The 144,179-nt window shown below is 41.8% G+C and overlaps 1 protein-coding gene and 1 pseudogene across 1 annotated transcript; one reads left to right on the top strand and one right to left on the bottom strand.

Moving 5' to 3' along the window:
• The first annotated feature begins 26,750 nt into the window (after positions 1–26,750).
• On the top strand, positions 26,751–65,858 carry LOC142376985 (dynein axonemal heavy chain 8-like). Its single transcript, XM_075460689.1, has 92 exons — positions 26,751–26,792; positions 26,876–27,055; positions 27,333–27,417; positions 27,720–27,871; positions 30,125–30,311; positions 30,534–30,697; positions 30,922–31,098; positions 31,586–31,699; positions 31,934–32,041; positions 32,173–32,274; positions 32,388–32,534; positions 32,621–32,818; positions 33,154–33,230; positions 33,335–33,434; positions 33,586–33,705; positions 33,795–33,930; positions 34,042–34,229; positions 34,303–34,383; positions 34,565–34,681; positions 34,823–34,942; positions 35,151–35,235; positions 35,355–35,449; positions 35,546–35,652; positions 35,756–35,822; positions 35,970–36,093; positions 36,776–36,939; positions 37,024–37,150; positions 41,737–41,972; positions 42,097–42,201; positions 42,310–42,423; positions 42,510–42,572; positions 42,866–42,966; positions 43,078–43,215; positions 43,321–43,561; positions 43,665–43,864; positions 44,108–44,261; positions 44,353–44,516; positions 44,646–44,748; positions 45,022–45,126; positions 46,303–46,464; positions 46,960–47,184; positions 47,263–47,435; positions 47,548–47,726; positions 47,810–47,997; positions 48,104–48,190; positions 48,278–48,385; positions 48,467–48,601; positions 48,730–48,891; positions 48,986–49,232; positions 49,975–50,216; positions 50,317–50,457; positions 50,550–50,781; positions 51,373–51,515; positions 51,609–51,743; positions 51,831–51,953; positions 52,044–52,257; positions 52,351–52,460; positions 52,561–52,724; positions 52,798–52,990; positions 53,090–53,212; positions 53,301–53,431; positions 54,721–54,874; positions 55,063–55,227; positions 55,423–55,649; positions 55,734–55,852; positions 55,967–56,070; positions 56,389–56,565; positions 56,648–56,815; positions 57,452–57,667; positions 57,880–58,017; positions 58,103–58,230; positions 58,400–58,571; positions 58,668–58,823; positions 58,918–59,073; positions 59,163–59,345; positions 59,497–59,602; positions 59,697–59,949; positions 60,212–60,402; positions 60,483–60,604; positions 60,693–60,808; positions 60,897–61,099; positions 61,681–61,754; positions 62,492–62,644; positions 62,732–62,887; positions 63,337–63,453; positions 63,534–63,635; positions 63,745–63,905; positions 64,434–64,590; positions 64,674–64,826; positions 64,998–65,187; positions 65,361–65,482; positions 65,567–65,858. Exons 1-92 carry the CDS (start codon positions 26,751–26,753, stop codon positions 65,852–65,854), a joined length of 13,632 nt encoding a protein of 4,543 aa, XP_075316804.1. The 3' UTR covers positions 65,855–65,858.
• Positions 65,859–72,783: 6,925 nt separating this feature from the next.
• LOC142376984 (dynein axonemal heavy chain 8-like) lies at positions 72,784–112,852 on the bottom strand (annotated as a pseudogene).
• Positions 112,853–144,179: the final 31,327 nt, after the last annotated feature.

Here is a 144,179-nt window from a genome sequence, read left to right as displayed (position 1 = left end):
GTACTCAAGAAAGTTACTTGTTTTATCATGCCAAAACCTATCACTGTTGTACATTATACCGGCAGCGACAACAACATAAACATTTGGCAACATAATACAACTGGTTTTATACTGGCAGCAGCAACTTCATAAACAAACATAAACATTTGGCAACAACCAGAATACATATTTTTCTTTCCCTTCAGAGATCCAGTCTTTTAGGTGGCCTGGTAATCCGACCATAGCGTGAGGTGACTGGAGGCCCTGTTGGTGTGGAGGTTGTATCAGCAGCTGGGCTATCAGCATGCTGAGGTGGGGTAGCACACGGCGTAGCACTGAGCTCTGGCCAGTGAATCTCATTGTGAAAAAAGTATTCATACCATTTTCCTTCAGCAAAACCTGAAAATGGGTCCCACAGACCCAAGCCAGGGATAAGCAAAGCAATATTTCACCAACACACACAACACTGTATAGAAAAGGAGCACCAGCACCACACACACACTATTGTATGTTCTATTAGTTCGTAAAAGAAGGAATCGAAAACAGTCAACCTGCTGGGTGAATTTATCTAATCTGTTATCGGTACCACGTACAACTCAGAATACAAGTCTGTTGTTGAGAGCGTCATTTCCTCTTGCATCATCTGTTGGGGCAGCAGCATCAGAACCAGGGACCTAAAAAGACTCAACAACCTGATAAGGAAGGCTGGTTCTGTTCTGGGGACGACTGTGGAACCTCTGGAGACAATAATGCAAAGAAGGATTTTGCATAAAATCAAGAGAATTATGGACAACCCTGAACATCCTCTCCATGAGACTGTTATCAGAAAACAGAGTCTCTTCAGTCAAAGGCTTCTTCAGTTTGGATGCAAAACGGACCGCTACAGGAAATCTTTCCTGCCCACAGCCATCAGCATCTATAATAACTCTTTGATTTAATTGAGCTACATCAACATTTAATTTCCCTCTGGGATAAATAAAGTATTTTTGAATTGAATTGAATTGAATAAAGTGCATTGCAGTAATCTAGCCGAGATGTAATAAAGGCGTTGATTACTGTTTCAAAGTGCGTATGTGCAAAGAAGGGCTTCACCTAAGACCAGATACACTGAGACTAAGATACAAAAAAAGCTGGACTTCACTATTGCACCAATTTGCCGGTCCAATTTAAAATCACTGTCCATCTTAAAACCCAAGTTTGCGACTGTTGGCTTCCTGTATTGCACCAAGGGGCCCAAGTCAACAGGAGGGGATTTGCAAGAGCCACTGGGACCAAACACCATCACTTCTGAAACAGGAAGGAATGCCGTTGGACCATCCTACAGGATGTGACGGACCACAGTTTCTGTTGAGCATGAAAAATATAGTTTATTATTTTTGACTGGACCACAGGAGTTGGTCCTAAATAGGTGGACTTTGAGCCTCCAGCTGCTGTGCAGACGGGTGAAATGGATCGGTCATGTCAGCTTCAGGGCCTCCTTTTGAGAAGTTTTGGTTTGTAAATGTTTGTCCAGCAGACCCGAGCACGACACATTCAGCAACAATGTCCATTGGGTTTTACGTTTACATCCCCCATCTGAGCTGGGGGACTGATGTAGAATCATTTGACGGGGGCAGAATGTCAGTTGTACCATTTCCCATTGCAGACACAAACCACATATTTGTGTGATTTTATTTGATCAATTTATTTATACGCCATTTATTCTTCACAGCTACTGTTGCTGATAATGCAATATTCTGCCCGTACAGTCTGTTTGGTTCCCAAGCACCTACGTAATTGTTTTCTGGTGATGATGCACGCCTCCTCCTCATTATATCCACTCAGGAGAGTCAGATCAGGCCAAGTGATTTCTCCAAGAATAAAAAGCAACAACAGGCTGGCTGAAGATGCACTTAGACTTTCCTCAAAGCTGCTGGGGTTAAATGCTGGGGCCCTTGTCCACTTGAAAGCATGACAAGCTGTTCTTATGGAATAGCCAGCCCTTTCAAACCCTTTAATTACGTTCACATCTTTTCATAGCTGACACCTGATCTCAGGTGGTAAGCTGTTATTCAAATGAATTGTTCTGCGCTATTTATCAGCATTCTGAAAAGGCTGATTTGTTTATTTCACAAGAGCAGGAGAGCCGCACACTTTCCACATGTTATGTTGAGAAGTGATCATTTACATACGAGGTGGCTCCAGTGCTCTCTCATCTGTACCCTCTTCATACTCACTTTCCTTTTGACCTACTATCCACTGGATACAATAACGATCAGCTTAACTGCCTCGTGTGTTTCTTCAGCCTTAATGTTTGTTCTCATATATTTTCTTATGTGTGCAGCAAAGCAGTGAAAGCTTTGGTTGGCATAATGATCACCAGATGTGAACACAAACTACTTTGTAAAGCTGCCCATCCCCTTTGGCATCTTTATTTTGTTGTGTTACAACTTTGACATGTGTCTGTTTTTTTGGATTTTTATGTCATAAAAGTGAAAAATAACTGCATGTATGGGTTGTTTTTTAAGGCCTTCAATTATGATCCGTTGCTGAAACTTGCATATTATGTCCATTTTTATTCAATCAAAGTGTCTGAAGATCCCGGTATGTTTAAAGCTGTTGTGAGAAGCCCCACCACTGAGCAACATCAACTTGTGTTTCATTTTGTTAACAAGCATCACGTCGGTACGTGTGCAAAAAGATCCCGTTTGATATGTTGTGTCAGAATCATTGATCCAACTTTTAGTCTAGAGTGTTAATCTCATTAGAAATTATAAACATGTCAGTCCACATCCATCTGAACTTATAAGCAGACTCTTTTTGTCAGGGACTGACGGCACATTTTTATACTTGATCAAAGAGCCACCTGCTGGAGGAAAAGTAAGAGCAGATGTTTAACATTATTTTCCATATGATGGATGGGAAGCTGTTGTTTGAGTATCATCCGCACAGGTAAAAGTAAAGCAAAATCATTGTCATTAAGACTTTGGCTGTGGAGTCATGCTGCTTATTGCATTAAAAGTGAAAAAACACGTCGCTGAAGGTGTAAAATCAGTTGAACGACCAGTTGAACCCCATGGCTTTCGTATGCATCACGGGGAACAATGTCTGCTTTAATGTCTTTTACTAAGTTGTTTTGCAGGAGATGTGCACGTAAAATAATGTTTCTCTTATAGAATCCATCATATTGGGCACCTCAGTCTTAGTAAAAAATGGAAACGTACAGATCAAGCAACTTTGAAGCTTTTCTTGCAACCACAGGCCTCCCCTGTTATTCTTTCAGCGTGTTGCACTTCTGAAGACTGCTGGGATCACTGCTGGCATTAAAGCTGCAGTCTGCAACTCTTTTTCAAGCATAATGCCTGGAACTGTCCGGGGATTCTGAAAGTAGTACATTAAATACCCCAATACAAAAAAAAATGAGTTCTCTAGGTCCCCTATATGTCCCGCTAGGTCCCTCCAAAGCCAGCAGGTTTGTTTACAAAATTGCAGACCGGACCGGTAAAAGGTAACCAATCAGGTTTACGAGCTGGGCTCTGCTGCCTGTCAATCACCGATTGTGCACGCGCGATACAAGGTAGGCTCGTCCCCACGCTTATTTACCTGGACTATTGAACTTCATTACGGGCTAGTCTACTTACTGTGTCTTCCATGATCGCAAATGACAGGTGAGTTGATGAATGAGGAGTCGTGTAGGCGCATCTGGCATGCACGTCTACGTGCACGAGTTCTCATGTGTTTTGAAGGGGCGGGACAGAAAGTTGAATAACTTTTTATTTTTCGGTTAAAAAATAAGCATTTCTTGCATTTTGCGACTACGGAGGTCACCGTTTTCAACTTCAAGCGTTCTGATAGATCATATAAACTCTTAAAATGCCAAAAAGTAGGACTTTACGTATGACAACAACAAATCCTGCAGACTGCAGCTTTAATGTAAAGTTATTCAATTCAATTCAATTCAATTTTTTTCTGTGTGAGTACACCTGAGATTGATGCCGGAGAGACTGCTTTGATTGAAACATGGTGGAAGTCCGCAAGCTTTCCAGAACTATTTAACTGTGGTATTTATAGATCAGAAGAAGAATCTATCATTCCTCTGCTGGTGCTGCAGTCTCTCCAGTCTCTCAATCTCCATGCTTTTTGGTTCAACTCATCTTTAGCAGCATTTTGTCTCTTATGGGCTTAGCTCTGTCTGAATGAGGCTAACAGAAAGAAGCCACGGGCATCTCAGAGGTCAAGTAAAAGTGTTTTGCATCTTAACAGCATGGGGCTAATGTGCTGGAATTGTGCACACACGCGGCACACTTAACCTGGAAAGTAGCCAGAGTTTCTTTGTGCTGGTTTACTCAGCTGTGGAAGGCAAGGTCCGACCGAGTCAGATGACTCAATTACGGATACCCGACCAATCTCGCCTCGGGATCAGGGGGAATCGGGGAGGGGTATCTCTGTCTGAAAGGCTCTAACAAAGGCCCTGCCCTGCTTACTCTGTTCGGACAAGGCCCATGGACAATCTGCAGGGGGGATAATCCCAGCAGCACTAAAGAGTTCTCTAAGGAAATGATGCTCACTTTAGGGTTTAACAGGTTATCTCAACATTACATCTTCATGCAGGTTACGCGTATCGATGTTTCAAAAGTTGTTGTAGAACATATCTGAAGGAGGCTGACTAAAGTATGTCACTTGATTAAAGTTTTACTGGTTAAAACCCATTTTAACCAGTTTGAACTCTGACCAAAAAAATGAATGAGTCTGGCTGGCAGATCCTTCATCCACCCTGTGGGATTGAATGTAGGCCTTCTTCACCAAATAATAGGGGGCACTCATAGTTTGACCCACCCAGTTAATGTGTTTAACCCCTTAGGGCAGTACATGACTGGCTGTTTAAAAGGGCTCATGTTTAGTGAATTTTCAAGGCTCATTTAATTTTGTGTTGATAGTTTGTATGTTACTGTTTTGTCATTTAGAATTTAAGATCATTCTTAATGAGTTGATGACGATGAAAAGATGAGTGACCTCAGGAAATACAGAGAAGCAGTGGGTAGCCTAATCTATCTTAGTTCATGCACTAGACCAGATTTGAGTTGTGTCGTAAGTAAACTTTCACAATATTTCAGTGCGCCAACAGAAGAGCAGTGGACGACTGTAAAACATGTACTGAAATATCTGAAAGGCACAATTGACAAGATGCTGTGTTACAGGAAATGTGATGATGGGTTACAGTTGGTGGCTTATAGTGACTCGGATTTAGCCTGATTAACATAGACTTTCAAATCTCTTCGAGATTCTGGTCTGACCAAGACCATAACGAATACGATTCGAAATGGCCTGGTCAACCCGCCTCCCTCGGGTTGCTACTGGTTGTGGCCAGAAAAGGCTGTGCCTAAGCTTAAGTCAATTACACCACTCTTTCCTCTGACGTATGATTTAACTACCAGCGGGGCTAACTGGTAGATTAAACTCTTACCAAAGCCAGTAGGGAGCAAGGCAAAAACGTCTTTCCTGTCAAGAAATGATTCAAGGGCTGTTCTTTGCTCGATTTTTAACGAGAATCTCCCGTCGAACACTTTTCTTACAGCATCTACAGCAGTGTCAAAAGCTTGACGCTGCTCCATGTTGATATTGAATGAAGCGCTTCCGTGTACAATCCATGGGTTGAGTGGCAGTTCAATCACGTCACTACCTTGAACACGCCTCTACCCTACCCTGGGCCGTTGGCGCTGCTCAAAGTCGATTGCTTCCCGACAAAGTGGGTGGAGTTCCCATTTTTTCGGGAACTCGAATCCACCTGAATGAGCAGTTGGCCTGAGTAAGTGTAGCAGAGCCGAAGGTGTTGCGTCACTGCGAGGGCGGAGCCTGGGTAACTCGGATTGGGCAGGAGATGCAACTGACCGACGTAGTACATCTGGTTATTGTGTTAGCCTATGTAAGAATGGTCCTCTGATTTCTTGGAAGACCAAAAAGCAGCCAACTGTAGCACTGTCAACATGTGAGGCTGAGTACATGGCGTTAGCTGTCACTACACAAGAATGTTTGTACCTGTCTCAAATGCTTAAACATCTTGACTCTCATTATGATGTACCTGTAATTTATGAAGATGACCAGGGGGCAATTGCATTGGCAAAGAATCCCTTTAGCCGACAGAGATGCAAACACATTGACATCAAATATCATTTTGTAAGATCTACTGTAAAAAATGGTGATGTGTTTTTGGAGTATTGCCCAACAGATCAAATGGTTGCTGACCAAATGACAAAACCAGCTACAAAAGGGAAGCTTCTTGCCTTTTCTAGGTTTCTATTTAGGTGATTGCCGAACCAAAATGTGATTTTGCTCTTTGCAATGTTTTTGTTTTTCTTGTTGTAAATGTGAGAACAAGTGGGGGTGTTGATTGATGCTTGTTGAGGGCCTTAACTATCTGAGTGTGCTCTCAATTGACAACCTTGATTGAGGCCAGGTCATGTGACTTTACTTACTAACTCTCTCTGTTCATTTTCACCCAAACCTGTGTTGGTGCCTGTTCATTTTGGTCTTTGTCTCCAGGTAGCAGTTCAGTTTGTAACACAGGGTCTTGTAGCGTTGACACGTTATTAATCAACATTTACCTCGAAAATAGTAGGGCACCACCTCTTTTATTTTAATTTGTTACGTTACAGTCCAAAGAGGAAGACTGTTTAAAATCTTGCAATCCTAGTATGTTATTTTAAGAATCAGTCTCATTCTGAGTCGTGCGTCCTATTTGGATTGGTAACCGGCTTTAGTAACTGTCTGTGACACTCTTGAATGGCTTAACATAAACATTTATTCAACATTGCACAGGTATATAGGGGTATAAACAATTGATAAAGAGACAGAAATTAGAATTATTGGGGAAACCAAAAAGGGTAATAGGGAAGAAAGGAGCAGGCCATTAACAGGGTTACCTATCAAAAATGTGACTAAATCTGGTTCATAACACGGATATTGTGCCAACAGTCTTCTGCCCGCGTAGGTCTGTTCATTCGTCGCTTCCAGAGAAAGTTTTCACTTTATCCACGGTTTCAAAAGATCTCAAACCAGCACCTTACTTTGTCGTAGAGTATCGTGGTTATTTACAAGGTGAGCGTCAGTCCTTGGAGACCACGTTTCCTTGGTTACCAGCGGCTGGGCGTCGTTGTTGGAGACCACGTTTCCTTGGTTACCAGCGGCTGGGCGTCGTTGTTGGAGACCACGTTTCCTTGGTGACCGGCTGGGTGACGTTTAGTCGGCTGTTCTTCTTGGGCCGGGCGGTGTGATTTAGCAAACACTCGCGTGTATCGGACCAGACTTTTATAAAAAAAAGGAAGTCTAAAAAAATGGGAATTAATAGTTACGGAGAAAAACAAGAGGTGAGCTAAGAGCAAACGATAAGACAAGAGAGAGGTCGAAAATTGTAAGCATAAGCTTAGGGGACAAAGGGAGTGGTCAAGGCTTGGAGGACCACAGGGAGGTCCCCGAGTTGCGGATTTTGAGAGTAAGCAGTAAGAGCGAGCTAAGAGGGGGAAGATGGTAGATATGAGAGAGAGAATCTCTGGTGCGCTCGGGTTTTAAACTCGAGGTCACATGTCAGCTTTCGTCCAATCAGAGTTCAGCTGGCTTTTGACCCAAGGGAAAAAAGGGGGGTTGACCATGCTGAATTCATGAGACAAAAAGGGGGGATTCTGCTCCTTTCTTATACCGTATTTAACCCATATGACAGTGATTTTAGACAATATAATGTTCTTAACAGACAATAATGTCACATAAAAGCAGGCATAAACACAAATATGAGCATGAAACACTTATTAGCATACAATACTTCATATTATCATGACAAAAATGGTAATGACAACTTTGCTTGCTGTTAATTTAGAATGATCTGCAGCTGTTTGAGTAATACCTGTGGAATTAAACCCTATTAGGTCATGCCTTGCACATAATGAGAACATTAACATCCGTAGTTGAAATTGTCCATGGTTGTTTAGGCTGACATAGTGAAAAGTGTCCGTCTTCTGTGTCCACTGGGGGGCGCTGTGGCTCCACAAAAGGGATTGTTATTAAATCCAAATCTTCATAGTTTGGAAAATACTCCATGTAAGAGAATGGCGAATGTTTCAAAATGATCTGTAGATTTATGCAGTTCCGATTTTAACAGTTTTATTCCAGGAGAAAGTGAGGATTATGGTGAAAGTTCTACTTTCTAGAAAATAGAGAAGTGTGGCATTCCTTCAGGTTGGACCAGCAGGACATTTGAGGCTACATCTGCTCTCTTATCAGGAGGTGTCCTACATAATTTATTATTCGTAGCTGGTCTGGGGGAGAGAAGACTCGGAAACAAAGAACCCCATTTAGTTGGTCTCACATCTGGCTCCGTTATCTCCTTTGAGCTGATCCGTTGAGAGGGTCGTAAAGAGGGTACGTTTCTTGATGTCAAGAAAGGTTGGATCTTTATGTAAACATCTCTGTGCTCTGTCTTTCCTGAGAGCACGCTACATATCCCCCACTTGATTTGGAGGTGTCCTGGGGAGATCTCGGAATCACGGAGGAGTAATCCCAGTGGTCTCAGGTCCAAGAGGCTGAGGTGTTCTCTGAGGTGGTTGTGTTGGCTTTTCCTATCTTGTAGTACTATTTTACTGTAAGACTTATGGAATTAGAAAAACATATAAAAAGATATAACGAATTTAACTACGGTTTCTTAAGGGACTATAGTCGTAGCCTGAAACTAATGTCTAACCTATCTTCTAGCTAATTCTTTATAAAAGGGTAAATGGACTAAGTAACAAAGAAAAATCAAAAAGGGGCAGAGGTGACAGAAAAGTTGGCTTAGAGTTATACTTCATTCGCTAGTTCGTGGACTGCAGGGGAATATATGACTCGGGGTTCTTCCGATTCTGTCTCCTCATCAAAAGTCACTAGATCGGTGGTGTTTTTGTCCTGATCTGGCTTCTTACGTTTGTTACGTCTCATGGTCCATTTGAGTAGGTTAATTTGGCCCTGGAGGGCGTTAGCGCGTCGAGAATATAGGTACGCGATTCCGAAGGTGAGGAGGTAGCCTAGGGCAACCATAGTCGCGGTTACTGTGTCGGGGCCTGACCATGAGTACGATATAGTTGGTCGGGGAGGTTTGTTGCTGGAGGTTATTTCTTTCAGCACGTTCTCTATGGGACTGACGTCAATGGTTTTAAAACCTTCAAATTGGAGTTGAGTGACCGTGTCTGCCTCAAGCTCCAGGGATTGCTTTGAGTAGAAATCGGAGATTTCTATTTCCCCGTCGTATTGGTCAGGATTAAGGTGGTAAAGGGCCAGGTCTCCTATGTGAAGGATTGCGCCTTCAGGAACTGTGACCCACAATGTGCGGTTTGGTAGTTCCATTTTGGTAGACGTGTCGTGTTGATCGTAACTAATAGTGGCGGTCTTCGCTGGAGTGTTAACCAACCAGCGACTTCCCACAGTTTCTGCTTGGGTGTTAGTTACTTGGTATTTTGGTGTGAGAGTTGTTTGGCACTGGGAGTCTTCGGTGAGAAGTTTAAGTCCACAGAGGCCCCCAGTGTCGTCTCTAACGAATGGTTTGCTGGGGCAGAGATAATGAATGTCTCTGGTAAGGGTGCACATTTTTAAATTGGGCGCGAGGTAGAGATCTGGAGAACTATCGTGGTACGCTACCACTGTTGGTGTGTGCACTTTAACGTGGGTTTCACCTTTCCAGATTCCTACGTTGATGACGTCTTTTAGTCGGTAGATGTTGTCGAGGGTAACTATGGGAAGATTAATGAGGAAGGCTATTTCGCGGCCTTCGGGATTTACGTGAATGGGGACTGCGCTGCCTAGTGTATAAGCTAGATGTGCTTGCAAGGGGTTAACAATTTCTCTAGTGGCCGTGGACAGAATGTCCTGTACTACGGCTAGCGACACTAGGTACGGAGGGATTTTTCCCATAGCTAGAGTATCAACGGAGGAGCTAACATCTCTTATCAGATCAGACATGAGCATAGTTACCAGCTGTGTGTGAGCATAATCAACCTTTAAAACTCCCAGCAGTGTGTCTTCTGCTGCGACTGTCTTCATCAGGGTTTCACTATGGGAGTTCAAAACCAAGACCGTGCCTTCCACAGTTTTGGTCACCGTGCTGAGCTGTCCTCTCTGCAAGTCTAGTTGCTGTTGGATGCCCGGGATTTCACCCTGCAACTCACCCATATGACGCTTTATCGCGGCAATGTTTACGGCATTCACGGCTGACGCCCCCAAACTGAATAGGGAGCCGACGGCGGATGCGGCTGCCAGTAGTCCCCCAATGAAGCGTTTCTCCCTTCTGTTCGCCCCACTCAGTTCTGATTGAGTGATGGTGAACTTCTGGAGTTGTTGCAACATATGGGTGATGTCTACCTCCGCATGAGTGATGACTTCTCTCTTCCACCGAGCGCCGGCCCACGAAGTCAGTTTGGCGGAGCTAGGCACGTTCCTCGTGCACAGCACACTAGGACTGAACCGGACATACACCTTCTGGGTGTGTAGCCGGCAGTTGGTGATCAGGAGTCCGGGTTGTTCCATTAGAACAATTCCGGAGTCTGGTCCGGGTTCAACGATCTCAGTCCAAGTGGGAATAGTTGCCAGTCCCATCGTCGCAAGTATGAGCCAGAGTGTCATCATCCTGGTGAAAAACAGTGATGGATATTAGGGCTTATTTCAAATTGATACACTTTTGGTTGGACGGAGGTTAGAGTTGGCTAGTTCACCCCCACTTGCAGTTAGTGTGTTAGTAGCTTTTATTAGACAGGCAGTCGGATCGGGAAGACGGATTTTAGTTTGAACTATTCTGGTTTTGCCTATTTTGATTTTAGTTCCTTGCTAATAATATTGTTTAGGAGGGAGCTCTGTGTTCTTTTCTTTTATCGTTTTGTTAAGGCTTTTGCTCCCCCCCTTGTGGATCTCGGTTTTATGGGTTTGCTGAGACCTGATTGTCCTCAGCGGGTCCCCTAAAGCTTTTATGTGGTCTAATTTGGTTTCTGTGGACCCATTTGGACTTGGCTTCTTTCTGTCCTTGGCTGATTTTTATCTGATACACCACTGGTGACAGTTTTTCGGTGATCAGGTGGGGTCCTGTCCATCGAGGAAGGAACTTTTTGGCCAGCTTTCCAACCTTGTGACTCGTCTGTTCACCGGTTTTGGTGAAGTTGTAGTACCAGACCTTGTCCCCCACTTGGAGTTCCTCCTGTGAGGCTTTTTGGTCATAATAGCTCTTTCTTCCCTCGACCGATTTTTCCAGGTGTTTCTGAGCGAATGCAAAGGTTACCTGTAGGTGTCTGCTGAGGTCCTTCATGTACTGGTGAGTGGTGTACGCTGTTGCTACACTGGCTTCACCTGGTTGGTAGAGCAGATGCAGTGGCATTGTCATCTGTCTGCCTGTCATCATTTCAAACGGGGAGATTCCCGTTGCTTCGTGTGGTGTTGCTCTGATGGCCATTAAGACCAACGGTAATTTTACATCCCAATCTCGTTGGTTGGATGCAACGTACTTCTTGAGTATGTTCACCACAGTTCGGTTGGCTCGCTCTACTTGACCTGAGGCTTGCGGGTGATAACTGATGTGAAAGTTTGCTTTCACACCCAGAGCTTGCCACAACTGTTGCATGACTTCTGCCGTGAAGTGTGTTCCTCTGTCTGAGTTGACACGACTCGGAAGGCCGAATCTTGAGAACACATGGTTCATGAGCAGGTAGGCGGTAGTTTCAGCTGTATCGTTTGCAGCTGGTAGGCATTCTACCCATTTGGTGAATGCACATGTAACCGTGAGGAAGTATTTGTTGCCTCTGGTTGATTTGGTGAGAGGTCCCACCCAGTCAATTTGGAGGTCTGACCATGGGAATGAGATGCCTCTCCTCTGCAACGGAGCCCGGTGTATCGGGTTTGTCGGCTGAAACTGGCAACACACAAGGCATCCTTTGATGTAGTCGGCTACATCTTTTCTCATTTTTGGCCAGTATGCCACTTGTTTTAACGCGCTGTATGTTGCTTTGACACCTTTGTGTCCAGCCGCGGGAAGGTCGTGTGCGTGCACAAGCATCACCCCCCTTTGGTTTCGAGGGACCACGAACGCAGGTGAAGAGAGTGCGTCGGAAACATGAACTAAGACACCTTTGACCAACCGCAGGGCTGATCGAGTGGCAAAGAGTTTCCTTAAATCAGGAATGTTATTGAGGTCAGACTCAGAGGGTGTGTTTGAGCCGTCAGACACGAACAACACCATTTTATTGATGGCTGGGTCGAGCGATTGAAGGGTGACCAGGTCAGTGTCGGTGAACGCTGGTTCCACTGACACTGATCCATCGTTAGATGTCTGGGCGGGAGGGTTCGTTTTGGAACGCGTCACCACACAGACCTGTGGTTCGGAGGAGTCCGCGGTGGCTGCGGTTAGCCACGAGGGATCCAGTGACCAGGGGATGCCATGCATCGCTCCCTGTTTTGCCAAGGAATCAGTTAGATCGTTCAGTTCTTTGTCTTGCCCCGGTACACGTGAGTGGCCTCTGACCTTTTTCCAGTAGATCTGCATGTTGTTGGACTCAATGGCGTGGTTACATGCCAGGAACAATTCTTTATTTTTCACAGGTTTTCTGCTGGAAGTCAGGAAACCATTGCGTTTCCACGTGGCAAGGTGGCAAGAGAAACTGAGACGAGCGTAGTTAGAATCAGTACAAATCAATAAGTCTTTCACACCTTTTTCTGCAGCGAGTTGTACCGTGATCAGGACACCTGCCACTTCTGCGTATTGGGACGACTGTGAACCAAGCTGGAAGCTTTGAGGTTCATAGGGGTTGTTCTGGAGCCAAACGACGCCTGCACCTGCTCGTGTAACCGTGTCATGATGAAAAGAGCACCCATCTACATACGCAGTAGTCATGTTTTTACATACGTTTTCATCGTAGTAGTGGTGGTGGGGGTTGGTTACAGGTGAGGGTTTATCTGTAATTGCGCAGAGTGGAGGTGTATCTGCAGTGCAGTTCTGACATGCAGCAAGATCGGTGCCGAGAGGGCTCTTTTTGTTCTGCGCGTAGCGGACTTCTAAGTCGAAACTTTGCAGAGCCATTAGCCATGAGGCCACACGGGTATTTGTTACAACTCCATCCCTTATACGTTGGCTGTTAAGGAACGTGGTAGGTTGGTGTTGTGTTTCTACAATGACCTTTTGGCCTCCAAGGTAGTTGGAGAAATGTTTAACTGCCCAAACTGTGGCAAGCAGAGCTTTTTCACAGTCAGAATATTTCAGCTCGGGTATAGCTAGCGTTTTACTGGCGTACGCCACTACTCTCTTATCCTGGTCGTATTTCTGATACAGACCAGCGCTTAAACAGTGAGTTGAGAAGCCCACTTCGAGGTGGAATGGTTTGTCGCAGTTAGGGTAGTTTAAACATGGTGCTGTGCACAGTTTTTCTTTTAAGGTGGACATGGCCTTTTGTTGTGGCTCAGCCCAGATAAAAGGTGTGTCCTTTTTAAGTAGTTCCGTTAGAGGTTTTGCTATGTCGGCATAGCTCTCAATGAACTGTCGAGAGTAGTTGCAGACTCCTAAGAAGCTGCGGAGCTCAGAGACGTTTGAGGGAACTTTGATGTTACTGATGCCCTGGATGCGGTTAACTTGTGGCTCGACACCACTTGGTCCTACTAGGAGACCGACGTAGTCTACTTTGGTTTTGCACCACTGACATTTTGAGAGTGATATTTTTGCACCCGCAGTGGTGAGTTGACCCAGGACATGGTCGATTTCCTGAATGTGTGCATCCAGGTTGGGGCTACGGAGAAGGATGTCATCGACGTAGATGAGGTTACCTCGTTCGCCGGCATCAGGACATGCTTTGTTCAGAAATATGTTGAATTCAGCAGGTGAGTTGGCGTAGCCAAAAGGGCACCTGGTGAATGTGTATTGACGGCTAGCGAACGTGAAAGCCAACTTGTGTTGGTCCTCAGCGTGTACTGGAATGGTCCAGAAACCCGACGCCACGTCTAGAGTGGAGAAGTATTTGGCATTTTTAACGCGAGGAAGTTCTTGTTCGAGCTGAGTCATTGGCCACCTCGAGAGAGGGACCTGTTGGTTGAGTTTTCGATAGTCGATCGTGAGTCTCCATTTTCCATTGGGTTTCACGACCGGCCAGAGAGGTGCCGAGTAAGTGCTGTTACAAGGCCGAATGATCCCGTTTTTCAACAGGTCATCAATTATTTCCTGTATAGGCTCCTGTGATGCTAGAGGAATCTTATACTGACGCACAAAAGTTGGCGGTGCGTCTGGTGGAGTAGGAATGCGCATTGAGTGGATTGTGGTTAACCCACAATCTGAAGAATCAAGTGAGAAAAAGTCCTGATATTTGAGAAGGGTTTGGCGTAGCTTGTCGCGTTCCTCGTCATTAACGAGAGCGTTAGCTTGCGTTACCACTTCTTCGATTCGATCAGCAACATTAGGGGATGGCCCTGTTGTTACTTTTTCCTGTGCGTCGGGAGAGTCTGGGGTTGATGTAACCGCCAAGACGTCAACCGTGTGAAGTGTCATTTGTTCATCATGACTAAGATCAATGCGACTGACTGAGTTCTGGTCGAGAGTCACGACCGAAAAGAGTGCGATCGCCCTTGAAGGCTTTGTGTAGACAACGTGAGTTGTCTGATGTTTTGGGTAGAGTGGAGTTGGGATTTGTCCCAGTATTGGGATGCCCAGCTCAAAGTCATGGAAGTCAGTACTGATAAGCCAGCCCAGTGGCGTGCCTTTTGGGATCAGTATGGCTTCCTTGCCGATGTTGTTGATCAGCAAGAATGTGGTCCTAGAATTTAGGCCCAAAAGAGGAGTTGCTTCCAGGGACAGTCCAAGTTCGAAGAACAATGGCGAAGGTTGAAACAGAGCTTGTGAGTGGTTAAGATTCTGTCCTGGTTGCATGCATATTTGGAGAGGGACATTCGCCGTGCGTGCTGGTATTGTGGCATGTTGGAAGTTAGCTACTTGACATACCTCTGGAATTGTCTGTCCTGACTTCAGGTTGTCTGCGTCAGGCAGATAAGAAGAATCACGCACGGTTGTTAGTGACCACAGAATGTTATTTACTGTGTCAATTTGGACTCCTAGTCTCACCAGTATATCGCCTCCTACGTACACTGAGTGTGGAAGGTCGGGAATAACCAGAAAAGTGTGAACCAGCATTCTGTTATTCCACTTTACTGTGAGAGCACAAACACCCATGGCAGTGAGTGTTGTGGTTGGTGTAGGATCTGATGGGAAACGGAATGTCTTTTTCACCATCCGGAGATTGGCGTTTTCTCGTGCCAATGACTCATACAGATCCTTACTGATTGCGGATTTATCAGCCCATAAAGCTATAATCACATCATCTATCTGCGACTTTTGCAGTTCAAGACCTCCGAGCACCTGTGGACAGTACTCGTCCTGCGTGGCTGACGGTTGTAATGCACACAGGAAAGTGTCTCGCTGTGTCGCGAGCTGCGTCACCAGGTTGTCAGGGTCGGCCTGAGCGGCTGGACTGCTGTGGACAACCTCATCGTGTGTTACGGTTTCGGACGGCTCGAGTGAAGTTATCTGTTGGACAGAGTTATGCTTTTCACTTTCAAGGACATAGCAGCTAAAATCTTCATTGTACGGAAAAGTAATCGTCAGAGGTTCTCGCACTTGTGCCCACACTTTCAATCGTTTGAAATCGAGTAAAGGCTCGAAACGGTTCAGAAGATCTTTTCCGACAAGCAAAGGAATGGACTCAAGCGATGACACATACACGGGATGAATCAGAGTCATTGGTCCGATTGACAGTTGTATCAGAGATACTGCTGACAGCGTAGTGTTATTAGAGGCGTACGGGCGCACCTCCAGAGAGCAAGGTTGGAGTTTTAACTCTTTATTGCCGTGGTTTGCTGCCTTACGAAGTCTGTTAAAAAGAGATAGAGACATTAAAGTTATATCCGCGGCAGTGTCGAGGAGAGCTTCATGTCTCAGCACATCTTCCAAGGTTAGTGAGATGTAAAACTTGCGTGCGACTCCCTTTTCAGAGAGGTTGCAAAGAAATTGGTGTACAGGTGGTTCAACTTGTATCAGAGAGGCATCCTGGTCAGAGGAGATCTCTTTTTGATCCAGCTGTACAACCAAGACTGCGCTAGGTGGGAGAGGATCTTTTGCCTCTTCTTCTGTGCTGTTCACAGGAGTTTGTGACTCTGTTTGAGCCTGTTGTGGGTCCAGCTCAGATTCTGGAGTTGGCTCGGCTACTCGTTCTGGCTGTGAAAGGGAATCAGCTGGCAGGGCCAGGTTCTGTGTCACAGTGGTTATAGACAGAAGATCAGACTTTTTGTTAACTTTCTTTTCTTTCATTTCTTGCAACAAACGTTTAATATTGTCTATCTCATCCTGGCTGAGACCAAAGGCTTCTTTTTCCTTTTCAGATCTCATGCCTGGAGAGTCTTTGTTGCTCCTTTTGTGTGAATCATTCGATTCCTGTTGGGATAATTTGGACCATTCCGTGCGTGGATGTGTGTCCCGAGGCCTATTTTTATAGTCACCCTGATTCTCCCGAGCTGGGTATTTGGGAAACCGGTTTGGGAAGAACTTTCCTCTGTGAGGGTTAAAAGGAGGTTCGTTGTGTTCTGCACGTGAGTGAGATCGCTCTTTACTGGGCCAGTGAGGTTTCGAGTAGCCGTCTCTCGGATGAGACGGTTGAGTCTGTGATGTCTTGTGACTTTCACTAGACCGCTGTGGTCGGGTGTCGTGACCAGGTGCCTTACCCCTTTGGGCTCCTTCGAGCTCCATAGGTGGGTGTTCGGCGTTCAGCGTCAGAACAGTGTTATGCTCTGGCTGTTTAGCTTGTCTGTGTTTCTGGAAACCTAAAGTGGCCCACTCACGGAGCTGCACAATTGTGGCTGTTCGCGGATTAGCCATGACCCCCAAGTGGTGACTAGTAACGGGATGGAGATTTTGGATGAAGAGAGTTTTGAAATTTATATCTTCCTCCATTCCCTTGTCGTTGCGTGAGCCAAAATAAGCTTTGAGGAGACGGTAATAGTACTGCTGAGGCAGCTCACTACGTCCCTGCTTAATCATCATGGCGGTACTTAGACCAGACTGAGACAGCTCATCTGAAAATTCCTTCTCCATCGTTTGACAGAGAAGTGCATAATCATTTTGGATGTAATCGAGCTGACGTTCGATGAATCTACTTACTTCACGGCTGGACGTGATTTTAATCAAGTAGATTTTGTCCGTAATGGATGCGTTTGGAAATCGACGCAAATAGAAGTCAATATCATTTAAGTAAGCTCGGGTGTCGTGCGGCCCCCCAGGAGTGGGTTCGAACCTTGGCACGTTGCGAGCGATTTTGTCTAATTCTCGGTCAGAAGGTCCCAACGGTGTGTGGTTTCCCAGAGCAAGGACCGACTGATCCAGTCTGGTTGGTTCTGGGGACTCACCGTGGGCTCTGAAAGGATTTGGGGTAGCTGGCCCTGTTGGGGGAAAGAACGACTCCCCCTGGGCTCCCTTATAGCTAAAACGGCCTTCCTTTTCTGGTTGAGAGGGATCATGCATTTTCAGTTTGCGTTCAGCCTCCAAGGACTGACGTAAATCTCTTTTTGCATTTATCAACTCTGCTGTTAGGCGTTCGTTTTGCTGATACGCTTCATTGATTTTGTCTTTAGCTTCGCCGAGGTGTTCCTGCAAAAGCTGTATCTGTTTTTGTTTAGCACTGAGATGCGTCTCATAGGATGCGACTTCAGTGTTCAAATCCTGCACTGTCTGCAGGGCATCGTGGAGAGGTTGTTGCGAGTCCTTATGGGCTTTATCAACCTCTTCCAGTTTAGCTTGGTTAGCCAGCAACTCTTGTTGGCACTGCTGGAGCGATTCCCCAAGCTCCCCGTTTATCCCTTTTAGTTGATTCATATCTCTGTCTGATTGTTCAACCTGGGTTGTTAATTTCTCTATTTGGTCAGCAGCCTGGCTTGCTGTCCTTTCAGAGACTTCTAATTTATGTTGGAGGAATTTCTTTTCCTCCTGTAATTGCGTTATCGTTTGCGACCGAGTTTTGAGTTTTTCAGCGGCTTGCTCCACCACCTTATGTGCATGTTTGAATCGCGCGGAGAAGACGACAGCTAAGCTCCCCAATAACTTTGTTAAAGTTTTGTCTTTGGGCGTCTTCGCTTCCACTCCTGCAATAAGTTCTGACACTATTGCCCCGAGCTCGTTGGGGTCCGTGCCTGTTATTTTGTTGACATAACCTGGAATTAGCTCTTCAGTCAAATCCATCAGGGTGTTTTCCATTGCTTCGAATGGATCGTCCTGACTGGACGTGTCAGAAGTCATGTTGATTTGTTGAGAAAAGTTTTGTTAATCTATTTATTTAGGCGTAACCGTGGTAAGCAGTTAGGCAAGTTATAGACTAAGTTTAGCGTGTCTGGAAGAAGGGAAGGAAAGTAAGAAAAAGAAAAGGAAAAAAAATTAAAAAAAAAAATTCTTTCAATTTAAAATTAATAAAAAAAAAAAAAATAAAATAATTAAAAATTAAAATTAAAATTAATGATCAAAAAAAAAAATGTTTTAAAAGTTTATCGCTTAAAATTATTTAATTCCAAATTGCTTTTGAAATTAAACTTAAAACAAAATTAACTAACAACAAGATGGAAATAATCAAACAAAAGAAAATTCAGAAAGAAGTATTCCTTAATAAAATTTATCTTACTTGATTAAGCCGAATTATTGATAAGTTCTTTCCTTCTTCCAAGTGTCGTTCCTTTTCTAATGATGTTAATTTTGGGGTTGCTGATTGGGGTGTCACAATTTAGGAGTTGTGGATATAATCCACCGTTTTAGGTTGACTCTCTTTTAACCTTAAAAATCAGTTACTGTTGAGTTTTCTGATTTTAAATTTCCTATTTATTTAAGAATCGTTTTTCTCTTAAACCCTTAAACAAGTTATGCAAACAGTCATTGTTAGTACAGGAATTAGTTGTGAACCACGTGATTGCTTTTCAATTCAATCACTTCACCACAAGTTACAATGGCGCTGGTCAGATTTGTTAGTCAAACACCATTTCCCAGAATTCCTTCACTTTGTTGTAATTAACCAAGTTACCAGCAGATGACGCTAAGGCTCGTTCTTGTGTTATGTGCAGCGGGCTTCCAGGGGAAGAGTGAGAAAGTGCTGACGTCAGATGTTGACGACTTTGGCACCTCCCACTCAGGAAGTGTCCGTGCTGTGTGGCTCTCAGCCCACAGCAAATTTTTAGCTTAGCAGACTCACGCCAAGCTTTTAAACAACATTCATGTCACAAGCAAAGAGAAACACGGCGGTTTCTAACACAGCTTTTATCAACAGCTTTGCAGAAGAGGCAGCATTTGCGAGACGTGGCAGTCTCCAACTTTCCACCTTAAGCTTTTAAGGGCTTCCAACACGTCAGCGCTCCTGCCGACGTGCTGACTCAATTGGGCTCGTGCTTCTACGAACACCGAGTTAAAACAGACTTGCCTTTAGGCACTTCAACTCTTCAAAATTGACTATAACTACCCTCTCTTCGGGAAGTGATAATACACACGCCGTATAGACGTTACTTTCACCGGCCACGGGAGGTTTCGCCGTAGGCCTGTCAAATCTCCTGACTGTTTGTAAACAAACCAGCCGCAAAAACTTAGGTAGCTACTTCTAGTTTTTGCACGGAGTCCTGAGTTCAGCAGACAACACCGGAATTTCGCGGATAATTATCTCTGTTCCTCAGAGTGGTTATATCAATGTTGGATACTCGCAACCATTAATCCCCACTTGGCCAGATATTATTGAGCGTTTTTTTTAACACGCTCTTGCATGCAAAATTACTTCAGGAGGAAGCACACTCAGGCAGCGCTGACGTGTTCCGTTTCTGTGTTTTTGTAATACTTTCTTACTACAAAAACAATTCAAACAACAAGTTTATGCGTCCATAAAGTTTGTTATTCGGCTCTATATCTTTGCTTTCGTTAACTCTTAACTGCAGGAAACAAACAGTTTGTAGAACAATGCTCACACACACAGGCAGTTTTGCTAAGCGCGGCTACTTCACAAATCGCCTCACACGGACGGCACCAAAATATATGTAGCGTTGACACGTTATTAATCAACATTTACCTCGAAAATAGTAGGGCACCACCTCTTTTATTTTAATTTGTTACGTTACAGTCCAAAGAGGAAGACTGTTTAAAATCTTGCAATCCTAGTATGTTATTTTAAGAATCAGTCTCATTCTGAGTCGTGCGTCCTATTTGGATTGGTAACCGGCTTTAGTAACTGTCTGTGACACTCTTGAATGGCTTAACATAAACATTTATTCAACATTGCACAGGTATATAGGGGTATAAACAATTGATAAAGAGACAGAAATTAGAATTATTGGGGAAACCAAAAAGGGTAATAGGGAAGAAAGGAGCAGGCCATTAACAGGGTTACCTATCAAAAATGTGACTAAATCTGGTTCATAACACGGATATTGTGCCAACAGTCTTCTGCCCGCGTAGGTCTGTTCATTCGTCGCTTCCAGAGAAAGTTTTCACTTTATCCACGGTTTCAAAAGATCTCAAACCAGCACCTTACTTTGTCGTAGAGTATCGTGGTTATTTACAAGGTGAGCGTCAGTCCTTGGAGACCACGTTTCCTTGGTTACCAGCGGCTGGGCGTCGTTGTTGGAGACCACGTTTCCTTGGTTACCAGCGGCTGGGCGTCGTTGTTGGAGACCACGTTTCCTTGGTGACCGGCTGGGTGACGTTTAGTCGGCTGTTCTTCTTGGGCCGGGCGGTGTGATTTAGCAAACACTCGCGTGTATCGGACCAGACTTTTATAAAAAAAAGGAAGTCTAAAAAAATGGGAATTAATAGTTACGGAGAAAAACAAGAGGTGAGCTAAGAGCAAACGATAAGACAAGAGAGAGGTCGAAAATTGTAAGCATAAGCTTAGGGGACAAAGGGAGTGGTCAAGGCTTGGAGGACCACAGGGAGGTCCCCGAGTTGCGGATTTTGAGAGTAAGCAGTAAGAGCGAGCTAAGAGGGGGAAGATGGTAGATATGAGAGAGAGAATCTCTGGTGCGCTCGGGTTTTAAACTCGAGGTCACATGTCAGCTTTCGTCCAATCAGAGTTCAGCTGGCTTTTGACCCAAGGGAAAAAAGGGGGGTTGACCATGCTGAATTCATGAGACAAAAAGGGGGGATTCTGCTCCTTTCTTATACCGTATTTAACCCATATGACAGTGATTTTAGACAATATAATGTTCTTAACAGACAATAATGTCACATAAAAGCAGGCATAAACACAAATATGAGCATGAAACACTTATTAGCATACAATACTTCATATTATCATGACAAAAATGGTAATGACAACTTTGCTTGCTGTTAATTTAGAATGATCTGCAGCTGTTTGAGTAATACCTGTGGAATTAAACCCTATTAGGTCATGCCTTGCACATAATGAGAACATTAACATCCGTAGTTGAAATTGTCCATGGTTGTTTAGGCTGACATAGTGAAAAGTGTCCGTCTTCTGTGTCCACTGGGGGGCGCTGTGGCTCCACAAAAGGGATTGTTATTAAATCCAAATCTTCATAGTTTGGAAAATACTCCATGTAAGAGAATGGCGAATGTTTCAAAATGATCTGTAGATTTATGCAGTTCCGATTTTAACAGTTTTATTCCAGGAGAAAGTGAGGATTATGGTGAAAGTTCTACTTTCTAGAAAATAGAGAAGTGTGGCATTCCTTCAGGTTGGACCAGCAGGACATTTGAGGCTACATCTGCTCTCTTATCAGGAGGTGTCCTACATAATTTATTATTCGTAGCTGGTCTGGGGGAGAGAAGACTCGGAAACAAAGAACCCCATTTAGTTGGTCTCACATCTGGCTCCGTTATCTCCTTTGAGCTGATCCGTTGAGAGGGTCGTAAAGAGGGTACGTTTCTTGATGTCAAGAAAGGTTGGATCTTTATGTAAACATCTCTGTGCTCTGTCTTTCCTGAGAGCACGCTACAGTCTGCATGTGTTCAAGCAAACTTTTATTTCTTTTACTCGCAATGTTTTTAATGTAGGAATCCTAAGACAAGGCCCCTCCTCGCCTTGTAAGGCCAACAAACATGACAAATGTTAGGAGTGACTAAAACTGGAGTGGTGTGAGGAGAGCTCTTGGCTCTTGTCATCCTGTTTTTATAACCTCAGCTTGGTCAAGTCATTTTTAACACCCAACCTTAATCACATCATTTTCAGTACCAAGAAGTTTGTAATGTGTAAAAAGGAGATGAAACAGTGGGGGAAAATGCAAGGAAAGACTGAAATTTCTCAATTTCTCAATGAGCACATTGTCCTTACATATGTGATGCAACAGTCCATATGTCACAATTACACCAAGGCTGTGACAATGCGTTGACAGTTATTTTCATGTGCTGTAGCACATAAAGAAAAAGCAGCAAAATTTGTCTGTTGACACAATAAATGGATTATATTTATTTGAAGATTTCACACCTTGTCATGATACCAAATTGCGAGTAGTGACATGAATATAGACAAATTAAACTAATAACGTTCAATATAGTGTGAAACATCCATCCATCCATTTTCTATACCGCTGAATCCGTCGGTCGGGTCGCGGGGGGGCTGGAGCCTATCCCAGCGGTCAATGGGCGAGAGGCGGGGTACACCCTGGACAAGCCGCCAGTCCATCACAGTGCCACACAGAGACAAATGAGGCAAACAACCATACACGCTCACACTCACTCCTAAGGACAATTTTAGAGACACCAATTAACCTAACATGCATGTTTTTGGACAGTGGGAGGAAGCCGGAGTACCCGGAGAGAACCCACGCTTACACGGGGAGAACATGCAAACTCCACACAGAAAGGCCCCAGCTGGGAGTTGAACCTGGAACCTTCTTGCTGTGAGGCAACGGTGCTAACCACCACACCTGTGAAACATCCTTTATGGCTAAATGAAAACAGCCCCCACCCTTTAGTAACGTTTGCTTTGACGTGGGACTTCCTAAAATGTCCCTTTGTTACTGATCTAATCCACGGTTCAACAGTAAACATAGAACTTCAGCAAAGAGTTTTTCACAAGGGCCCTTCATGCCTGCGCGTTTTTCAGATATTTTCATTCCCAAACAATTCTGAGCACACATGCAGTGCACGCAAGCAATTGATTATTGAATAACCAGAGTAATAAAAAGACAACTAAACTGTTATGGGAAGCTGTGTCTTTCATCACTTTATGACAGCTCTGTTTAAACATTTGCGCAAAGTTAGAAGAGCCATTTTAGACAATGTTGATTACCTGTTAACTCAACCTCGGTAACCTATTGTCTGTTTGCTTCCTCAGACACTGAAATTTCTATAAACTGCATGTCAGGCTTTCTAAGCTATTCATATCTGAGCAATTTAAAACCTGAGAGGTTTTCTGGAAAATATAAACATATCAACAAGAGTATTTTATTCCAAATCATCTCAAGAAATGAGAAAAGCCTAAATTAAGAAAGAGAAAATTACATTTAGGAGGTAATATCTTAAGCTTTCACTGTAAATGGATAAGAACTCATATTTATCAGAGGCAAAAGCATGCATGTAGTATACTGCATCATGTCCGAATGGTTTTTGATGTACTTCTAAACTCTGAAGACAATAATGACAAATTATGGACACCAAACTAATCTCAATGGACTACCCAAACAAAGTTAAACATTTCAGATATAAACTTGAACATCAGTGTTGGCACAGATCTTTTACAACAAAATGTTGTATTTGGTGGCAGGAGTCTCAATGTTTGTCACAGTATGCTTGTGTTCTTGTGTTTTTATTCTATAAAATGATATACATAATGTGTTCTATTTACAACCAGGATCTACATAAGACATGAAAAAAGTGTTAAACATAGTGCTCAACATTTACTAAAGTGAGAAAAAGCAAGTTTTTGATATGATTTCAAACAGTTTTAGACATGAAAAGGTTCTGCATTCTCTGTGTTAGTTAAAGCTACATAGAATTTTTTTGTTTAGTCTGATCTGGTAAAAGACATTCAAAATGTACTTGTCTGTTGTTTTTGTTTAAGATATTTCTCTCCGTAAAATATCTGGTCAAAAGAAAGAAAGAAAGTCATGCAGGAGTGTGAATAGCTTGGTTTGAATTGATTTGTGATAGTGAATCACCTTTAAAGCTTCCACTGATCTGCACACTGTGCATCTTTAGTGAAGAAAAATGATACTTTATGGAAAAGAAAAGCATATTATCACATCTGGCCCATGATTCTGTGCAAGCATCGCTTGGAGGCTGTGTTCCAGATCAGCAGGGCAGTGTTTGAGTTCAATGTTACCTTTGCTTCAACATTAATCTCACACATTAGAGTGACTGGCTGTCAGCCCGTGACATGTCTTTCATGGATTAACAGTGTTACTGGAACGATTCTTTGTTCCTACTAATGCTGTGAGCAAGGTATCGAGGGAGCTATCAAACAGCAGATAATTAACTCAGGGGCCGACCGAGTTAGTAATAGAATGATGAATTATTCAGTATTTGTAGGCTCTCTCTCCTCATATTGCAGGCAACACAATAGTCACTGAGAGTCATACTCACTGAAAATTAGAAATTCATTTTTGTATACTGCACTGTATAAATACACTCAGCAGAATGACTCAACTATTTGAATAGATGTGCCCAAGCAAACAAGCAAGTTCTGTGTTAGGTTTTGTTAAGTTTGTCTTTGTTTTATGCTTATTTGTTTTTGTTTTCATGTTCTTCTTGTCTTCCAGAGTCAGTTCCTTGTATATCTCAGTCTTGCTTTTCTGCTCTCTGCTCCCCCCTCCTGGCCATAGATTCCAACAACAGTTACACACAACCTTTTGTGACACTGAATCAACTTAGTAAATCCTCAAGTGAATGAAACAACACACAAAGCTTTAATATGGGCTATCTTTCAATGTACACTGAGTGCAAGTGCACCATCATTTTTATCAAGACCGAAAGCTCATTAAAGATTGATTTTAGAATTATTTTTCACATCAAAATAACTTTCAGTTTGAGGTTGCTGGTTGTGTGGATGGGAATATGACCAAAAGACACGAGGCTGTGTGCCCTTGAACAGCCTTAAGAGTATGAAGGCTCTGGGAACGCTGCTTTGAGGGTGCTGATTCTTATGTCTATTTTGAAACAAGACTACAAAGTTGTTGTTGATTTTTCTGCAGAGCAGTTGCGCTAAACCATAGAGTCTATCCATTCAAGAATAAGGGACAGGCTATGTGGGATTTGATAATACCTCTTAAAACTTGGCCTGTCACAGGCCTGTCACAGGCCTGTGTAAGGAGAAGGTCAAATTGTGACGGAAGACATTTTGCCGAGTTTGGTACCTAGAAATATGTATCTCTTTGTCCTCAAAGGCTATGCACTAGTTGCCCCCCCCCCCCCCCCCCCCGTCCAATAAATACACTCACTTTACACCAGGGGTCGGCAATTAAGTTTGGACCTGGGCCAATTTTTTTCTGACAATGGTATTACGGGCCATGGCCATGTTTTTCTATTGTGGATTTACATAAATGCATTTCATTTTTTTTAATTTAAAACATTTTTTTCTTCTATACACTGTTATTAGGCTGAATGTTGCATCTCCTGGCATCTCTCATGAAACAGGCGATAAAACATGAGGTTTGAAAAATATCTTTCAAAAATCATATTTCAAAAATTCCATCTTGCGGGCCAGATATAATTGATGGCGGGCCACTAATTGCCTACCCCTGCTTTACACTGACAATGGAAGGACTTCAGCCAGAGGGTTCTTCAGGTTCACAGCCATAATGACAGATACTAGAGGTCATTCTTGTCTACAACTTTAACTTAAAACAACCCTTTATTCATTCTTTATCATCACATTTATCTATTTATTGTTTTGACTGTGACAATAAAAATTTCATCAGCTGACATTCAAATAAATGTTTTTGTCCCATTACTGTACACCACACTGCGTGTGGTAGCTCTTGACAATCAAAACAAAACTTTACTGTGAACAAAATTTGGGTAATGGCTCAGGAAAAAAAAAAATCTTGGACATATACTTGTAATTCTTAAGCAACCCATTAAAAACAGAGTGTGAGAGCTAATTATTAAAACGTTAGCTCATCCAACAGTCCTACGTCATCCACGCGCCAACGGTCGTGACATCTCAACGTTTAAAAGGAAGTTAAAAAAAACAAAACCAAAAAAACGGTTAAATAAACGTTTGGAATCAGTAGCAGTTCTCAACGGCTGGAGAAAAATATTTCCATGGTCCAATAATTCAGAAACTCAGAAACGACACAAGAAGAAAAGCTGAACATTGGAAGCTACAAATACGTCGGATGATAAAGTTTCGGTAAGAGCAGAATATCAAACTTGAAAAAGTGAATGAACAAACAACATAAACTGAGACGTAACGGTTGAGCTAACATACCTTATCAGCTAGAAAGAAAAATAATTAGCGTTTATTCATGCTCAAATTGATCAGGAACCTCACCAAAGTAAGTTTAAATAATATAGAAACACAATAAAAACATTTTTTTGTAATTACCTGCTCCTTTGAATTTGAAGGAATTACTTTTAAAAATGTTTGAAACATGGATCAGATGTTGCACATCCAGCGCTTAGGAACTGAGGACACTGTTGATGTCACTGTATGCATTTTATTTACTGAATTACAGGAAAAAGTTGATAAATCAACAACATTAGTGGCTAATAGTGTTTTCTCAGAGGGAATAAAGGGAACCGTTGAGTATTACGGCTTAAGGGGTGATTCTCCCTTCCAGACATCGTTATGATGGACACACCCAATCCAAAAGCAAACAAGTGTGTGTCTCAGGTAAGTTTCAGTTGTTTCTTTTTAGAATTAAAGCAGCCCATTTGATTCAGCTTATTCGTTGAGATACAGCTCTAGTTACGTAGAGCAAATACACTTCTACACTATTTACGACTCTTGTCTTCCTTCAGGCCAAACATAAGCAGGCAAGAGAAGAGAGGAAAAAGCTGCTCACCCCTGCACACAAGTACATGATTGACATCCTGGCTGACCGGCTGTCTTTGGCACCAACAGAGGTGGAGGAATTTGTTTTGGATTCTCCTTCAGTAAGTTCCTCCTCAGTGTGACTCCAAACTGGTACTAATGCTATCAAAAGCAGAAATATCTCACCAACACAAATCAGAAGTCAGGTGATCAGCTGAGGTTTTGTGGGATTGATGCATAACGCGTTATTTTTGTGGCTTTTTCTTCAGTTTGGTGTGATGCTTTCTAAACGTTTCGTTCCAAGGTTATGTTTTGTTTTTGGTTGTTTTATACTTGCATCGTAATATGATGCAATGATTAATAATGTTTTTGTGTTCTTCCTTTTTTCTTGCTGACTAGCTGCTCGCTTTTGATCATTTCTTCGCCTCGGGGGGCAGCAAAACCATTTCGTTTGTGTATCAGGAGTCCGAAGTCCCAGGAATAGGTATGAAGAAATCTGGAAAGTCTTCAATTGGAAAGACTGTCCATGCTTATTTTCATTGAAATTTTTTCCGTTTGACAGCTGTTATGCCGGGTTTTATATACTAGTATTTTTTTTTAAGTAAAATAGGAAAAACGTCCTATTTTCGAAAAACTGAAATACCGATAGATGATACAATTTTAGGGAAAGTCTTCTAATCAAATTTGATTGATTATCTTGCATGATAAAGACCCAGATATTCCACACAACATTATGAACTGGAATGTTTTTTCATCTCTTACAAAACCATTTGGATTTGATTTCAGAATGTGGGCGCGTATATCCTGGACCAAGCAAAGGGGGCAAAGCAATGAGGCTGTTTTTAGCCAATTTAGCAAAAACGTGCCTCACAGGGATCTGCTGCTCCTTCACACGGACCAGAGTGGACATTCCTGTGAACCCAGAAAACATACACGAGGTAAGGTCAAAGGTGGCGTGTCTCAGTAATTGTTAAGTATTTATTCTTGTGTTATGTGTCATATCAAAAGATGTAATCACTTTATAGAAAAGCTTTTGTTTCAGCTTATTCTTTATCACTACTCTATACAAACTTGATGATTAAAGTGTTACCCTTGCTTCTGGAAACTTTATTGAACAAGACAAAAGATAAAAATGGCACAGCTACGTCTTAGCTTAGCATCTTCCTTAAACCTCCGGGTTCCCTCCCTGAGCAGCTCACCTCATGGCAGTGTGTGTAGCAACGTATTACATCACAATAATAACATTGTTACAGCTGTCACGTCCAGTTATTGTCATACAAAGAGAATCTCTAATAAAAAAGTTAATTCACTAATAAACACTGTTTATACACAAGCCATTTAGGATGGCGAAGTGATCTTTGATAATGCACAATGTTCTTAAAGGGGAACTCCGGGGCATTTGAAGCGTGTTTCCATTGCTAGAGGTTGTCAAATAATGATAGTATGACACAGAGAGGTGCGTATCTGCGCTCCCTGTGTGGAGATTGCTCTGTCCGCACGGCATGTCATGCGAGGCTAATACGTGGTGGCTAAGGGGCAAGCGCTAACCCTTCCACGTAAAACAACAACTTGCACACTGCAGAAACGTCACACCACTTTATAACCCATCCGACAATAAAGTCACAAGCCTTACCATCAAAACCATATGCATGGTTCTCACATTACTGGCATGGGGAGGTTACAAAACAACTTTATAAACAGCATGTAACTCACCGGCTGGTTGTAGGCTCAGTAATATTGTTGTAATGTTTTAAATACTTGAACGCAGTTTTTCTAGAGAATATAATTGTTTTGTATATGGGATTATTCTCCATCGACTCTTTTGGGCTTTCACATGCGCGAGCCTACAACCAGCCGGTGAGTTACATGCTGTTTATAAAGTTTTTTTGTAACGTCCCCATGCCAGTAATGTGAGAACCATGCATATGGTTTTGATGGTAAGGCTTGTGACTTTATTGTCGGATGGGTTATAAAGAGGTGTGACGTTTCTGCAGTGTGCAAGTTGTTGTTTTACGTGGAAGGGTTAGCGCTTGCCCCTTAGCCACCACGTATTAGCCTCGCATGACATGCTGTGCGGACAGAGCAATCTCCACACAGGGAGCGCAGATACGCACCTCTCTGTGTCATACTATCATTATTTGACAACCTCTAGCAATGGAAACACGCTTCAAATGCCCCGGAGTTCCCCTTTAAAGTTATTCATTTGTTGGTCTTTTTAACCTAAGGATTAAAACCAAACATATTTTACTTTACTAAGGTTATGTTAGGAGTTTAATGCATTATTAGCAGTTAGCTAATGTTATGTGCTCCACAACGTTATTTGATGACTATGTTAAACTAACGCGAGCAGTAAAACCTCCACAGACAAACACCCCACCGTACAAAAAATGGCTGTTTACTGAGGAGCCTTTGATCTACGGAAACACCGTTTACAGAGTAACGACTCACCGACATGGTGTGCTGTGTTGGCTTCAAACTTGTTTCTCGTCTTGAGCGTGGGAGGGGGCGTCTTATGTAAAAAGATGGCGGACTTTGATGTGGACGGTCTACTTGTTTTTACAAATGCATGCATCTCCTTGTGATTCTTCTTTTTTGTTGCCCTCCTCTTCTCTACCTTTTTCCTGGATAAGATCTGTGAAGCGCTGAGAATATATTAAGTCTAGTTGAGTGTATACATGCAGGATGGATTCGACTCCCAACTGCATTATCTGCGTATATTAGTCTGGCTTTGAGAAGTTTGATTTCATTCCCTTGGACTGACACGTTTACATTCATTTTTAGTCTGCTCTGGTTTTTCCTGTTGCCCAGATGTGAGGTGTGAGCTGCTGTGCGTTTTGGCCGCTGGTTTATAATCTGAACGTTTCTTTTTTCAACCTCTGTGGGGTCAATTCATATGAATTTACAGAGCTGATTGCTTGTTACTTTTTCAAATGAAGTGGTTTATGTTCTTTACGTGATTTACAGAAATCACGCTCTCTATATTTGTGTACTCTGCTATCTCAACCAGATGCATTATCAGGTACCAAAGTTTGGCACAGCTGATGTAATGTCAGTCAGTAGTTCGAAGCAAGAGCACATTTTCATGAGAACCCTAACATCTCAAACCAAATCATGTTTCTCCCTCACAGTTGAAATGTTTTCTGCTTCGGATTTCATTAAGTGATGGGTTGTCTTTTCTTGATGCCTTGCAGGAAATCTTTTTCTCAATGATTGATGCCAGGGATGGCCTCCTGAAAGGAATAAGGGATTCCTACGATGCACTGCTTCCAGCCCTTACTACAGGACAGAACTGGGGAGCTGTAGACAAGTCTAGACATGGAGCAAAACTTAAAAAGAACTTCTTCTATTCCTTTAAACATTTTTTGAACTCTTTAGATGGTAAGAATGTTTCACATTTATTGCCAACTGAATGTGAATAAGTTATTGGAGGGTGGCTCTTTAGAAAGATTGTAACTTTAAGCTCCATCTCTCGGGCAAATCTTACTCAACTGATTTAAAACCATCTTATGTTGAAGTACACAATAACAAGCAATACTGTAACCAAAAGATGGTTTGTAACCAGTACTGATGATTTTGTACTTTGTCTTATTTATACTTCAGATATCCAGAGGAGCAATGAGAGCGTCGTTCATCTGAAAACAGTCACAGATATTGACTTGTCTAAACTGGCCTGTCTGGATGATATGAAAGCTGCGGCTGCCAACTTTGACATGGTGCAACGGCTGGAAGAAATTCTGATGCAATGGTGCAAACAAATCGAGCAGGTTGGTAGATTTCAGAGTTTATATTTGATCCAACAACCTTAATTTGTGCTGTTAAATGCTAAAAATGAATTTGCGATGACTGTGATAGGCACAAAGCTCATTGGTTAGAGATGGTGACATCAGGCCAAGATGGATTAGATAGTTATGGAAGATTGGGAATATGATAGGATTGCTCAGACAGCAAAGCTTAATGGTGATGTTGGTGATGTATCCATTGTCATCAGGTCCTGATGGAGAGTGATTTGTTGAGGAAAGAGGATGATTCTGCCGGACCACTGAGTGAGTTAGAACACTGGAAACGAATGTCTTTACAGTACAACTCTATCATCGATCACATCAAAAGCCCAGAGTGTAAGGCGGTGGTGATGGTGCTCCATCTCAACCATTCCAAAATAATGAAGGTACGGACACAAGTGTTCAATGTACACAGAGTAATACCAAAGCTATTGAACATTTTCACTTTGTATCAGTTTTAGTGTATGTAGTTAAGGTTTGCTGCATGTAAAGAGAAATTAAAAACAGTCTGTGATACATAAATCATGACAAATGCCTGAAAATTGCAATGTAGAAGATATCGACGTTGGATAGCTTGCAATGATCATGGATTCAGTGTTCACTGCATGTAGGTGATCTTCACAGATGTATGAAAAAAATAGTTTTTGGAAATGATTATTTGTTAACACAGTACAGTATGTAGCCGTTCTGCATTAAGATGATGCTGAGTAGGCACTGTTTCATTTCACTGGAAAGTGTTGGTGTCACATCTGAGCCTAGTCCTGAATTATTTCATGTATTCTGATAAAATCCTATGCTAAGATCATTTGTGAATGACTAGATTTATTAAATCAATCAATGGATTCCTATTAACGCAGTCTTGTACCCGTGCAGGTGTGGCGGGATCTCGACACGAGGATAACATATCGTGTCAATGAGGCAAAAGACAATTTCAAATTCTTGTCAACACTTGAGAAAGTCTTACATCCTCTGTACAACAGTGACCCCGTATGTACATTTAACAGTTTGATTCTAATGAATAGTTTGTGTTTGGTAACACTGAATTAATATGTCCTTATTACATTGTTTTGTACTATCCAGGCGGCCATTATTTAGACAACTTATATACATTTTTTTTAACAAAGAATTAGTAAAAAGTTTGGAAGTTTGGCAAACTTAAGTGTAGAAATAGATGATAATTCATCTTCATTGACCCTCCTAAATCCTGAAATGTGATTTCAGGTTTCCATGACAGAAAATGTGCCGAAGGTCATCAGTGCCATTCACATGATTTACCGTGTTTCACTATATTACAATACAAGCGAAAAGATGTCTGCGCTGCTTGTCAAAGTAAGTGAAGTGTGTTCAGTTTCTGAAATATTTAAGTTGTCACCGGAAAACATAACTTTCATGAGAAGACGCAGTGCAAGGATCCAGCTCCCTTTGTAAAACTGTAGCCACACAACTGACCACTTTTCCAGATCACAAATCAGATGGTCACAGCATGCAGATCCTACATTACTGACGATGGCAGTTGTCTTATATGGGATCAAGATGCTGAAAAACTCATCAGAAAAATGCAGGTGACTGAAGCTGATATTACTAAACATTTGGGTTATTATTACCAAGGCTTAAGATTACACATTTTGACATCAGTAGACTGTAGCTGTCATCATGTTTCTTTTATCTTTGGCAGGTCTGTACATGCTTATATCAGGAGTATCAGACCTGTTTCCAGAAAAAAAAGGTACAAGTAATGGAAGAAACTGGGAAAACATTCCTTGAGGTTTCAGAGATGCAGATTTTTTGCAAGTTTGAGAGCTTCTGCAAGCAACTTGAAAAGGTGTTGTCTTTGTTCATTCTCTTAAATCTCCATCCCACTTCTATCATAAGGCCTTGCAATGTGACGACGAATATTGTCTTTTGTAGATCAAGAAAATAATCACAGTGTTCAAGACATTTGAATCTCTTGAAAAGTCAAACATTGAAGGCATTGAGAAATCAGCCAGACAATTCCACACTGTGTCCATGAATCTGAAAAGGAAGAAGTATGACATGTTGTCCCCGAGGACGACTGAATTTGAAACTGATTTTGTGAAGTTCATGGCTCAAATGAGCCACATTGAGGTAAGTGTAATCTACAGCTTGTACCCAAATGTTGGTTCAAGCTCATTTTTTCAGGAAGCCTCAACCAGATGAAGATCTTTAGTGAAAGTTGGGAACAGGTTCATACGTGCAACATCACAGCAACACTCATTTACTCCAAACAGCCGTTGCATTCACACATGGCCACACTTAAAAGAATTACACGTTTAGGAACAGAAAGAAGGACTAGTAAGATTGTAGAATCTCTGAGGAATGAGGATCTACTGCTTGTATCGACACAGCTTGAAGCTGAAAAAAGAAAATAATATTGACGTTGTATTCTCAGAGTATCCCCACAATCTTGTCCTTTTCCACAGAGTCAGCTCCAGGCATTTATGTGTTCGTACTTCTCAAACATCATCTCATCTCAGCAAGCTCTTTGCCTGCTACAGCGGTCAGTACAATTTGCAGAATTTGGAAGTATGACATGAAGACTCTATTCTAACTGTGGCATTAAAAGGAAAAAATAGAAGCAATCTATGAAATTTGTTTTGATAGTTTTCAGAAGCTGAACCTTCCCTGTCTTGCAACTCACATTTCCAACATTTTGGGTGTTATTCTTCAGCACTTTGCTTCAGAGGTGGAGTTTGTGAAAAAGGTATTCAGTTTGCTTGGGCTTAGATACCAAACAATAAACCTTATTAAACGTATTAAGCTGAAAGAAATCTTCAGATGAGTGAAACATTTAGAATTGAAAATGGAACAAAACTGTTAATGATTTTAGTATGTTTTGTAAACTTCATTTGCAGGTCTTTGACAATCAGAAGGATGACATTCCATTATCCAGAAATATGCCACCAGTGGCTGGCAGGATTGGTTGGGTCAGACACCTCTATAAAAAGATAGAGGAGCCGATATTGTACATGAAAGTGAGACACAGTTTCTATCAGCAAAACAACTTTACAGTTATACTTCACAGTGACATTTTAACGACGATCAAATCTCCCTTCCTTTGCAGGAAAACTCGGACATCCTATGTAGTCCCGTGGGACAAGATGTGGTCAGAATGTACAATGGGACTGCAGCTATGTTGGTCGACTTTGAGCTTCTTCAACACGAAACGTGGATGGAGAAAGTTTCCAAACTAGATCACGGTTGGTTCTCTTGTTCTGATGTCATAATTTGACACTAATGGCAGAAAACAGCCCCTGTCGATTCCATTATTGCACACTGTTAAAACGAGCTTTCTCTGTTCCGTATAACAGTCTTGAACATTACCCTGCTGGTTCGCCACCCAAATACTGGAAAATTAGTCGTCAACTTTGACCCTAAAATAACCGAAGTCATTCGGGAGGCTAAGTGTTTGTTGAAAATGGGGCATAAGGTTCCAACGCAGGCTTCGCTTCTTATCAAGATGGAAAGCAAAATAAATGCCCATCACCTCAGACTAAAGGTAAACCGGGATTTACATTTTTTTTACGGGATTGTTTAACTTAAGAGAATTTGACCTGTATGCCTTTTTATAGACCATTCTGGAAGATTTTGAATCCACTTGTGAGAGCATACCCGCAGACTTCAACAGTTTGATGGCTTCAAAAATAAAAAACGTAAGCTTTTCATACCGTGTGTACGGCAGGTGGTCCGTCTTCTTTAGTGGGAAATTGTTACTTGATGAATGTGAACCCTGCTGTAGGCAGTGGGAATGGGTTTTGCCGATTTGAGAAATGTCTCGAGCAGACGTGTCCTGAAGAGCTTTTGATTGTAATTCTACATCCTTAAAATGTCCAGGTGGAATCTGCACTTCGACACGGTTCGGTGCTGCTGACCTGGTCTTCCCTCCTCCTGGACAAGTTCTTTCAAAATGTTGAAACTGCTCTGTCTGAGCTCCAAAATCTTGTAAAAAAGGTTTGTTGATGAATAAAAATTCTACTGATACTGAAAAGTATCAACATCAGGTTAAATGTCACATTGTTCAGATATGTTTGGGTTGGTGTGACAGCTCTCTTGGACAAAAGCCACGCTTCTAGATGCCACTTTCTTTTTCAGGTGCAGGATATTTGTAAGATACAAATTGATGATGTCCTCAAAGACATGTCTGAGACTGTTCTGATAGAGCTCCCAGAAGGCCGTGCATCTTTGCTGCAGCAGCTGGTTGACCACAATAAGGCATGACCATCTTATTTTTATTCTCCATATCCATTAATGGAAGTTAAAGTGTTTTTCATCCATTACGTGAGTTTGAAACAATCATTACTTTGTCAAAGAGCAAAGGCTCGATGTCGTGGTTTGAGTAAACTTTTGAGTTTTCCAATGAACTCTGAATTCTGTTTCATTGAAACGCTCGTAGTGCAACTATTCCTCTTTTGTTTTTCAGAACCGTTGTAAGGAGTGGGCAAAGACACTGGATTACAAATGCAGTTATGTTAAAGGAGCTGTTATGGAGTTGGGTAATGTGTTAAGTGCTATTTATGAACCAAAAGGCACCAAGATTGTGGAGGAACCTGTTCAAGGTGTGTAGCACAAATGTAAATGACTTTTCTTTTCGTATAATTAGCATCTCAGCTTTTTTTATACATATATATATATATTTCAGGGAGGAGTGTGACCTTCTCAAGAGAGAGCAAGAGGCTTTTAGAGGGTCCATTGAAAGATAAACAGATCAAGTTCGAAAAGGTATGATTGGATACCAACTGCACAACATGTCTTTTCTATAAACTGTTGTGTGCCAACACAGGCATTAATGCCTCAAATAAAAAATCCTCATTTCAGGAGTTTAAGAAGCTTTATGAACTCTTCAGTACAAAGGTATTCGATGCACTTGTCAAAAGCACCAAGTTATCCCTGGAGATCCTTAAAAGGAGAATTTGTGGCACCAAGTGAGTATTTCTGGGTTTAAATAAGAAGAACAGTATCACAAAGAAAGGAAATAACCTCTGAAAGAGTAAAATCAATAAATGTGTATTTTAGCACTTACCAGAGGGCAAAGATTAAGCCGAAGGTGGTCCCACTGATTCAGTCTGAAGCCCAACTGGACAAACCCAATATGGTGAGTTATTTTTTTCTTTCTACTCATGGTTGGATGATTTTCATTCGCTACAATGGTTTATGGTCAGGGGAAATACATTATCTTTAATTCTTTGCCTGTCTTGTCAAGCACTACAATGTTGCTACTATGTCTGATATTTGTCCTCAGGTAATGATTCCCAATGTAGATGAGATCCAACAGGCCATAAATCAACTTATTGACTGTGTGTTGGAGGTTAGCAAGGGTGTTGCTTGGCAGAAGGAGTACAGTCAAGATGACACACAGAACAAAGGTTACTAACTGTCAGCATGCACATACATGACAGCAGACACCTGATAAAACAAGTCCGCAAATGGGGATCTCCCATAAATTGTCATTTGATCAGTTATAATTAGGATTATTTCATTTAAACTTTCATGTATTATATTAGTTTTAATATCAAACATTTTTTAAGTTGTTAGATACGAGCATGCAGAAGTCTGTGAAGATGTTTCAAGTGCACTGACTTGTGTGTGTAAACAGGAGCGAGGGGCCTTGGCTGCAATTAGTTATTGTGACGACATTATCACGAGATCATGAGTTTATTCTACTTTTATCTGAGGATAACAAAACTACTTTCCATGGGATAACAAGGTCAATTGCTATAGTTTCCACCAGAAAATGACCGTATAAAGATGCAGCTTATCAGCAGTCAACAAGCAACCTAAATCCCCCAAAAAGCTGTTATCCTGCGTAAAATGTAACTTTTAACAATACAATGGCTGCACAAATACTGCTTTAAAAATGAAATCCCACAACAGACATTGTCAAAATAGCTTACTGTTTTCATCTGACAATCAGGTGTCTGATAAGTAAAACAATCATTTGAACAGGATTGGTTTTATTCATGAAATTGTTAAGATCAACGTTTGGTTAAAACTGTGTTTAAATTAATTTATTTTCCCTTTTTTTTTGTCCTATTTTCATCACAAAAGGCAACAATTTCTTCCAGAGTGTTTTTGAACACAGGGACATTAAAAAAGTTGTGGTCGATCTGAAAACTGCAATCAGCTCCCAGAAGGAACAAGCAAGTGACGTTTTGAAGCATTTCGATCCTTTCAGGGTGATTTGGAATGTGGACAGGAACCTCAAAGTCCAGGTTTGTTTTCCCTAGAAGACATGTTGGCTGTTTTTTCCCCTATAATGATAACGGTTTAATTGTCTTCATTTTTTTTTTTTACAGGAATTTATTGGTAGCAATCCATCCCTGATTCAGATTAAATCTGAAATCCAGTACTACGACTCAGTTGAGCAAGACATTGATGCTATCAAGCCTGAGATTGTTTTTGGGTCTACTGAACTTTCAACAGGTAAGCTGTTGTTTTTTTTTTTCTTTTTTACTTCTATGCTGCCTTGCGAAAGTATTCGGTCCCTTGAACTTTTCAACCTTTTGCCACATTTCAGGCTTCACACAAAGATAGAAAATGTATTTTTTTTGTGAAGAAAACAACAAGTGGGACACAATCGTGAAGTGGAATGAAACTAATTTCAATGTGTCAAACGTTTTTAACAAATAAAAAACTGCACCGCCTTTAGCTGCAATTACAGCTGCAAGTTGCTTGGGGTATGTCTCTATCAGTTTTGCACATTGAGAGACTGAAATTCTTGCCCATTCTTCCTTGCAAAACAGCTCGAGCTCAGTGAGGTTGGATGGAGAGCGTTTGTGAACAGCAGTCTTCAGCTCTTTCCACAGATTCTCGATTGGATTCAGGTCTGGACTTTGACTTGGCCATTCCAACACCTAGATACGTTTATTTGTGAACCATTCCATTGTAGATTTGGCTTTATGTTTTGGATCATTGTCTTGTTGGAAGATAAATCTCCGTCCCAGTCTCAGGTCTCTTGCAAACTCCAACAGGTTTTCTTCCAGAATGGTCCTGTATTTGGCCCCATCCATCTTCCCATCAATTTTGACCATCCTCCCTGTCCCTGCTGACAAAAAGCCGGCCCGAACCATGATGCTGCCACCACCATGTTTGACAGTGGGGATGGTGTGTTCAGGGTGATGAGCTGTGTTGCTTTTACGCCAAACATATCGTTTTGCATTGTGGCCAAACAGTTGGATTTTGGTTTCATCTGACCAGAGCACCTTCTTCCACATGTTTGGTGTGTCTCCCAGGTGGCTTGTGGCAAACTTTAAACAACACTTTTTATGGATATCTTTGAGAAATGGCTTTCTTCTTACCACTCTTCCATAAAGGCCAGATTTGTGCAGTGTACGTGTGATTGTTGTCCTATGGACAGACTCTCCCACCTCAGCTGTAGATCTCTGCAGTTCATCCAGAGTGATCATGGGCCTCTTGGCTGCATCTCTGATCAGTCTTCTCCTTGTTCCAGATGAAAGTTTGGAGGGACGGCCGGGTCTTGGTAGATTTGCAGTGGTCTGATACTCCTTTCATTTCAGTATGATTGCTTGCACAGTGCTCCTTGGGAAGCTTGGGAAATCTTTTTGTTAGGGATGGCTCGTTTGACACGGACGCTTCGGCGCTCGTTTCATCTTCGTGAAGCAAAGTGGTTCGGCACAATGTTCCGGGGCGTGTATGAAATGGCGCTAATCACGTGATTGATGACGTCCGAAGCGCCGAATGCATTGTTTGGTGGAACCACGGTTCAGAGGTCTCTCATCGTTTGAACACTTGGGCGCGCTATTCTCTATAAAAGGAGAATGAATCCCAAACTGGTTTCCCAACCAGTTCTGTTGCCCTGTCAGAATTGAATGCAATTCATTGCTCTTTTCCATGGCTTCTGGCAAGAAAGGTTTTGTGGCTTGGGATCACTTCACCTTGGTTTCTCCTAATAAGGTGATACTATTGTATAGGGGTAGGCGGTATGCACGGTATCATACCTTATGCGGTATTTTTAACCAACGGTAGAGATTTTTTTGCCATACCTTATACCGCAATAGCTCATGAGTCCTGTAGATGGCAGTAATGCAAAGTTTTGAACATCCGCTTGGATATGCCGGGCGACAGTAATCGCAAGACAAGGTAACACGAGTAATTTGTTTTACCACCTGCGGGCTAACCATGCTCCGGAATATGAAACGAGTCAAAGCCGGTGTTCTGTCGATTTCTGCTACTTGTCGAGATTTGCTACTTTGTGGTTTTGCGCATGCGCCGAGCCGATTTTCTAAGTTTTGTTTTCACGCCCATAATGTTTTGCTACCCTGCGTCTCAGCTGGTGTGTAACGGTAACATCCTCAAAATCCTGATTATTTTCTCTTTTGGAAGACATGGAAAGTGATAAAACACTCATCGTATTAACAAGCAGTTTAACATGCACAAATGGGGTGTCTGAAACATGACGCATATTTGAGCATGTTGAATAAGTGGAAGGCGCCTATGAAAGTTCCGTTATCCAAGAGGCAGCAGCTTTTCTCTCACAGAGTTTATTCGAGGAAATGTACCTTTTCTTGTTTTTTAAATATAAATATAACGTATATATTTTTTATATTTCCTGTGTTTTCTGTTTTGCACAATAAATTTAATTTAATATTGCTGCAAACATCCTGATTGAAAGTGTTTATTTGGTGCTATGGTAACCACTGAGAAACTGTTCTGTTGTAATTTATATACAAAAGTACCATACCGCGATATATACCGTATACCGTCAGTGGCTCAAATTTTACCGGGGTATACATTTTAGGCCATACCGCCCACCCCTACTATTGTACAATATACTATTGTGTGATGTAAGATGTTTGCTAGTTTTTGTTTTTCAAGTGTAAATATAAGCTTTATTATTATTATGGGTATGCATGCTAATATAGTTCTCTTCTTAAAATAAGGGGGCAGCACATTTAAGAATCTAAGTTATGTAGGACAATACATTCATTTTGGACTTGTTTATTTAGCACATATCACAAACAAAGCGCTTGCGGCCATTATTACACAGCTGTGTCCCGTGTACCAAACGCCTCTCTGTCTGTGTTCTGACAGAAAGGTGTGTTAATTACGCAAAGTGTTTCTGAATTATTTAAAACAACTAAAGTGTACTATTATTCTTAGCTATGGATGATGTCTTTAACTAGACATCATGTAGATGGTGGGTTGACGCAGTCACTTAACTGATAGCTCAGTGATTAGCTTAGTGGCTTTTGCATCCAAAGGTTATGAGTTTGAATCCAGCATTTTACAAGTTTGCCCTGCGTTTATTTTCTTGATATGCAGAATTTTATTTTTGTAGTGTCAAGGAAGCAAAAGCTTGATTCTGTGTGGGTGGATATGATTGTAATGGATGTGCAACCATTTTCCATTGTGGAAGATAAAGGTTTCAAGGTACGTTAGCCACTTTCAATGTAACACAAGCACTTGTCATATAAAATCACAATTTTCTTTCTTTTACGCTTTTTATTTTGTACATATTAAAGTATAACAAGGACAATGAGGCTGGTTGAAGCAGATGATACTTGCGGTGCACCACCAGATGCCACTGTTCTGTGTGGTTTCAAAGCCCCGAAACTTTGGTTCATTTCCTGGCACAATCAGATGAACTCTGTGGAAGCTTCATGAGGCTTCACCGGCCATCCCTACTTTTTGTATCCAAATCCGGCTTTAAACTTCTCCACAACAGTATCTCGGACCTGCCTGGTGTGTTCCTTGGTGTTCATGATGCTCTCTGCGCTTTGAACAGAACCCTGAGACTATCACAGAGCAGCTGCATTTCTACGGAGACTTGATTACACGCAGGTGGATTCTGTTTGTCATCATCAGTCATTTGGGACAACATTGGATCATTCAGAGATCCTCACTGAACTTCTGGAGAGAGGCCCCGTTTACACAATAGGAAGACGCAGATATTTTCCTGCGGTTTGGCCTCTCATTTACACCAAAACCCCGTTTTTATCACAGAAAACGATTATTTCTAAAACCTCCGGCCAAAGTGGAGATGTCTGATAACGCCGGTTATGTGTTGCCGTGTCAACTGGGAGAAACGGCGTTTTAGGTTCTTAAACGTCACATTATGCGCCAGAAAATGCTTAACGTCATGCGAGCGCCTTATGTTTACAGTTTGTTTGGCTACTGATCAGGATTATCATGGATGATGTTAAAGTTCTACTAATTTTTACGTTTGTGCAAACGATTCTGGCCTTATTGCATTTGCCACCCCAAACCTGCTCGCACAGTTCAAAATAGAGGAGCATCACTTTTCCGTGGCTCTCCTGCGTCCAGTATCCACTGACTGTCTATATTTCCCTCTTATTGCCTTCAGTTTTGTTGTGATATTTGCTCGCGTTACCTCCTCCTTCACATGAGGAAAGTCCTCGATTCTGAGGATTTTGATTGGCTTGCATGGCTTTATTCGCGCTTTTATGCGGGTTGATGTAAATGACAAGTTTTTTGAAAACGATGTTGTGTGCACGATGTTATTATTGAAAACGGAGGGGGGGAAATATTCGTTTCTCTAAATACCCGGCTATGTGTAACTGTGGCCTGAGTTTGCTGCACTGAAAGTAAAGGGGCCGAATAATATTGCACGCCCCACTTTTCAGTTATTTATTTGTTAAAAAAGTTTGACACATCCAATAAATTTCATTCCACTTCACGATTGTGTCCCACTTGTTGTTGATTCTTCACAAAAAAATAAAATGTTATATCTTTATGTTTGAAGCCTGAAATGTGGCAAAAGGTTGAAATGTTCAAGGGGGCCGAATACTTTCACAAGGCACTGTATCTACGGCCTGGTAAGGATCAGAGGATTTATCCATTATGATCTGTTAAACCTTAAAACTGAAGGAGGGTGTACAATCTTTTTCAGGGTAAATGCTGATTGGAAAACCCATGATATTGGTTGTACCGTCACATGTTAGCCTTTGCTAGTTTTTTTTTTTAATTTGGTGTTTTAAAGGAGTGATTCAAGCTTTACATGGGAAATTCTTTCTCTTTCCTTTTTTTAGGTTTATTAAAGAAGGCATTGATGGCTGAGACCAAAGCCTGGAAGAAACTGATCTGCAGATACTTGAAGGAGGATTACAAGAAGAAAATGATTAACATCAGTTTACACATCAACAAATACCTTGTACAAGTATCGCATTCTGTTTCTAATCTGGAAGATGTGCGTCATGCCATGGGCACCCTGTCAAAGCTTCGAGATGCTGAAATTCAGACTGATATGACATTAATTTCTATTGAGGTATGACTAGGACGGTCATTCGTTTTTTAGACATATACAGTACCTTAAGCAGAGCTCCCTCTTTGACCTTTACAGTTGCAAACATTGCAGACTGATAAGAAACATGAAATAATGTTGTTTACAGGAAGCCTTTGAAATATTGACCAAAAATGAAGCAGAAGTGACCAAAAGAGAAGCAGAAGGAGTGTACAATCTGAGGCATCTCTTCACACAACTTCAGTCTAAAGCTGTTAGTACTATCAAGACATTCAGGCTTTTTTCTTTAAATGATTTTTTTCATGATGTGTTCCTCTGTAACAAAGCTTCGATAATGAATTTTGAACTCGGATTTTCTCAGAGATCAGTGCAAGATGAGCTGGTTTGCATGCAGCCCAAGTTCAAACGAAACCTTGTGGAATGTGTTGCTGTTTTCGAGAAGGATGTTTACTCTTTTAAGGAAGAATACGACTCTGTAAGTAATCTGTGAATGACCTTGTTTCTATGGGTGTTTGGAAAAATGTAGACGTTCTTATCAGCTCATATGATCCTGCATTTCAGGAAGGCCCAATGGTTGAAGGAATTCCTCCACAAGTAGCCAGCAGGCAGCTGCAAGCCTTTCAGGTACCATTACTGCTCACTCTCACCGTTCTATATTCCAGTTAATGTTTTACGCTTAAAACATGTGAGAAAGAAGAAGAAAAGCTTTCAGCTTTATTTTATCTATTTTGATAGAGACTTATAAAGACAAATTGAAAAGAAATTCAAATCAAAAGACTACAAACTACAAGAAACAGCAGTACAAAAATGTGAAATTACATTTAATTTGAATTTTGGTTTTGGTTTTATAAACATGGCAGTTTTCTTCTCGTTTGCTGAATCTAATTTTATTGCCAAAAAATGTTCTTTTTACTCAGGCTAGATTTGATGAACTGTGGAGAAATTTCACCACATATACTTCTGGGGAGCAACTTCTCGGCTTACCTGTTACGGAAAATAACTTTCTACACCAGAAGAAGTTTGTTACTATCCTGACAAAGCTTTCTATCAGAGCCATCAATGAAAATTCCATTAATATTAACTAACAAAGATTGTAATATCTTTTAAGGATTTTTCCTTTTTTTTTTAGAAAAGAGCTTGAGCTGCTTCGGAAACTCTACGGCCTGTATGATACAGTGATGAGTAAGATCAGTGGGTACTATAAAATCCTGTGGACAGACGTGGACATTGAAAAGATCAATGCAGAACTTGTGGAATTTCAGAATAGGTGGAGTATTTCTGAGCCATTACAACCTGCTTTGTGCCAGCATTGTATTTTTGATTTCTTTTGTATTCCTGTGATAGATATATTGTTTATCATCTCTATTTGTAGGTGCCGGAAGCTGCCCAAAGCACTAAAGGACTGGCAAGCCTTCCTTGACCTAAAGAGGACCATTGATGATTTCAATGAGTCGTGCCCGCTGCTGGAATTGATGGCAAACAAATCCATGATGCGGAGACACTGGGACCGGATTGGAGACTTAACTGGACACCAATTTGAGGTGGAGTCCAAAACCTTTATGCTGAAGAACATCATGGAAGCCCCTTTGCTGAAGTACAAGGATGATATTGAGGTTCGCTGGAAGTTTGAATACATTTAATTCCACAGTTCTAGCAACAATATTTCTTCTTTTTGTATGTGTCTAACCTCCTTAGCCTGGCTTTCTTCATTCATAGGACATCTCCATATCTGCTGTAAAAGAGAAGGATATTGAGGCCAAATTGTCACAGGTAAAAGACTTGTGGTCTGGTCAGACCCTTAGTTTGATGACATTCAAGGATAGAGGAGAACTAATGCTGAAGGGGGCAGAGACAGCAGAGATTCTTACCATCCTGGAGGATAGCTTGATGGTACTGGGCTCACTGCTAAGCAACAGGTAATACAAGTTAACAACAGCTTCAGATTTACATTCCACTGATTAAATCAGTTCCTAAGGAGCCTTGAACTCCGGAACAATATAATGAAAGTCTGTTAAACTAAAGTGAATGTACGCACTTAGTTAAAGAGGAAGAAGTAGAAATAAACTTATCTTGTTCTTAACAGATTTGACATTTACCAACAGCATTTTACAACACCTTTAAAGTTTTAAGTAGCTTGTGTCCTTATCTGCTTTGTACAGGTACAGCGCATACTACAAAACAGAGATCCAGGATTGGCTCTCCAATCTTTCAACATCATCGGAAGTCATTGAACAGTGGGTTATTGTGCAAAACTTGTGGATCTACATGGAAGCTGTGTTTGTTGGGGGTGACATCGCCAAAGACCTCCCACAGGTGCAGTTCATGCTTTCTATCCTGAGGAAAACTACACCTTAGAATGCTTCCTTAAGTAAAATTCAAACCGCCCTTTTTTTTTCTATTACAGGAGGCAAAACGCTTTCAAGATATCGACAAGTCCTGGATTAAGGTCATGCAGCGTGCTCAGAAGGTGCCAAAAGTGGTGGACTGCTGTGTGGGTGACCCAATGTTAGGGCATCACCTACCCGAGCTTCAGAAACAGCTAGAGCTCTGTCAGAAATCTCTTGCAGGGTAATTCTTTACGAACAACATTAGTCCAAATACTTTAGATTGACTCAAAAAATAAGATGTGCAGAATTAAATAGATTGTTGTTATACCAGTGCAGTGGGTGTTGATGTTACGTATTTCTAATTTAACAGTTACCTTGAGAAGAAGAGGCTCCTTTTTCCAAGATTCTTCTTTGTATCCGATCCATCTCTTTTGGAAATCCTTGGACAAGCCAGCGACTCTCATACAATTCAGGTTAGAATGAGTTTGAACATTGTTGTCACTATGAATATATGGATATACATATACCTATATATAGATATATATCATTTTTTAAATTCATTTATTTATGTATTCAGTTATTGTTTTAATTAATATAAATTACAGCCATACATCTGAATGTTTGCATGATGTCTTAAAATGAAAATTCAAATAATCACTATGACCTCTTTAAGTTTTACTTGGATAACTTTCAAGTTGACATTTTATCACTTGACAAAAGTCAATTTTGATACAATTGTGTTTCAGTCTCATCTCCTTGGAGTGTTTGACAATGTCAACGAAGCAGAGTTTCATCCAACGGAATATAACAAGATTTTGGCCGTTCTCTCACAGGAAGGGGAGAAATTACCGGTATGTCGTGTGCTTTTAAAGAGTTTAAGTGATTCATTTTGGTTTTCTCAACATGTAAAAATATTCCATTGTACAGCCCCAATTCCTAAAAGGTTTGACCACTGTTTAATGTATAATTAAAAACGGAATGCAGTGATTTACAAATCTCATGGATGGTCCCACTCCTTCTTTGTCCGGAGGACGCAGCGTCTGTGATTTCTAAAAAGAATTTTAAATTTTGATTTGTCTAATGACAAAACAATTCTACACTTTTCCTCAGTTCACTCTAAATGAACCATGGTCCAGAGAAGATGGCAGCGTTTCTGGATGGCATTCACATAGGTTTCTTCTTTGCATGATAGAGCTTCTTACTTGCATTTGTGCATGGCAAGGCAAGCTGTTCTCACAGACAGTGGTTTCTGGAAGTGTTTCTGAGCACATGTAGTGAATTCCATGACAAAATTATTGTGAAAAGTTTGTAATACAGAGCTGCCTGAGGGCCCAACAACGACAGAGATTCTACATAGATAGATTCTATCAATCTTTGAATGATATTTTGTACTGTAGACCAGTACAAGCTCTGCAGTTGCCTGATAACGAGCTGATCATTTCAATCAGGTGTGTTGGAGCAGGAAACCTCTAAAACATGCGGGGCAGTGGTCCCCGAGGACCAGGTTTGAAAAACACTGCAGTAGACAATGAAATATTGTGCTACTTTGAGGAACAGTGTTCTGAAATTGCTCCAACATTTGTTGACATAGTTTTTTTGCAGGTTGCTGACCCCCTGCTCCCTGCTACTTTAAGGGGCTTTTCCAATACCCAGTCATATCCAGCTGCTACACGTTCCTCCAGCTGTTTCCTTTTAGTAGCACTTGCTTTTCCAGCCTATTGCAGATCCCTTCCCAACTTATTTGAGACATTTTGCTACCATCAAGTTCAAAATATTCCATTAAACAGTAAAATGTCTCACTTTCAACATTTTATGTTTTCTTTGACCTAATTTCAACAGAGTGTCCCGACTATATTGAAATTGGGGCTGTAAATCCCTTTTACAGTTCGTGTAAATGGAAAAAAAAAAAAAAAAAGATTTCTAATCTTTGGTAGTTTAATCTGTAACATTGTTTGGGTGTATCAATTCTTCGGTTTTTAGAAATCTTTGATAATTGCAGTTTGATAAACGTGTATTTCTGCTTTCAGCTGGACAAATGTGTCATGGCGCAGGGAGCTGTGGAGCTCTGGCTTGGAGAGCTGTTGCTGCAACAGCAAGCCTCCTTACACTCCATCATCAGAGCTTCAGATCTAGAGATAAACGATGAAGACTTTGACCTTCTCACTTTCCTTGACCAATATCAAGCACAGGTGAGTAGACAACATTGTGGCCGCTTGGAAATACATTTAGCAGGTTGATTTCTAATGCAAGCCAGTATCTATCAGGTCGCCATGGCTTGCACCTCCAGCAGGTTGGACTGTGTGATATTTGCTTTTGTTATAGATTTTCTCCACAGCTTCAGTCTTGTACTAAATCTATGACACGACTTTCCTCCTTTGTGGAAAAAAATTTTTTAAATAACAAGTGTGAATATCTTTGGAGTTTTGTACGGAAGCCCAGAGCGGACGTGGTACGTATAAACTTTTGTTTGATGGTTTTCGATCATTTCCAGAAAACAATAATCGTTTTCTCCAGATAACGAGATAATTATCTCGTTATCTGGAGAAAACCATCAAAAAAAAAGTTTATACGTACCACGTCCGCTCTGGGCTTCCGTAGTTTTGAGAGATACGATGGTATCATAATTGATTTCTATATTCATAGAGTTCCCAAGATTCATTTTATTCTGCCTTGTCTGTTTTAAGGTGGGCTTGTTAGGAATCCAGATGCTTTGGACAAGAGATTCTGAAGAGGCCCTAAGAATCGCTGCCGATAAGAAGGAGATCATGCCTCTTACGAAAAAGAGGTTTCACAACCTACTCAGCATGCTCATTAAACAAACCACCTATGACCTGAGCAAATTTGACAGAGTCAAATATGAAACACTTGTCACAATTCATGTGCACCAGAGTGACATTTTTAATGACCTGGTAAGGTTTTTTTCTTCAGTAAATGTCTGTTCTTTTCTTTCTGTAAAACACTTGAGTTAAGCTCCGCTTTGTTTGCAGGTAAAGAAGCGTGTGAAATGTATCAGCGACTTTGAATGGCTGAAGCAGAGCAGATTTTACTTCAAGGAGGATCTGGACAAAGTCATTGTATCCATAACTAATGTCGACTTCATCTATCAGAACGAGTTCTTAGGCTGTACTGATCGGCTGGTCATCACCCCTCTGACTGACAGGCAAGAAAAGAGAAAATTGATTTTTATAAGCAACTTGCTGTAATAAGTCAACTTTGCTTGTAGGTTTTAATTCCTATGTTGCATTCAAGAACAGTTTTTTTTTTCTACAAAGGTGTTATATCACACTGGCCCAGGCTCTGGGCATGAGTATGGGAGGAGCTCCTGCTGGGCCAGCCGGCACCGGTAAGACTGAAACCACCAAAGACATGGGTCGTTGCCTTGGCAAGTACGTTGTGGTCTTCAACTGCTCGGACCAAATGGACTTCAGAGGACTCGGCAGGATATATAAAGGTACATTAGGCAATGAAACAAGTCATCGAGCAGTGGTGTACAGTTTCATTTATGTGATGTCCTATTGTGTTTTTATTTTCCAGGCCTTGCACAGTCAGGGTCCTGGGGCTGCTTCGATGAGTTCAACAGAATCGACCTGCCAGTGCTTTCCGTTGCTGCTCAGCAGATCTCAATTGTTCTGACATCACGAAAGAAACACAGAAGCACTTTCATTTTTACGGACGGAGACTGCGTGAACTTGAATCCAGAGTTTGGCGTGTTTATCACCATGGTAAGACATGGAAACACACAGTCCTATTAAAAGAAACTCCTTGAAACTAGATGGAAAACATTAGATATACAGTATATACAAAGATATGTCATGCCTCTGTATCTAGAATCCAGGATATGCAGGCCGTCAGGAACTTCCTGAAAATCTAAAAGTGCAGTTCAGGACAGTGTCCATGATGGTGCCAGACAGGCAGGTGGGTCAAGGCTTCTTTCTGTGGAGAGAAACGTTTTTCTTTTTGCTGTGGTCCTAACACATCCCTCTACACTTTTGTCTCCGACAGATTATAATGAGAGTCAAACTAGCCAGTTGTGGATTCAATGAGAATGTTAACTTAGCACAGAAATTCTTTGTTCTTTACAAACTTTGTGAGGAGCAACTCACAAAACAGGTGAGAATCTTGTTAGCATTTCATAATTCCTATTTTGTTTGGTTATTGAACTACTGACATATAACCTCTGCTATTTGACAGGTCCACTATGACTTTGGACTAAGGAACATCCTGTCTGTGTTGAGAACACTTGGGGCGTGTAAAAGAGCTCGACCTGATGACACTGAGTCCAGCACTGTCATGAGAGTGCTTCGTGACATGAATCTGTCCAAACTGGTATCACACAAACTTAGTTCTTACCAACAGCTGTGATATATTGAATTGTATTGAATTGTGGGTGTGAAAGTATACTCTGTACACTGGATACAGTGCTGTGAATAAAAAAATCCATCTGTGTGTTTCAGGTGGATGAGGATGAGCCCCTCTTCCTTAGTCTTATCAATGACCTGTTCCCTGGTATCCAGCAGGACAACAGCACATATACTGAACTTCAAGCTGCTGTTGCTAATCAAGTTGAGCTTGCCGGTCTCGTTAACCACCCACCGTGGAACCTCAAGCTTGTTCAGGTGCCTTAAAATTGTTGTTTAGCATAATTATTATAAAGTTAGCTTTTGGAAAGTACTTTTCTTACTGGTATATCACTGTTGCTGTCTGGGTCAGCTTTATGAGTCTTCTCGAGTGCGCCATGGGCTGATGACTTTAGGCCCAAGTGGGGCCGGGAAGACCGCGGTTATCAACGTTCTTATGAGATCACTGAGTGAATGTGGAACCCCACACAGAGAGATGCGCATGAACCCCAAAGCAATCACTGCTCCGCAGATGTTTGGTCGTCTGGATGCAGCAACTAATGATTGGACTGATGGAATCTTTTCCACACTGTGGCGGAGGTCACTCAAAGCTAAGAAGGGTAATTCCAACATTTTGTCAACATCTAAGCTAAGAAAGTGTTTGTGATTAATACAGATGAGATCCTAAGAAAAAATATAAAACTGTCCAAATGAAAACGGTATTGTATTAAATAATATCTAAGCAATACATAGTATTGTACTTTAGACATTTTTATCATATTACATTCAGTATAACACAATATAAAGGTTGTTGCAATTTTAATGTGATGCTAAATACTGCATCTGCACGATATTACTGCCCAGCTTCAACAAGACAATGAAAATGTCAGCTCAGAAGCTGAGCACTTTTCTTAAGCTATAGATGCCAGTTCATGCATATTTAGAGCTAAAATATGAGACGTCACATGAGACAGCCAGTATGGTTTACTGCACAGTGCGTTGTAACCAAAAAACAACAAAACAAAATGGTGACCCGCCGAGCTGCCTTGGTCGTAAGCACCTCGTCCCTGACATGTAAACCCACCTTTCAGATTGACACCACCGCATACGGAACTACACTTAGCCTTGTCTGGTCCGAGGGTAGCAGCTGGAGCAAATCCCAGGCTCCTGTTCCTACGGGACCCCAAAACAGGCCCCTTTTAAGTTCTGGGAATGACAGTGGAGATGCTGTTGTCCTTGGCGCACACTGGCTCGCCCACTTTTGATCCAGTAGTGGGACAGCGGCTCATTAGTGACTGACAAAGTGCCAGAGGCTGCCGGAGAACTCAAACATTTAATTGCTTCGACGGGTTTTCTCTTCAGGGGAAGTCATCTGGATTGTGCTGGATGGTCCCGTTGATGCAATATGGATCGAGAACCTCAACTCAGTCCTGGATGATAACAAAACACTGACCCTGGCTAATGGTGACCGCATCGTCATGTCACCATCCTGCAAGTTGGTGTTTGAGGTGCACAACATGGATAATGCCTCCCCTGCTACTGTGTCCCGTGTGGGAATGGTTTTTATAAGCTCCTCAGCTCTCAGCTGGCTACCCATCCTCCAGGTACTTTTGTGATATCTAAGTGTTGAAGACTTTTTTTTTCCTGAAAAAGAACAATGCTTTGTAAGCAGTGCTTAGATAGAACTTGGCTTTTGTATTGCAGGGATGGGCCAAGAAGCGCCCTGCTAGAGAGGCAGAGAGCATCATCGGTTTATATGAAAAGACATTTGAGGATGTTTACATGTATATGAGGCAAAACCTTAAACCCAAAATGGAGCTTTTGGAGTGTAACTACATAATACAGGTGTGTATTTAAAAAAAAAAAAAGACTGAGAATAAAAACAGAATCAGATGATGCCTCGAAGCCTGAATTGTTTGACTATGTTCCTTCTTCAGTCCGTCAATCTGCTGGAGGGCCTCCTCCCAACCAAGGAGACAGAGGGCTTTGCTGGAAGCAAGCACCTTGAGCGCCTCTTTGTCTTTTGCCTGATGTGGAGTCTGGGAGCTCTTTTAGAATTAGAGGACAGAGACAAGCTGGAGGTCTTCATGAGAGGTCATGAAAGCGAAATTGATGTGCCTCAAACCAAGCCGGGAGAGACTATATTTGAGTACATGGTCAACACAAACGGTACAGTTATTTGACACGTAAAAGAGCATCAATTTGATGTTTTTTTTGTATAGTTTAAAGTGAACAAGCATTTGAATGTGGTGGCATGGTGGTTAAGTTAGCACTTCACAGCAAAAAGGGTATTATTGCGGGGTTTGTGTGCCCTCCCTGTATCTGCATGGCTTACACTGTAGTGGCGAGTGTCTGATTGTCCGTGTCTGTATTAGTCTTGTGTTGGACGCTCTAGCGTCCCTGCCTTCTTAACCAATAGCAGCTGTTAAAGGCTTCAGCCTCCTGCTACCCTCAACAGGGTTTACAGAATCTGGTCTCATTCCAGAGGCATCAGATTCGGAGATTTTGTTAAGACCCCTTCGCACTGCATATACCCACCTGAGAGTAATCTTTAGTATCAGTTATACGTTGTTAATTGTTGTGAAATAAGATGTATTAGAAATATTTGCTTTAGATGTCTGATACTGCCTCGAGTGGTGCGCCACAGCACAGACATGAAAGGACCCATTGTGCATACGTTCAGCACATCGCCAGCTTTGACAACGATGGGATGAGAATGGGTTTATATGTGACTAAAAAGAATGGCGACTTTTGTTTTAGGTGAATGGTGTCACTGGAACAATCTTGTGGAGGAATATGTCTATCCAACTGACCATGTGCCTGACTACACCTCCATTCTTGTTCCAAATGTGGATAACACAAGAACCTCTTTCTTGCTGGAGACTATTGCCAAACAACACAAGGTGATCTTGTGGTTTTTAAAAGAATATTTAGATAATGTTTATACTTAAAATATGTTACTTTTTGTCTAAACTCTAAATGTTTTATATGCACAGGCCGTACTGCTTATTGGTGAACAAGGGACAGCGAAGACAGTGATGATCAAAGGCTATGCAAAGAAATACGATCCTGAGACGGATCTGTTCAAATCACTGAACTTCTCATCTGCCACAGAGCCCTTGATGTATCAGGTAAAAGATATTTTAAAATGCTTTTTGTGCTTGAATTTTTACAGTCCTACATTGGTTCATGTTTGCAAAAACTTTCTTCGTACACAGCGATCAGTGGAAAGTTACATTGAGAAAAGGATTGGCAGCACCTATGGACCCCCAGGAGGACGCAGGATGACCATCTTCATCGATGACATAAATATGCCTATTGTCAACGAATGGGGAGATCAGGTGTTGCTTTCTTTTTTTTTTTTAATGAACATCTGTCTGTCTATCTGTCGCTTTAATCTGATGAGTTACTTTATGTGGCTATCCAACCAGATCACAAATGAGATAGTCCGCCAGATGATGGAAATGACTGGCATGTACAATCTGGATAAACCAGGAGATTTCACCACGATTGAGGATGCACAGATTCTGGCTGCCATGATCCACCCTGGTGGGGGTAGAAATGACATCCCACAAAGACTGAAGAGACAGTTTACAGTCTTCAACTGCACTCTGCCAGCCAACACCTCCATTGATAAGATCTTTGGTAGGTTGGTCTAAAATAATCCCATTTGTTCTGCTTCCATTACTGTAGTTTTCATTTTACAGTTAACGGTTTCTTCATGTTCTTTTTGTGCAGGTGTGATTGGCTCTGGATATTTCCATGAATGCAGGGCATTCCAGCCAAGCATATCAGCAATGGTTAAATGTCTAGTGTCTGCTGGGAGGATCGTTTGGCAGTGGACAAAGGTACTTACCTGGAATATGATGAGAAGTTTATAATAGGAATTGATTATAGGTATATGGTATTGATAAGTTTGTTAACTTGTTTTATGACACCACATTGAAGGTCAAAATGCTTCCAACACCATCAAAGTTCCACTACATTTTCAATTTGAGGGACTTGTCCAGGATCTGGCAGGGAATGTTAAACGTTAAGGCAGAGGAGTGTGGTGACATCTCCACCCTATTGGCTCTTTTCAAGTGTGAATGTACAAGGGTGATAGCAGACAGGTAAAATCCTTTTTTAAGTTAAAAAACAAAAAGTTGGAAGAAAGCATTACTCTAAGACTTTGCTTTGTTGCAGGTTTATTTGCTCTGAGGACAGAGATTGGTTTGAGAAGGCTGTATGTCGTGTCATCCAAGAGCACGTTGACCCAAACCTCGTTCAAGAGCTTCATTCTGAGCCGTATTTTGTGGACTTCCTCCGAGATGCACCTGAGCCAACTGGAGAGGAAGACGATGATGCCTGTTTTGATGCCCCTAAGATCTATGAACTGGTGTGAAATCTGAATTCGTACATCAGTGCTTGATAGTTTCATGGTAGTAAGTTGATGGAGGAAACTGTCACCATAATCTGTATGAACAACTTGTTTCAGGTGCCAGATTTTCAGTTCTTATCAGATAAGCTTGTGATGTATCAAGCTCAGCACAATGAGGTAGTAAGGGGCTCCACCCTGGATCTGGTTTTCTTCAAAGACGCAATGACTCATCTTGTCAAGGTGACACCTGAAGCGAGTATAGCTGATGCATTTCTTGTAGACTAGGCTAGATATAATACTGATTCTTTTTAGATTTGCTCCTCTTTAGGTCTCACGAATCATTCGCACTGACAATGGAAATGCCCTGCTTGTGGGAGTGGGAGGATCAGGAAAACAGAGTCTGACGCGCCTGGCCTCATACATAGCTGGATACAGCATCTTCCAGATCACATTAACCAAGTGAGATGAGTCATAGTTGTGAGAGCTCTGTTTGTAGGGACTTTAATCACACTGATCAAACTGTTCTTGGGGCTCTCTGAGGGTTAGAGGCGCTCCCCAAAGGACAATGAACCATCAGGGGCTTTTTTTCTGCTTGCATTCAAGTGATATAACCTGCAAACCTGTCTCAGTCGGCCCTAGGTGTCACTTTAAGTCCATTCCTCTGTTTCAAAAAAATAATAATAATACAATAATTTCTTATTATATATTGCTTATAGGCAATGTTTTAAATAGGTTTGTTTGTTTTAGTTTTTTTTACTTCCCTTTGATAGTAGTGGTTCCAGTGGTGTGTTCATACCTTCAACCAGTCACTGTACACTTACCTCATCTGGACCTATCACGTCACCTTCATGTCTCCGTTATGCTGGGAAAGCTCCCGCTCCAAAGTAGAAATTAAAGACGCCACAGAAGGAGTTCTATAAACTCTGAGCTCCTACTATAGACGTTCTTCCAGGGTCTCGGGTGATTGGTCAAGCACATGAATACAGTACTAAGATCAGCTCTAATTAACTGCAATTAATTTTATCCTTAAAAGTAGGAAACAAATAAAAAGTTCAATTCGATAAACGTACCTATTAAAGGCGGGGTTGGGGATCTTTTTCTGAAACATTTTTTTACATATTGCTTGAAATACTCTTCACACCCCCATTGCAACCAATTAATTAAAAGTTTTGACACAAATATGAAAATTTTTAGTGGCCTCTAGAACGTACAATCTAGGAAAAACAGTATCCAATCATTGTGAGCGGACCGTTCACAATGATTGGATTCTGATGCCGTCTATCACCTGCAATCTGCTTCTCCCCCCCCCCCCCCCCGTGCGCGTACCCTGCTCCGTGAACGAATTACGCGTCCAGAAGCTTGGCAGGAAGCTAAACTAGAGCCAGCTTGGCTAGCACCTAGCATTATTAAACGTATAGTTAGCATAAACTAAATACTAAATACTAAATACGGCAACAATCGATGCTTGCTGTCAGAACAGCGCTCTTGCACCTTCTTGCTCGTGCGCGTTCATGTACTCTAGAGGCGTGCCTTCGGGGGGAAAGTGAAGAAAAGGGTTGGGACTTTTTACCTGTGTATTTTCAAAATGCAGCTTCGCTGGACCCAAAATCCAGGATCTCCTACCCTACCTTTAAAATACAAGAATGAGTGTCCTATGAAGCCATGAGCTGTTTGTAGTTGCATTTGCACTGAAAGTGAAATGCTGGGCCTTCTTTCCAATTATGTGGTGTTTATTTTTCCTTACTTAGAACATACAACATGAGTAATTTCATGGATGACCTGAAACTGTTGTATAACACAGCGGGGGCTGAGGGCAAAGGCATCACCTTCGTCTTTACAGACAACGAAATCAAGGATGAGGCTTTCCTCGAGTACCTCAACAATATTCTCTCTTCTGGAGAGGTGAGATCTCATAAAGGTATAAAGGCGTATCTGAATATCTGCTGATTGTGTAACTGAACACTGGAATCTTCAGTCTAATTGAAACGGACTGGAATTGGTCCTGTATGACTGAAACAAAGAGGTGGGGCAGAATGTAACGTCTCAAAGGAAAAGCTTCGCTGGTCCTGACCATGTTGTAATCGTTTCAGGTCTCCAATCTTTTTGCAAAAGATGAGATGCAAGAGATCACCCAGAACCTGATCCCAGTTATGAAAAAGGAGTTTCCTCGAATTCCACCAACTTTTGACAATCTTTATGACTACTTTATATCTCGGTCAAGGAAGAATTTACACGTTGTTCTGTGCTTCTCACCGGTAAGTTGAAACTTTGTATATTTTCTGTTTATACCCAAAAGCAACCGCCCAAACTTTTGCTACTTTTATTCCAAATCTCTTTTTATTCACAGCATGTTTAGATGCTCAACAGTGACATTATATATACACTTACACCCATAACTACCTCCATAAATGAACCTTTTCATTGGAGTTTTACTCTACTCTTGTTTAAAGGTGGGGCAGAAGTTTCGCTCCAGATGTCTGAAGTTTCCGGGCTTGATTTCCGGCTGCACAATGGACTGGTTCACCCCTTGGCCCAATGAGGCTCTGGTTGCTGTGTCCACCTATTTCTTATCTAAGTTTCACATGGTTTGTCCAGCTGATGTGAAGACTTCAGTGATGACCACCATGGGAACCTATCATCACAAAGTATCTGAAACATGTGAAAGTTACTTTGAAAGGTATCACATTTACACAAATCCAATTTGTTCAGAAACATACGCTATCAAACACAGTCCTAACGCTGTATGTTGTTCATCTCTCAGGTTTCGAAGACGAGCTCACGTCACCCCTAAATCTTACCTTTCTTTTATAAATGGTTACAAAACATTATATGCCGAAAAGCACAACTATATCAACACTTTGGCAGAGCGCATGAATGTTGGTAAGGAATTTGAACAGGAAGGCAGTTGTGTCTTTATAAAGATTGTGTACTTTATGGAGGATTTTGTATGGTCTACTCCTGTAAAAGATTACACCAGATGTTACTGATTTCCAGGGTTGGACAAACTGATGGAGGCCAGTAAGTCGGTGGCTCAATTATCAAAAGATCTTGAAGTAAAGGAAAAAGAGCTCGCTATTGCATCTGCCAAAGCTGACGAGGTAAATCAGATACGTCCAAGCTCCTGTGACCTGCAGATAAGATTGATGATGGATGGATGTTTATGAGCAACTTTCCTCCAATCAGTACTTCCACAGTAATGTAAAACCATAAAATTAAGAACAATTTGAGTTCTGTACATAGTGAGGTAGCAGAATCAGTTTATTCATAGGTTCATTGTGGAAATTAGCTTCTGGTTTGATGTGAATAGCTGACAGAGGTTTTGTCATTTCTGAAAAGCTGTTTGAAAGGTCAACACCATGGACGCACGCGTATGATGCATTTGAAGGCATGAGATGTTTATTTTTGCATTCACCAAGGTGCTGGCAGAGGTGACAGTCAGTGCTAAAGCTGCAACCATTGTGAAGAATGAGGTCCAAGTTGTGAAGGACAGAGCCCAGAAAATTGTGGATGGAATAGAGTATGAGAAAGCTATAGCTGAGGAAAAGCTGGAGGCTGCCAGGCCAGCTTTAGAAGAAGCTACAGCTGCACTGAATGTGAGTTATCTCTGACTTATTTGAAGATATTTACACCATGCATTCTACGATATGTTACATGATATACTTAAAAACTCCACAGACCATCAAGCCAGCTGACATTGCCACAGTGAGAAAATTGGCCAAGCCTCCACACCTGGTCATGAGGATCATGGACTGCTGTCTGATTTTATTTAACAAAAAGTTAGACCCTGTTACATGTGATCCAGAACGAAGCTGTCTTCAACCATCATGGTCAGAAGCACTGAAGGTAACAAATTTCCTTTTTCTAAAAATTCAGTTGTTGCAAATGATAAATATATGAATTCCACTCATATATTAAAGGAGACACATTGTGCCCTGAGGTCTTAAATGTGTCATGTTTGGTTGAAATACTACAGAGATATAACACAGCAGCTCTTTTCAAGCCCACATTTGCAGGCCTTTTTTTCAGTATTAGTTTTAGGAGGTGGAGTGAGCCAGCGGACTCAACTCTGCTCCTCTCTTCTGCAGGGTGTGCCTTTTTTGAGATTTGTTCTACAGCTTTGATGCTTCCATGCAAATGTAAATTTGGACACAATTCACACCTAAAAACCCTTAAAGTGCATTAATATGTGAGAAGGTACAGTAGGTAGCCTGAAAGCTCATGAAATGAAAGAAGGCCTGTAAGAAGTTGGATTATTATCAAATTGATTTCTTAAGTAAACTTAACTAAACAAAAAGCAAGAACAAATTAGTCTTGACATCTGGCTTTTGGGTTAAAGCGAATGCAGCACGATTTAAAGTTGAAGATGGATGGGGATGAAAAGATGGCAGCTGGATAATTCTGCTCTGAGTGCAAACCTGAGCGGCGTGTTCTTCCTCACAAATGGCATTTGCATGAATTCATTTGTTTTGTCCTTTTCAGCTTATGAGTGGCTCTGGTTTCTTGACAAGCCTCCAGCAGTTCCCAAAGGACAGCATTAACGAGGAAACTGTGGAACTACTGCAGCCTTACTTTGACATGGAGGATTACACCATGGAAAATGCCAAGAAAGTGTGTGGTAGTGTAGCTGGTCTGCTCGCATGGACTCGTGCTATGGCCTCATTCTTTGCCATCAACAAAGAAGTGTTGCCACTCAAGGTAAAGTTAAAGTTCATCATGTTGGCGACTGTTTTTTTTTCTTTCTTTTTCATTTTAGATTTGTCGTAGGCGGCTATTCTTCTCCAATAATGCCATTTAAAACTCTCTATTCTCAGCCTGTTTGAATCCATTTTAGGTAAATAGGTGATTTAACCTCATTTTTAGCCCAAAGCCTTTTTATGCTACAGTATAACTGCATTGTTTGTTTCCAGGCCAACCTTGCCATTCAAGAGAACCGTCTAACTGTGGCTAATAACGAGCTGTGCGCGGCAGAGACTCAGCTGGCTGAAAAGCAAGCAGAGTTTGACAAAGTCAAGGCCAAATGCGACGCTGCAATGAAAGAGAAACAGGTGTGACGCACCCTTTTGAAAAATGTCACGACTGCGTTGACTTAAATCTAGAGATTGTAGCTGACACAGGCGTCTTGTCTTTCAGGAATTGGTGGATGATGCTGAGATGTGTAGGAATAAAATGCAGGCTGCATCTGCACTTATTGACGGACTTAGTGGAGAGAAAGCTCGCTGGATCGAGCAACGCAAAGAATTTAAGTCACAAATAAACAGGCAGGTTACAAAGGCAATGCAATTGAATATCAAAATGTTATATTCCAAGGGGGGTTAGTCTTTAAAGAGGTTCATTACTATAATTCAGGATTGGTTCTTCAAGGACAGATTTAAAAGGTTTTGATAATGGCTTTTATATGAGTCCAGCTGCTTCTGCCTTTGTTTTCAGACTTGTGGGTGACGTACTCCAGCTCACCGGCTTCTTGTCGTACTGCGGTCCATTCAACCAGAGTTTCCGTGATATGTTGTTGAAGGACATCTGGGAGGCGGAGCTCCGGAAGCACAAAATCCCTTTTACAGAAAATCTCAACATCATTTCTGCCCTGGTGGATGCTCCCAATGTGAGAACAATGCCAGCCTATTTTTATTTGATACTAGTCCTGTGAAAAGTAAAAAAAAATCATTTGAACCATTGACTATCATTTTTAATATTTAAGATAAGTGAGTGGAACCTTCAGGGACTCCCGGGAGATGACTTGTCAGTTCAGAATGGCATCATCGTCACAAAAGCAACAAGATATCCCCTCCTCATCGATCCACAGACTCAGGGAAAAGCTTGGATTAAGAAAAAGGAAGAGGCCAACGAACTTCAAGTATATAGCCAAATGATTTTCACTTGTGTCATTTTTACCCTAATTACACGCTTAAGTAAAGCATGTCGTAGAAGTAAACTGATTTCATGTTCAGGTCACGTCCCTCAACCACAAATTCTTTCGCACACATTTGGAAGATTGTATTTCCATGGGACGCCCAATGCTCATTGAGGATATATTTGAGGAGCTCGACCCTGCCCTGGACAACGTGCTCGAGAAAAACTTTATCAAATCTGGGACCAGTTTCAAGGTATTTTTAACCTTCATGTCCATTCAAATTTACCAATACAACTTTAAAATGTGTACACTCTTAAAATTGTCTTAAATGTTTTTTTATAGGTCAAAGTAGGAGACAAAGAGGTAAACGTAATGGATGGGTTCCAGCTCTATATAACTACCAAACTGCCTAATCCAGCATACACTCCAGAGGTCAGCGCAAAAACATCCATTATTGATTTCACTGTAAACATGAAGGGCCTGGAGAACCAGCTGCTCGGCCGAGTCATCCTCAAAGAAAAATACGTGAGTGTGCCGTTTGTTCCAGAAACGCAGCTTGCTTTCCCCATTTGGTTTAAAAATATAACTTTATCTGTGATTGTTTTAGATAACTGTTTTTCCAGTGTAAGAATATGATATTGACTGGCTCTTGGTTTTTTTTCACTCATCTCAACAGGAGCTAGAAGCAGAAAGATTGAAACTAATTGAGGATGTAACTGCTAATAAAAGAAAGATGCAGGAGTTGGAAAACAATTTGCTGTACAAACTCAGCAGCACTAAAGGTCCTATAGTTACTGTTGTAGACTAATGCCAGTTTCTCCAGTCATACCTGTTCTTTTTCCTAAAGTGAAAGTGTGTCTGTTTGTCTGGTTAAAGGTTCTTTGGTTGATGATGACTCCATGATTGGCATTCTGACCACGACTAAGCAAACTGCTGCGGAAGTTAGTGCAAAGCTCAGTGTTGCAGCTGAAGCAGAAGTAAAGATCAATGTCGCTCAAGAAGAATACCATCCAGTTGCCTCTCGAGGAAGCACATTGTACTTCCTCATCACGGAGATGAGCATGGTCAATATCATGTACCAGACCTCCTTGGGTCAGTTCCTCAAAATCTTTGATCTGTCACTCGCAAGGTATGGCTTTATCGTGATTTAAGAAGTATGTCTGCACAGTCTTATCATAAGATGTTTGAGATTAAAGCTCGGAAACTATTCCAACCATTACTTCCTCTAATGACCAACAAATTTGTCTGGAAAGAACAATAGGTTGACAAAGATGTTTCTTTAACCACGCTGTGGTGTGGTCGTATTCTTCAAATATGCTTTGTTCTCTGTGTCTTTGCCTCCCTCGTTTTTTTATGCTGATTTTTTGTTTTTAATTAATGCGCTTTTGCAGGTCTGAGAAGGCCTCCAAAACTCAGAAGCGGATTGCAAATATTATTGAATATCTGACGTTTGAGGTTTTCCGATACACAGTCAGAAGCCTTTATGAAAACCACAAGTTCATCTTCACACTCCTGCTGGCCCTCAAGATTGACTTACAGAATAACAGAATACAACACAACAAATTTCAGATTCTTATTAAAGGTAAGGTGTGCATCATTCCCAGGAAAAGTTGAATTGCCTTTTGGACTTGACATCTCTGAACATAATTGATGAAACAATAGGTGGCGCAGCTCTTGACCTGAAGACCTGTCCATCAAAGCCATTCAGCTGGATCCTGGATATGGTGTGGCTGAACTTGGTAGAACTCAGCAAGCTGCCACAGTTCACTAACATTATAAACCAGGTAAGCCATAGATCCACGAATGATCTGGACATCTGAATTCTTCATCTGCTTGTAGTGTCATCAGTTTTGGTATTGACATGGTTTGTAGGTGTCCCAAAATGGGAAAAACTGGAAAGCATGGCTCAATCTTGATGCCCCAGAGGAAGGCGTCACTCCAGATGGATACAACTCTCTTGATGTTTTCCATAAGCTTTTGCTGATAAGGTTGGGTCCTCCTACTTGAATGTTGATTACATGTTTGATTACACCATATTATAAAATGCAATCACCTCACAAGCATTTTTTCTCACAGGTCTTGGTGCCCTGATCGCACCTTGTCTCAGGCCAGAAAGTATGTGGGAGACTCTTTGGGCATGAGATTCGTTGAGCCTGTCCTCTTGAACCTTCACAGCACCTGGCAGGAAAGTGATCCTCGCACCCCCCTCATTTGCTTCCTTTCTATGGGCTCAGATCCCACCGAACAAATCGAAGCACTTGCCAAGAAACTTAATCTCGGTGAGTTTGCCCTGTCCTGCCCCATTTTTTATTTTATTTTACTGAACTTTTTTATTTTCTTTTGAAGATGTAATGCCAAAATCTCCTGACGTCTGATTGTGTTTACATTCAGACCAGTTCCCAACTTGCGACGCTATCTACTTTTGATTCAGTTAGAACTGTATGAAACCCAAATTTTGTGATTGATGTCCCTGTGACCGTGGTAACCAACTGTATCCTGGATGTTGGTTGCTGTGTGCTCTTTGCAGTGGCACCTTGGGTGTTCACTGGGCAATCCAGCTCATGTATTTGTTTTCCTGAGCATAAATTCATTTGATTGTGGCTGTTAAAATTCCCCTAATTGAAAGGTCTGTGGTTTGATCCGTGGCCCTTAATTCCCCGTAATGTTTCATCCTTGTGTAAGTGTGTGTGTTATGTTGTGTTAGAAAGATAATTATGTTTTGTATGTACAGTATAGTTAAAGGCCTGTGGCTTGTACTGCAAAGTCCTGAGTGGTGGATTAGACCAGGGGGGAAAGCACTATTTAAATGCACTCTATATGTTCATGTCTATGTAAATACTCCCACTGTTTCGGTTTACAGAATGCAGAGCAATATCTATGGGACAAGGACAAGAGGTGCATGCAAGGAAGCTGGTCAAGACATCAATGACAGAGGTGCTTTTAGAAGTTACTGAAGAAGTATAATGCATGAGTTAAGCCTTTCCAACTGAGGCAGTTCCAGGATTGGTACCAGTTCTTTGACCAAGAACCCCTCAATTCAGGGTCTGGAGGGAACCTGTGAACTCTGAGACCAGCTAACAGTTTGACCGCCATTAAAAAGATAAATAAATGAATACTGAGCAAGGGGAACATTTAGACGTAAAATCGATATAGCATCGAAAAGCTAATGATGTCATCTTTCATCTGATATTTTAGATAGTGTTAATATTGCCAGTTGTGGTTTGCAAATGGCCATACACACAGAATTGACCATGTCTGAGTGGGATTTGTAATGGAAATCAGAGTTTATAAATAGCATTGCAGCCAGGGCTTAGAAATGCCAGCTGGCAGTATTAAAACATTACATACCATTTATAAGCCTAGATGCAAACTGCATTTGTGAAAGCACCCCTCATAGGGCGGTAATCATAAATGCTGACTGTGTTGTTGGAACGAACGTATATGACCACAAGGCTCAGGAGTGGCTCTCGTGCATGTGGACAAGCAAATGGTTTCATAGAAAGTTCACAAAGTAAAGCAGCTTCCAGCAGGTGACGGCATCTGGTGAATGCTTTCATGTGGGAGTGTATTGGATTGTCCTGATGTGCAAGCTAGAGTGTTGCTTCTTGCTTTCAACAGCAATGGCTGACTGTTTGACCTGATCCGTGGCTTTTGTGTCTGGATGTGTACAGGGAGGTTGGGTCCTTCTGCAGAACTGTCACCTGGGGTTGCAGTTTATGGATGAGCTGCTAGAAACTATCACAGTTACAGAGAGCATGCATGACACGTTCAGGGTGTGGATCACCACAGAGCCACACGATCTGTTCTCCATCACACTCCTACAGGTGAGACTTGACAACATCGTCATAAAAAGGAAGGTGTTAAAAGTTTTTGTACACGCACAGACTGTCTCTCACTCTTTACCTTTTAAGTCTTCCATCAAGTTCACCAACGACCCCCCCCAGGGAATACGTGCTGGTTTGAAACGAACATTTGCAGGAATTTCACAGAACCAGTTGGAAGTCAGCAACCTGCCCATGTGGAAGCCTTTGCTGTACGGTGTGGCCTTTTTACACACTGCTGTGCAGGTACTGCGCATTCTAAGTTCACGCGTGTCATAGTGGAACTTTATTTAAAGGAAATATTAAAAAAGAATACATGCTTTGCTCCTGGCACAGTTTATATGAGAAACAGAGTGAACTAACCATATTTAGAAGTACCGTAACCTTGACAATGGCACTACTTAATTTGGTAGCCTTTTTTTTCTTATTAATTTCATAATTGATAATGAAATCATTTGTGCCATTTTAATAATGCATTAGGCAAATTTTCCACCTCATTACCATATTGAGAATGTGTTGGCTTTAGTTTATTTTATAGCCTTTTGAAGTTTGAGTGGTTTGTATTTTCCAGTGTAGCACAAATCAACTCGTGTCTGTGACTTTTTTCCTCCAGTAGAAGGAAGGCTGTTCGTCATAATAACACAGGGATTTTCTGATTTTACATGGTAACCTTTTCTTTTTTTTTGCTTTGTAAGGAACGACGTAAATTTGGACCCTTAGGTTGGAACATACCTTACGAGTTCAATTCGGCCGATTTCTCTGCAAGTGTTGAATTTGTTGAAAGACACTTGGATGATTGCGGCCCCAAGAAGGTGAGCGTTTTGCAGCCCTGGTTTAATATTTGTATGTCATCCTCCCTCCCTCACTCACTACTTTGTGTCCCCCCCCACAGGATGTGTCATGGATAACCTTGCGATACATGCTCGCTGAGGTGCAATATGGAGGAAGGGTCACAGATGACTATGACAAACGCCTGTTGAAGTGTTTTGCTCGTGTAATAATCCCAGTTTTTTTGTTGATTCGTGTGTTACAACTCCCGGTGTTTTATGTTGCATTGTATTACATTTGATACGACACGTGAAGCTCAATGTTCTTAATTACAGGTGTGGTTCAGTAAGAAGATGTTTGACCCAACATTTTGCTTTTACACGGGCTACAAAATTGCGGTGTGTAAGACAATAGAAGAGTACATGGATAACATTCAGAGTTTACCCACTGAGGATTCACCCCAAGCACTGGGGCTGCACGCTAATGCTGATATCACGTAAGGAGAGTGTCGTCATGATGAGGCATTAAAGCTGCGGTCGGCAACTTTTTTTTAGTCATATTAGCTTGAACTGTCATGGGATTCTGGAAGGAGAATATTAAATAGGCTGTTTAGGAAAAATAACGAAATCTGTAGCTCCCTCTGAAGCCTGTAATCATGCTTGCAAAAACCGAGCGCTCCCGGCTGTTTTTAACCAATCAAGTTAGGGTGGAGGAATCCTACCTGTCAATCACAGCTTGTGCACACGCTGCTGAGCGTGAGTCTGCCCCAGCTTGTGTGCGCTCACACTGGTGTGAACTCACGTGCACAACCTCGTCCACAGAGGGGGAGGGGTTTGGGGGGCGATTCGGAGCTTGTTAGAGGTTGGGGGAGGGACCTGAGAGTGTATCAGTTTGAATTTTCCGACTTTAGACTCGCAATTTTGAAAACCTGCCGACTGCAGCTTTAAAAGCGGTCTTGTTGTATTTACTGTACTTAGAGTCTCTGAGGTTATTGCATTTCTCTTCTATAATGAATGTTGACCAGATACCAGACAAACACATCTGCTGAGGTGTTAGACACAATCACAAATATTCAGCCCAAGGAAAGTGGAGGGGGATCTGGAGAGACTCGGGAGTCCATCGTCCACAAAATGGCAGAGGACATGTTGGACAAACTGCCCGCTAATTACATTCCACATGAGGTCAGTTGGTAGGATCATTAGGCTTTTTACAGGCCAATGTACACGTTCTCTTAATCTAAACTCTGTAACTTTGATGGGTTCAGGTCAGAGCCAGACTGTTGACAATGGGAGCTCTTAACCCAATGAACATCTTCCTACGTCAGGAAGTGGATCGAATGCAAAGGATCATCTCTGTGGTGCGCTCGAGTCTGACTGACCTGAAGCTGGCCATTGATGGCACAATAATAATGAGTGATGTAAGATTTCTGATTCCTCAGCACATCGCTTCATATTTGCTTCTTAAGATACGCACTTCTCTGTATGTTTGTTACTCAGTTTTTTCATCAACGATTGTCTGTTAGAGTTAGATTAGATTTTCAGGAGGCTTTAAAATGCTTTCAAACTCCTGGTATGTACTTTGTTCCTAGAACCTTCGTGATGCTCTGGACAATATTTTTGACGCTCGTGTGCCCAGCCTGTGGAGGAAGATCTCCTGGGAGTCTTCCACTCTGGGCTTTTGGTACACCGAGCTTATCCAGAGAAACAAACAGTTCTACAGTTGGGTGTTTCAAGGAAGGCCCAAAGCGTTTTGGATGACGGGTTTCTTTAACCCTCAGGGTGAGTTTGTGGTTTTGATGGAATGAGGCCTTTTACAATGTTAAACACTGAGTTGGCTGCATTACTGGTTAAGACCTTGAAGTTTTGAGCATGATGGAGCTGACACGTCTTAAAGACTTCCAGCAGCTAAAGTTACACGTTATTAGACCTAATTTTTAGTTGAATGTTTGCAGGTTTTTTAACAGCCATGAGACAAGAAGTAACCAGGGCGAACAAAGGCTGGGCTCTGGACACAGTCACACTGAACAACAATGTCCTGAAGAAGTCAATGGAGGAGATCACAGCCTCGCCAACGGTGAGTGGGTGTTTTCTGCTCACTGGAAATGTGAAAGGAATTTAACCGTGTGCTATTTTGTTATTGAATGCCTTTCCTCTACAGGAAGGGGTTTATGTCTATGGTTTGTTCCTGGAAGGGGCTGGTTGGAACAGAAAGAACATCACTCTCATCGAGTCCTCACCCAAAGTACTCTTCACACCCATGCCTGTCATCCACATGTTTGCCATCAAATCCAATGCTCCTGTGGATCCGAAGCTGTACGCCTGCCCCATCTACAAGAAACCAAGGCGCACAGACCTCAATTACATCACAGCAGTGGTGCTACCTACTGTCCAGTCACCAGACCACTGGATCTTACGTGGGGTTGCTCTGCTCTGTGACATCAAATAATAAACAACTGTATTACTTTTTAATGTTGTCCAAAAAACGAATAAATGTTTTTTCTGCAGATTAGGTGAATTACTTTTTGACTATGTATGTGAGACTCATCTATGGAGCCATTGATCAACTACTTAAGTGATAAAAATATTACATTAGTTTGCTTTGAGGGCTTACCACTTATCACAAGGACGTTAATGAGCCAGTGAGTAAGTAAAAGCTCCGGTGGCTCCAGCAGCTCTTTTGTTACCATGGAGATCATATATGATGTCTATGGTCTCACCTCGCCCTTCTTCTTCTTCTTCTATTTTGTTGGCGGTTGGCAAACAACTTTTGGAAGCATTACCGCCACCTATTGAAATGGAGTGTGAGTCTGGGCGAAAACTATCTCAGCTAAATATAAAAAAATAAGAATAAATAAATAATTAAAAAAAGGTATTATATCCTTCTAATCAGTCATGTGGCTTCTAGATAGTGAAAAAGGTACTTAAAGCACATCTCACTTGAGTTCTTCTGTAGTATTGTTTTAATGTTTAATTGCACACTTTCTGACTCTAGTCCTAGGATGAGGTGCTGCCTCTCCTGGTCAAACCTGACACGTTGCTCTATTACATGCTCCACGGTCTCAGTAGCACCACATACACTGGTACCCATAGGAAGCTGATATCGGTGCCTGAGTTTATAATTCCATTTACCATCTGTGCAATTTCTAAAACTATCCTGTCTGGACTCCGACATGGTACTCTGAATACTCATCAGGGCAGAAGCAGAATCTGAGGCAATTAGCACTCATACTCACACATTCCTTGGTCTATTCCCCTCTATCCAGGTCAAAGCAGCGAGGATGGCTACTAGTTCTGCGGTGTATACAGCAAGATCATTGTTTAGCCTTTCTTTTTTGCACATCTTAAGCTCTGGTACTACAAATGCCACACCCACTTTCCCGTCAGGTGACTTTGAAGCGTCTGTAAAACACACAAGTTTATCCTTGTACTGAGCTCTGATATGGCACTCAACCATTTCTTTGCTGAACTCCTCTTGCTTCTTCAACTCTAGAAGTGCTAAATCTATTACAGGTTCCTTTAACAGCCATGGTGGTACAACTGAATATGTGACAGCTGCACACAGAGTAAGTGCCTGCAGGCCTCTGCCTTTTGAGGAACCACCCACCCAAAGCTTCTACCTGGTTTATCTTTCTCCTGGCAGTGAGTTCACACAGATAGACTGCTGTGGCCTTCCCTTTGCCCTCTGAGGTTAGCCCAATAGACTAAGGCCAGCTGATCTCTCCTTACATGCAGTGGCATTTCCCCCACCTCTACCTGTATAGCATTAACAGGAGTCGACTTCATTGCTCCACAACGCGTTCTTACGGCTTTATGCTGAATAACATCCAGTTTTGCCAGGAGCGTCTTAGATGCAGATCTGTAAGCCACACGACACATCCATAGTCAAATACAGACCTAATAAGGCTGATGTATATCGTTCTCAAGGCTGACCTGTTGGCTCCCCAGTCCACCCCTTTCAGACAGCGCATGACATTCAGTACCTTTTTACATTTCTCAATCATTTTTTGCATGCGAACAGACCAAGTTAATCTCTTATCTAACCACAGGCCTAGATATTTAAAACAGTTTACTCTCTCTAGTTCTGCGCCTGATAACTTCAGCTTCAAACCCATGGGAATGTTCTTTCTAGTAAAAAACAAGGTTTTAGTTTTGTCAATAGATATTCTAAATCCCCATTCAAGGGCCCACGCTTGGACATGGTCTACTGCCTGCTGCATTTTACGCACAATGAAATCAACATTTCTGCCCCTTATCCACATTGCACCATCATCTGCAAACAAAGCAACATGGACAGATTCCTGCACCTCTTTAAAGACATCATTAATCATGATCAGGAACAATATCGGGCTGATAATGCTTCCTTGCGGAGTGCCGTTTTCCACTGTATATTCACTGCTGAACTCTTCATTAATTTTGACCGTGATTCTCCTGCCTGATAGGAAATCCTTGACCCACTGAAACATTCTACCCTTGATACCCATTTGCCTGAGTTTAATTAGGAGTCCCTCTCTCCAGACCATATCATAGGCCTTCTCTATATCAAAGAATACTGTCAGTACTGTCTCCTTATCAACTTGGGCTTTCCTTATTGAGTCTTCTAAGGCCACTACTGGGTCCATGGTGCCCCTTCTCTGCCTAAATCCACTCTGGTAGCTGTACAAAATATTTCTCGTTTCTAACCAGTAAACCAACCTATCATTCACCATTCTTGCCATTATTTTACCCAGCTGTGAGGTCAGCGCTATAGGTCTATAGTTTGATGGCATCTTTACATCTTTCCCAGGCTTCCTAATAGGGATTATTACAGGGATTATTATTACAGTCAATTTCTCCAACATAATGTAGCATATCTCATCCCTTCCTGGGGTGGACCTACCCACTTTCTTTAACGCCCTATTCAATTCACTCAGGTTAAAGGGCGTATTTAGAGCATTCTGCTGCCCCATCTCCTCCTCTAACATATGCCTGTAGCTATCTATTGTGATTTCTCTTCTTCTTGCCTCACTGGGAGTAAGATTCCCTGAGCTGTGTACCTGTACAAGTGTTTTAGCAATGGCTTCTGCCTTATCCTTACTGCCTATAATAACTCTGTCCTCTGCCATCATTATTGGATATTCCAGCTCTCTCCTAATGCCTCTCATTTTTTTAATCATTCCCCATACATCCCCTATTGGGGTAGTTCTGTCTAAAGTTTCACAAAATGCTTTCCAGTACTCCCTCTTAGATTTTTTTAACTTTAGACCTCACTACCACTTGACACTGCTTGTAATTTATCAAATTCTCAAAGTTCAATGTTTTCTTTAAAATTCTAAACGCTTTGTTGCGCTCTTTGATAGCCTTCCTGCACTCTTTGGACCACCATGGCACTATCTTTCTTGCCCTACCTGTAGGGGTGGGCGGGATGCACGGTATCATACCTTATGCGGTATTTTTCACCAATGGTAGAGATTTTTTTGCCATACCTTATACCGCAATAGCTCATGAGTCCTGTAGATGGCAGTAATGCAAAGTTTTGAACATCTGCTTGGATATGCCGTGCGACAGTAATCGCAAGACAAGGTAACACGAGTAATTTGTTTTACCACCTGCGGGCTAACCATGCTCCGGAATATGAAACGAGTCAAAGCCGGTGTTCTGTCGATTTCTCCTACTTGTCGAGATTTGCTACTTTGTGGTTTTGCGCTAGCCTGGGCGAAAGCCGACTGTTGACTCTGTCAAACAGTCTGGGAAAACCCAAGAGGAATCCGTTTCCATGGAGGGCGGGACCTTACCCAGCAACTTAAATTCATTGGAGTAACGGAGTTCCCTTAACCAATGATAATGTTTAGAAATGACGTTGGTTATGCGCCGAGGTTCATGCTTGCTCGCGAATCACGCTTCCCACATCCGCTTTCATTATACCGGTACCATTTGATAAATCAAACTTTTCCCAAAGCCAGTTGGAAGGAGAGCTACGACATCCTTGCCACTAACAATATTGACGAGGCATTCCTCTTGCTCTTGTTTTAATTGTGTAATGATCTCCAGAGTTGAGACAACTTCATGGATAGCTTCTAGCGTTCTTCCGTCGCCATGTTTATTTCCGCTGCGGTTGAACTACAATTATATGGACTACAATGGACTCCGCGCGTGAGTTCTGCGTCACCACTCGCAACTGTTTGCTGATTGGCAAAACACTGAGCGAACCGAGGTAGGGGGATTTGGCCAGACTATGTGCGGAGCCAAAATCTTTGGGCGGAAGTACGTAGGATGGCGTCGCCAGGCTAGTTTTGCGCATGCGCCGATTTTCTAAGTTTCGTTTTCACGCCCATAATGTTTTGCTACCCTGCGTCTCAGCTGGTGTGTAACGGTAACATCCTCAAAATCCTGATTATTTTCTCTTTTGGAAGACATGGAAAGTAATAAAACACTCATCGTATTAACAAGCAGTTTAACATGCACAAATGGGGTGTCTGAAACATGACGCATATTTGAGCATGTTGAATAAGTGGAAGAGGCCATTGCTAAAACACTTGTACAGGTACACAGCTCAGGGAATCTTACTCCCAGTGAGGCAAGAGGAAGAGAAATCACAATAGATAGCTACAGGCATATGTTAGAGGAGGAGATGGGGGAGCAGAATGCTCTAAATACGCCCTTTAACCTGAGTGAATTGAATAGGGCGTTAAAGAAAGTGGGTAGGTCCACCCCAGGAAGGGATGAGATATGCTACATTATGTTGGAGAAATTGACTGTAATAATAATCCCTGTAATAATCCCTATTAGGAAGCCTGGGAAAGATGTAAAGATGCCATCAAACAATAGACCTATAGCGCTGACCTCACAGCTGGGTAAAATAATGGCAAGAATGGTGAATGATAGGTTGGTTTACTGGTTAGAAACGAGAAATATTTTGTACAGCTACCAGAGTGAATTTAGGCAGAGAAGGGGCACCATGGACCCAGTAGTGGCCTTAGAAGACTCAATAAGGAAAGCCCAAGTTGATAAGGAGACAGTACTGACAGTATTCTTTGATATAGAGAAGGCCTATGGTATGGTCTGGAGAGAGGGACTCCTAATTAAACTCAGGCAAATGGGTATCAAGGGTAGAATGTTTCAGTGGGTCAAGGATTTCCTATCAGGCAGGAGTATCACGGTCAAAATTAATGAAGAGTTCAGCAGTGAATATACAGTGGAAAACGGCACTCCGCAAGGAAGCATTATCAGCCCGATATTGTTCCTGATCATGATTAATGATGTCTTTAAAGAGGTGCAGGAATCTGTCCATGTTGCTTTGTTTGCAGATGATGGTGCAATGTGGATAAGGGGCAGAAATGTTGATTTCATTGTGCGTAAAATGCAGCAGGCAGTAGACCATGTTCAAGCGTGGGCCCTTGAATGGGGATTTAGAATGTCTATTGACAAAACTAAAACCTTGTTTTTTACTAGAAAGAACATTCCCATGGGTTTGAAGCTGAAGTTATCAGGCGCAGAACTAGAGAGAGTAAACTGTTTTAAATATCTAGGCCTGTGGTTAGATAAGAGATTAACTTGGTCTGTTCGCATGCAAAAAATGATTGAGAAATGTAAAAAGGTACTGAATGCCATGCGCTGTCTGAAAGGGGTGGACTGGGGAGCCAACAGGTCAGCCTTGAGAACGATATACATCAGCCTTATTAGGTCTGTATTTGACTATGGATGTGTCGTGTGGCTTACAGATCTGCATCTAAGACGCTCCTGGCAAAACTGGATGTTATTCAGCATAAAGCCGTAAGAACGCGTTGTGGAGCAATGAAGTCGACTCCTGTTAATGCTATACAGGTAGAGGTGGGGGAAATGCCACTGCATATAAGGAGAGATCAGCTGGCCTTAGTCTATTGGGCTAACCTCAGAGGGCAAAGGGAAGGCCACATCAGTCTATCTGTGTGAACTCACTGCCAGGAGAAAGATAAACCAGGTAGAAGCTTTGGGTGGGTGGTTCCTCAAAAGGCAGAGGCCTGCAGGCACTTACTCTGTGTGCAGCTGTCACATATTCAGTTGTACCACCATGGCTGTTAAAGGAACCTGTAATAGATTTAGCACTTCTAGAGTTGAAGAAGCAAGAGGAGTTCAGCAAAGAAATGGTTGAGTGCCATATCAGAGCTCAGTACAAGGATAAACTTGTGTGTTTTACAGATGCTTCAAAGTCACCTGACGGGAAAGTGGGTGTGGCATTTGTAGTACCAGAGCTTAAGATGTGCAAAAAAGAAAGGCTAAACAATGATCTTGCTGTATACACCGCAGAACTAGTAGCCATCCTCGCTGCTTTGACCTGGATAGAGGGGAATAGACCAAGGAATGTGTGAGTATGAGTGCTAATTGCCTCAGATTCTGCTTCTGCCCTGATGAGTATTCAGAGTACCATGTCGGAGTCCAGACAGGATATTGTTTTAGAAATTGCACAGATGGTAAATGGACTCATAAACTCAGGCACCGATATCAGCTTCCTATGGGTACCAGCACACGTTGGGTTACGAGGGAACGAGTTGGCGGATAAGTACGCAAAGAAAGCATGTGTGACCCCTGAGGTTACCTTAGAAGTAGCTTATAGCAAGTCAGAGATAAAGTCACTTGTCAAGACAAAGTCCAGGGAGATCTGGCAGAGTGAGTGGAGTGGTGCAGCTACTGGGAGAAAGTACTTTACCATCCAAGGGGTGGTTGGTCATGCTAGACCAACAGCAAGACCCACCAAAGAGGAGGACATCATATCTAGGATGAGGTTTGGGCGTTCTGGTCTGAACAGTACGCTATTTGTTTTTAAAAAGCATGCTGATGGAAAGTGTAGTGTATGTGGTGCTACTGAGACCGTGGAGCATGTAATAGAGCAACGTGTCAGGTTTGACCAGGAGAGGCAGCACCTCATCCTAGGACTAGAGTCAGAAAGTGTGCAATTAAACATTAAAACAATACTACAGAAGAACTCAAGTGAGATGTGCTTTAAGTACCTTTTTCACTATCTAGAAGCCACATGACTGATTAGAAGGATATAATACCTTTTTTTAATTATTTATTTATTCTTATTTTTTTATATTTAGCTGAGATAGTTTTCGCCCAGACTCACACTCCATTTCAATAGGTGGCGGTAATGCTTCCAAAAGTTGTTTGCCAACTGCCAACAAAATAGAAGAAGAAGAAGAAGGGCGAGGTGAGACCATAGACATCATATATGATCTCCATGGTAAGAAAAGAGCTGCTGGAGCCACCGGAGCTTTTACTTACTCACTGGCTCATTAACGTCCTTGTGATAAGTGGTAAGCCCTCAAAGCAAACTAATGTAATATTTTTATCACTTAAGTAGTTGATCAATGGCTCCATAGATGAGTCTCACATACATAGTCAACAAGTAATTCACCTAATCTGCAGAAAAAACGTTTATTTGTTTTTTGGACAACATTAAAAAGTAATACAGTTGTTTATTATTTGATGTCACAGAGCAGAGCAACCCCACGTAAGATCCAGTGGTCTGGTGACTGGACAGTAGGTAGCACCACTGCTGTGATGTAATTGAGGTCTGTGCGCCTTGGTTTCTTGTAGATGGGGCAGGCGTACAGCTTCTGATCCACAGGAGCATTGGATTTGATGGCAAACATGTGGATGACAGGCATGGGTGTGAAGAGTACTTTGGGTGAGGACTCGATGAGAGTGATGTTCTTTCTGTTCCAACCAGCCCCTTCCAGGAACAAACCATAGACATAAACCCCTTAAACCACAAACTCACCCTGAGGGTTAAAGAAACCCGTCATCCAAAACGCTTTGGGCCTTCCTTGAAACACCCAACTGTAGAACTGTTTGTTTCTCTGGATAAGCTCGGTGTACCAAAAGCCCAGAGTGGAAGACTCCCAGGAGATCTTCCTCCACAGGCTGGGCACACGAGCGTCAAAAATATTGTCCAGAGCATCACGAAGGTTCTAGGAACAAAGTACATACCAGGAGTTTGAAAGCATTTTAAAGCCTCCTGAAAATCTCATCTAACTCTAACAGACAATCGTTGATGAAAAAACTGAGTAACAAACATACAGAGAAGTGCGTATCTTAAGAAGCAAAAATGAAGCGATGTGCTGAGGAATCAGAAATCTTACATCACTCATTATTATTGTGCCATCAATGGCCAGCTTCAGGTCAGTCAGACTCGAGCGCACCACAGAGATGATCCTTTGCATTCGATCCACTTCCTGACGTAGGAAGATGTTCATTGGGTTAAGAGCTCCCATTGTCAACAGTCTGGCTCTGACCTGAACCCATCAAAGTTACAGAGTTTAGATTAAGAGAACGTGTACATTGGCCTGTAAAAAGCCTAATGATCCTACCAACTGACCTCATGTGGAATGTAATTAGCGGGCAGTTTGTCCAACATGTCCTCTGCCATTTTGTGGACGATGGACTCCCGAGTCTCTCCAGATCCCCCTCCACTTTCCTTGGGCTGAATATTTGTGATTGTGTCTAACACCTCAGCAGATGTGTTTGTCTGGTATCTGGTCAACATTCATTATAGAAGAGAAATGCAATAACCTCAGAGACTCTAAGTACAGTAAATACAACAAGACCGCTTTTAAAGCTGCAGTCGGCAGGTTTTCAAAATTGCGAGTCTAAAGTCGGAAAATTCAAACTGATACACTCTCAGGTCCCTCCCCCAACCTCTAACAAGCTCCGAATCGCCCCCCAAACCCCTCCCCCTCTGTGGACGAGGTTGTGCACGTGAGTTCACACCAGTGTGAGCGCACACAAGCTGGGGCAGACTCACGCTCAGCAGCGTGTGCACAAGCTGTGATTGACAGGTAGGATTCCTCCACCCTAACTTGATTGGTTAAAAACAGCCGGGAGCGCTCGGTTTTTGCAAGCATGATTACAGGCTTCAGAGGGAGCTACAGATTTCGTTATTTTTCCTAAACAGCCTATTTAATATTCTCCTTCCAGAATCCCATGACAGTTCAAGCTAATATGACTAAAAAAAAGTTGCCGGCCGCAGCTTTAATGCTTCATCATGACGACACTCTCCTTACGTGATATCAGCATTAGCGTGCAGCCCCAGTGCTTGGGGTGAATCCTCAGTGGGTAAACTCTGAATGTTATCCATGTACTCTTCTATTGTCTTACACACCGCAATTTTGTAGCCCGTGTAAAAGCAAAATGTTGGGTCAAACATCTTCTTACTGAACCACACCTGTAATTAAGAACATTGAGCTTCACGTGTCGTATCAAATGTAATACAATGCAACATAAAACACCGGGAGTTGTAACACACGAATCAACAAAAAAACTGGGATTATTACACGAGCAAAACACTTCAACAGGCGTTTGTCATAGTCATCTGTGACCCTTCCTCCATATTGCACCTCAGCGAGCATGTATCGCAAGGTTATCCATGACACATCCTGTGGGGGGGGACACAAAGTAGTGAGTGAGGGAGGGAGGATGACATACAAATATTAAACCAGGGCTGCAAAACGCTCACCTTCTTGGGGCCGCAATCATCCAAGTGTCTTTCAACAAATTCAACACTTGCAGAGAAATCGGCCGAATTGAACTCGTAAGGTATGTTCCAACCTAAGGGTCCAAATTTACGTCGTTCCTTACAAAGCAAAAAAAAAGAAAAGGTTACCATGTAAAATCAGAAAATCCCTGTGTTATTATGACGAACAGCCTTCCTTCTACTGGAGGAAAAAAGTCACAGACACGAGTTGATTTGTGCTACACTGGAAAATACAAACCACTCAAACTTCAAAAGGCTATAAAATAAACTAAAGCCAACACATTCTCAATATGGTAATGAGGTGGAAAATTTGCCTAATGCATTATTAAAATGGCACAAATGATTTCATTATCAATTATGAAATTAATAAGAAAAAAAAGCTACCAAATTAAGTAGTGCCATTGTCAAGGTTACGGTACTTCTAAATATGGTTAGTTCACTCTGTTTCTCATATAAACTGTGCCAGGAGCAAAGCATGTATTCTTTTTTAATATTTCCTTTAAATAAAGTTCCACTATGACACGCGTGAACTTAGAATGCGCAGTACCTGCACAGCAGTGTGTAAAAAGGCCACACCGTACAGCAAAGGCTTCCACATGGGCAGGTTGCTGACTTCCAACTGGTTCTGTGAAATTCCTGCAAATGTTCGTTTCAAACCAGCACGTATTCCCTGGGGGGGGTCGTTGGTGAACTTGATGGAAGACTTAAAAGGTAAAGAGTGAGAGACAGTCTGTGCGTGTACAAAAACTTTTAACACCTTCCTTTTTATGACGATGTTGTCAAGTCTCACCTGTAGGAGTGTGATGGAGAACAGATCGTGTGGCTCTGTGGTGATCCACACCCTGAACGTGTCATGCATGCTCTCTGTAACTGTGATAGTTTCTAGCAGCTCATCCATAAACTGCAACCCCAGGTGACAGTTCTGCAGAAGGACCCAACCTCCCTGTACACATCCAGACACAAAAGCCACGGATCAGGTCAAACAGTCAGCCATTGCTGTTGAAAGCAAGAAGCAACACTCTAGCTTGCACATCAGGACAATCCAATACACTCCCACATGAAAGCATTCACCAGATGCTGTCACCTGCTGGAAGCTGCTTTACTTTGTGAACTTTCTATGAAACCATTTGCTTGTCCACATGCACGAGAGCCACTCCTGAGCCTTGTGGTCATATACGTTCGTTCCAACAACACAGTCAGCATTTATGATTACCGCCCTATGAGGGGTGCTTTCACAAATGCAGTTTGCATCTAGGCTTATAAATGGTATGTAATGTTTTAATACTGCCAGCTGGCATTTCTAAGCCCTGGCTGCAATGCTATTTATAAACTCTGATTTCCATTACAAATCCCACTCAGACATGGTCAATTCTGTGTGTATGGCCATTTGCAAACCACAACTGGCAATATTAACACTATCTAAAATATCAGATGAAAGATGACATCATTAGCTTTTCGATGCTATATCGATTTTACGTCTAAATGTTCCCCTTGCTCAGTATTCATTTATTTATCTTTTTAATGGCGGTCAAACTGTTAGCTGGTCTCAGAGTTCACAGGTTCCCTCCAGACCCTGAATTGAGGGGTTCTTGGTCAAAGAACTGGTACCAATCCTGGAACTGCCTCAGTTGGAAAGGCTTAACTCATGCATTATACTTCTTCAGTAACTTCTAAAAGCACCTCTGTCATTGATGTCTTGACCAGCTTCCTTGCATGCACCTCTTGTCCTTGTCCCATAGATATTGCTCTGCATTCTGTAAACCGAAACAGTGGGAGTATTTACATAGACATGAACATATAGAGTGCATTTAAATAGTGCTTTCCCCCCTGGTCTAATCCACCACTCAGGACTTTGCAGTACAAGCCACAGGCCTTTAACTATACTGTACATACAAAACATAATTATCTTTCTAACACAACATAACACACACACTTACACAAGGATGAAACATTACGGGGAATTAAGGGCCACGGATCAAACCACAGACCTTTCAATTAGTGGAATTTTAACAGCCACAATCAAATGAATTTATGCTCAGGAAAACAAATACATGAGCTGGATTGCCCAGTGAACACCCAAGGTGCCACTGCAAAGAGAACACAGCAACCAACATCCAGGATACAGTTGGTTACCACGGTCACAGGGACATCAATCACAAAATTTGGGTTTCATACAGTTCTAACTGAATCAAAAGTAGATAGCGTCGCAAGTTGGGAACTGGTCTGAATGTAAACACAATCAGACGTCAGGAGATTTTGGCATTACATCTTCAAAAGAAAATAAAAAAGTTCAGTAAAATAAAATAAAAAATGGGGCAGGACAGGGCAAACTCACCGAGATTAAGTTTCTTGGCAAGTGCTTCGATTTGTTCGGTGGGATCTGAGCCCATAGAAAGGAAGCAAATGAGGGGGGTGCGAGGATCACTTTCCTGCCAGGTGCTGTGAAGGTTCAAGAGGACAGGCTCAACGAATCTCATGCCCAAAGAGTCTCCCACATACTTTCTGGCCTGAGACAAGGTGCGATCAGGGCACCAAGACCTGTGAGAAAAAATGCTTGTGAGGTGATTGCATTTTATAATATGGTGTAATCAAACATGTAATCAACATTCAAGTAGGAGGACCCAACCTTATCAGCAAAAGCTTATGGAAAACATCAAGAGAGTTGTATCCATCTGGAGTGACGCCTTCCTCTGGGGCATCAAGATTGAGCCATGCTTTCCAGTTTTTCCCATTTTGGGACACCTACAAACCATGTCAATACCAAAACTGATGACACTACAAGCAGATGAAGAATTCAGATGTCCAGATCATTCGTGGATCTATGGCTTACCTGGTTTATAATGTTAGTGAACTGTGGCAGCTTGCTGAGTTCTACCAAGTTCAGCCACACCATATCCAGGATCCAGCTGAATGGCTTTGATGGACAGGTCTTCAGGTCAAGAGCTGCGCCACCTATTGTTTCATCAATTATGTTCAGAGATGTCAAGTCCAAAAGGCAATTCAACTTTTCCTGGGAATGATGCACACCTTACCTTTAATAAGAATCTGAAATTTGTTGTGTTGTATTCTGTTATTCTGTAAGTCAATCTTGAGGGCCAGCAGGAGTGTGAAGATGAACTTGTGGTTTTCATAAAGGCTTCTGACTGTGTATCGGAAAACCTCAAACGTCAGATATTCAATAATATTTGCAATCCGCTTCTGAGTTTTGGAGGCCTTCTCAGACCTGCAAAAGCGCATTAATTAAAAACAAAAAATCAGCATAAAAAAACGAGGGAGGCAAAGACACAGAGAACAAAGCATATTTGAAGAATACGACCACACCACAGCGTGGTTAAAGAAACATCTTTGTCAACCTATTGTTCTTTCCAGACAAATTTGTTGGTCATTAGAGGAAGTAATGGTTGGAATAGTTTCCGAGCTTTAATCTCAAACATCTTATGATAAGACTGTGCAGACATACTTCTTAAATCACGATAAAGCCATACCTTGCGAGTGACAGATCAAAGATTTTGAGGAACTGACCCAAGGAGGTCTGGTACATGATATTGACCATGCTCATCTCCGTGATGAGGAAGTACAATGTGCTTCCTCGAGAGGCAACTGGATGGTATTCTTCTTGAGCGACATTGATCTTTACTTCTGCTTCAGCTGCAACACTGAGCTTTGCACTAACTTCCGCAGCAGTTTGCTTAGTCGTGGTCAGAATGCCAATCATGGAGTCATCATCAACCAAAGAACCTTTAACCAGACAAACAGACACACTTTCACTTTAGGAAAAAGAACAGGTATGACTGGAGAAACTGGCATTAGTCTACAACAGTAACTATAGGACCTTTAGTGCTGCTGAGTTTGTACAGCAAATTGTCTTCCAACTCCTGCATCTTTCTTTTATTAGCAGTTACATCCTCAATTAGTTTCAATCTTTCTGCTTCTAGCTCCTGTTGAGATGAGTGAAAAAAAACCAAGAGCCAGTCAATATCATATTCTTACACTGGAAAAACAGTTATCTAAAACAATCACAGATAAAGTTATATTTTTAAACCAAATGGGGAAAGCAAGCTGCGTTTCTGGAACAAACGGCACACTCACGTATTTTTCTTTGAGGATGACTCGGCCGAGCAGCTGGTTCTCCAGGCCCTTCATGTTTACAGTGAAATCAATAATGGATGTTTTTGCGCTGACCTCTGGAGTGTATGCTGGATTAGGCAGTTTGGTAGTTATATAGAGCTGGAACCCATCCATTACGTTTACCTCTTTGTCTCCTACTTTGACCTATAAAAAAACATTGAAGACAATTTTAAGAGTGTACACATTTTAAAGTTGTATTGGTAAATTCGAATGGACATGAAGGTTAAAAATACCTTGAAACTGGTCCCAGATTTGATAAAGTTTTTCTCGAGCACGTTGTCCAGGGCAGGGTCGAGCTCCTCAAATATATCCTCAATGAGCATTGGGCGTCCCATGGAAATACAATCTTCCAAATGTGTGCGAAAGAATTTGTGGTTGAGGGACGTGACCTGAACATGAAATCAGTTTACTTCTGCGACATGCTTTACTTAAGCGTGTAATTAGGGTAAAAATGACACAAGTGAAAATCATTTGGCTATATACTTGAAGTTCGTTGGCCTCTTCCTTTTTCTTAATCCAAGCTTTTCCCTGAGTCTGTGGATCGATGAGGAGGGGATATCTTGTTGCTTTTGTGACGATGATGCCATTCTGAACTGACAAGTCATCTCCCGGGAGTCCCTGAAGGTTCCACTCACTTATCTTAAATATTAAAAATGATAGTCAATGGTTCAAATGATTTTTTTTTACTTTTCACAGGACTAGTATCAAATAAAAATAGGCTGGCATTGTTCTCACATTGGGAGCATCCACCAGGGCAGAAATGATGTTGAGATTTTCTGTAAAAGGGATTTTGTGCTTCCGGAGCTCCGCCTCCCAGATGTCCTTCAACAACATATCACGGAAACTCTGGTTGAATGGACCGCAGTACGACAAGAAGCCGGTGAGCTGGAGTACGTCACCCACAAGTCTGAAAACAAAGGCAGAAGCAGCTGGACTCATATAAAAGCCATTATCAAAACCTTTTAAATCTGTCCTTGAAGAACCAATCCTGAATTCTAGTAATGAACCTCTTTAAAGACTAACCCCCCTTGGAATATAACATTTTGATATTCAATTGCATTGCCTTTGTAACCTGCCTGTTTATTTGTGACTTAAATTCTTTGCGTTGCTCGATCCAGCGAGCTTTCTCTCCACTAAGTCCGTCAATAAGTGCAGATGCAGCCTGCATTTTATTCCTACACATCTCAGCATCATCCACCAATTCCTGAAAGACAAGACGCCTGTGTCAGCTACAATCTCTAGATTTAAGTCAACGCAGTCGTGACATTTTTCAAAAGGGTGCGTCACACCTGTTTCTCTTTCATTGCAGCGTCGCATTTGGCCTTGACTTTGTCAAACTCTGCTTGCTTTTCAGCCAGCTGAGTCTCTGCCGCGCACAGCTCGTTATTAGCCACAGTTAGACGGTTCTCTTGAATGGCAAGGTTGGCCTGGAAACAAACAATGCAGTTATACTGTAGCATAAAAAGGCTTTGAGCTAAAAATGAGGTTTAATCACCTATTTACCTAAAATAGATTCAAACAGGCTGAGAATAGAGAGTTTTAAATGGCATTATTGGAGAAGAATAGCCGCCTACGACAAATCTAAAATGAAAAAGAAAAAAAAAAAAAACAGTCGCCAACATGATGAACTTTAACTTTACCTTGAGTGGCAACACTTCTTTGTTGATGGCAAAGAATGAGGCCATAGCACGAGTCCATGCGAGCAGACCAGCTACACTACCACACACTTTCTTGGCATTTTCCATGGTGTAATCCTCCATGTCAAAGTAAGGCTGCAGTAGTTCCACAGTTTCCTCGTTAATGCTGTCCTTTGGGAACTGCTGGAGGCTTGTCAAGAAACCAGAGCCACTCATAAGCTGAAAAGGACAAAACAAATGAATTCATGCAAATGCCATTTGTGAGGAAGAACACGCCGCTCAGTTTTGCACTCAGAGCAGAATTATCCAGCTGCCATCTTTTCATCCCCATCCATCTTCAACTTTAAATCGTGCTGCATTCGCTTTAACCCAAAAGCCAGATGTCAAGACTAATTTGTTCTTGCTTTTTGTTTAGTTAAGTTTACTTAAGAAATCAATTTGATAATAATCCAACTTCTTACAGGCCTTCTTTCATTTCATGAGCTTTCAGGCTACCTACTGTACCTTCTCACATATTAATGCACTTTAAGGGTTTTTAGGTGTGAATTGTGTCCAAATTTACATTTGCATGGAAGCATCAAAGCTGTAGAACAAATCTCAAAAAAGGCACACCCTGCAGAAGAGAGGAGCAGAGTTGAGTCCGCTGGCTCACTCCACCTCCTAAAACTAATACTGAAAAAAAGGCCTGCAAATTTGGGCTTGAAAAGAGCTGCTGTGTTATATCTCTGTAGTATTTCAACCAAACATGACACATTTAAGACCTCAGGGCACAATGTGTCTCCTTTAATATATGAGTGGAATTCATATATTTATCATTTGCAACAACTGAATTTTTAGAAAAAGGAAATTTGTTACCTTCAGTGCTTCTGACCATGATGGTTGAAGACAGCTTCGTTCTGGATCACATGTAACAGGGTCTAACTTTTTGTTAAATAAAATCAGACAGCAGTCCATGATCCTCATGACCAGGTGTGGAGGCTTGGCCAATTTTCTCACTGTGGCAATGTCAGCTGGCTTGATGGTCTGTGGAGTTTTTAAGTATATCATGTAACATATTGTAGAATGCACGGTGTAAATATCTTCAAATAAGTCAGAGATATCTCACATTCAGTGCAGCTGTAGCTTCTTCTAAAGCTGGCCTGGCAGCCTCCAGCTTTTCCTCAGCTATAGCTTTCTCATACTCTATTCCATCCACAATTTTCTGGGCTCTGTCCTTCACAACTTGGACCTCATTCTTCACAATGGTTGCAGCTTTAGCACTGACTGTCACCTCTGCCAGCACCTTGGTGAATGCAAAAATAAACATCTCATGCCTTCAAATGCATCATACGCGTGCGTCCATGGTGTTGAGCTTTCAAACAGCTTTTCAGAAATGACAAAACCTCTGTCAGCTATTCACATCAAACCAGAAGCTAATTTCCACAATGAACCTATGAATAAACTGATTCTGCTACCTCACTATGTACAGAACTCAAATTGTTCTTAATTTTATGGTTTTACATTACTGTGGAAGTACTGATTGGAGGAAAGTTGCTCATAAACATCCATCCATCATCAATCTTATCTGCAGGTCACAGGAGCTTGGACGTATCTGATTTACCTCGTCAGCTTTGGCAGATGCAATAGCGAGCTCTTTTTCCTTTACTTCAAGATCTTTTGATAATTGAGCCACCGACTTACTGGCCTCCATCAGTTTGTCCAACCCTGGAAATCAGTAACATCTGGTGTAATCTTTTACAGGAGTAGACCATACAAAATCCTCCATAAAGTACACAATCTTTATAAAGACACAACTGCCTTCCTGTTCAAATTCCTTACCAACATTCATGCGCTCTGCCAAAGTGTTGATATAGTTGTGCTTTTCGGCATATAATGTTTTGTAACCATTTATAAAAGAAAGGTAAGATTTAGGGGTGACGTGAGCTCGTCTTCGAAACCTGAGAGATGAACAACATACAGCGTTAGGACTGTGTTTGATAGCGTATGTTTCTGAACAAATTGGATTTGTGTAAATGTGATACCTTTCAAAGTAACTTTCACATGTTTCAGATACTTTGTGATGATAGGTTCCCATGGTGGTCATCACTGAAGTCTTCACATCAGCTGGACAAACCATGTGAAACTTAGATAAGAAATAGGTGGACACAGCAACCAGAGCCTCATTGGGCCAAGGGGTGAACCAGTCCATTGTGCAGCCGGAAATCAAGCCCGGAAACTTCAGACATCTGGAGCGAAACTTCTGCCCCACCTTTAAACAAGAGTAGAGTAAAACTCCAATGAAAAGGTTCATTTATGGAGGTAGTTATGGGTGTAAGTGTATATATAATGTCACTGTTGAGCATCTAAACATGCTGTGAATAAAAAGAGATTTGGAATAAAAGTAGCAAAAGTTTGGGCGGTTGCTTTTGGGTATAAACAGAAAATATACAAAGTTTCAACTTACCGGTGAGAAGCACAGAACAACGTGTAAATTCTTCCTTGACCGAGATATAAAGTAGTCATAAAGATTGTCAAAAGTTGGTGGAATTCGAGGAAACTCCTTTTTCATAACTGGGATCAGGTTCTGGGTGATCTCTTGCATCTCATCTTTTGCAAAAAGATTGGAGACCTGAAACGATTACAACATGGTCAGGACCAGCGAAGCTTTTCCTTTGAGACGTTACATTCTGCCCCACCTCTTTGTTTCAGTCATACAGGACCAATTCCAGTCCGTTTCAATTAGACTGAAGATTCCAGTGTTCAGTTACACAATCAGCAGATATTCAGATACGCCTTTATACCTTTATGAGATCTCACCTCTCCAGAAGAGAGAATATTGTTGAGGTACTCGAGGAAAGCCTCATCCTTGATTTCGTTGTCTGTAAAGACGAAGGTGATGCCTTTGCCCTCAGCCCCCGCTGTGTTATACAACAGTTTCAGGTCATCCATGAAATTACTCATGTTGTATGTTCTAAGTAAGGAAAAATAAACACCACATAATTGGAAAGAAGGCCCAGCATTTCACTTTCAGTGCAAATGCAACTACAAACAGCTCATGGCTTCAAAGGACACTCATTCTTGTATTTTAAAGGTAGGGTAGGAGATCCTGGATTTTGAGTCCAGCGAAGCTGCATTTTGAAAATACACCGGTAAAAAGTCCCAACCCTTTTCTTCACTTTCCCCCCGAAGGCACACCTCTAGAGTACATGAACGCGCACGAGCAAGAAGGTGCACGAGCGCTGTTCTGACAGCAAGCATCGATTGTTGCCGTATTTAGTATTTAGTATTTAGTTTATGCTCACTATACGTTTAATAATGCTAGGTGCTAGCCAAGCTGGCTCTAGTTTAGCTTCCTGCCAAGCTTCTGGACGTGTAATTCGTTCACGGAGTAGGGTACGCGCACAGGGAGAAGGAACGGTCGGGGGGGGTGGGGGGGGGGGGTAAAAAAATGTTCCAGAAAAAGATCCCCTACCCCGCCTTTAATAGGTACGTTTATCGAATTGAACTTTTTATTTGTTTCCTACTTTTAAGGATAAAATTAATAGCAGTTAATTAGAGCTGATCTTAGTACTGTATTCATGTGCTTGACCAATCACCCGAGACCCTGGAAGAACGTCTATAGTAGGAGCTCAGAGTTTATAGAACTCCTTCTGTGGCGTCTTTCATTTCTACTTTGGAGCGGGAGCTTTCCCAGCATAACGGAGACATGAAGGTGACGTGATAGGTCCAGATGAGGTAAGTGTACAGTGACTGGTTGAAGGTATGAACACACCACTGGAACCACTACTATCAAAGAGAAGTAAAAAAACTAAAACAAACAAACCTATTTAAAACATTGCCTATAAGCAATATATAATAAGAAATTATTGTATTATTATTATTTTTTTTAAAACAGAGGAATGGACTTAAAGTGACACCTAAGGCCGACTGAGACAGGTTTGCAGGTTATATCACTTGAATGCAAGCAGAAAAAAAGCCCCTGATGGTTCATTGTCCTTTGGAGAGCGCCTCTAACCCTCAGAGAGCCCCAAGAACAGTTTGATCAGTGTGATTAAAGTCCCTACAAACAGAGCTCTCACAACTATGACTCATCTCACTTGGTTAATGTGATCTGGAAGATGCTGTATCCAGCTATGTATGAGGCCAGGCGCGTCAGACTCTGTTTTCCTGATCCTCCCACTCCCACAAGCAGGGCATTTCCATTGTCAGTGCGAATGATTCGTGAGACCTAAAGAGGAGCAAATCTAAAAAGAATCAGTATTATATCTAGCCTAGTCTACAAGAAATGCATCAGCTATACTCGCTTCAGGTGTCACCTTGACAAGATGAGTCATTGCGTCTTTGAAGAAAACCAGATCCAGGGTGGAGCCCCTTACTACCTCATTGTGCTGAGCTTGATACATCACAAGCTTATCTGATAAGAACTGAAAATCTGGCACCTGAAACAAGTTGTTCATACAGATTATGGTGACAGTTTCCTCCATCAACTTACTACCATGAAACTATCAAGCGCTGATGTACGAATTCAGATTTCACACCAGTTCATAGATCTTAGGGGCATCAAAACAGGCATCATCGTCTTCCTCTCCAGTTGGCTCAGGTGCATCTCGGAGGAAGTCCACAAAATACGGCTCAGAATGAAGCTCTTGAACGAGGTTTGGGTCAACGTGCTCTTGGATGACACGACATACAGCCTTCTCAAACCAATCTCTGTCCTCAGAGCAAATAAACCTGCAACAAAGCAAAGTCTTAGAGTAATGCTTTCTTCCAACTTTTTGTTTTTTAACTTAAAAAAGGATTTTACCTGTCTGCTATCACCCTTGTACATTCACACTTGAAAAGAGCCAATAGGGTGGAGATGTCACCACACTCCTCTGCCTTAACGTTTAACATTCCCTGCCAGATCCTGGACAAGTCCCTCAAATTGAAAATGTAGTGGAACTTTGATGGTGTTGGAAGCATTTTGACCTTCAATGTGGTGTCATAAAACAAGTTAACAAACTTATCAATACCATATACCTATAATCAATTCCTATTATAAACTTCTCATCATATTCCAGGTAAGTACCTTTGTCCACTGCCAAACGATCCTCCCAGCAGACACTAGACATTTAACCATTGCTGATATGCTTGGCTGGAATGCCCTGCATTCATGGAAATATCCAGAGCCAATCACACCTGCACAAAAAGAACATGAAGAAACCGTTAACTGTAAAATGAAAACTACAGTAATGGAAGCAGAACAAATGGGATTATTTTAGACCAACCTACCAAAGATCTTATCAATGGAGGTGTTGGCTGGCAGAGTGCAGTTGAAGACTGTAAACTGTCTCTTCAGTCTTTGTGGGATGTCATTTCTACCCCCACCAGGGTGGATCATGGCAGCCAGAATCTGTGCATCCTCAATCGTGGTGAAATCTCCTGGTTTATCCAGATTGTACATGCCAGTCATTTCCATCATCTGGCGGACTATCTCATTTGTGATCTGGTTGGATAGCCACATAAAGTAACTCATCAGATTAAAGCGACAGATAGACAGACAGATGTTAATTAAAAAAAAAAGAAAGCAACACCTGATCTCCCCATTCGTTGACAATAGGCATATTTATGTCATCGATGAAGATGGTCATCCTGCGTCCTCCTGGGGGTCCATAGGTGCTGCCAATCCTTTTCTCAATGTAACTTTCCACTGATCGCTGTGTACGAAGAAAGTTTTTGCAAACATGAACCAATGTAGGACTGTAAAAATTCAAGCACAAAAAGCATTTTAAAATATCTTTTACCTGATACATCAAGGGCTCTGTGGCAGATGAGAAGTTCAGTGATTTGAACAGATCCGTCTCAGGATCGTATTTCTTTGCATAGCCTTTGATCATCACTGTCTTCGCTGTCCCTTGTTCACCAATAAGCAGTACGGCCTGTACATATAAAACATTTAGAGTTTAGACAAAAAGTAACATATTTTTAAGTATAAACATTATCTAAATATTCTTTTAAAAACCACAAGATCACCTTGTGTTGTTTGGCAATAGTCTCCAGCAAGAAAGAGGTTCTTGCGTTATCCACATTTGGAACAAGAATGGAGGTGTAGTCAGGCACATGGTCAGTTGGATAGACATATTCCTCCACAAGATTGTTCCAGTGACACCATTCACCTAAAACAAAAGTCGCCATTCTTTTTAGTCACATATAAACCCATTCTCATCCCATCGTTGTCAAAGCTGGCGATGTGCTGAACGTATGCACAATGGGTCCTTTCATGTCTGTGCTGTGGCGCACCACTCGAGGCAGTATCAGACATCTAAAGCAAATATTTCTAATACATCTTATTTCACAACAATTAACAACGTATAACTGATACTAAAGATTACTCTCAGGTGGGTATATGCAGTGCGAAGGGGTCTTAACAAAATCTCCGAATCTGATGCCTCTGGAATGAGACCAGATTCTGTAAACCCTGTTGAGGGTAGCAGGAGGCTGAAGCCTTTAACAGCTGCTATTGGTTAAGAAGGCAGGGACGCTAGAGCGTCCAACACAAGACTAATACAGAGACGGACAATCAGACACTCGCAACTACAGTGTAAGCCATGCAGATACAGGGAGGGCACACAAACCCCGCAATAATACCCTTTTTGCTGTGAAGTGCTAACTTAACCACCATGCCACCACATTCAAATGCTTGTTCACTTTAAACTATACAAAAAAAACATCAAATTGATGCTCTTTTACGTGTCAAATAACTGTACCGTTTGTGTTGACCATGTACTCAAATATAGTCTCTCCCGGCTTGGTTTGAGGCACATCAATTTCGCTTTCATGACCTCTCATGAAGACCTCCAGCTTGTCTCTGTCCTCTAATTCTAAAAGAGCTCCCAGACTCCACATCAGGCAAAAGACAAAGAGGCGCTCAAGGTGCTTGCTTCCAGCAAAGCCCTCTGTCTCCTTGGTTGGGAGGAGGCCCTCCAGCAGATTGACGGACTGAAGAAGGAACATAGTCAAACAATTCAGGCTTCGAGGCATCATCTGATTCTGTTTTTATTCTCAGTCTTTTTTTTTTTTTAAATACACACCTGTATTATGTAGTTACACTCCAAAAGCTCCATTTTGGGTTTAAGGTTTTGCCTCATATACATGTAAACATCCTCAAATGTCTTTTCATATAAACCGATGATGCTCTCTGCCTCTCTAGCAGGGCGCTTCTTGGCCCATCCCTGCAATACAAAAGCCAAGTTCTATCTAAGCACTGCTTACAAAGCATTGTTCTTTTTCAGGAAAAAAAAAGTCTTCAACACTTAGATATCACAAAAGTACCTGGAGGATGGGTAGCCAGCTGAGAGCTGAGGAGCTTATAAAAACCATTCCCACACGGGACACAGTAGCAGGGGAGGCATTATCCATGTTGTGCACCTCAAACACCAACTTGCAGGATGGTGACATGACGATGCGGTCACCATTAGCCAGGGTCAGTGTTTTGTTATCATCCAGGACTGAGTTGAGGTTCTCGATCCATATTGCATCAACGGGACCATCCAGCACAATCCAGATGACTTCCCCTGAAGAGTAAACCCGTCGAAGCAATTAAATGTTTGAGTTCTCCGGCAGCCTCTGGCACTTTGTCAGTCACTAATGAGCCGCTGTCCCACTACTGGATCAAAAGTGGGCGAGCCAGTGTGTGCCAAGGACAACAGCATCTCCACTGTCATTCCCAGAACTTAAAAGGGGCCTGTTTTGGGGTCCCGTAGGAACAGGAGCCTGGGATTTGCCCCAGCTGCTACCCTCGGACCAGACAAGGCTAAGTGTAGTTCCGTATGCGGTGGTGTCAATCTGAAAGGTGGGTTTACATGTCAGGGACGAGGTGCTTACGACCAAGGCAGCTCGGCGGGTCACCATTTTGTTTTGTTGTGTTTTGGTTACAACGCACTGTGCAGTAAACCATACTGGCTGTCTCATGTGACGTCTCATATTTTAGCTCTAAATATGCATGAACTGGCATCTATAGCTTAAAGGGGAACTCCGGGGCATTTGAAGCGTGTTTCCATTGCTAGAGGTTGTCAAATACTGCTAGTAGGACACAGAGAGGTCCAGATCTGCGCTCCCTGTGTGGAGATCGCTCTGTCCGCACAGCATGTCATGCGAGGCTAATACGTGGTGGCTAAGGGGCAAGCGCTAACCCTTCCACGTAAAACAACAACCTGCACACTGCAGAAACGTCACACCACTTTATAAACCATCCGACAATAAAGTCACAAGCCTTACCATCAAAACCATATGCATGGTTCTCACATTACTGGCATGGGGACGTTACAAAACAACTTTATAAACAGCATGTAACTCACCGGCTGGTTGTAGGCTCGCGCATGTGAAAGCCCAAAAGAGTCGATGGAGGATAATCCCATATACAAAACAATTATATTCTCTAGAAAAACTGCTTTCAAGTATTTAAAACATTACAAAAATATTACTGGGCATATATTGTTGTAACGTTTTAAATACTTGAACGCAGTTTTTCTAGAGAATATAATTGTTTTGTATATGGGATTATTCTCCATCGACTCTTTTGGGCTTTCACATGCGCGAGCCTACAACCAGCCGGTGAGTTATATGCTGTTTATAAAGTTGTTTTGTAACGTCCCCATGCCAGTAATGTGAGAACCATGGATATGGTTTTGATGTTAAGGCTTGTGACTTTATTGTCGGATGGGTTATAAAGTGGTGTGACGTTTCTGCAGTGTGCAAGTTGTTGTTTTACGTGGAAGGGTTAGCGCTTGCCCCTTAGCCACCACGTATTAGCCTCGTATGACAGGGTGTGCGGACAGAGCGATCTCCACACAGGGAGCGCAGATACGCACCTCTCTGTGTCCTACTATCAGTATTTGACAACCTCTAGCAATGGAAACACGCTTCAAATGCCCCGGAGTTCCCCTTTAAGAAAAGTGCTCAGCTTCTGAGCTGACATTTTCATTGTCTTGTTGAAGCTGGGCAGTAATATCGTGCAGATGCAGTATTTAGCATCACATTAAAATTGCAACAACCTTTATATTGTGTTATACTGAATGTAATATGATAAAAATGTCTAAAGTACAATACTATGTATTGCTTAGATATTATTTAATACAATACCGTTTTCATTTGGACAGTTTTATATTTTTTCTTAGGATCTCATCTGTATTAATCACAAACACTTTCTTAGCTTAGATGTTGACAAAATGTTGGAATTACCCTTCTTAGCTTTTAGTGACCTCCGCCACAGTGTGGAAAAGATTCCATCAGTCCAATCATTAGTTGCTGCATCCAGATGACCAAACATCTGCGGAGCAGTGATTGCTTTGGGGTTCATGCGCATCTCTCTGTGTGGGGTTCCACATTCACTCAGTGATCTCATAAGAACGTTGATAACCGAGGTCTTCCCGGCCCCACTTGGGCCTAAAGTCATCAGCCCATGGCGCACTCGAGAAGACTCATAAAGCTGACCCAGACAGCAACAGTGATATACCAGTAAGAAAAGTACTTTCCAAAAGCTAACTTTATAATAATTATGCTAAACAACAATTTTAAGGCACCTGAACAAGCTTGAGGTTCCACGGTGGGTGGTTAACGAGACCGGCAAGCTCAACTTGATTAGCAACAGCAGCTTGAAGTTCAGTATATGTGCTGTTGTCCTGCTGGATACCAGGGAACAGATCATTGATAAGACTAAGGAAGAGGGGCTCATCCTCATCCACCTGAAACACACAGATGGATTTTTTTATTCACAGCACTGTATCCAGTGTACAGAGTATACTTTCACACCCACAATTCAATACAATTCAATATATCACAGCTGTTGGTAAGAACTAAGTTTGTGTGATACCAGTTTGGACAGATTCATGTCACGAAGCACTCTCATGACAGTGCTGGACTCAGTGTCATCAGGTCGAGCTCTTTTACACGCCCCAAGTGTTCTCAACACAGACAGGATGTTCCTTAGTCCAAAGTCATAGTGGACCTGTCAAATAGCAGAGGTTATATGTCAGTAGTTCAATAACCAAACAAAATAGGACTTATGAAATGCTAACAAGATTCTCACCTGTTTTGTGAGTTGCTCCTCACAAAGTTTGTAAAGAACAAAGAATTTCTGTGCTAAGTTAACATTCTCATTGAATCCACAACTGGCTAGTTTGACTCTCATTATAATCTGTCGGAGACAAAAGTGTAGAGGGATGTGTTAGGACCACAGCAAAAAGAAAAACGTTTCTCTCCACAGAAAGAAGCCTTGACCCACCTGCCTGTCTGGCACCATCATGGACACTGTCCTGAACTGCACTTTTAGATTTTCAGGAAGTTCCTGACGGCCTGCATATCCTGGATTCTAGATACAGAGGCATGACATATCTTTGTATATACTGTATATCTAATGTTTTCCATCTAGTTTCAAGGAGTTTCTTTTAATAGGACTGTGTGTTTCCATGTCTTACCATGGTGATAAACACGCCGAACTCTGGATTCAAGTTCACGCAGTCTCCGTCCGTAAAAATGAAAGTGCTTCTGTGTTTCTTTCGTGATGTCAGAACAATTGAGATCTGCTGAGCAGCAACGGAAAGCACTGGCAGGTCGATTCTGTTGAACTCATCGAAGCAGCCCCAGGACCCTGACTGTGCAAGGCCTGGAAAATAAAAACACAATAGGACATCACATAAATGAAACTGTACACCACTGCTCGATGACTTGTTTCATTGCCTAATGTACCTTTATATATCCTGCCGAGTCCTCTGAAGTCCATTTGGTCCGAGCAGTTGAAGACCACAACGTACTTGCCAAGGCAACGACCCATGTCTTTGGTGGTTTCAGTCTTACCGGTGCCGGCTGGCCCAGCAGGAGCTCCTCCCATACTCATGCCCAGAGCCTGGGCCAGTGTGATATAACACCTTTGTAGAAAAAAAAAACTGTTCTTGAATGCAACATAGGAATTAAAACCTACAAGCAAAGTTGACTTATTACAGCAAGTTGCTTATAAAAATCAATTTTCTCTTTTCTTGCCTGTCAGTCAGAGGGGTGATGACCAGCCGATCAGTACAGCCTAAGAACTCGTTCTGATAGATGAAGTCGACATTAGTTATGGATACAATGACTTTGTCCAGATCCTCCTTGAAGTAAAATCTGCTCTGCTTCAGCCATTCAAAGTCGCTGATACATTTCACACGCTTCTTTACCTGCAAACAAAGCGGAGCTTAACTCAAGTGTTTTACAGAAAGAAAAGAACAGACATTTACTGAAGAAAAAAACCTTACCAGGTCATTAAAAATGTCACTCTGGTGCACATGAATTGTGACAAGTGTTTCATATTTGACTCTGTCAAATTTGCTCAGGTCACAGGTGGTTTGTTTAATGAGCATGCTGAGTAGGTTGTGAAACCTCTTTTTCGTAAGAGGCATGATCTCCTTCTTATCGGCAGCGATTCTTAGGGCCTCTTCAGAATCTCTTGTCCAAAGCATCTGGATTCCTAACAAGCCCACCTTAAAACAGACAAGGCAGAATAAAATGAATCTTGGGAACTCTATGAATATAGAAATCAATTATGATACCATCGTATCTCTCAAAACTACGGAAGCCCAGAGCGGACGTGGTACGTATAAACTTTTTTTTTGATGGTTTTCTCCAGATAACGAGATAATTATCTCGTTATCTGGAGAAAACGATTATTGTTTTCTGGAAATGATCGAAAACCATCAAACAAAAGTTTATACGTACCACGTCCGCTCTGGGCTTCCGTACAAAACTCCAAAGATATTCACACTTGTTATTTAAAAACTTTTTTCCACAAAGGAGGAAAGTTGTGTCATAGATTTAGTACAAGACTGAAGCTGTGGAGAAAATCTATAACAAAAGCAAATATCACACAGTACAACCTGCTGGAGGTGCAAGCCATGGCGACCTGATAGATACTGGCTTGCATTAGAAATCAACCTGCTAAATGTATTTCCAAGCGGCCACAATGTTGTCTACTCACCTGTGCTTGATATTTGTCAAGGAAAGTGAGAAGGTCAAAGTCTTCATCGTTTATCTCTAGATCTGAAGCTCTGATGATGGAGTGTAAGGAGGCTTGCTGTTGCAGCAACAGCTCTCCAAGCCAGAGCTCCACAGCTCCCTGCGCCATGACACATTTGTCCAGCTGAAAGCAGAAATACACGTTTATCAAACTGCAATTATCAAAGATTTCTAAAAACCGAAGAATTGATACACCCAAGCAATGTTACAGATTAAACTACCAAAGATTATAAATCTTTTTTTTTTTTTTTTTCCATTTACACGAACTGTAAAAGGGATTTACAGCCCCAATTTCAATATAGTCGGGACACTCTGTTGAAATTAGGTCAAAGAAAACATAAAATGTTGAAAGTGAGACATTTTACTGTTTAATGAAATATTTTGAACTTGATGGTAGCAAAATGTCTCAAATAAGTTGGGAAGGGATCTGCAATAGGCTGGAAAAGCAAGTGCTACTAAAAGGAAACAGCTGGAGGAACGTGTAGCAGCTGGATATGACTGGGTATTGGAAAAGCCCCTTAAAGTAGCAGGGAGCAGGGGCTCAGCAACCTGCAAAAAAACTATGTCAACAAATGTTGGAGCAATTTCAGAACACTGTTCCTCAAAGTAACACAATATTTCATTGTCTACTGCAGTGTTTTTCAAACCTGGTCCTCGGGGACCACTGCCCCGCATGTTTTAGAGGTTTCCTGCTCCAACACACCTGATTGAAATGATCAGCTCGTTATCAGGCAACTGCAGAGCTTGTACTGGTCTACAGTACAAAATATCATTCAAAGATTGATAGAATCTATCTATGTAGAATCTCTGTCGTCGTTGGGCCCTCAGGCAGCTCTGTATTACAAACTTTTTACAATAATTTTGTCATGGAAATCACTACATGTGCTCAGGAACACTTCCAGAAACCACTGTCTGTGAGAACAGCTTGCCTTGCCATGCACAAATGCAAGTAAGAAGCTCTATCATGCAAAGAAGAAACCTATGTGAATGCCATCCAGAAACGCTGCCATCTTCTCTGGACCATGGTTCATTTAGAGTGAACTGAGGAAAAGTGTAGAATTGTTTTGTCATTAGACAAATCAAAATTTAAAATTCTTTTTAGAAATCACAGACGCTGCGTCCTCCGGACAAAGAAGGAGTGGGACCATCCATGAGATTTGTAAATCACTGCATTCCGTTTTTAATTATACATTAAACAGTGGTCAAACCTTTTAGGAATTGGGGCTGTACAATGGAATATTTTTACATGTTGAGAAAACCAAAATGAATCAGTTAAACTCTTTAAAAGCACACGACATACCGGTAATTTCTCCCCTTCCTGTGAGAGAACGGCCAAAATCTTGTTATATTCCGTTGGATGAAACTCTGCTTCGTTGACATTGTCAAACACTCCAAGGAGATGAGACTGAAACACAATTGTATCAAAATTGACTTTTGTCAAGTGATAAAATGTCAACTTGAAAGTTATCCAAGTAAAACTTAAAGAGGTCATAGTGATTATTTGAATTTTCATTTTAAGACATCATGCAAACATTCAGATGTATGGCTGTAATTTATATTAATTAAAACAATAACTGAATACATAAATAAATGAATTTAAAAATGATATATATCTATATATAGGTATATGTATATCCATATATTCATAGTGACAACAATGTTCAAACTCATTCTAACCTGAATTGTATGAGAGTCGCTGGCTTGTCCAAGGATTTCCAAAAGAGATGGATCGGATACAAAGAAGAATCTTGGAAAAAGGAGCCTCTTCTTCTCAAGGTAACTGTTAAATTAGAAATACGTAACATCAACACCCACTGCACTGGTATAACAACAATCTATTTAATTCTGCACATCTTATTTTTTGAGTCAATCTAAAGTATTTGGACTAATGTTGTTCGTAAAGAATTACCCTGCAAGAGATTTCTGACAGAGCTCTAGCTGTTTCTGAAGCTCGGGTAGGTGATGCCCTAACATTGGGTCACCCACACAGCAGTCCACCACTTTTGGCACCTTCTGAGCACGCTGCATGACCTTAATCTAGGACTTGTCGATATCTTGAAAGCGTTTTGCCTCCTGTAATAGAAAAAAAAAGGGCAGTTTGAATTTTACTTAAGGAAGCATTCTAAGGTGTAGTTTTCCTCAGGATAGAAAGCATGAACTGCACCTGTGGGAGGTCTTTGGCGATGTCACCCCCAACAAACACAGCTTCCATGTAGATCCACAAGTTTTGCACAATAACCCACTGTTCAATGACTTCCGATGATGTTGAAAGATTGGAGAGCCAATCCTGGATCTCTGTTTTGTAGTATGCACTGTACCTGTACAAAGCAGATAAGGACACAAGCTACTTAAAGACATGGTAGGTAATCCTGTTCAGAAACACATTTTGTAATACTGGGTGAAATGGTCCGTCTATCCTGAGAGAAATCTATACAAGATGTATTTAGAAAAAGGGACGAAAATAATCAGACCTCTGTGGCAGCTGCAGGACTGAGAAAAAGCTGACCAATCCGAAATCAGCGGGACACTGATCTCGGATTGGTCGCCTACAAAAAACCAATCAGATGCCTCTGCTTTCTGCCTACGCCCCCCTCTGCCGGCTCCCTGCTCCATGTGCGCATGCGGTTCCACCGGCTTTGGATGAAGCACTGACGGAATGGGGAGGGGGGGGTGGAGCTTAGAGGAGTGGACACTTTCGAATCTTGCTAGCTCTCTTGCTAGCTCTCTAGGATTACCTACCATAGCTTTAAAACTTTAAAGGTGTTGTAAAATGCTGTTGGTAAATGTCAAATCTGTTAAGAACAAGATAAGTTTATTTCTACTTCTTCCTCTTTAACTAAGTGCGTACATTCACTTTAGTTTAACAGACTTTCATTATATTATTCCGGAGTTCAAGGCTCCTTAGGAACTGATTTAATCAGTGGAATGTAAATCTGAAGCTGTTGTTAACTTGTATTACCTGTTGCTTAGCAGTGAGCCCAGTACCATCAAGCTATCCTCCAGGATGGTAAGAATCTCTGCTGTCTCTGCCCCCTTCAGCATTAGTTCTCCTCTATCCTTGAATGTCATCAAACTAAGGGTCTGACCAGACCACAAGTCTTTTACCTGTGACAATTTGGCCTCAATATCCTTCTCTTTTACAGCAGATATGGAGATGTCCTATGAATGAAGAAAGCCAGGCTAAGGAGGTTAGACACATACAAAAAGAAGAAATATTGTTGCTAGAACTGTGGAATTAAATGTATTCAAACTTCCAGCGAACCTCAATATCATCCTTGTACTTCAGCAAAGGGGCTTCCATGATGTTCTTCAGCATAAAGGTTTTGGACTCCACCTCAAATTGGTGTCCAGTTAAGTCTCCAATCCGGTCCCAGTGTCTCCGCATCATGGATTTGTTTGCCATCAATTCCAGCAGCGGGCACGACTCATTGAAATCATCAATGGTCCTCTTTAGGTCAAGGAAGGCTTGCCAGTCCTTTAGTGCTTTGGGCAGCTTCCGGCACCTACAAATAGAGATGATAAACAATATATCTATCACAGGAATACAAAAGAAATCAAAAATACAATGCTGGCACAAAGCAGGTTGTAATGGCTCAGAAATACTCCACCTATTCTGAAATTCCACAAGTTCTGCATTGATCTTTTCAATGTCCACGTCTGTCCACAGGATTTTATAGTACCCACTGATCTTACTCATCACTGTATCATACAGGCCGTAGAGTTTCCGAAGCAGCTCAAGCTCTTTTCTAAAAAAAAAAAAAGGAAAAATCCTTAAAAGATATTACAATCTTTGTTAGTTAATATTAATGGAATTTTCATTGATGGCTCTGATAGAAAGCTTTGTCAGGATAGTAACAAACTTCTTCTGGTGTAGAAAGTTATTCTCCGTAACAGGTAAGCCGAGAAGTTGCTCCCCAGAAGTATATGTGGTGAAATTTCTCCACAGTTCATCAAATCTAGCCTGAGTAAAAAGAACATTTTTTGGCAATAAAATTAGATTCAGCAAACGAGAAGAAAATTGCCATGTTTATAAAACCAAAACCAAAATTCAAATTAAATGTAATTTCACATTTTTGTACTGCTGTTTCATGTAGTTTGTAGTCTTTTGATTTGAATTTCTTTTCAATTTGTCTTTATAAGTCTCTATCAAAATAGATAATCTTCCACTCAAAATAAAGCTAAAGGCTTTTCTTCTTCTTCCTCACATGTTTTAAGCGTAAAACATTAACTGGAATATAGAACGGTGAGAGTGAGCAGTAATGGTACCTGAAAGGCTTGCAGCTGCCTGCTGGCTACTTGTGGAGGAATTCCTTCAACCATTGGGCCTTCCTGAAATGCAGGATCATATGAGCTGATAAGAACGTCTACATTTTTCCAAACACCCATAGAAACAAGGTCATTCACAGATTACTTACAGAGTCGTATTCTTCCTTAAAAGAGTAAACATCCTTCTCGAAAACAGCAACACATTCCACAAGGTTTCGTTTGAACTTGGGCTGCATGCAAACCAGCTCATCTTGCACTGATCTCTGAGAAAATCCGAGTTCAAAATTCATTATCGAAGCTTTGTTACAGAGGAACACATCATGAAAAAAATCATTTAAAGAAAAAAGCCTGAATGTCTTGATAGTACTAACAGCTTTAGACTGAAGTTGTGTGAAGAGATGCCTCAGATTGTACACTCCTTCTGCTTCTCTTTTGGTCACTTCTGCTTCATTTTTGGTCAATATTTCAAAGGCTTCCTGTAAACAACATTATTTCATGTTTCTTATCAGTCTGCAATGTTTGCAACTGTAAAGGTCAAAGAGGGAGCTCTGCTTAAGGTACTGTATATGTCTAAAAAAACGAATGACCGTCCTAGTCATACCTCAATAGAAATTAACGTCATATCAGTCTGAATTTCAGCATCTCGAAGCTTTGACAGGGTGCCCATGGCATGACGCACATCTTCCAGATTAGAAACAGAATGCGATACTTGTACAAGGTATTTGTTGATGTGTAAACTGATGTTAATCATTTTCTTCTTGTAATCCTCCTTCAAGTATCTGCAGATCAGTTTCTTCCAGGCTTTGGTCTCAGCCATCAATGCCTTCTTTAATAAACCTAAAAAAAGGAAAGAGAAAGAATTTCCCATGTAAAGCTTGAATCACTCCTTTAAAACACCAAATTAAAAAAAAAAACTAGCAAAGGCTAACATGTGACGGTACAACCAATATCATGGGTTTTCCAATCAGCATTTACCCTGAAAAAGATTGTACACCCTCCTTCAGTTTTAAGGTTTAACAGATCATAATGGATAAATCCTCTGATCCTTACCAGGCCGTAGATACAGTGCCTTGTGAAAGTATTCGGCCCCCTTGAACATTTCAACCTTTTGCCACATTTCAGGCTTCAAACATAAAGATATAACATTTTATTTTTTTGTGAAGAATCAACAACAAGTGGGACACAATCGTGAAGTGGAATGAAATTTATTGGATGTGTCAAACTTTTTTAACAAATAAATAACTGAAAAGTGGGGCGTGCAATATTATTCGGCCCCTTTACTTTCAGTGCAGCAAACTCAGGCCACAGTTACACATAGCCGGGTATTTAGAGAAACGAATATTTCCCCCCCTCCGTTTTCAATAATAACATCGTGCACACAACGTCGTTTTCAAAAAACTTGTCATTTACATCAACCCGCATAAAAGCGCGAATAAAGCCATGCAAGCCAATCAAAATCCTCAGAATCGAGGACTTTCCTCATGTGAAGGAGGAGGTAACGCGAGCAAATATCACAACAAAACTGAAGGCAATAAGAGGGAAATATAGACAGTCAGTGGATACTGGACGCAGGAGAGCCACGGAAAAGTGATGCTCCTCTATTTTGAACTGTGCGAGCAGGTTTGGGGTGGCAAATGCAATAAGGCCAGAATCGTTTGCACAAACGTAAAAATTAGTAGAACTTTAACATCATCCATGATAATCCTGATCAGTAGCCAAACAAACTGTAAACATAAGGCGCTCGCATGACGTTAAGCATTTTCTGGCGCATAATGTGACGTTTAAGAACCTAGAACGCCGTTTCTCCCAGTTGACACGGCAACACATAACCGGCGTTATCAGACATCTCCACTTTGGCCGGAGGTTTTAGAAATAATCGTTTTCTGTGATAAAAACGGGGTTTTGGTGTAAATGAGAGGCCAAACCGCAGGAAAATATCTGCGTCTTCCTATTGTGTAAACGGGGCCTCTCTCCAGAAGTTCAGTGAGGATCTCTGAATGATCCAATGTTGTCCCAAATGACTGATGATGATAAACAGAATCCACCTGTGTGTAATCAAGTCTCCGTAGAAATGCAGCTGCTCTGTGATAGTCTCAGGGTTCTGTTCAAAGCGCAGAGAGCATCATGAACAACAAGGAACACACCAGGCAGGTCCGAGATACTGTTGTGGAGAAGTTTAAAGCCAGATTTGGATACAAAAAGTAGGGATGGCCGGTGAAGCCTCATGAAGCTTCCACAGAGTTCATCTGATTGTGCCAGGAAATGAACCAAAGTTTCGGGGCTTTGAAACCACACAGAACAGTGGAATCTGGTGGTGCACCGCAAGTATCATCTGCTTCAACCAGCCTCATTGTCCTTGTTATACTTTAATATGTACAAAATAAAAAGCGTAAAAGAAAGAAAATTGTGATTTTATATGACAAGTGCTTGTGTTACATTGAAAGTGGCTAGTAGTTCTACTAGAACTACTAGCCACCGTACCTTGAAACCTTTATCTTCCACAATAGAAAATGGTTGCACATCCATAACAATCATATCCACCCACACAGAATCAAGCTTTTGCTTCCTTGACACTACAAAAATAAAATTCTGCATATCAAGAAAATAAACGCAGGGCAAACTTGTAAAATGCTGGATTCAAACTCATAACCTTTGGATGCAAAAGCCACTAAGCTAATCACTGAGCTATCAGTTAAGTGACTGCGTCAACCCACCATCTACATGATGTCTAGTTAAAGACATCATCCATAGCTAAGAATAATAGTACACTTTAGTTGTTTTAAATAATTCAGAAACACTTTGCGTAATTAACACACCTTTCTGTCAGAACACAGACAGAGAGGCGTTTGGTACACGGGACACAGCTGTGTAATAATGGCCGCAAGCGCTTTGTTTGTGATATGTGCTAAATAAACAAGTCCAAAATGAATGTATTGTCCTACATAACTTAGATTCTTAAATGTGCTGCCCCCTTATTTTAAGAAGAGAACTATATTAGCATGCATACCCATAATAATAATAAAGCCTATATTTACACTTGAAAAACAAAAACTGGCAAACATCTTACATCACACAATAGTATATTGTACAATAGTAGGGGTGGGCGGTATGGCCTAAAATGTATACCCCGGTAAAATTTGAGCCACTGACGGTATACGGTATATATCGCGGTATGGTACTTTTGTATATAAATTACAACAGAACAGTTTCTCAGTGGTTACCATAGCACCAAATAAACACTTTCAATCAGGATGTTTGCAGCAATATTAAATTAAATTTATTGTGCAAAACAGAAAACACAGGAAATATAAAAAATATATACGTTATATTTATATTTAAAAAACAAGAAAAGGTACATTTCCTCGAATAAACTCTGTGAGCGAAAAGCCGCTGCCTCTTGGATAACGGAACTTTCATAGGCGCCTTCCACTTATTCAACATGCTCAAATATGCGTCATGTTTCAGACACCCCATTTGTGCATGTTAAACTGCTTGTTAATACGATGAGTGTTTTATTACTTTCCATGTCTTCCAAAAGAGAAAATAATCAGGATTTTGAGGATGTTACCGTTACACACCAGCTGAGACGCAGGGTAGCAAAACATTATGGGCGTGAAAACGAAACTTAGAAAATCGTCTCGGCGCATGCGCAAAACCACAAAGTAGCAAATCTCGACAAGTAGGAGAAATCGACAGAACACCGGCTTTGACTCGTTTCATATTCCGGAGCATGGTTACCCCGCAGGTGGTAAAACAAATTACTCGTGTTACCTTGTCTTGCGATTACTGTCGCACGGCATATCCAAGCGGATGTTCAAAACTTTGCATTACTGCCATCTACAGGACTCATGAGCTATTGCGGTATAAGGTATGGCAAAAAAATCTCTACCGTTGGTGAAAAATACCGCATAAGGTATGATACCGTGCATACCGCCTACCCCTATACAATAGTATCACCTTATTAGGAGAAACCAAGGTGAAGTGATCCCAAGCCACAAAACCTTTCTTGCCAGAAGCCATGGAAAAGAGCAATGAATTGCATTCAATTCTGACAGGGCAACAGAACTGGTTGGGAAACCAGTTTGGGATTCATTCTCCTTTTATAGAGAATAGCGCGCCCAAGTGTTCAAACGATGAGAGACCTCTGAACCGTGGTTCCACCAAACAATGCATTCGGCGCTTCGGACGTCATCAATCACGTGATTAGCGCCATTTCATACACGCCCCGGAACATTGTGCCGAACCACTTTGCTTCACGAAGATGAAACGAGCGCCGAAGCGTCCGTGTCAAACGAGCCATCCCTAACAAAAAGATTTCCCAAGCTTCCCAAGGAGCACTGTGCAAGCAATCATACTGAAATGAAAGGAGTATCAGACCACTGCAAATCTACCAAGACCCGGCCGTCCCTCCAAACTTTCATCTGGAACAAGGAGAAGACTGATCAGAGATGCAGCCAAGAGGCCCATGATCACTCTGGATGAACTGCAGAGATCTACAGCTGAGGTGGGAGAGTCTGTCCATAGGACAACAATCACACGTACACTGCACAAATCTGGCCTTTATGGAAGATTGGTAAGAAGAAAGCCATTTCTCAAAGATATCCATAAAAAGTGTTGTTTAAAGTTTGCCACAAGCCACCTGGGAGACCAAACATGTGGAAGAAGGTGCTCTGGTCAGATGAAACCAAAATCCAACTGTTTGGCCACAATGCAAAACGATATGTTTGGCGTAAAAGCAACACAGCTCATCACCCTGAACACACCATCCCCACTGTCAAACATGGTGGTGGCAGCATCATGGTTTGGGCCGGCTTTTTGTCAGCAGGGACAGGGAGGATGGTCAAAATTGATGGGAAGATGGATGGGGCCAAATACAGGACCATTCTGGAAGAAAACCTGTTGGAGTTTGCAAGAGACCTGAGACTGGGACGGAGATTTATCTTCCAACAAGACAATGATCCAAAACATAAAGCCAAATCTACAATGGAATGGTTCACAAATAAACGTATCTAGGTGTTGGAATGGCCAAGTCAAAGTCCAGACCTGAATCCAATCGAGAATCTGTGGAAAGAGCTGAAGACTGCTGTTCACAAACGCTCTCCATCCAACCTCACTGAGTTCGAGCTGTTTTGCAAGGAAGAATGGGCAAGAATTTCAAGCAACTTGCAGCTGTAATTGCAGCTAAAGGCGGTGCAGTTTTTTATTTGTTAAAAACGTTTGACACATTGAAATTAGTTTCATTCCACTTCACGATTGTGTCCCACTTGTTGTTTTCTTCACAAAAAAAATACATTTTCTATCTTTGTGTGAAGCCTGAAATGTGGCAAAAGGTTGAAAAGTTCAAGGGACCGAATACTTTCGCAAGGCAGCATAGAAGTAAAAAAGGAAAAAAAAAACAACAGCTTACCTGTTGAAAGTTCAGTAGACCCAAAAACAATCTCAGGCTTGATAGCATCAATGTCTTGCTCAACTGAGTCGTAGTACTGGATTTCAGATTCAATCTGAATCAGGGATGGATTGCTACCCATAAATTCCTGTAAAAAAAAAAATGAAGACAATTAAACCGTTATCATTATAGGGGAAAAAACAGCCAACATGTCTTCTAGGGAAAACAAACCTGGACTTTGAGGTTCCTGTCCACATTCCAAATCACCCTGAAAGGATCGAAATGCTTCAAAACGTCACTTGCTTGTTCCTTCTGGGAGCTGATTGCAGTTTTCAGATCGACCACAACTTTTTTAATGTCCCTGTGTTCAAAAACACTCTGGAAGAAATTGTTGCCTTTTGTGATGAAATGAGGACAAAAAAAAAGGGAAAATAAATTAATTTAAACACAGTTTTAACCAAACGTTGATCTTGACAATTTCATGAACAAAACCAATCCTGTTCAAATGATTGTTTTACTTATCAGACACCTGATTGTCAGATGAAAACAGTAAGCTATTTTGACAATGTCTGTTGTGGGATTTCATTTTTAAAGCAGTATTTGTGCAGCCATTGTATTGTTAAAAGTTACATTTTACGCAGGATAACAGCTTTTTGGGGGATTTAGGTTGCTTGTTGACTGCTGATAAGCTGCATCTTTATACGGTCATTTTCTGGTGGAAACTATAGCAATTGACCTTGTTATCCCATGGAAAGTAGTTTTGTTATCCTCAGATAAAAGTAGAATAAACTCATGATCTCGTGATAATGTCGTCACAATAACTAATTGCAGCCAAGGCCCCTCGCTCCTGTTTACACACACAAGTCAGTGCACTTGAAACATCTTCACAGACTTCTGCATGCTCGTGTCTAACAACTTAAAAAATGTATGATATTAAAACTAATATAATACATGAAAGTTTAAATGAAATAATCCTAATTATAACTGATCAAATGACAATTTATGGGAGATCCCCATTTGCGGACTTGTTTTATCAGGTGTCTGCTGTCATGTATGTGCATGCTGACAGTTAGTAACCTTTGTTCTGTGTGTCATCTTGACTGTACTCCTTCTGCCAAGCAACACCCTTGCTAACCTCCAACACACAGTCAATAAGTTGATTTATGGCCTGTTGGATCTCATCTACATTGGGAATCATTACCTGAGGACAAATATCAGACATAGTAGCAACATTGTAGTGCTTGACAAGACAGGCAAAGAATTAAAGATAATGTATTTCCCCTGACCATAAACCATTGTAGCGAATGAAAATCATCCAACCATGAGTAGAAAGAAAAAAATAACTCACCATATTGGGTTTGTCCAGTTGGGCTTCAGACTGAATCAGTGGGACCACCTTCGGCTTAATCTTTGCCCTCTGGTAAGTGCTAAAATACACATTTATTGATTTTACTCTTTCAGAGGTTATTTCCTTTCTTTGTGATACTGTTCTTCTTATTTAAACCCAGAAATACTCACTTGGTGCCACAAATTCTCCTTTTAAGGATCTCCAGGGATAACTTGGTGCTTTTGACAAGTGCATCGAATACCTTTGTACTGAAGAGTTCATAAAGCTTCTTAAACTCCTGAAATGAGGATTTTTTATTTGAGGCATTAATGCCTGTGTTGGCACACAACAGTTTATAGAAAAGACATGTTTTGCAGTTGGTATCCAATCATACCTTTTCGAACTTGATCTGTTTATCTTTCAATGGACCCTCTAAAAGCCTCTTGCTCTCTCTTGAGAAGGTCACACTCCTCCCTGAAATATATATATATATATATGTATAAAAAAAGCTGAGATGCTAATTATACGAAAAGAAAAGTCATTTACATTTGTGCTACACACCTTGAACAGGTTCCTCCACAATCTTGGTGCCTTTTGGTTCATAAATAGCACTTAACACATTACCCAACTCCATAACAGCTCCTTTAACATAACTGCATTTGTAATCCAGTGTCTTTGCCCACTCCTTACAACGGTTCTGAAAAACAAAAGAGGAATAGTTGCACTACGAGCGTTTCAATGAAACAGAATTCAGAGTTCATTGGAAAACTCAAAAGTTTACTCAAACCACGACATCGAGCCTTTGCTCTTTGGCAAAGTAATGATTGTTTCAAACTCACGTAATGGATGAAAAACACTTTAACTTCCCTTAATGGATATGGAGAATAAAAATAAGATGATCATGCCTTATTGTGGTCAACCAGCTGCTGCAGCAAAGATGCACGGCCTTCTGGGAGCTCTATCAGAACAGTCTCAGACATGTCTTTGAGGACATCATCAATTTGTATCTTACAAATATCCTGCACCTGAAAAAGAAAGTGGCATCTAGAAGCGTGGCTTTTGTCCAAGAGAGCTGTCACACCAACCCAAACATATCTGAACAATGTGACATTTAACCTGATGTTGATACTTTTCAGTATCAGTAGAATTTTTATTCATCAACAAACCTTTTTTACAAGATTTTGGAGCTCAGACAGAGCAGTTTCAACATTTTGAAAGAACTTGTCCAGGAGGAGGGAAGACCAGGTCAGCAGCACCGAACCGTGTCGAAGTGCAGATTCCACCTGGACATTTTAAGGATGTAGAATTACAATCAAAAGCTCTTCAGGACACGTCTGCTCGAGACATTTCTCAAATCGGCAAAACCCCTTCCCACTGCCTACAGCAGGGTTCACATTCATCAAGTAACAATTTCCCACTAAAGAAGACGGACCACCTGCCGTACACACGGTATGAAAAGCTTACGTTTTTTATTTTTGAAGCCATCAAACTGTTGAAGTCTGCGGGTATGCTCTCACAAGTGGATTCAAAATCTTCCAGAATGGTCTATAAAAAGGCATACAGGTCAAATTCTCTTAAGTTAAACAATCCCGTAAAAAAAATGTAAATCCCGGTTTACCTTTAGTCTGAGGTGATGGGCATTTATTTTGCTTTCCATCTTGATAAGAAGCGAAGCCTGCGTTGGAACCTTATGCCCCATTTTCAACAAACACTTAGCCTCCCGAATGACTTCGGTTATTTTAGGGTCAAAGTTGACGACTAATTTTCCAGTATTTGGGTGGCGAACCAGCAGGGTAATGTTCAAGACTGTTATACGGAACAGAGAAAGCTCGTTTTAACAGTGTGCAATAATGGAATCGACAGGGGCTGTTTTCTGCCATTAGTGTCAAATTATGACATCAGAACAAGAGAACCAACCGTGATCTAGTTTGGAAACTTTCTCCATCCACGTTTCGTGTTGAAGAAGCTCAAAGTCGACCAACATAGCTGCAGTCCCATTGTACATTCTGACCACATCTTGTCCCACGGGACTACATAGGATGTCCGAGTTTTCCTGCAAAGGAAGGGAGATTTGATCGTCGTTAAAATGTCACTGTGAAGTATAACTGTAAAGTTGTTTTGCTGATAGAAACTGTGTCTCACTTTCATGTACAATATCGGCTCCTCTATCTTCTTATAGAGGTGTCTGACCCAACCAATCCTGCCAGCCACTGGTGGCATATTTCTGGATAATGGAATGTCATCCTTCTGATTGTCAAAGACCTGCAAATGAAGTTTACAAAACATACTGAAATCATTAACAGTTTTCTTCCATTTTCAATTCAAAATGTTTCACTCATCTGAAGATTTCTTTCAGCTTAATACGTTTAATAAGGTTTATTGTTTGGTATCTAAGCCCAAGCAAACTGAATACCTTTTTCACAAACTCCACCTCTGAAGCAAAGTGCTGAAGAATAACACCCAAAATGTTGGAAATGTGAGTTGCAAGACAGGGAAGGTTCAGCTTCTGAAAACTATCAAAACAAATTTCATAGATTGCTTCTATTTTTTCCTTTTAATGCCACAGTTAGAATAGAGTCTTCATGTCATACTTCCAAATTCTGCAAATTGTACTGACCGCTGTAGCAGGCAAAGAGCTTGCTGAGATGAGATGATGTTTGAGAAGTACGAACACATAAATGCCTGGAGCTGACTCTGTGGAAAAGGACAAGATTGTGGGGATACTCTGAGAATACAACGTCAATATTATTTTCTTTTTTCAGCTTCAAGCTGTGTCGATACAAGCAGTAGATCCTCATTCCTCAGAGATTCTACAATCTTACTAGTCCTTCTTTCTGTTCCTAAACGTGTAATTCTTTTAAGTGTGGCCATGTGTGAATGCAACGGCTGTTTGGAGTAAATGAGTGTTGCTGTGATGTTGCACGTATGAACCTGTTCCCAACTTTCACTAAAGATCTTCATCTGGTTGAGGCTTCCTGAAAAAATGAGCTTGAACCAACATTTGGGTACAAGCTGTAGATTACACTTACCTCAATGTGGCTCATTTGAGCCATGAACTTCACAAAATCAGTTTCAAATTCAGTCGTCCTCGGGGACAACATGTCATACTTCTTCCTTTTCAGATTCATGGACACAGTGTGGAATTGTCTGGCTGATTTCTCAATGCCTTCAATGTTTGACTTTTCAAGAGATTCAAATGTCTTGAACACTGTGATTATTTTCTTGATCTACAAAAGACAATATTCGTCGTCACATTGCAAGGCCTTATGATAGAAGTGGGATGGAGATTTAAGAGAATGAACAAAGACAACACCTTTTCAAGTTGCTTGCAGAAGCTCTCAAACTTGCAAAAAATCTGCATCTCTGAAACCTCAAGGAATGTTTTCCCAGTTTCTTCCATTACTTGTACCTTTTTTTTCTGGAAACAGGTCTGATACTCCTGATATAAGCATGTACAGACCTGCCAAAGATAAAAGAAACATGATGACAGCTACAGTCTACTGATGTCAAAATGTGTAATCTTAAGCCTTGGTAATAATAACCCAAATGTTTAGTAATATCAGCTTCAGTCACCTGCATTTTTCTGATGAGTTTTTCAGCATCTTGATCCCATATAAGACAACTGCCATCGTCAGTAATGTAGGATCTGCATGCTGTGACCATCTGATTTGTGATCTGGAAAAGTGGTCAGTTGTGTGGCTACAGTTTTACGAAGGGAGCTGGATCCTTGCGCTGCGTCTTCTCATGAAAGTTACGTTTTCCGGTGACAACTTAAATATTTCAGAAACTGAACACACTTCACTTACTTTGACAAGCAGCGCAGACATCTTTTCGCTTGTATTGTAATATAGTGAAACACGGTAAATCATGTGAATGGCACTGATGACCTTCGGCACATTTTCTGTCATGGAAACCTGAAATCACATTTCAGGATTTAGGAGGGTCAATGAAGATGAATTATCATCTATTTCTACACTTAAGTTTGCCAAACTTCCAAACTTTTTACTAATTCTTTGTTAAAAAAAATGTATATAAGTTGTCTAAATAATGGCTGCCTGGATAGTACAAAACAATGTAATAAGGACATATTAATTCAGTGTTACCAAACACAAACTATTCATTAGAATCAAACTGTTAAATGTACATACGGGGTCACTGTTGTACAGAGGATGTAAGACTTTCTCAAGTGTTGACAAGAATTTGAAATTGTCTTTTGCCTCATTGACACGATATGTTATCCTCGTGTCGAGATCCCGCCACACCTGCACGGGTACAAGACTGCGTTAATAGGAATCCATTGATTGATTTAATAAATCTAGTCATTCACAAATGATCTTAGCATAGGATTTTATCAGAATACATGAAATAATTCAGGACTAGGCTCAGATGTGACACCAACACTTTCCAGTGAAATGAAACAGTGCCTACTCAGCATCATCTTAATGCAGAACGGCTACATACTGTACTGTGTTAACAAATAATCATTTCCAAAAACTATTTTTTTCATACATCTGTGAAGATCACCTACATGCAGTGAACACTGAATCCATGATCATTGCAAGCTATCCAACGTCGATATCTTCTACATTGCAATTTTCAGGCATTTGTCATGATTTATGTATCACAGACTGTTTTTAATTTCTCTTTACATGCAGCAAACCTTAACTACATACACTAAAACTGATACAAAGTGAAAATGTTCAATAGCTTTGGTATTACTCTGTGTACATTGAACACTTGTGTCAGTACCTTCATTATTTTGGAATGGTTGAGATGGAGCACCATCACCACCGCCTTACACTCTGGGCTTTTGATGTGATCGATGATAGAGTTGTACTGTAAAGACATTCGTTTCCAGTGTTCTAACTCACTCAGTGGTCCGGCAGAATCATCCTCTTTCCTCAACAAATCACTCTCCATCAGGACCTGATGACAATGGATACATCACCAACATCACCATTAAGCTTTGCTGTCTGAGCAATCCTATCATATTCCCAATCTTCCATAACTATCTGATCCATCTTGGCCTGATGTCACCATCTCTAACCAATGAGCTTTGTGCCTATCACAGTCATCGCAAATTCATTTTTAGCATTTAACAGCACAAATTAAGGTTGTTGGATCAAATATAAACTCTGAAATCTACCAACCTGCTCGATTTGTTTGCACCATTGCATCAGAATTTCTTCCAGCCGTTGCACCATGTCAAAGTTGGCAGCCGCAGCTTTCATATCATCCAGACAGGCCAGTTTAGACAAGTCAATATCTGTGACTGTTTTCAGATGAACGACGCTCTCATTGCTCCTCTGGATATCTGAAGTATAAATAAGACAAAGTACAAAATCATCAGTACTGGTTACAAACCATCTTTTGGTTACAGTATTGCTTGTTATTGTGTACTTCAACATAAGATGGTTTTAAATCAGTTGAGTAAGATTTGCCCGAGAGATGGAGCTTAAAGTTACAATCTTTCTAAAGAGCCACCCTCCAATAACTTATTCACATTCAGTTGGCAATAAATGTGAAACATTCTTACCATCTAAAGAGTTCAAAAAATGTTTAAAGGAATAGAAGAAGTTCTTTTTAAGTTTTGCTCCATGTCTAGACTTGTCTACAGCTCCCCAGTTCTGTCCTGTAGTAAGGGCTGGAAGCAGTGCATCGTAGGAATCCCTTATTCCTTTCAGGAGGCCATCCCTGGCATCAATCATTGAGAAAAAGATTTCCTGCAAGGCATCAAGAAAAGACAACCCATCACTTAATGAAATCCGAAGCAGAAAACATTTCAACTGTGAGGGAGAAACATGATTTGGTTTGAGATGTTAGGGTTCTCATGAAAATGTGCTCTTGCTTCGAACTACTGACTGACATTACATCAGCTGTGCCAAACTTTGGTACCTGATAATGCATCTGGTTGAGATAGCAGAGTACACAAATATAGAGAGCGTGATTTCTGTAAATCACGTAAAGAACATAAACCACTTCATTTGAAAAAGTAACAAGCAATCAGCTCTGTAAATTCATATGAATTGACCCCACAGAGGTTGAAAAAAGAAACGTTCAGATTATAAACCAGCGGCCAAAACGCACAGCAGCTCACACCTCACATCTGGGCAACAGGAAAAACCAGAGCAGACTAAAAATGAATGTAAACGTGTCAGTCCAAGGGAATGAAATCAAACTTCTCAAAGCCAGACTAATATACGCAGATAATGCAGTTGGGAGTCGAATCCATCCTGCATGTATACACTCAACTAGACTTAATATATTCTCAGCGCTTCACAGATCTTATCCAGGAAAAAGGTAGAGAAGAGGAGGGCAACAAAAAAGAAGAACCACAAGGAGATGCATGCATTTGTAAAAACAAGTAGACCGTCCACATCAAAGTCCGCCATCTTTTTACATAAGACGCCCCCTCCCACGCTCAAGACGAGAAACAAGTTTGAAGCCAACACAGCACACCATGTCGGTGAGTCGTTACTCTGTAAACGGTGTTTCCGTAGATCAAAGGCTCCTCAGTAAACAGCCATTTTTTGTACGGTGGGGTGTTTGTCTGTGGAGGTTTTACTGCTCGCGTTAGTTTAACATAGTCATCAAATAACGTTGTGGAGCACATAACATTAGCTAACTGCTAATAATGCATTAAACTCCTAACATAACCTTAGTAAAGTAAAATATGTTTGGTTTTAATCCTTAGGTTAAAAAGACCAACAAATGAATAACTTTAAAGGGGAACTCCGGGGCATTTGAAGCGTGTTTCCATTGCTAGAGGTTGTCAAATAATGCTAGTATGACACAGAGAGGTGCGTATCTGCGCTCCCTGTGTGGAGATTGCTCTGTCCGCACAGCATGTCATGCGAGGCTAATACGTGGTGGCTAAGGGGCAAGCGCTAACCCTTCCACGTAAAACAACAACTTGCACACTGCAGAAACGTCACACCTCTTTATAACCCATCCGACAATAAAGTCACAAGCCTTACCATCAAAACCATATGCATGGTTCTCACATTACTGGCATGGGGACGTTACAAAAAAACTTTATAAACAGCATGTAACTCACTGGCTGGTTGTAGGCTCGCGCATGTGAAAGCCCAAAAGAGTCGATGGAGAATAATCCCATATACAAAACAATTATATTCTCTAGAAAAACTGCGTTCAAGCATTTAAAACATTACAACAATATTACTGGGCATGTATTGTTGTAATGTTTTAAATACTTGAACGCAGTTTTTCTAGAGAATATAATTGTTTTGTATATGGGATTATCCTCCATCGACTCTTTTGGGCTTTCACATGCGCGAGCCTACAACCAGCCGGTGAGTTACATGCTGTTTATACAGTTGTTTTGTAACCTCCCCATGCCAGTAATGTGAGAACCATGCATATGGTTTTGATGGTAAGGCTTGTGACTTTATTGTCATATGGTTTATAAAATGGTGTGACGTTTCTGCAGTGTGCAAGTTGTTGTTTTACGTGGAAGGGTTAGCGCTTGCCCCTTAGCCACCACGTATTAGCCTCGCATGACATGCTGTGCGGACAGAGCAATCTCCACACAGGGAGCGCAGATACGCACCTCTCTGTGTCATACTATCATTATTTGACAACCTCTAGCAATGGAAACACGCTTCAAATGCCCCGGAGTTCCCCTTTAAGAACATTGTGCATTATCAAAGATCACTTCGCCATCCTAAATGGCTTGTGTATAAACAGTGTTTATTAGTGAATTAACTTTTTTATTAGAGATTCTCTTTGTATGACAATAACTGGACGTGACAGCTGTAACAATGTTATTATTGTGATGTAATACGTTGCTACACACACTGCCATGAGGTGAGCTGCTCAGGGAGGGAACCCGGAGGTTTAAGGAAGATGCTAAGCTAAGACGTAGCTGTGCCATTTTTATCTTTTGTCTTGTTCAATAAAGTTTCCAGAAGCAAGGGTAACACTTTAATCATCAAGCTTGTATAGAGTAGTGATAAAGAATAAGCTGAAACAAAAGCTTTTCTATAAAGTGATTACATCTTTTGATATGACACATAACACAAGAATAAATACTTAACAATTACTGAGACACGCCACCTTTGACCTTACCTCGTGTATGTTTTCTGGGTTCACAGGAATGTCCACTCTGGTCCGTGTGAAGGAGCAGCAGATCCCTGTGAGGCACGTTTTTGCTAAATTGGCTAAAAACAGCCTCATTGCTTTGCCCCCTTTGCTTGGTCCAGGATATACGCGCCCACATTCTGAAATCAAATCCAAATGGTTTTGTAAGAGATGAAAAAACATTCCAGTTCATAATGTTGTGTGGAATATCTGGGTCTTTATCATGCAAGATAATCAATCAAATTTGATTAGAAGACTTTCCCTAAAATTGTATCATCTATCGGTATTTCAGTTTTTCGAAAATAGGACGTTTTTCCTATTTTACTTCAAAAAAAATACTAGTATATAAAACCCGGCATAACAGCTGTCAAACGGAAAAAATTTCAATTAAAATAAGCATGGACAGTCTTTCCAATTGAAGACTTTCCAGATTTCTTCATACCTATTCCTGGGACTTCGGACTCCTGATACACAAACGAAATGGTTTTGCTGCCCCCCGAGGCGAAGAAATGATCAAAAGCGAGCAGCTAGTCAGCAAGAAAAAAGGAAGAACACAAAAACATTATTAATCATTGCATCATATTACGATGCAAGTATAAAACAACCAAAAACAAAACATAACCTTGGAACGAAACGTTTAGAAAGCATCACACCAAACTGAAGAAAAAGCCACAAAAATAACGCGTTATGAATCAATCCCACAAAACCTCAGCTGATCACCTGACTTCTGATTTGTGTTGGTGAGATATTTCTGCTTTTGATAGCATTAGTACCAGTTTGGAGTCACACTGAGGAGGAACTTACTGAAGGAGAATCCAAAACAAATTCCTCCACCTCTGTTGGTGCCAAAGACAGCCGGTCAGCCAGGATGTCAATCATGTACTTGTGTGCAGGGGTGAGCAGCTTTTTCCTCTCTTCTCTTGCCTGCTTATGTTTGGCCTGAAGGAAGACAAGAGTCGTAAATAGTGTAGAAGTGTATTTGCTCTACGTAACTAGAGCTGTATCTCAACGAATAAGCTGAATCAAATGGGCTGCTTTAATTCTAAAAAGAAACAACTGAAACTTACCTGAGACACACACTTGTTTGCTTTTGGATTGGGTGTGTCCATCATAACGATGTCTGGAAGGGAGAATCACCCCTTAAGCCGTAATACTCAACGGTTCCCTTTATTCCCTCTGAGAAAACACTATTAGCCACTAATGTTGTTGATTTATCAACTTTTTCCTGTAATTCAGTGAATAAAATGCATACAGTGACATCAACAGTCTCCTCAGTTCCTAAGCGCTGGATGTGCAACATCTGATCCATGTTTCAAACATTTTTAAAAGTAATTCCATCAAATTCAAAGGAGCAGGTAATTACAAAAAAATGTTTTTATTGTGTTTCTATATTATTTAAACTTACTTTGGTGAGGTTCCTGATCAATTTGAGCATGAATAAACGCTAATTATTTTTCTTTCTAGCTGATAAGGTATGTTAGCTCAACCGTTACGTCTCAGTTTATGTTGTTTGTTCATTCACTTTTTCAAGTTTGATATTCTGCTCTTACCGAAACTTTATCATCCGACGTATTTGTAGCTTCCAATGTTCAGCTTTTCTTCTTGTGTCGTTTCTGAGTTTCTGAATTATTGGACCATGGAAATATTTTTCTCCAGCTCAATCTTTAATGAGCTTTCGGTCTTGATAAAAATGATGGTGCACTTGCACTCAGTGTACATTGAAAGATAGCCCATATTAAAGCTTTGTGTGTTGTTTCATTCACTTGAGGATTTACTAAGTTGATTCAGTGTCACAAAAGGTTGTGTGTAACTGTTGTTGGAATCTATGGCCAGGAGGGGGGAGCAGAGAGCAGAAAAGCAAGACTGAGATATACAAGGAACTGACTCTGGAAGACAAGAAGAACATGAAAACAAAAACAAATAAGCATAAAACAAAGACAAACTTAACAAAACCTAACACAGAACTTGCTTGTTTGCTTGGGCACATCTATTCAAATAGTTGAGTCATTCTGCTGAGTGTATTTATACAGTGCAGTCTACAAAAATGAATTTCTAATTTTCAGTGAGTATGACTCTCAGTGACTATTGTGTTGCCTGCAATATGAGGAGAGAGAGCCTACAAATACTGAATAATTCATCATTCTATTACTAACTCGGTCGGCCCCTGAGTTAATTATCTGCTGTTTGATAGCTCCCTCGATACCTTGCTCACAGCATTAGTAGGAACAAAGAATCGTTCCAGTAACACTGTTAATCCATGAAAGACATGTCACGGGCTGACAGCCAGTCACTCTAATGTGTGAGATTAATGTTGAAGCAAAGGTAACATTGAACTCAAACACTGCCCTGCTGATCTGGAACACAGCCTCCAAGCGATGCTTGCACAGAATCATGGGCCAGATGTGATAATATGCTTTTCTTTTCCATAAAGTATCATTTTTCTTCACTAAAGATGCACAGTGTGCAGATCAGTGGAAGCTTTAAAGGTGATTCACTATCACAAATCAATTCAAACCAAGCTATTCACACTCCTGCATGACTTTCTTTCTTTCTTTTGACCAGATATTTTACAGAGAGAAATATCTTAAACAAAAACAACAGACAAGTACATTTTGAATGTCTTTTACCAGATCAGACTAAACAAAAAAATTCTATGTAGCTTTAACTAACACAGAGAATGCAGAACCTTTTCATGTCTAAAACTGTTTGAAATCATATCAAAAACTTGCTTTTTCTCACTTTAGTAAATGTTGAGCACTATGTTTAACACTTTTTTCATGTCTTATGTAGATCCTGGTTGTAAATAGAACACATTATGTATATCATTTTATAGAATAAAAACACAAGAACACAAGCATACTGTGACAAACATTGAGACTCCTGCCACCAAATACAACATTTTGTTGTAAAAGATCTGTGCCAACACTGATGTTCAAGTTTATATCTGAAATGTTTAACTTTGTTTGGGTAGTCCATTGAGATTAGTTTGGTGTCCATAATTTGTCATTATTGTCTTCAGAGTTTAGAAGTACATCAAAAACCATTCGGACATGATGCAGTATACTACATGCATGCTTTTGCCTCTGATAAATATGAGTTCTTATCCATTTACAATGAAAGCTTAAGATATTACCTCGTAAATGTAATTTTCTCTTTCTTAATTTAGGCTTTTCTCATTTCTTGAGATGATTTGGAATAAAATACTCTTGTTGATATGTTTATATTTTCCAGAAAACCCCTCAGGTTTTAAATTGCTCAGATCTGAATAGCTTAGAAAGCCTGACATGCAGTTTATAGAAATTTCAGTGTCTGAGGAAGCAAACAGACAATAGGTTACTGAAGTTCTCGTTTACTGTTAAACCCTCGATTAGATCAGTAACAAAGGGACATTTTAGGAAGTCACACGTCAAAGCAAACGTTGCTAAAGGGTGGGGGCTGTTTTCATTTGGCCATAAAGGATGGCAAGCCAGTTTTAGTTGTCTGATTCAGGTTCATCAACCAGTGTTACCTGTTGAATATGTGCATTTACATATATACTGATCCTGCAATTACTCTTGAAAGCAGCAATAACTATTATATTAAAATCTATTGTTTCACACTATATTGAACGTTATTAGTTTAATTTGTCTATGTTCATGTCACTACTCGCAATTTGGTATCATGACAAGGTGTGAAATCTTCAAATAAATATAATCCATTTATTGTGTCAACAGACAAATTTTGCTGCTTTTTCTTTATGTGCTACAGCACATGAAAATAACTGTCAACGCATTGTCACAGCCTTGGTGTAATTGTGACATATGGACTGTTGCATCACATATGTAAGGACAATGTGCTCATTGAGAAATTTCAGTCTTTCCTTGCATTTTCCCCCACTGTTTCATCTCCTTTTTACACATTACAAACTTCTTGGTACTGAAAATGATGTGATTAAGGTTGGGTGTTAAAAATGACTTGACCAAGCTGAGGTTATAAAAACAGGATGACAAGAGCCAAGAGCTCTCCTCACACCACTCCAGTTTTAGTCACTCCTAACATTTGTCATGTTTGTTGGCCTTACAAGGCGAGGAGGGGCCTTGTCTTAGGATTCCTACATTAAAAACATTGCGAGTAAAAGAAATAAAAGTTTGCTTGAACACATGCAGACCCTGTGTTACAAACTGAACTGCTACCTGGAGACAAAGACCAAAATGAACAGGCACCAACACAGGTTTGGGTGAAAATGAACAGAGAGAGTTAGTAAGTAAAGTCACATGACCTGGCCTCAATCAAGGTTGTCAATTGAGAGCACACTCAGATAGTTAAGGCCCTCAACAAGCATCAATCAACACCCCCACTTGTTCTCACATTTACAACAAGAAAAACAAAAACATTGCAAAGAGCAAAATCACATTTTGGTTCGGCAATCACCTAAATAGAAACCTAGAAAAGGCAAGAAGCTTCCCTTTTGTAGCTGGTTTTGTCATTTGGTCAGCAACCATTTGATCTGTTGGGCAATACTCCAAAAACACATCACCATTTTTTACAGTAGATCTTACAAAATGATATTTGATGTCAATGTGTTTGCATCTCTGTCGGCTAAAGGGATTCTTTGCCAATGCAATTGCCCCCTGGTCATCTTCATAAATTACAGGTACATCATAATGAGAGTCAAGATGTTTAAGCATTTGAGACAGGTACAAACATTCTTGTGTAGTGACAGCTAACGCCATGTACTCAGCCTCACATGTTGACAGTGCTACAGTTGGCTGCTTTTTGGTCTTCCAAGAAATCAGAGGACCATTCTTACATAGGCTAACACAATAACCAGATGTACTACGTCGGTCAGTTGCATCTCCTGCCCAATCCAAGTCACTATAAGCCACCAACTGTAACCCATCATCACATTTCCTGTAACACAGCATCTTGTCAATTGTGCCTTTCAGATATTTCAGTACATGTTTTACAGTCGTCCACTGCTCTTCTGTTGGCGCACTGAAATATTGTGAAAGTTTGCTTACAACATAACTCAAATCTGGTCTAGTGCATGAACTAAGATACAGTGCACAGTGAAAATGAGTACACCCCTGTTGAAAAGTAACATTTTGAACAATATTTTAATACACACACAAGTTATTCCCAAAACGTGCATAGAGTAAGTTTAATACAACATCTGTTCAGCTTACAACAGAAAAGAAAGATCAATAATATAACTTACAGTTTTTCTCGATTTGTTTGGCTCATTTCTTGAAACTGAGATGACATTCTCAAAATGACATGGACAAATCCCCAAACTAACAGGCACTGTCTCAGAACAGAATGGCATTTGTCATTGCTTTCATCACATTTCAAATGCTTTGTACATGTCTCAAGCACTTAGTACATCTTTGCAAATGGTTATGTACAAGTGGCCTACATTTAACACAATCAGCCTACATTTAGAACATTTCCCAAAAAAGTGCATCTTGCTGATTTATCCCAATTGGTTGGTTCTCAGTGTCATGGTTGTTCTCTCCAAAACATGTCAGCACAATTTCATTGTATAAGTCATCATCTGCAGAATAGTCTGCTCAATTGTCAAAATTCTTTAAGAAATTGGAATACAATACACATATTTTGGAACATTTCATACGTTCATGACAATCAGGTGAGTAGGTAACAGGTGAAAGCAGGTTCTGACGAAGAGGAGTGTCCCACATTACAGGTGACCAGTCCATCAGTTTGGTGAGTTACCTGACAGGTGTTCTCTATGATTTTGAATGCTGGCATTGCTGTATACTGTATATACAGCTTGTTCTGGTGCTAGTACTTTTTCCAATGTCAACATGGACAGACCGCAAGTACAAGGCCAACGTCCACCTGGAGGAGGAGGAGGAGGAGGAGGAGGAAGAGGAGGAGTGAGGGTTCGTCCATCATACAAACCTTTCGCCGGGAAAACAGGTATGCACTCAGGCAATGAAGGAACTACAGAATTCTCTAAGAAAGCCTTACTGTACTGTTACCGTGTTTGATTCAGTGTGTGTGTGTATGTGAGGGCCCATAGGCCAGTCCAAAATCTCACCTCAATGTCACAGTATGATACAGCACACTATTGTAGCATGACAAACAAAATACAATTGTAATGTAAATTAGACAAAATACATGTGTTTCAGTTTACAGTAGTGCAATATTGCAGTACATTTGTAAGTAGCCTACAAAAGCTATAGCATGATAGCAGAATGAAGCAGTACACAATACAGCCATTACAGTGATTGACAATATGTAACAAAGACACAAGACAAACACTAAAAAAATAGTCATATTGTCTTTGTCTATGTGCAGGATTGGGCGACAGCGTCATGTAGGTGGGAGAAGAAGACTGCTCACCGATCGCCAAGAAGTAGAGATCTGCAACATGGTCATTGCAAATAATGCAACACTGACACAGATCCGTGACACAATCCTCCAAAACAACACAGTCTTCCAAAACATCAACTCCATCAGCATTTCCACAATAGACCGTGTACTGAAGAAAAACCTCATGACTGTGAAGCAGATCTACAGAGTACCATTCGATCAAAACACAGACAGAGTGAAAGAGCTGCGGTACCAGTATGTGCAGGTAAGCCAGTTATTCATGCTCTATCAGTTTGTATAGCCTACACTATGCAGAGGTTCCAATTTCTGAGGATTACCAGTATCCTCCTTACCTTTGGAATCCAGCTTTACAATTCAGTATCTGACCCCAGTATTTTGCCAAAGAACTGTAACAGAACACTCTCATCATTATGTCTCCCTTCTATTTGTGTGAAAAAACTACCTGCAGAACCTCTGCATATGCCTGCACTCTAGGTTTGGAACAGTAGGTTATATATACTTTGTGAAGAGTATTATTGACCGTGTGGTGACCCATCTATATGACTGATTTGTTTTTTTTTCTCTTTTGTAGAGAATCCTGGCACTAGAGGGGAATGACACCCCCCATATACTTGTATTCGTTGATGAGGCAGGGTTCAACCAGTGGATGTCCCTGGCCAGCGGGGGGGGGGGGATATTACCATGTGTGCAGCCATTTCTGAAAATGGTGTGGCCACACACGGCAAGCTTGGGCCCATACTATACTGAGAAGCTCCTCCGTTTCCTTGACCGTTTATATTTAGATTTAGTTCCAGAGAACGAGAGGGGTCTCGAAGGGCTCCACCTACCCCAGTTTGTTGTTGTGTGGGACAACATCAGTTTTCACCGTGGCCAACGCATCAGGGCATGGTTCGAGACACATTCAAGGATGCATAATGTCCCACTTCCTCCCTACTCTCCATTCCTTAACCCTATTGAGGAATTTTTCTCTGCTTGGAGATGGAGAGTGTATGAGCATCATGCTCAGAACCAGAGGTCCCACCTCAATGCGAAGGATGCTGCCTGTGAGGATATCATAGGCGATCAGTGTAGAGGTTGACTAAGGCATTCAAGGCGCTTCTTTCCACGGTGCATTGCTAGAGAAGACATCAGATGCGATGTTGACGAGAATTTATGGCCAAACAGACTGCAGCGGATGGATGGCCCGGAAGATGAGGAGGGTGACCCGGAGCAAGAGGGAAGTGACACAGAGTAGTCAGAATATTACTGTATTTCATTTGTGATGCTTGACTGTTTTTTTTTTTTTTTTTACTGTAACATAGGCTACTGTAATGTATTTTGGTTTTGGTTTTGGTTCTTGCAGGTTTTTGTATTTTGTATACATAGGCCTATATTGTATACCTTTTCCTTTGTAGTTTTTTTCTTTCCTACCTACAGTAATGTGTAAAAATGTACTTGTGAATAAAAATAGTTACAATTTCCTCAGCAGAATGAGTGCAGTGTGTGTGGTGTGAAAATTGTATTCCTTTAGCTAGATCTTTTCCATAAAGACAAAACATCTAATCATTTTGACTTGCAGTGCTTACACAATGCCAAAGGGACAATGCATTTTGGAAGCACTGATGATTTGTGTGAGAAAGGAATTTAGTTTTGACACATGGGTAAACTATTTTTGGAGCGATATGAGTATGTGATGAGGATCCATGTAGTTGTGCTGCACCGTCCAGTTTATTTTGACAGGAGGACAAAATGAATGAAAATGTGCCAAAGAATTGAGAAGGATCTATGCCATTTTTATGGTACTGACTATTTATATGGGACAGGGACTTCATTTTGAAGCAAGAATGAACGTTTTGGGAGACATATGACATTTTGCTGGTTATCTCAAGTGTTGCGAAGAACTGCAAGTCTGTTTGGCCAAGTGACCCTATAGTTTTAGGAATATCATCTCAGTTTCAAGAAATGAGCCAAACCAATCGAGAAAAACTGTAAATTACCTACTTCTCAAAAGGAGGCCCTGAAGCTGACATGACCGATCCATTTCACCCGTCTGCACAGCAGCTGAAGGCTCAAAGTCCACCTATTTAGGACCAACTCCTGTGGTCCAGTCAAAAATAATAAACTATATTTTTCATGCTCAACAGAAACTGTGGTCCGTCACATCCTGTACGATGGTCCAACGGCATTCCTTCTTGTTTCAGAAGTGATGGGTGTTTGGTCCCAGTGGCTCTTGCAAATCCCCTCTTGTTGACTTGGGCCCCTTGGTGCAATACAGGAAGCCAACAGTCACAAACTTGGGTTTTAAGATGGACAGTGATTTTAAACCGGACCGGCAAATTGGTGCAATAGTGAAGTCCAGCTTTTTTTGTATCTTAGTCTCAGTGTATCTGGTCTTAGGTGAAGCCCTTCCTTGCACATACGCACTTTGAAACAGTAATCAACGCCTTTATTACATCTCGGCTAGATTACTGCAATGCACTTTATCTTGGAGTCAGCCAGTCCTCCCTCGCACGTCTCCAGTTAGTCCAAAATGCTGCCGCTCGCCTCCTAACTGGAACACGTAAGAGGGAGCACATTACTCCCATTTTAGCCCCGCCTTACCTCTCTGAGCTGCTCCATCCTTATGCTCCTGCCCGGCGCCTCAGGTCAGCTGATGAGCTGCTCCTGGAGGCAACGAGGGCTAAACGGAAGCTCAGAGGAGACGGAGCCTTTTCCGCTGCCGGTCCTAAACTGTGGAACAATCTCCCATTTCCCAATCAGACAAGCCCCTTCACTGTTCATTTTTAAAATTCGTCTTAAAACCCATTTTTATTCACTGGCTTTTGACCCAGCATGAGACTCTGATTCTGTTATTGTTTTTATTGTTTTAATATTGTTATTGTTTATTATTGCTTTTACATTGTTCTTATGTTTTATGCCTCATACTTCGTGCTGTTATTATACTACCGGCCCATATCAAACCTGCCATTCTTAGGCAAAGTCCTAGAAAAAGTTGTATACCAACAGCTTAGTGACTTTCTCCTGTCTAACAATGCTTTTGATACTTTCCAATCAGGCTTTATGCCCCACCACAGCACTGAGACAGCTCTGATCAAGGTGACAAATGACATCCGCCTGAACACAGATGCAAGTAGAGTCACATTCTTAGTTCTGCCTTACCTGAGTGCTGCCTTTGACACAGTTGACCATGCAATCTTATTACAGAGGTTAGAAGACTGGGTGGGAATCTCTGGTCGTGCTTTAAACTGGTTCAAGTCCTATCTGGAGGACAGGAAATATTTTCTTGAAATTGGTAACTGTGTCTCAGACCAAATGGCTATGACCTGTGGGGTTCCCCAGGGGTCAATCCTGGGACCCGTATTGTTCAATTTGTACATGCTTCCACTAGGCCAGCTAATACGCAGCTATAATGTGTCCTACCACAATTATGCAGGTGACACTCAGATCTACGTGTCACTGACGGCAGGAGAACACGGGCCTGTAGATACACTGTGTCGCTGCATCGAACAGATCAGTATGTGGATGCAAAACAATTTTCTCCAGCTAAACTCAGACAAAACTGAAATCATTGTCTGTGGCCCACAGAAACAAAGAGAAAGTGTTATCAGTCACCTTGAGACTCTCTCTCTAAAACCTAACTGTCAAGTTAGAAATCTCGGGGTAATATTGGACTCAGACCTGAACTTTAACAGCCACATTAAATCTGTAACATCAGCAGCTTTTCACCATCTAAAAAACATTGCCAGAATCAAAGGAATAGTGTCTAAACCAGACTTAGAGAGACTGATCCATGCGTTTGTCTCCAGCAGGTTAGACTACTGTAACGGCCTGCTCACTGGGCTCTCTAAACGGGCTGTAAGACAGCTGCAGTACATCCAGAACGCTGCTGCTCGAGTCCTGACTAGAACCAGGAAATACGACCATATTAGTCCAGTGCTCAGGTCTCTGCACTGGCTTCCTGTCGCTCAGAGAATAGACTTTAAAACAGCTCTGCTTGTGTACAAGTCTCTTCACGGTCAAGCGCCAAAGTACATCTCTGACATGTTAGAGCCATATGAACCAACTCGGGCTCTGAGAACCTCAGGGAGGGGTCTCCTGCTGGTGCCCAGAGTCAGGACTAAACAAGGTGAGGCTTTATGTTTTTTATGCCCCTAAAATCTGTCTTGGCTCCCAGGAATGCTCTACAAAGAAGCACACAGTAACGTTCATAAAAACACCACAACAAAACAATCCAGCATCAAAATACTTTTTACTTTCTCAAGCCTCAGGTTTGACCTTTAACCCTCAACATCGAGTTTAGAACCAGATATCCATTTATATTAGGTACAGAAATTTTTCCAAAATGACCATCAGTGGACATATCAGGAGAAACAAATCCAGATTTGATCCTAATAATCACTTGTAGATAATCGTTGGCTTAGTGTTTTATGAGAGAAGCTGATCCTTGTTAAGTGAGAGTTTGCTGGAACCTTCAATGGTGTTCCACTTCATAGCACGTCTGTTTTAGCTTCACATCTGAGAGGAGATATATATGATAATTACTACCATGTTTATATACATTCCATGAGCCACTTCTGCTGAATTAGATGCACTTTTTAAACATCCATCAAAATGAGTTTTTTGTGAGAGTTGCAGCTGCCTGGCTTTAAATATGGTTGGTGAGGCTGAGATACTTAGGATTTGTTTTTCTTTTCTGATGACCTATGGTGGTTGTTTTAACTGATTATAGAGAGATAGATTACCTTTTAGTGTGTGGGGGAAAAAGACTTAACAGCAGCAAAAACACCAATACTAAACACAGACACTGTAGTAGAGCTTATACTATGGCTCTCGATATTAGATATTCAAAGCATGATTGTGCGGAGGTAAAGAGAGATGCTGATACTTAAACTGTATCTACGCGTACATACAGAAACAATTACGTGCCATGGTTAGTGAAAAAGGAACCACGTGAGCTAATAACCAAAACAAAAAAAAAACAAAAAGGCAAATCAGCCTACTTCTGGGCCAGAAGGACATTCTATTTGATGACCTTCATCTGTCAAAATAAGCAGCTGTGCCAAAGGTCACGACCTGTGGGTACAAGGTTCCTCAAATAGTCCCAGCACCTGGGTAAGTTTAACCAACACCAGCGACAAGCAGAACGAGGACACAGTTACAATTATAGAGGAAAAAAATGTTCCTACTCCTCACTATAGTACATTTGAAGGTTTTCGTTCATGCGCTAACTTTCATTCATAGCTCATTTTCTCCATTCCAACTGACACTGAGTTTTATTACAAAGCAGGGTAGCGTTAGCATTAGTCGCACAGATAGTCTTGAATTACTCCGGTCCGTTCTTGAGCTTCCAATTAAAAGAACCGAATCTAACACTCCGTATGGACGATTGTCTTTGGTGTTGCTTCTGGTATTCCACCTACTACATATATTTCTGGACGGTGGCTCGCAGCGCCCAACAGGCTCAGATCAGACCAGGGACAACCAAAGCAGAGTCGAGATCGAGATGCACCGAAGCAACTCTTTTCGATTTGCATTCCTGTCTGGCATCGTCACACAAATACATCCAGTCAGTCTTATTTTCGTCAATGATGACGATGACGAAATCATTTCGTTGACGCCACTTTTTTTCATGACGATAACGAGACGGTGACGAGATAAACATAGCTCTCTGATGACAAAAACATGACGAGACGTGTGTGAGTTTTCGTTGACAAGATGAGAATGGACGAAAATGTTAGTGGGTGATCTGTCAGACGTTTAAAATGCATGACATTTCTGCTTATTGTGTGTGTCAATTAAAACTTAAAAAGTATCTGCTGCGGCACCGTAAGGCTCGCCACAGGGATATTTTTTCGAAGGTAATTTACAAATGCTGTTAACATAATCGTTTCATTGTAGGCCTAAGCTAATACATTAGTACGTTTTCCGCATACTCCTGGCGCAAATGGGCTGCTAACTTCAGGTTAAAGTTAGCTTTTGTTACGCTAACGTCAATTCATTATGTATGTGTTACTTTAGCAGCAGGTTTTAAACAGCCATGTTTACATTGAGTGACGGTGTGGTTATCTCTTTGTGTGTACGTTCTGTCTGCACGTAACTTGATATGTTAACAGGTCGAGTTACTGTTATACGTAGAGTCTGCTAGCTTTAGCCTAAGGGCGTATTCACACCTACCTCGTTTGGTCCGGACCAAACGACCAAACAGACCAGATTTTCGTTGGTTCGGACCTTTTGGGATGGTCTGAATACAAACCACCGAACTCTGGTCCGGACCAAACAAGCGGACCGAGACCGAGCTGAAAGGTCGGACTCGGTCCGGATCAAATGAACCCTGGTGCGGATCTTTTGGAGGTGTGAAAGCAGACCGGACCTAATCCTAGACTTTTGCTTTTTTGTACCTCGGGAGCATCCGTTGTTTGTCTGCTGCTAGGTAACAGAACAGAGCGTCGTTCTTCTAATTACTAGACCGGCTGTGGTAAAGCTAACGAAAGACCGAATCAGCGTTCTCCTCCGTAGCCGCTTTGCCCTTTGTCGTCGTTGTTGATAAATTACTTGTACAGCAGCATAGTAATTACACAGTTGTGAAAATAGCAAAACGTTGAAAAACATATAGTTCTGATTATATTAAAGGCATGGTTGGTAATCCTGTTCAGAAACACATTTTGTAATACTGGGTGAAATGGTCCGTCTGTCCTGAGAGAAATCTATACAAGATGTATTTAGAAAAAGGGACGAAAATAATCAGACCTCTGTGGCAGCTGCAGGACTGAGAAAAAGCTGACCAATCCGAGATCTCGGATCGGTCGCCTACAAAAAACCAATCAGATGCCTCTGCTTTCTGCCTACGCCCCCCTCTGTCGGCTCCCTGCTCCGTGTGCGCATGCGGTTCTACCGGCTTTGGATGAAGCACTGACGGAATGGGGAGGGGGGGTGGAGCTTAGAGGAGGGGACACTTTCGAATCTTGCTAGCTCTCTTGCTAGCTCTCTAGGATTACCTACCATAGCTTTAAAAGCAATAACGGCACGGAAAGCGTCCATGGCTACATTCACTTTTGGACTTTGCATTTTGTGTTGCGCGTGTCGATTCTGATCAATAGCCGAACGACTTCAGGGCGCGAGGCTTTGTTGACATATTTTGGTCTGTTTACTGAAATGTACAGTCTGAAAGCAAACCGCACCAAAATGAAAAAAAAAAGGTTCGGACCAAAGCAAGTGAACTATCGGACTTTCCTGGTCAGAATACGCCCTAAAAGCCACAAGTGACGTTGTGCAGCCCTAACCAGGACCTGTGCGTTTAGTGCGCTTACAGTAAAGTTGGGACACGCACTGTACAGAATGAAAAATCAGAAAGCTTTAGTACAGGGTCAGTTAATAAGCTATGTATTTTTGTTCTGTTTGTTTGACAGTTACAACCATACTATTTTCTTAACACGGAAGACTATACTTATTTTTTCTTTTTTTTTTTGACTAAAACCTTTTTGACTTTTCGTCGACTAAAACTGGACTAAAACTATCACATATAGAAGTGACTTAAATGTGACTAAAACTAATAAGCATTTTAGTCCAAAAGACTAAGGCTGTGTTCGAAATCGCCTACTACATACTACATACTTGAAAACGGCATACTGATCGATCAGACAGTATGCAGAGCGTTTACACACAGTGCACTCCACTCCTGCCCGAGCCGAAATCAGCCAGCCTGAAAAGCTGATTTCGCTTAAGCTATAAACTCTGTAAATATATAACTTTAGCAACATTTGAAACATTTTCAGGCAAAAATTAGTCATTTAGACCCCCAAGGTGTTGAAAATCTGACAAAATACCAGATATTTACAATTGTGTTCCCACAAATTCGGCGCTGCTAAAGCTAGTCGCAGTGAGCAACGCACTTCCGGTTATGCCGTTTTGACTGCTGTCGTCCCGTTAACGGAATTTGACCGTTCAAATGGCGATGGGCAACGTCACGTTGCGTTGCATCTTGGGTAGTTTGAGTGTGACAAGTAACCTCATGATGAATACTCAACATTTCGGCAAATCTAGTATGCATCTAGTGTACATCCTTGAACTTAAAAAAGTAGGACTAGTAGGAATAGTAGGAGAAGTAGGCGGTTTCGAACACAGCCTATGACTAAGATTAAATCTAAGATGGTTGTCAAAAACAACACTGCATCCAATGAATACCAAGTATCGTGGTGATCCCACCCCCTCTGGTCGTTCAATGCGACTGACAAGCAGTGACCGCAGGTCATGTCACTCAGGTGTGGGCTGGTGATTGGGGGAGAGGAGTGGGCGTGGGCCAGTCTGTCTGCAGGTCTGGTGCTCTCCTGGGGTTGGTTGCGGAGCAGGACTGAAAGTCACCCGTGTTCTTTGATTGTACTGCTGGTGTAAAACTTAATAAAGAGCAGTTCGGCAACCGCCAGTCTCAGAGCCTCCGTGAAGTCACTACAGTATTATTATTATTGTTTTCAAGCCAGTTCGGGTCTCATTCATGAAACGGATTTGCACAAAAAAAATCTCCACATAACTGCTAGCTACGTCTTACCTTATGTCACGGTTAGCCACAAGATAGCTTTTCAAGCCAGTTCGGTAACTAAATAGCTGGCGCTACCTAACTGAAAAACGTTGATAACTAGCTAGCTACTGGCTAGCTTTTGACATATTGAACTGAAACCAATTGAAGTTGTGGCATTTCATATCATTGTTGTTCTATGAACCGTTCTTAAAAAGTCTGCTAGTTGGCGTTGGCTAGTATGCTAGTGGTGGCTAAGGCTAGCAGAATTTCTGTGTTTTTTGGAACCATACAGAGGAGTTTTTCAGCTCTTAAACTCATCAAAAATCATCTGCGTTCAACTATGTCAGAGAACAGACTCACAGGTTTAGGAATTCTCAGTATTGAGTCTAAACGTGCAAGAAATTTAGATTTGGATGAGTTTGTTAAAGGTGGGGTAGGGGATCTTTTTCTGGAATTTTTTTTACATATTGCTTAAAATACTCTTCACACCCCCGTTGCAACCAATTAATTAAAAGTTTTGACACAAATATGAAAAGCTTTAGTGGGCTCTGGAACGTACAATCTAGGAAAAACAGTATCCAATCGTTGTGAACGGACCGTTCACAATGATTGGATACTGATGCCGTCTATCAAACTGCAATCTGCTCCTCCCTCCCCCTCCTTCCCCCTGTGCGCGTACCCTGCTCCGTGAACGAATCACGCGTCCAGAAGCTTGGCAGGAAGCTAAACTAGAGCCAGCTTGGCTAGCACCTAGCATTATTAAACGTATAGTTAGCATATACTAAATACTAAATAGGGCAACGATCGATGCTTGCTGTCAGAACAGCGTTCGTGCACCTTCGTGCTCGTTCATGTACTCTAGAGGCGTGCCTTCGGGGGGAAAGTGAAGAAAAGGGTTGGGACTTTTCACCGGTGTATTTTCAAAATGCAGCTTCGCTGGACTCAAAATCCAGGATCTCCTACCCTACCTTTAAGAGATTTGCTGCACAGCACAGCAATCGTCGCATACAGCTTCTGTAAATTTGATACTGTATAGCAATCAGTTGATATACATGTTTTGTTGTTGTTAATGGGGGGGAAAAATTTCTGCTGCTACAATAATCCCAAGGGAAACACTGTTTTAATGTACTAAAAAGTGGAATGCTCATGTATGTAGACCAAATATTGAATTTATCACACTTGGGTGTTGAAAAAACTGTTTGTGGGCTCATATAAAGTACAAAGTAAGATGGGCTTCCTAAAAAAATTGCCACCCTACCAGCTTGCGTCTGCCATTGGTTCATAACAATGTGAAGATAGAAGTACTCAAAATTGAACTTACTCTTCTGCTGATATGTCCTGTAGCCAGTGGTGTCAAAAGTACACACATTTGTTACTTAAGTAGAAGTATAGATAATGCAATTTAAAAACACTGGTAAAAGTTGAAGTATCAACTTGACCTCTTTACTCAAGTAAAAGTGAAAAAGTAAGTGCTCCAAAACGTACTTAAAGTATAAAGTAACCTTTAAATAAAAAAAACAACTTTTTTTTAAAAAAACCCACACAAAAAGAAAGATGCCACTATATGGATTGCAAGCTTAATTTGAAAACTAATTAGTTGTACACGTGGGTCTTGGGTATGCAGAGTTTGCGTTGCATTTTCCACGAGTCATTTTTGCACTTGACTATTTCGAAAAATTCTTTGAGATAGGGCCAAGGATGAGGAAGGTCTTGTTGATCTCCGTCTCCATCTCCCGATACGCTCTCGCCTGTGTCCGACCTTTGAGACATTTCGCCATCTTTTTCTGAATCCGACATTGTGGCGTACACACTTCGCGTTTGCAGTTTGTAGAACACCAGAGGTCCGTTTCACGAAGCAGGTTTAGTGAAAACTCTGAGTTGATTAACCCTGAAATGAGGGAAACCCTGAGTTTTCCGTTTCACAGAGGGAGGTAACTCAACCCCGAGAAAGAGGGGTAACTCTAGCCTGTTTCACAAAGAGAGGTAACTTAACGTCTCGGTTACCAGAGTAACAGACTCTCTGAACCTAACCTGGTCGGGACCAGGTTTTCCTCAAGAAACATTGAGTTTCTTTCTGTCTCCGCCCTCTTTCAGCCACACACAACATTTGATTTCCTCATTCATTCAGTTAGCATAGCGAGTTCTTCTACTTCTATAAGTCCATTACGCACAGTAGGAGATGCCTTTTTTCACAAACATGTCCTTTTGACAACGATCCCGTGGATGAAGGTGCAGCATTATTGCGCAGAGAAATAAATATTCGTCGGGAGATGGTTATCAGACCGCGCATTGATTTTTGCATTTACAGACAATTATCTTTTTGAGCGGCACCATCAGAATTTTGTTGGGACAAAAGAAAAAAAAGACATAAAAGACAAATAAATATTCGTATGAATAGGCTTAAAAAAGACATATATAGGCCTATTATATTTTATAAAGACACTCGTGTCTTGGGGTGGATTCCCTCAGCCACTGGCCTTCCATTAGGGGTGGTGGTGCTGGGCACCACCCGTTTTACGGGCATCTGCCTTCTTTCTGTTGGCTCAGTAGAAGTCTGTGTTAGTTTAAATAGGCATAAGTATTTAACAGAACATGATATAGATGAGAAGACATAGTTTATGTGTGTGAAAACAGCATTATGTTGGGGATAAAATAACTGCACAGTCAAATAGCCTCTTAATATTTATTTTACAGTGTAAAACATGATCAAAATGAGGTACCTCCATGTCGAGGTCTCACCTGTTTGAACAATGTTTTTATATTTCATCTTAAACTGCTGCCAAGTGCACTTCTCCCCCGCGAGATTGCACCTAAATTAAATAAATGAATGGGTTACCATTCAAGCAGTTTCCCCTGTAATATTATTTTGATTGCAAAGGACTACATTTAAAGCAATACAATGTAACTTCTCAAAAAGGCCATTATGGAGCTCCCCCTACAGGCTTGGAGGTAATGTACGATTACACTGTCGTAAATACATCACCCTTTCGCTTTCACGTTTCACGTTTGTTGACGAACCGGCAAGGAGTCAGAAGGTGCAAGCTATGCCGACCAAGAAGAGTAATCAAATGTACCTGGGAGCGTGAGAGGGGTCTATTTGTTTTTGCGGTAGGTGTGCCAGAAAGCAAGTCGAAGTACTTCCGCTCAGCTCCCAGGCCGCTCCAGCAAAGTTACATAGCACAGTTTTTCCAACTCAGACCCCCGAAGGGCATAGGAGACAGGCCAATCGTAATATTAAAACTCATTCTAGCCGCACAATTTTTTTTCAAACTGTTATTTTAAGGTAGAAATGTTACATAGTATTGCTTTAAACTTACACTTTTGCTGCTGCAGCGGTGTTGCACTTATTTCTAAAAACGTATTGAAACTCGCCATATGAGCGCAACCTCGATTTCCAATTCGAGGTTGGTGAAAAACGTAGCCCCTCCTCTTCACCGTTGCCATGGTGACTCGTCGAATCGGGGCTTCATTGATGCTGGCTTTTTGAAGTTGTGGCGCACACGCAAAACTCAAGGTGAAGTACTCAGAGTTGATTAAACTCACTCAAACCAGCGTTTCTGACGAATAGCCTAACTGATGAGTGTTTGCGTTATATGATTCATCCAATTACACTCGTTCTCACTAGGTGTGGATGGCGCACATGACGTGAAATACATAAACATTAAACTGAAGCCAAGAGTTAAAAAAAGGAAATTGAAGCCAAGAGTAACGAGGGTGTTTGTTTTGAAAATGTAAGGAATAGAAAGTACAGATACTTGTGTGAAAATGTAATGAGTAGAAGTCAGAAGTAGGCAGAAAAATAAGTAATGGAGTAAAGTACAGATACCTAAAAAGTGTACTTAAGTACAGGAATGAAGTATTTGTACTTTGTTACTTGACACCTCTGCCTGTAGCATCGGAAAAATGCCACATGAACATGAAATACGATTTTCATCAAGGGGGTCTTTAAAGCTGCAGTCTGCAACTCTTTTTCAAGCATAATGCCTGGAACTGTCCGGGGATTCTGAAAGTAGTACATTAAATACCCCAATACAAAAAAAAAATGAGTTCTCTAGGTCTCCTATATGTCCCGCTAGGTCCCTCCAAAGCCAGCAGGTTTGTTTACAAAATTGCAGACCGGACCGGTAAAAGGTGACCAATCAGGTTTACGAGCTGGGCTCTGCTGCCTGTCAATCACCCATTGTGCACGCGCGATACAAGGTAGGCTCGTCCCCATGCTTATTTATCTAGACTATTGAACTTCATTACGGGCTAGTCTACTTACTGTGTCTTCCATGATCGCAAATGACAGGTGAGTTGATGAATGAGGAGTCGTGTAAGCGCAACTGGCGTGCACGTCTACGTGCACGAGTTCTCATGTGTTTTGATAGGGCGGGACAGGAAGTTGAATAACTTTTTATTTTTCGGTTCAAAAATAAGCATTTCTTGCATTTTGCGACTACGGAGGTCACCGTTTTCAACTTCAAACGTTCTGATAGATCATGTAAACTCTTAAAATGCCAAAAAGTAGGACTTTACGTATGACATAACAAATCCTGCAGACTGCAGCTTTAAACCAAAACCACAGCATGGAGTCTAGAATCCCGAAACAAAGCGAACACACACCAAACCGAGTAGTTAGCTAGCTAACAACTGGCGGACATTACATCGTTCACCTTGCATAAAAAAAAGCCGGATTAATATAGAACATTTAAGTAAATGGCAGCCAGCAACCCTGCAACATTACTTAGCAAAGACTTTGAAGGATAAAACTACCAAACATTGACAGTCACTTGACTAAAATCACTCTGGAATAACGAGAAATGGCAGTTAATGTTAGCAGTTAGCTCACAATAACATACATTGCCTGAATCAGGCTAGTTAAAGTTAATTACCTACAGTAGTGTGAGCGGGAATGTTACTTACCCTTAAATTTCCTTGCCTCCTCTTCATTAATTTGTATTCCAGCTTCAGTTTTATTTTTTTAATTAGCTCATCTGTGGACAAGCTCGATAAAGCAGAAGTGGTCGACATATCCGCCGTCTGAACTTCTAATGCATTGTCGGAATCCACTCCAGATGGCGAGGATTCTAGAACACCGACCTCTGTTGGTTTGTTGAAATAACGGCAGGAGGGTGACAGCCTCTTGGCATTTGAACGGTGATGGAATAACGGCGTTATAAATAAACGGCGTTACTAACTGTGCTACTTTTTTCAGTATCGAGTAGTAACAAGTTACTGTTTCCTTATTACAACGGTGTTAAATTCAATTTCAATTAATTTTTATTTATAAAGCGCCAAATACAACAAATGTCATCTCAAGGCACTTAAATAATAAAGTCCAATTTAAGCCGATTGGAATTCAATTCATTGTAATCATAATTATTTACAAAATAATCCAATTACTAACAATACAACTACATATTTAAATTGAGATTTTGTGAGCACTGAGTTGCTGCACCATTTGATTGTACCTTAAGTTTGCTAGAAGTACACATCTGTACCTTTTGCTATCAGCCATGAATTTGCACCTTTAAAATGAAACAAAGGTCCACAGTTATTACGTCAAGGACCATTTCTGTACCTTACAGGGGACTTTTCGGTTTAATGTACCTTTTGAGTACAGAAAAGATCACCCCATTTCTCTGTGTACTACAGACTGTCCAGTCTTTAATTTTGATGTTATTTTTTTTCAGTGGGACTTGGTAACCAATCAGTGCTCACTGACCATCTGTCAAAACAGAGCCATGTGTAAACGTGTTTCTATGGTCATTCTATTGACATTTTGGAAGACTGTTCCAGATGTTAGGAGCATGAAACTGAAACGCAGCCTCACCTTGTTTAGTCCTGACTCTGGGCCCCAGCAGGAGACCCCTCCCTGAGGTTCTCAGAGCCTCAGTGGGTTCATGTGGCTCTAACATGTCAGAGATGTACTTTGACGCTAGACCATAAAGAGACTTGTACACGAGCAGAGCTGTTTTAAAGTCTATTCTCTGAGCGACAGGAAGCCAGTGCAGAGACCTGAGCATTGGACTAATATGGTCGTATTTCCTGTTACTACACTGGAAAAAATCTAAATCATACCAAGTATATTTGTCTTGAATATCTTGTTCAATTCAATTCAATTCATTTTTATTTATATAGCGCCAAATACAACAAATGTCATCTCAAGGCACTTAGATAGTAAGTCCAATTCAACCCAATTGGAATTCAATTAATTAATAATAATCATAATTCATAAAATAATCCAATTCGTTCATATAGAGCCAATTCAAAAACAATTTCCTAGCTAAGAAAACCAACAGATTGCACTGAAAACTTTTTGTTTTTCGGTCCAATCTCCCGGCCTGAGCGGCGTGCCTGAGGCGACTGTGGAGAGAAACGACTCCCTTTTAACAGGAAGAAACCTCTGGCAGAACCAGACTCAGGAAGGGTGGCCATCCGCCTCGACCAGCTGGGGTTTGAGAAGACAGAAAAAGGGGGGGGGGGAGGGGGGCAGGGGGCCACCGCGACGGCGGCACTGTAACACCATTCAAAGGATATCTGTTGGAACAGGGAAACACGAGTTAATGACCACAATAATATCACATATACATAAAGAGAGTAAAGTGAGGAAAGGTGTGTCAGATGAGGCCCCCCAGCAGTCTAGGCCTATAGCAGCTTAACTATGGGATGTTTCAGGATCACCTGAGCCATCCCTAACTATAAGCTTTATCAAAAAGGAAAGTTTTAAGCCTGGTCTTAAAAGTGGAAAGGGTGTCTGCTTCCCGGACATTTACTGGCAGCTTATTCCACAATTGAGGGGCCTGATAACTGAAGGCTCTGCCTCCCATTCTACTTTTAGAAACTCTGGGAACCTCAAGTAAACCTGCAGTTTGGGAACGAAGTGCTCTGTTAGGAAAATATCTTACAATGAGATCTTTAAGATATGATGGAGCTCGGTCATTAAGAGCTTTATATGTAAGGAGAAGAATCTTAAATTCTATTCTGAATTTAACAGGGAGCCAATGAAGAGAAGCTAAAACTGGAGAAATATGATCTCTGCTGTTAGTTCTCGTCAAAACTCTGGCTGCAGCATTTTGGATCAACTGAAGGCTTTTCAGAGAATATGTAGGACAGCCCAATAATAAAGAATTACAGTAGTCCAATCTTGAAGTAACAAATGCATGAATTAGTTTTTCTGCATCACTCTGAGACAAGATGTTCCTGATTTTAACAATATTACGAAGGTGAAAGAAGGCAGTCCTAGAAACCTGTTTTATATGCGAGTCAAATGATAAGTTCTGGTCAAAAATAACTCCAAGGTTCCTCACTGTAGAACTAGAAGCCAAGGAAATACCATCTAGAGTAACTATATAGCTAGACAATTTCTCCCTGAAACGCTCAGGTCCAAAGATAACGACTTCAGTTTTGTCTGAATTTAGCAGCAGACAGTTCTGAGTCATCCAGGTCTTTATGTCTTTAAGACATGCTTGTAGTCTGACCAACCTATTGGTTTCATCTGGTTTTATAGATAAGTACAGCTGAGTATCATCAGCATAGCAATGGAAATTTATGCCATGCTGTCTAATAATGTTACCTAATGGAAGCATGTATAAAGTAAAAAGAATCGGTCCAAGCACAGAACCCTGGGGAACTCCATGACTTACTCTGGTGTGTGAGGAAGATTCTTCGTTTACAAGAACAAACTGAAATCTATCAGATAAATATGATTTAAACCAGCCTAATGCAGTTCCTTTAATCCCAATAACATGTTCAAGTCTGTGTAATAAGATTACACTTGAAAACTTGTTAAGTGAAAAAGTCTTGAAAACATCTTCTTTTCATATTTCACATGAAACAAGCTTTTTTTTTTTTTTACATTTGAAGAGATTTTTAAGCTAATTTCAAGATCACTTTTAACTCAAAAGTCCTAAAAAGCCGATTGTCACTAGTTCCATTGGCAGATTTTTTTTTGCTTATTTCAAGCAAAAACGTTCTGTTATTAGTTGTTGTTTTTTACTTATTTTTGGAGGGGGCATTTTTTTTCCAGTGTAGTCAGGACTCGAGCAGCAGCGTTCTCGATGTACTGCAGCTGTCTTACAGCCCGTTTAGAGCCCAGTGAGCAGGCCATTACAGCTGTCTAACCTGCTGGAGACAAACGCATGGATCAGTCTCTCTAAGTCTGTGTCAGGGTGTGGGTTTTTAAGGGAGGACACGGATGCGGATTTTCCAAAAGTAAAAATAGATTTATTTAACAAAAACAAAGTATCAAAAGGAAAGCGCGGCTGAGCCGAATACAAAAACCTTAACTGTGGAAATATCTATGACGAAACAAAACAAAAGCATGGAAACTTATCTGTGGCGTGGCGTGGCGTGGCGTGGCGTGGCGTGGCGTGGCGTGGCGTGGCGTGGCGTGGATGGTGACGGGGAAGGATCTCACAAGAACTGAAAAGAAACCTGGAAACTAAATACTGTGGAGGGTGATTAGGGATTGAGTGCAGCTGAAGGGGAAAACACAGGTGAGGGACGTGAGGCTGATTGCAGGGAAGGAGAGGGTGGCGTGACATGAAAACTAAACAAGACCTGAACCTAAAACATGAGAAAAAAAACTAAAGACATGAACTATAAACCAAAACATCTACAACTATAGACCTAAAACTCGTGACATGGCGTTACAGTCTGGTTTAGACACTATTCCTTTGATTCTGGCAATGTTTTTTAGATGGTAAAAAGCTGCCGATGTTATTGATTTAATGTGGCTGTTAAATTTCAACCCTGAGTCCAATCCAATATTACCCCGAGATTTCTAACCTGATTATTAGGTTTTAGAGAGAGAGCCTCAAGGTGACTTAACTTGTTCTTGGGCTTCCAATAAAAGAATTGGGCTAACAATTGGGGAGCTGTTAAATTTTCTTATGCATAAAACAAGTAATGCAGAGGCTCTGGATTACAAGAACCAACTGTTTCCCAAACCTTTTGAATTGATAACCTTTGATACCCACAAATTAGTCGTCAAAATAATATGCCTCCCTTTAAAGCATATCAGCAATCTGTGGAGGGGGGGTCTGGTGCATCAGGTGCAGAGGAGAGGTGGGAAGGGCTCAGGGGACAGGGGGAGGGGAAATGATGGGCACATCTGCACACCATCAGCTAATCATTCTCCCCTTTATCAGTAGCGTGCTGGTCCGGGCGGAAGAGAGGAGAACCAGGAGATGACCTGTCAGTGTGACGACAGGGGAGTGGAGAGTGACGCCTGGAGAAACGACTGAGCATCCGCGTGAGCCGGGTTGACTAGTGAAAATAAAAAGGTTAACTCGCAATAAAGTGGTCTGTATATCTCTTGGGGAACCCACGGTGGCACAAGCCTGCCACAACTGGCGCCCAACGTACCCCTAACAGCATGACAGAGCCACAACAGCCGGTGACCGCTCTGGCAGAGATGCTGAGGGAAGTGGCCAGGATGAGCCACGACCAGGCCGCTGCGAACAGGCAGCACCTGACGGCTCTGCACGACCAGGCGGAGCTGGAGGCGATGCTATCCCAGGCAGAGGCGGGGGCACAGGGGCCCTCACTCGCGGGGATGACTATCCACAAGATGACTGCGGGGGATGACCCGCAGTCTTAAGGCTGATTCTTACTCGGCGCGACCTCGCTCATACTAGCTGGTCGCAAATGGCGCAAACGGTCACGTGTCCCAAAATTCCGCCACGCCCCCCTTCGCAAGCTAGAAAATCCTCGCGCGGCGCAAGGGTGCGCACACAACTTTTTTTCTGACTTCACGCGCGCTCAACTGGAAACAGCTGACCAAGAAAAAGAAAAAATGAACACTGCAGAGACCGCGGTGACCGAGAGGATGCGCCTCTACAAACATCTGTACGACACGTCTATGAAGTTACACTGGGACAACGTTTGACAAAGTTCGTCTTGTTGCAAAGGACGAACATTCCACCTTCTCTTCTGTTTTTGCCGCAGCCGCTTAGCTCTGAGATACATATACAGTTCTACACCCAGAGTAAATTCATTCCGCATCAGATGTGCCAGCCTCTGCTGACGTGACACCACAGGTGGCATTGTGTATGCTTTCTTCGTATGCTTTTCAGCTTGTTTCCTCAACAGTGACGCTCGCTGGTCCGGAGAGAACTGCAAATGTGACGCATTCTCGGCGCAAACTGCGCTTATGAGCTGAAGGAACTGTGAAGGGGCTGGCGCTTTCGATGACGTCATTAATGGTTCTCGAGCCAGAACAGTTGCGCCAGGACCACCTGGCAGTCCACTCCTATGGCCAAGCAGCGGAGGTCCGCCCAGCGCCTGCGGCCCGTCCCACGCCGGCACCCCGCAGGAGGCGCGGCCACCCGACCCACCCCGCTTCCCCGCTCTAACCGGCCGTCTCCTTTTTTCCTACCACAGGGCCAGCGCGCTGCGGACCCGGTCCCCGACCCACAGACGGTCCCTCAAGCGACGGTGCAGGAGTGCTGGAGGTGTGGACGGCCCGGACAATTCCGCCGGGAGTGCCCACTCATGGAGGTCGGCCAGGTGATCCGGGTGGTCGGCCCTGCAGCACCCTCCGCCGGTACGGGAGGGACGTACAGCGTTCGGGTAAGGATCCAAGGGGGTACACATCAGGCGATGGTGGACTCAGGCTGCATGCAGTCCATGGTTCACCAGAATCTGATTCGGCCCGGGGCTTTGATAGAAGCGCTGGGTGGAGATTAGATGTGTGCATGGGGATATTCACAGATACCCTGTTGCCTCAGTGGAAATTCGTTATAAGGGGAAAAAGCATAGTGTAAAGGCTGCGGTTAGCTCCCGCCTGGCACACCCTCTTATTCTGGGTACTGATTGGCCGGGGTTTGATAAGCTAGTGGGGCAGTGTGTGGGGGTGCGCTCACGACCAACAGAGAGATGGGATATGGGCGCAGTGCTCAGTGGTGACACGAGGTTGTCCGACGCTGCAGACGGGGAGGGGGAGCTGGCGGCGCCTCCACAGGAGGCTCCGCAGGTTCCCGTGTTTAACTCCATGGAAGATTTTCCACTTGAACAGTCTTGTGATGATACTCTACGCTTTGCCTTTGACCAAGTGATACGAATTGATGGTCATATGGTGCGCCCTGACAGCGTTAACGTATCCACACTTCTCATTACAGAAGGACAGGTTGTACAGAGTGAGTCGTGACACTCAGAATGAGAGGAGATAATTACTCAGTTGCTGGTACCGAAAAGCCGCCGGGAAATGGTTTTCCAGGCGGCTCATTATAACCCGATGGCTGGGCATATGGGGTATGAGAAAACACTGAACCGGGTAATGGCCCGATTCTATTGGCCTGGCATTAGAGCGGACGTTCGCCGCTGGTGTGCGTCCTGCACTGAATGCCAGTTTGTTAACCAACCGGGCCATCCCGAGAGCGCCGTTGCAGGTACAGCACCGTGGAGAAGGAGGGCCTGGCCATCCGGTGGGTGGTCGATGCTCTGCGGTACTACATGTTGGGGCGGCCATTCACCCTCTGTTCGGACCATGCTCCCCTCCAGTGGCTCCACCGCATGAAGGACACGAATGCCCGGATCACCCGGTGGTACCTGGCCTTACAGCCATACAAATTCAGGGTGGTCCATAGGCCGGGGACGCAGATGGTTGTGGCCGACTTCCTTTCCCACTCCCACGAGGAGGGGGGGGAGGAGTAGGTTAGGCCGGACAGCTCCCCGGCCTAAGTCTGGCGGTGGAGGTATGTGGAGGGGGGGCGTGGTACATCAGGTGCAGAGGAGAGGTGGGAAGGGCTCAGGGGACAGGGGGAGGGGAGATGGTGGGCACATCTGCACACCATCAGCTAATCATTCTCCCCTTTATCAGTAGCGTGCTGGTCCGGGCGGAAGAGAGGAGAACCAGGAGATGACCTGTCAGTGTGACGACAGGGGAGTGGAGAGTGAAGCCTGGAGAAACGACTGAGCATCCGCGTGAGCCCGGTTGACTAGTGAAAATAAAAAGTTTAACTCGCAATAAAGTGGTCTGTATATCTTTTGGGGAACCCACGGTGGCACAAGCCTGCCACACAATCCAAAAGACGGAGCAGAGGATTCATCACAACAACTCCGGTCTAACCAAAAGTGTCTGTACCTCTCCATCAGTACAGATGATGTGCTGAAGTACTGGCCTGATGACTTTAAGATGTCATGCACGTTTCCCTTGTACGAGAGAGACGAAGAAACTCCTCCTTTTCATCACAAAAGGAAAATGCACGTTAATGATGTAGTGTACATCAAAGAAATCGAGAAGCTGGCTGTCACAACATCTGACAGAGAACTGCTATTCTATGAATGTAACAAAATCCCACAATTATTGAGAATTTCATTCCGCTTAATTGTGGATGAAGACAAAAGAATCCAAACCATTAACTACAGCCACAGTGAGAAAAAAGGTATGTTTTCCTTTGGAGATTCAGAAGGATTTTTATCCGTATTCATTTCCTACGATGTGTGTGAAAATGGGCTCTTTTGCAAAAACATGTTTGAGAAAAAAACCCTGGGGCACTATCCAGTTGCATACACTTCATCCCTCCTAAAGACTGTTTCCAAAGATTTTGTTTCTTTCAGGATTCCCATTTTTCCTGAAACATTCAAAAATTTGCAATACTTTCCTTGTATGGAATCATTCATCATCTGTGGTGAATCATCTAAATCCATAGCCGTTGTTACTTTAAGCACATGCCCTGAGTCTGTCAGACCCAAAATCTCTAAAAAAGTCTTTGAATGCAGGGGCCATGACAAGTTCTTTACCTGTGCTCATGCGCGTCGAGAGACCTGGTCATTCGGGGCTTCAGCCCCGAATCTCTCTGGACTGACATAAAGAAAAATATGTATAATAATAATAAGAAGAAGAACGAAGAAGAAAAAGAAGGAGAGCTCCGTCACGGGACTTTGAGCGGTGACTACCGCGGCGCTGCTGTCATCATGCAACTTTGTAACCAGCTCAGACCGCAGGATTCTGAGGCGCGGTGAGGAGCGGTGAGGCGGTGGCCGCCGCGCGAGTGAAAATATGCGATTCGCGAGAGTTCAAAAAATCCAACTTTGGCGAAATATTCGCGCCAGACAGCCTATCAGCGTTGAGATTCTGGACGACAGTGAGTGGAGACAGATGGACAGGCGCTGTCTGTGACATGCAGATGGGACTGCACAAGGAAATTAGCTTCTAAACTACAATCTGGTGCAGGTCATCTCTTTACTTTGTAATTAATGTACTTTGCACATGGTCCCTGCCAAAATAAAATAAAACAATAAAATCACCGCCTTCTCCAGGAGTTCCGTCTGGATGACGGCCGCCTCCAGCGGCACCCCAGGCCCACCAGGACCCAGCCCGACAACCCGCTCGGGAGGACCGGCGCCGCGATCTCTCGGCAGGACACCAACTACAGGCGCCCCGCAGCTGAAACGGAGCCGCGGCCCAGCTGCGGAGCGCCTGCAGCCGGCGTCCCGCCGAGAGATCACGGTACCGATCCTCCCGTGGCGGCCACCAAACTGGGTCCCAGCGAGCCCGAAACACCGCTGGAAGCGGCCGCCACGGGAGGATCGGTGCCGTGATCTCTCGGCGGGACGCCGGCTGCAGGCGCTCCGCAGCTGGGCCGCGGCTCCGTTTCAGCTGCGGGGCGCCTGTGGCATGGTGTCCCGCCGAGAGATCGCGGCGCCGATCCTCCAGTGGCGGCCGCTCCCAGCGGTGTTTCGGGCTCGCTGGGACCCAGTTTGTTGGCCTGCTCGGGAGGATCGGTGCCGTGATCTCTCGGCGGGACGCCGGCTGCAGGCGCCGGTCCTCCCAAGCGGGTTGTCGGGCTGGGTCCTGGTGGGCCTGGGGTGCCGCTGGAGGCGGCCGTCATCCAGGCAACTCCTGGAGAAGGCGATGAAATTATCCGAGCTGAATGCACCACCGGATGATGTCACTGACCCAGACACGACGGCGTATGCGTTTCCCACGAATCTCGGACTGCCACAGCAGGTACAAGGAGCGATCAGCCATGGATAGCCCCTTGAGCTATTCACTCGTGTTACTCGCGCGAAAGAGGCGTTTGAGGCGATGGAATTTAATTTACACCTGCGGCAACGATCGCGCGATGAAGGCGGTGCGAATATTCTCATCGCGTTTGGTGTGAACGCACCAGGCTAACAAAGACACAATGTCAGCATTTGGATATATGGATCTCGGCATTTTATCAAAACATGAATGCCAACATTCACAGCTCGGCATTCAACATGTTAAGCAGCTGGTCATGAACTGTGTTAAATTTTCATTGTAACACCCCCTTTTTTTAAAAAAAATCCCGGGGGAAAAACCCCCCTGACCCCCGTTAAAAATTATTTTCATGTCTGGGCTACAGCCCCGAATGTTTGCTCAAGCTACAGACGCCCCTGCCTGTGCTGAATATTCCCCTTGGTCACATTTTATAATGACTGGTGGCAAAGATGGCCTTCTGCGGGTGTGGTTCCCCCACAAAAACACATCAATGCAGGAGCCTTTGAAATAACTACAACTGATGATTGTTTTTTAAGACTTGATGTGCTTTCCTTTAGTTTTTTCACTTTAATTCTCAGACACACGTCAAAGCAAAGTGCTAAAGAATTGATTACATTTCCACTTCAGCTATTATTTTCAGTGTTGGTCAAGTTCATTTTAAAAAGTAATTAGTACTAGTTACTGCTCCCAAAAAGTAATTTGAGTTAGTAACTCAGTTACCACATTGTAAAAGTAATTAGTTACTCAGCAAAGTAACTGTGGCGTTATTTTTGTGTTCTATAACGCTGTTATGTTCTATAACATCTTTAACATCAAATATGTTTATATTAACTGATTTAATTCATTTAAGGTAAACACAAGAAACTTGTGCTAAAGGAAAAAAAAAATGGACCAGGCTCAGTGAATATTTCCCTATACTCCCTATATAGACGATATAAAAACACTATATACAGTAATTTAGAACATTCGGTATTTATTTGAACTCAATAGCAGCCTGCCATATGATGCATAGAAATAAATTAATAAAAAAATTCTGACCCGAAAAATTGAGTGTTGTTTGTTTTCGAGTGGCTCCGTCTCCTTCGCTGGGGCTCACGCTAGCTGCCTTTGGGCCCGGGCTTGGGTTAGCCAGCTGCATTTGGGCCTGGGCTAGGGTTAGCCAGCTGCCTTTGGGCCCGGGCTTGGGTTAGCCAGCTGCATTTGGGCTTGGGCTAGGGTTAGCCAGCTGCCTTTGGGCCTGGGCTTGGGTTAGCCAGCTGCCTTTGGGCCTGGGCTAGGGTTAGCCAGCTGCCTTTGGGCCTGGGCTAGGGTTAGCCAGCTGCATTTGGGCTTGGGGGTTGGGCTAGCAGCTGCAGAAGCAACAAGTGCTTCATATTCACATGGGTTGATGAAAGGTGCTTCATTAGATTTGAGTTACTTGAGGCAGACGTGGATAAAGTTTTTTCCCCTGGGCATAGCGTGCATGTTACATACACATTATTGCCTTTTATCTCCACGGGTGAGAAGTAGTGCCGGTACTTCCAGTTAGAGAACGCTACCTGTGAACTTCCCTGGCTCGTCGCCACTGTCTTGTGTGTGTTTAGCGCATGCAGTGAGACAGCGTGAGCAGGGCATGATCCGCCCACCCAGCCAATCATCAACGCATTTGCAACGGTGTCATCATCATCCCCACCCCCGCTCTCTCCAGGCAGCATGCAGCTGATGTGTAGCTGAAAGCCTACAACCAAATTGTAGTAACGCGCCACTTTATATTCTCAGTAACGATAACGGCGTTGTAATGATGGGGAAAGTAATTGATTAGATTACTCCGGTACTGGAAAAATAACGCCGTTAGTAACGCCGTTATACTTAAAGGTAGGGTAGGAGATCCTGGATTTTGAGTCCAGCGAAGCTGCGTTTTGAAAATACACAGGTGAAAAGTCCCAACCCTTTTCTTCACCTTCCCCCCGAAGGCACACCTCTAGAGTACATGAACGCGCACGAGCGCTGCTCTGACAGCAAGCATCAATCGTTGCCGTATTTAGTATATGCTAACTATACGTTTAATAATGGTAGGTGCTAGCCAAGCTGGCTGTAGTTTAGCTTCCTGCCACGCTTCTGGACGTGTAATTCGATCACGGAGGAGGGTAGGGTACGCGCACAGGGGGGAGGAGGGGGAGGGAGGAGCAGATTGCAGTTTGATAGAAGGCAACTGTTTTTCCTAGATTGTACGTTCTAGAGGCCACTAAAACTTTTCATATTTGTGTCAAAACTATTAATTAATTGGTTGCAATGGGGGTGTGAAGAGTATTTCAAGTAATATGTAAAAAAATGTTCCAGAAAAAGATCCCCTACCCCGCCTTTAAACACCGTTACTCCCAACACTGATTATTTTCACTGATTATTTTCTTCTAATTGCTACATTGGAATAATTGACACAGAAGGCTTGCACATACGTGGAAAGCATGAAATGAACTCTATTTAGACATTTACCAGGGCACAGTCTTCTTAAGTTGACGAGAAAATGCACTTGATGCTTGTTATTCCAAACAGCTCAACTATGAACTTAACCTGATCGTACAAACCCTTTTACACAATAAAGGTGGATTTTATCAGACAATGTGTATGTTTCCATTCCCGTTCAAAATCTATTTATTCACACATTTACATTCCTTTACACCTGTATAGTTTTTGTACTCTCGGATTAGCTTGATTTTTTTTTTTTTTTTTAGCACAAACACAGCCGCTTGTCTTTTTTGGTAGTTCACACATACCAAACAGAGGGGTCTCAGCACAGCATCAATGTGTGCTCACAAGCAGCAAGACCACATCACGGACTCAGCTGAAAAAATGTAAATATACAACATAAACTGAATCCACATTGTTAAGGCAAGGAAAGTTTATTTTTAGAGCACAATTCCAAGTGCTTCACAGCTACATAAAATCACAAAAAGGCAAATAAAATCATTCCATAAAACATAAAAATAATCATCAATAAATTACATTAAAAGCGAAGAGTGCAGATAAAAACCCTCCAGGTGTCATATGCACAGCTAAATAGAACTGTTTTCAGGCTGGATTTGAACATTGTCAGAGCTGAGGCCTGTCTCAGTACTGCAGCTGTCTTACAGCCCGTTTAGAGCCCAGTGAGCAGGCCGTTACAGCAGTCTAACCTGCTGGAGACAAACGCATGGATTAGTCTCTCTAAGTCTGGTTGAGACACTATTCCTTTGATTCTGGTCATGTTTTTGAGATGGTAAAAAGCTGCTGATGTTACTGATTTAATGTGGCTGTCTAATATTACCCCTACAGGGCAGTGGAAGGAACAGCTTTTTCATACCTCCAGACTATGGTCAAGCCCTACACCCCCGCCCGACCACTTCGCTCTGCGGCCTCGAGGCGCCTGGCTGCCCCGTCACTCAGTGGTCCCTGTGCACGATCAACACGGTCATGGCTTTTTTCTGTTCTAGCACCCCGATGGTGGAACGATCTCCCGACTGATGTCAGGTTTTGGAAGGAAATGCACTTATGATTTCTTGTGACCTGAAGTTCTTTTGCCTACCGATGTTGAACACGCTTATTGTATATCGCTTTGGATAAAAGCGTCTGCAAAATGACCGTAATGTAAAGTACACCTAGATTTCTAACCTGATTATTAGGTTTTAGAGAGAGAGTC

Source organism: Odontesthes bonariensis, chromosome 3 (genome assembly GCF_027942865.1).
Source record: "Odontesthes bonariensis isolate fOdoBon6 chromosome 3, fOdoBon6.hap1, whole genome shotgun sequence".
Classification (NCBI taxonomy): Eukaryota; Metazoa; Chordata; class Actinopteri; order Atheriniformes; family Atherinopsidae; genus Odontesthes; species Odontesthes bonariensis.
This window is presented reverse-complemented; position numbering and strand designations above follow the sequence as displayed.

What these genes read in the sequence shown, in the direction of transcription:
- LOC142376985 (XM_075460689.1), top strand. Translation starts at nt 26,751, where the DNA reads ATGGACACACCCAATCCAAAAGCAAACAAGTGTGTGTCTCAG. An exon ending in GTCCGAAGTCCCAGGAATAG is followed by an intron (nt 27,418 to 27,719) that starts GTATGAAGAAAT and finishes ATTTGATTTCAG; the next exon opens with AATGTGGGCGCGTATATCCT. An exon ending in CAAACTCAGCAGCACTAAAG is followed by an intron (nt 59,603 to 59,696) that starts GTCCTATAGTTA and finishes GTCTGGTTAAAG; the next exon opens with GTTCTTTGGTTGATGATGAC.